General features: G+C 34.6%; 2 pseudogenes; both read left to right on the top strand.

Annotated features, from left to right (window-relative positions):
• The first annotated feature begins 22,605 nt into the window (after window positions 1-22,605).
• LOC126001656 (protein lin-28 homolog A-like) lies at window positions 22,606-25,956 on the top strand (annotated as a pseudogene).
• Window positions 25,957-32,610: 6,654 nt separating this feature from the next.
• LOC126001655 (protein SET-like) lies at window positions 32,611-109,816 on the top strand (annotated as a pseudogene).
• Window positions 109,817-144,179: the final 34,363 nt, after the last annotated feature.

The following is a 144,179-nucleotide window of genomic DNA, read 5'->3' as shown; positions in this document are numbered from 1 at the left end:
ACTAAAATGAACTCTGTTAGTGGCTTCTTTACCGCTCCTTTATATGCTCCGTTACATTTTTCCCTATCCTTATCAGAGAAAAGTTGCTGAGATAAAAAAAAATAACAGGCCTTTATAATAGGATGCTATGGATAAAGCTCTTATTTCATTAAGGAAGTAATGTTAGCAGAAGAAAGGAAGTTCTGTTAGCAAAAGAAAGGAAGTCATCAAGCAATTTTACTTGGTGCACGTTAGGGGTTAAATCTATTGTAAATGACTACTATCCAAAAGTTGAGTATTCCTGTCAGAAACAACATGACTCTACTCTATACCCAGTCAAATACTGGATTTTTTTCATATGGAATTTAAATATGTAAATTTTCTCTTTCTTTTGCAAGACACTAATGGTATAAGGCTTTTATCCTCTGAAGATTTGAGGAAGAGCTCAGTTATTATTTAAGCTAGTTTGAAAAAGTATAAATACATAACTTTTTGTATCTTTCAATATTTTTCAACTTTATATCACTATATTATTGATCAAACCATCAATTTAATATGTATTATAGTTATTCATTTTTATCTTATACCAAAGACACTGAAATTTTGATGAAAAAGAGGAACATTTATTTTCTCCTAATGTGTATGATTTCAACATCTTACTGAGATTTCTGTGATCAGGTAATGAAATACAGGTGCATTTTACTGATGGCCAGAATGTGAAGGCTACAAACATTTGGTTAGAGTATTCAGCACTTATAAATGCTAACTTTGCAATTGCAGCATTCTTACTATTCCAAACTCTGGAGTCATGATTTCCTGGTCTAGATTTGTAATAGAAGCCATATTTTTTCCTGTTGAACCACAGACACAGTGATCACCTTAAATGCCCAAACAGTAATCAATTGCAGTAGAAAAAAAAAATAACGTATACTGGAAAACACAATAGCTGTTAATACCTAAGGTTCAACTGAATTCCAAACAAATTTTTGTTTGAAGCTGTTTTTAAATAACAATCATTTACAGCTTATGGTCATGGCCTGTGTTTAAAAGAAGCAATCAGCAACTATTATTTGGGTCTAATTGTTTTTTATTAAGCAATATACAAATATTGTTGATCCTAAGCACAATGCTTGCCCCTACTGAGCTACAGATTTCAACTATTTTCAGTTAATTGATGGCTTATGATGGTGTTTTGCCTTTAATCTTGCAATTTATACTAATGACATTTCCATTATAAGCCCATTCCTCAGCTGGCTCAAAAATAATATACACAGTTACATTTCTGGCAATATTTTCCTCATATTATTATATAGCAGAATCCAAAAGTCAAAATAGTGCAGTTTTTCAGAGATAACTTTCATGTATGGCTCCCATAGCAGGATTGAGGCAGATGGTGGTACAGAAGGGGTGGGAGACCTCACCTCCCTTGTTCTCAAAAAACAGAGTAAAGCAGAAATTATTCTGCCAAAGCCTTGTAATATTTGGCTTCAATTAAGTTTGGGCTTCTCCTTCTGTTTCTCTGTTCTTCCCTCTCCTTCTGTATCGAGACTATGTCTGTCTCTGTCATCATGCTGTTATAAAATCCTTGCCAATCCAGGCCTGAACCAAACTCCAGGTGTTCCAATGCCACATTCCATATTCCCCCATTATCTCTCCAAGCAAGAACAACTCAGCACTGTGACTGATATTTTTATTCCCAGGGGGGAACTTCTAAAACATTCTTACTAATCAATTTTTGCCAATTGATTATCCATTTGAGAATCTTCTTGTATGTATTACTGATAGTCTATTTACATGGTAGTAATTATTGAATTATATAAAAATTACGGGAGTCAACCAAGTGGTTGGCTCCTGTGGTGCCTATGACTGCAAGAGATGGGATTTTAGTAATTAAAATGAATAATAAAATATCATTGCATTGAAATACAGATTTGCTTAAAATAAAATTATCTGAATCCTAGGATATAATACAGTGGAGAGGGAGTTTGCTTTACACACAACATTGCATACAAGGTTCAGTCACAGACACTCAAGCCCTGCCAGAATTGACCCCTGGGCTTAGAGCCTGTAGTAAGCATTGAATAGTGTCAAATTGGCCTAAAACCCAAAATTTCTAAAATAAAGTTGTTATGATTCTTTTATTTTCTTCTTTTTTCCCTAGATAATTCTTATTTTTTTTAAATTTAAACACCATGGCTACAAGGTTGTTCATATGATAGTTGTTTTGTTTTGTTTTGTTTTAGTTTTTTTCCCCAGATAAAGTTTTTCATGAGTGAGTTACAAGTCATACAATGTACAACTTTCTGTCACCAATGTGAAGTTTTTCTCTCATTCTTCCTGATGCCCTCTTTCCTCCCACCTATTCCCCCCACTTGCTTCTGCTTCTGGAACAGGCATTTTACTTCTCTCCTTTTTTTTTGACACTGTGGTTTGTATTACTCTTAATGAAGGGCTGCCCTCCATGTCACTTTTATAGGAGACCCTTCTCTATTCTAACTGCACTTTCTGCAATTTGTGGCAAGCTTTCTACCATGAACTAGTTCTCCTAATCTTCATCTCTATTGTCTCAGGACAATATCCCAAACTTTTATTTTCCTTTATCCCACAGATAAATGAGATTATTCCCTCTCCCTCTGACTCATTTCACTCAACATAATAATCTCTATGTCCATTTATGTATAAGCAAATTTCATGACTTCAATTTTCCTAATGGCTGCATAGTATTCCATTATGTAAATGTTTCAGCTTATTTAGCCACTCATAGGTTGTCCAGGGACCTGAATTGATTCTAGAGTTTGGCTATTGTAAATAGTGCTGTGATGAAAGTAGGATTTATAGTCATTGATGTAGACACCTGTTTTCGATCACTCGCTGCTTTCCCTTTCCTTGTCCACCTGTTTGAATTTTAAACAAACAAGCAGCAACAACAACAAAAACACCTAGGCTTGATTAGAGACCTACATAGTCTTACTCAGCATAAGTACTTTTTATTTTGTTAATTATGCTGCCCCAAGTGAAATACATTTGTTTTGTTAACTCTGGCTAATAAAAGTTGGCAGGGAAAGCTCAGCACAACTGGCTGGCTCAGCTCAATCCAAGAGGCTGTTCAATCCCTTGACCCTGAGCTCTTTTATATATATATGTAGAAGAATATGACCAAAGAATGATTGGAATCATGACAATATTTACACATAGGTCAATGCAGTGGACAAATTCAGGTAAGATGTATTAATTCCTATGTTTTTTGATTTTAATTATAATCTGATAGAAACATAAAAATGCCATATTTAGCTTCCTGTAGACTATTTTAAGTAAAGTAAAAGGATATACTCCCAGTCATTTTCCTTTCCAAACTCTTTTCTTCTTTTCCTCCCATTCCCAGAGTGGTAATATGCTTATTAGGAATTTCATAAATCGCTTCTCAGCCTTTTGGCTAAGATCAAGTGTAAAAATTTTATAACTCACAGTTGCTTTAAGATGCAGTTTATGTATATGCAATTATTTCTTACTTTGGTTAGTTTAAGTCTGAGTTAAAATGTTTTCTTCCTTTTGTTCTTAAATGTAAAATAAGGAATTTTTGAAAAATGGGGCCAAGCGATGCCACAAGTGGTGGGGCATTTGCCTTGCATGCTGTTAACGTAGGACATCCCCCGGCATTCCATATGATCCCTCAAGCCAGGAACAATTTCTGAGCACATAGGCAGGAGTAATCCCTGAGTATCACTGAGTGCACCACCACCCCCCAAAAAAAAAACAAAAAAAATTGCTCTATGATACTCAAAAGAAGAGCTGTGGTGGTCCTTTATTATGTTTGATATATTCTGATAAGTCATACTATTTTTATTATATTTGAATAGTGAGATAAATATTAATACAATATATTTACTAGATTATGCAATTATCACATTATCAATTATCATATCATATTATAAATATACATTGTTCATAGTATTGCACTTTAATTATAAATGTAATATTATAATACAAATATATTGATTAATTATAGTTAATTATATATCGGTAATGTAATATTATTGCATAGTTAATATGGTTATATTATAATTATATATATTTATATATGTATATATTATATATTTATATTATATTATATAATTATATCAGGTGTTAGAAACTGATGAAATAAAAATCTTAAAAGTTATCACCCTAGGATTAGAGCAGTGGCGCAGAAGGCATTTGACTTGCACCCTGCTGACCTAGGACGAACTGTGGTTTGATCCCCCGGAATCCTATATGGTTCCCCAAGCCAGGTGCGATTTATGAGCATATAGCCAGTGGCCCAAAAAAACAAACAAACAAAAAAATTATCACCCTAATAATAAGAAATTAAATTAACTAAAACAATTAAAATAATTACTTATCTTCATCTATACATACCATTCCATGGTATAATTGTAGATAAAATAGAAAGGGATCTAATCTACATGAGAAAATAAGTTGAGAACAGCTTCAAGAGTTTATAGCTAAATAAAATTTTAATAAAGTTATGTTTTCCAGCAAAGCATAGGGTGAAAAAGATTTCAAAATGGGAAGTTTAGGTGACTGGGGAGAAAAGGATTTCCTGAGAGGTGCAAATCAAAACTACAATGAGGTACCAGCTTACACCACAGAGACTGGCACACATCACAAAGAACAAGAATAATCAGTGCTGGCAGGGATGTGGGGAGAAAGGAATCCTATTCACTGCTGGTGGGAATGCTTTCTAGTCCAGCCTTTATGGAAAACAATATGGAGATTCCTTCACAAACTGCAAATTGAGCTCCCATATGATCCAACTATACCACTCCTAGGCTTTCATTGCAGAACTATTTACAATAGCCAGATTCTGGAAACAAACAACATGCCCTTCAATGGATGAATGGCTTACGAAACTGTGGTATATAAACACAATAGAATATTAAGCAGCCATCAGGAGAGATGAAATCATGAAATTTTTCTATACACATATGTACACGGAATCTATTATGCTGAGCAAAATAAGTCAGAGGGAGTAAGAAGATAGAAACAGAATAGTGTCACTCATCTATGGTTTTTAAGAAAAATTAAAGACATTATTGTAATAAGCCCAGAGAATTAAGGGCTGGAAGGGCAGGAAGGACCAACTCACAATTTGAAGCTCACCACAAATGTGGTGAACACTGTTAGGAAATAACTACACTAACGACTAGCATGACAATGTTAAAGAATGAGAGAAGTAGAATGTCTGTCCCGAATATAGGCAGCAATGGGGGGGGGGGGGATTGCTGGTAGGAATGTTGCACTGGTGAAGTGGGGTATTCTGTTTATGACTGAAACCCAACTACAAACATGCTTGTAATTATGGTGTTAAATAAATATTTATTTTTAAAAAAAGGTCATAAAAATAAAATAAAATAAAAAATAAAATTAGAGGTTACAAGGACTTGAGATAGGTTTCCATATTCAAAGATCTCCAAGGAGTATACTGGAAAGTTCTGTGGGTAAAAGAGGAGGTCCCAAATCAATGGATAATGCTAAAAGAGAGTTAGGAACCATACATTAGTGTGTTCTGCCCTAAATTTATTTCAGGTCTTTGTTTCATCCTAGTTATATTCTTTTAGTTATGACTATTAAGGTGGATATTTTTGTTTTTTGTAATCCAGATCTAAAGATGTTCTCATTTTGAATATGCCTATAAATTTGAGTTACCATATTTTCCCAAATAAACATCACATTATGTTTTTAAGTAATAGTGGAAAGACATGTTTAAAGTTTAAAATGTGTTTATGCCCTACTTTTTCACATTTTCAGTGCCTAAAATCTGTAGTGATCATATAGTAAAAATGGCACATTTCCTAGAAATATATAAAAAAATCTTCAGGAAATTTTAATGAAATAAGGGCACAAAAACTTTTAAAGCAATAATTTGGATAAAGCAAGTTTAAAAAATTCCAGACTTGGGGCTGGGCGGTGGCGCTGGAGGTAAGGTGCCTGCCTTGCCTGCGCTAGCCTAGGACGGACCGAGGTTCGATCCCCCGGCGTCCCATATGGTCCCCCAAGGAGCCAGGAGCAACTTCTGAGCACATAGCCAGGAGTAACCCCTGAGCGTCACAGGGTGTGGCCCAAAAACAAACAAAAAAAAATTCCAGACTTATAGTAACTATTTGAATTTTCCCACCCAACAGAGACTAGATAAATTTATTAGTAATAAGAAAAATATGGGATATGCTGAGTGTGTGGAATCAGTTGGGATTTGGTTCAGCACTTGAATACAGGGAATGAGAATCTTTGGAAAATAATATTCAGGTTTATAATGAGGATGCCAAGTTTTTCAAGGACCAGGAGACAGAGTTCAGTATAAAATCCAAGCCTGTGAGAAAGGATAGACTAAGTTGAGGACATACTAAACTAGGGGTGTACATGAGATTGGTGATATATATTTGATGACTGAAACCCAACTACAATGTAATCATTATGCATAAATAAAAATAATTATGATTAAAAATTATTTGTAGACATTTGAACATGGGAAGAGAGCTGTATTACAAAAGACCAAGAAACACAAAAGTGTCAAATCATTTCATTAAAATGATAACACAACAAGAAGATGATGAGGAAATAGAGTAAATAATATCGATGTTAGAACTCTGAGAAATATGAACACGTATGAGGCAGAGTTACCATATGACAATGGAAAGAATAAAGAGAGATCTTGGAAGAAGAGCTAAGAATAGGGATAGTGAGAGGATAGTAGGAAATAATAGAAAACTTGGTTTTAGAATTGTGCACAAGAAGTGTATATGACACCAGAAAATACTTATGTGGAATGCAAAGAGGTAATGTGAGAGGGAAAGAGAGAATATATTGGGTGTTGGGTGATAGCTATTTTTATCAATCTCTCTTTGAAGGGAAATACAGGCTGGAAGCATATGTTGAGGTGACACTGAATGGGGAATGTCTGCAAAAACAAGAACAGAGAGATCAGAAGAAGCATTTTCACTGTGGATTTGGGATTTGATGTGTATAAAAGAGGGTGTCAAAAGATGAAGTCAGCACCTATCTCAGGCTAAGGAGCTTGAAGTTTATCTCAAAAACAACATCAAAGCATTTAAAGCAGGGCAAAGATAATTCTAGGGTTGCATTTTAGAAAGAACATTCTGACAGCTGTGTTGGATAAAAGCCAACTTACCAAAGGACATCAGTCAAGAGGTTGTTGAAATCCTGGCCAGAGAGGATGAGAAGCCTCACGAGGGTATGTGAAGTGGGCACCGACCCTATGACTACTCTGGGCAATTCTGTAATCTGTCTTTGATAAGAGTGTGACTTCTCTTTGGATTCTGGAGTTCACAATATTAGCCTTGAGAATAAAGCAACCAACTACTTCTCTAAATTAGCTCAGAAGGTGAACACACACTGGCACAGCTTTATAAATTTAACTTTGAACTTCACCCTACAATATATCTTTTCTTCATTTCATCATGGCAACTTGAGTCTTAAAGAATTATTATTGTTTTAGACCAAAAGGTTTTTAATTATTTTAAACAAATTCGGTTAGTAAAGCATTACATAGAGCATTTTAATTTTCAGGTGAATATGATTACAACTAAATATATATATATATATATATATATATATATATATATATATATCTTAACTCCATCAGTAAATTTCTTAGTTTTAGCATTTACTATATAAGTTGCTTTTTTTTTTGCCAGTATATCTATTCCCTTCCTTCAGCTGCAAGAGGTGAATTCACATCTGAGTTATATTTTCTCAGCTCTTATTATAAATGTGTACTCCAGGTATTTTAGCCATAAATTTATTATAAATTAAAGTGGATAATTAAGTAAATCTTCAGATTACACTATACTCCTTTATTATTAAACTTTTATAATTATAAAATTATTATTACAAATAAAAATTAATTAAATTATTTTTATAATCCATCTTGGATTATAATTTGATAATATTAAAAACTATAACATGCAAGTAAGAATAATATCATATTTGAGTTAAAATTATTTTCATATTCCTGCAGAATGTTTAATTTTGTACTCAAACTATGTTGAACAGCAGAGGGCTAGTATTTCCTGTGAGATAAAGTTCCTCAAAGAAAAACCCTAAAATTTATGTGCAAGTCTCAGACATTAGATATATAGGACAAGGACTCTTTTGTGAAATAGCCATTAAACAATAGATTCTTCATAGATTATTAAATAATTTCCCTTTTATTCCCCAAGGAGAGAGATTGTATTTATGTAGCAATACTCTCTTCCAAGACATTTCAAGGAAAGAATAAATTCTGTCAGCATTCAATAGATCTATATGTATCTATAAGGTAGGATACAATTCACACATTCCATAATTATAAAAAATGTACCTGTTTATATTAGAAAGATAATCTGTCTTCTTAGCATATCATTGCTTAATTTTCTTCACATTCTGATTTCCATTTCCCAGACACTATTATGAACATTTGTTCACCAGCAATATTCAAACACTGAATTTACCATAAACTAAAACATATGTTAACAGGGCATAGATATAAGAATTCACCTATCCAATCAAGATGTTAGGGAATCCCTATGGTTATGTTTTCTATGCTGAAATAAGTAAACTCCTTAAAATTACTCTGAACACCAACCAACCAGTCACCTAGGAAATTTGGAAAGAACCATGAGGTAGAGGTTATGGCTACTGTGTTGGTTCACTTAGCATTGTGTTGTCCAGAACTCCTTGACTAAATTGTACCTGAATGTCCTTTTTGTTTGTTTTCAGGGATAACAATTTTGTAGCGCTTAGGGTCTTTCCCAGGCTCTGTGCTTCAGAGTCACTCCCACTTGTGCTTTTGTGACCATTCATTCAGTGCTGGGATGAAATCCAGGCCTTCTGCCTGAAAATATAGTCTCAGCTCCTTGAGGTATGTCTTTAATCCTGACTGTACTTCTCATTTATCTGGAAACTTCTAGCAGTGCATAGTAATATTCCATTTTATATCCTGATTTGTTAGAAATATTTCCAGGTAGAAAAAGTTTCCTTTAAAGTATTAAAAATTATACCAGGGTAAATTTTTAAATGAAGTAAAAGCCTACTAACATGTAAGGAATCTGTTTTGTTAGTTTGTTTGTAGGGGGTCGTACCGGGCAGTGCTCAGGGGTTCCTCCTGGTTTTGCAATCAGAAGTTGCTGCTGGCAGGCTCAGGGGACCATAGGGAACGTTGGGATTTGAACCGTGGTCTATTTGGGTCAATGGCATACAAGACAGGCGCCTTACCCTTCCAGGGGTCTCAAACTCAATTTACCTGGGGGCCGCAGGAGGCAAAGTCAGGGTGATCCTTGAGTGCAAAGTCAGCAGTAAGCCTTGAACATTCGGGTGTGACCCAAACAACTAAAACAAAATAAAACAAAACAAAGAAAGATTCCTCTAGGGCAGGGCCACAAAATGTTGTACGGAAGGCTGCAAACGGCCCGCGGGCCACGAGTTTGAGACCAGACCCCTGTAAGACCATTTCCACTGTTTTGTTATTTAATTTGTAATTTCATCATTTTATGACTTAATAAAGAAAATATGTTCACTTTATTTTCATTGGTATGTATCCTCTTCTCTTCCAATATTAATCTATAGAGATATTTCTGTCACTGCATTTACCACAATGAGTTCTGTATTCAAATATAATATTTATTTGTTTATATCCCCCATGAGACTAGTATTTTGTCTTGAGGCCCAATCCAACAGTGTTCAGGGCTTACTATTGACTCTGAGTTCAGGTGTATCAGTTGTGATGGGACTCTGATGGCTATCTGGGGCAACAGAGATCAAATCTGGGTTAGGTGCATGCAGATCACTTTCTTCAAAATTACTTCAAATATGAAGTAACCTGTGAGAAATCAGAATAAATAACAGCTAGGATTAAGATAACTAAATTCTAACACAGATATTATCTTATCATTTGTAAAAAGCTACATTTTCTTGAAAAATTGATATTTGGAGAGCTCAGGCTCATAGAAAAATAACCAACTAACTCTACTTTATAAATAACTCTACTAGTTCTTTATAAAATATATCAAATACATTAGAATAACAGACTATTATCAACTTTTATTATTTTTTGTATTTAATTGGATACTTGTCAGAAAAATCAATAATAAGCTGAGATACAAATTTCCAATGTATAAATTATATTTAGGCATGTTAGTTCATTCAGATGCATCAGTAATTCTCATCTTCATGGAATTTCCAGTATCCTTAATGCTTATAGGGACATCAGCATAATGTAGTGAAACTTTCTCATTTTCTTATTTTTGTTTACAGCACTAATCATCACAATCTATGGCACAAAATTCTGTTTAACAGATCTAAAGGAGTGCACTAATTCTGGGCTAGATTGTTGGTTACAAGGCAATCTTAAGATAAAAGATAGAATTTCTCCTCCTTTTAAATAAAAAATTACCTTAGTCTGCGTAATGTATTTTCTTTCATGTTGAGAAAGAAAGGCAAAACTTTATAAAAATTGTCTAGTGGACCTTATCTTTGCTATAGTTGATTTGTCATTTGGAGTAAAACTAATGATACTGAAAAATTTTCCAATATACTGAAAGTTCTGATGTCCATTTTCTTATGTCAAAATATAAAAACATTGTGGCCTCATTGAGCAAGCAAAATGATTTAGTGCTCACACTGAGAAAAATGGAATGTATCTCTTTATTTAAAAAAATATCAGGATATAGACTGCTTTCTATGATGGACACCTGTAGAGGTAACAGTTGAAAATGTGTTTAATTATTTTATTGAAAACAATTGTTAAGAAATTCACCATATCTTTTTTTTCCTTTTATTTATACACCTTAATTACAAAGTTGTTCATAATTGGGTCTAAGTATTACAATGCATGCCACCCTTCACTTATGAACATTTCCTACCACCAATGTCCCTGGTTTCTTTCCTCTTCCTTTTTTGACTGTCTAAGGAGCAGGCACTTACACTCCTCTCTTCTTTTTTTTTTTGTTTTTTGTTTTTTGTTTTTTGGGCCACACCCGTTTGATGCTCAGGGGTTACTCCTGGCTAAATGCTCAAAAATCGCCCCTGGCTTGGGGGGACCATATAGGACGCCAGGGGATCAAACCGCGGTTCTTCCTTGGCTAGTGCTTGCAAGGCAGACACCTTACCTCTAGCGTCACCTCGCCAGCCTCCTCTCTCTCTTCTTTTACTCTCTCTGTCTCTCTGTGTTTTTCCTTTAGACACTATTGCTAATGAAGGAATATTGTGCACATTACTATATCTTCTTTAAAACCCAGTTATTGTTCAGAGTAATTAGTTTCATCAATTACTGTCATATAGGTTTTTTTTGTACCCAAACTGCAATGTCTCACTATTTGTGACAAGTTTCCTATGAAGTAGTTCTTTTGCTGGCCCTCATTTTTATTGTCTCTAGATATTATTGCCATACTTTCTTTCATTTTCCTTCTACCCCATAAATGAGTGAGATTATTCTGGATCTATCTCTCCCTGTCTCATTTATTTCACTCAACATATTAATCTCCATATCCACCCATAAGGAAATTTCATTTCTTAATTTTTCCTAACAGCTGCATAGTATTCCAGTATGTAGATATACCACAGTTTCTTTATCAGTCATCTTTCTCATGCATCAGAATCTTTCCAGATTCTGGCTATTGTAAATAGTTATGCAATGAACAAATAAAACAAAGTGCTTTCTTGTATTGTCTTTTTTGTGTTCCTAGGCTATATTCCATAATTCTCTAATAATTTTATAAATAATTAAAATATTAATTGATACAAATTGAAACATGATTAAAGAGATAGTTTTGCTCTAGTTTTTTTCCTATAAGATTTAGTGAGGAAAACATAGCTACCTTCAAAAATTTTTATTATTGGGGACTGGAAAGAGTAGTCTAAGTAGGGTTCCTGCATTCCACAAAAAAAGGCCCTGGTGTGATCTCTAGCATATCATATGACCCCAAACCAAATCAGGAGTGATCCCACAGTGCAGAGTTAAGAGTAAGGTAGGGAAGGTCCACAAATAAAAAATAAAATGCTTCTTTTCCTGAGTAAAATTATTTTATTAAATGTGTGTTACAAAAAAGCTTTTAAAATTATTACATAGGGCTGAAATGATAGTACAGTGAGTAGGATATTTGTCTTCCAAGGTACTGACCTAGACTGGATCCTGGACATTCTATATAGTTTACCAATTATGTTAAAATCAATTCTTGGGTTCAGAGCAATGAGTAATTTTTGAGTATCATGGTATATTGTCTAAAATATCCCAATAATTATTTCACAAAATGTATATATTTAATCTAAAGTTCCAACTATATAATTATTTTTAAAGATTCAAAAATATATAGGCAAGACATGGATTAACAAACAACACAGGAGAACAAATAATTTCATGGTACATGAAACTTGCATGTTATAATTAACATTTTTATACCTTTATATAGAAGAAACAATTTCAGAATTGTACAGTATTAAATGACTTATGACAATATTCAACATCTGGCTAAACTAATTTTTATATGTGTTCAGTTCATTTTAGGAAGGGGAACATAAACTAAGCTGTTTACCACATGCATTTTCTACTAAAATTGAACAAGGATAACAGCATTCAAGTACCATACCAGTATATGACTAATAACTCAGTGCAATAAACTGCTTTAGATATAGATCTGTGTTTAGTAATGAAAACATAATCGTAAAAGTGTAACTCACTGTGGAGTCTCTTTCCTGCTGAGCCAAGTTACCATCAACAAACATGTTAATGCCTGACAGCATATTTCAGCTCCTTAAAGTCAGAAAATAAGGAAATGCCAATTTTATTCAGAACTCAACAGTTTCCACCTATGGAGGCATTTCCCAACTTGTAGATTGGGTGTGATTTTAAAGCTCTGGTTGCTCAATATCTGATAATAATCTTTCAAGAACTGTGTCCCTAACTCAAGAGGCAAATAGTAATTCCTAGTAAAGGTAGTAAAGTAAAATGTTTCCAGTGTTTCACGGTGGACAGTACATTGTGATATTTTTAAAAAGGACATTTAATGCTGAAATTACATTTTATTTATTCATATTCTACTCCCTACCTTATCCCAAATGTCAAGACAAATATTTCCTGCTATCAAAACCACTTCATATTTTTTTTACAATTTAATTTTCACCATTCATTCCTCAAATACAGTGTTCCCTATAGAACCAGTAACACAATATTCAGAGCTAAGAATACATAAATTAATAAAACATAGTCTTTCAAACTAGGAAGACATGATATAGACAGCAGGGTAGACATTGGTGTAAATAAAAATCTGCAAAGCTTCTCTTTTATAAATGATATCATTGTTATGAAGGATGACAGTGAAAGTTAATAACAATACAATTTCTGAAATAGCAAGAGACATACACACACACACACACACACACACACACACACATATATATATATACATGGGGAGAGAGAGAGAGAGGAGTGTACTTTAGCTTTTATCTAAAGGGAAAATAGCAGTTACCCAAAAAATTAAAAACAAGTTGTATTTTTTAATGTGTAGTCTGAAAAATAATCCAGTGGATATGGTACTTGTTTTGAATATGGCTGACCTGGGTTTAATCTATGGTACCACAGCAAAGAACCAGAAAAAAAGACCTGACAATGCTAGATGTGGCCTCCCTACTAAAAAACTGTCTTATAAGATACAGGCCATATGATTTAGATTTAAGTAAAATACAAAGAAGTACATAATGATTTTTTGGCATGTTTTATGCTTTCATTTTGAGGCTACACTTGATGATTCTCAGCAGTTATTCTTGACTCTTCAATAAGGGTCACTCCTGATTAGGAACCTATACCAAGTGCCAGGGATTGAGCCTGGTTTGGTATGGGCAAAGCAAACAACTTACCGGCTGTACTATATACCTGGCTTGAAATACTACATAATTTTAAAACACTTATTTAGATTTACCTTCTCTTTTGATTATAACATGTGAACATTAGTATATTTTAGTTAAATTTTCTTGTGGATTCCCAAGAGTTGAAGTTCAGATCTATAGATTAAGTAAAGCAGTGTAAATACAGCATAAATAAATGTATGAAAATTAAGTTGTCTTGAATTTCATCATCGAAGAGGCACACTCTATTACATGACTATTGCATCCTCTAAGAGATCAATCTCAGGAAATAACTGGGGTACCAATTTTGAACTTCAGGACAAAATAACAAAGTCTGTTTCTCTGGCAGGCTCTTCACACAGGTAAGTTTGTAGATAGATAGCTGTATGTTGAAATTCAAGGCACAGCAAAAGAAATAATGGGCCATGAGTATCTAATGTATACCATTGAAGCAACTTTATTAAAGAAAGCATTGTCATACTAAAATTCATGTAAAAATTCAACTATGGTGCCCAGGAATTATCTTGTGTAAAATAACAACAATCATACTGACCTGTACTTGTCAAAATGAGTATAAAGTGCAAAGTTTAGGGAGAAGAAAAATGGCTTTGATTTCTCCTGACATAACTGTTCTGACATTTTAGAAGTATGTCTAATAAAAGTCAGCCAAATAGAAGGGCAGCATGAGTAAGAATCAAAACACAAGTGCAACTAAATAAAATATAAAAGGTTAGTGGTACCAGGTATCAGATTTGTATTATTTTCTCTTTTAGATCTGAGGGATGCCTCAGCCCTCTTTATATTCTTAATATCTGGCATGGGTACTATCAGGTTTCTGCCATGCTTTGATTCTACTTGATCCTCAAGTGGAAGCATCATGCTGACATGGACCCAATAATTTACTTTCCTAAATTCAAACCCACTTTTTCGTTTCCCCCATTTAGACTATCCTAGAGAACTCAGGGCTCCTTACCAGTTCTCTGTCAATCTTTGTTATCCTTTAATCACCTATCTGTCATGCCAGTGATTAGTTTCATAGTGCTTAATCTTTAATATTGGCCTCTCCCAAACTATGAGCTCTTTCAGCGAATGACATGCTTCAGTGTGACAGAATTCACCTCTTCTCCCCTATCAAAGTCCCAGGTGTCCATTTTTTTTTCACCAGGTAATAGATTGCTTTATTTTTGAAACAGTATTCTATCTAAATGGATAGGCAACGCTTTGAGAATAAAGCATATGAAGTCTTGCCCTTAAAGACTCAACCTGCTCATTTCTTTGAAGTGTGTGTATGTGAGTGGATATAGAGAGTTTTGATGCATTAATGCTTATTACTTTGTATCTTTACATACCTAAAATAAGTGCTGATTTTGACCATGAATTGATATCCAATATGATACTGACTATGTATAAAGCACTTTTGTGTGTTTTGCCCAATTCAAAGAAACTAATTCTAACCATAGCACCACACCACCCTTGGAACAAATAATAAGGCAGTTCTTTATATTTATAAATCATAAATCTTGGTAGCACAATTGTCCCAGATCTCCTTTGCTGACTTCCTTAATAGTCATTATTTCTATTATTTTATTCATAGTGGAATATCACCACTAAACTTAAGAACATGCCCTCTTTACTCTCACATACTCTGTCTCTCTCACTCTCTCTCTGTCTCTGTCTCTCTCTCTCACACACACACACATACACACACTCCCAATTCCTACTGTATAGAATTTCAAGATGAAGTTTTGTGGATAATCTGAAATGTGCTTCCCATTTTGTTAGCATTTGACTTTTTAATATGACCTAGAGAATTGAATAACATATATTTTCAAATAAATTGGGAACTTAAAATATGTATCCATGACAAAAATATACACAAGACATTAGAAACGGATTTTTTAATATTACCATAATTATTTTTCAGCATTTCTCACTTGAATTAACAATGCTGAAACAGGAAGACAATTTTAGTAAACCTCCAAAAAAGGAAAAAAGTGAAAAGCAAAAATATGAACTGTATTGACCTTTTTTAAAAGATAATAAACCAGAAACGATATTTCACTTCTGCCAAATGCTTTAAGGGATTGTTCATTTTTATTTCAATAATTGATCAAAGTCCTATTCCAAGTTTCCTCATCAAGGAACAATTTATGTCTGGTAGGAAAGGACATAAAATAGCTAACGGGACTTAATTCCATTAAATGTCCATTATTATGAAAAAATAAAAAGAAAAGAAACTCAGTTTTTAAATCAGTTTAGAGCATTTCCCCTCCATCTGGATATTTCTACCCAAAACTCAGCTTTTGCTTTTTTTTGTTCATTACTGCAAAATATTAGATAAAATATCCTACTTTTATAAATTCAGTTTCTTGAGAGATAACACTCCAAATCTGTATTAGGTCACATTACCAGAGTATTAAGTTTTGATTTATTCTGAAAACTGAACAATGCTTTACATCAATATTTTCAAGTATATTACTAAATAGCTTTAAAGAATTAAACCATCATATTATGTGACAAATAAAGGTGGATTACATTTCTTGAACATCTATTTACCTATGCCTAATTATATCAAATATTTAAGAATCTGGCCTTTACTACTTTTCAATTTTGTGGACCTACAATGTGGCTCAACTGAGAAAACTTGCCTCACATGTGTGAAGCACTTGGAATGAGCCCTGGAATAGCTAAAATACAATTATGCTGCCTAATTTCCTTAGGAGAGGCATTTTATATTTTTAATATCTTTATTTATACACTTTGATTACAAACATGATTGTAGTTGGATTTCAGTCATATAAAGAACACCCCCCTTCACCAGAGCAACATTCCCCTCACCAATGCCCCAAATCTCCCACCTCTCTCCCCACTCTCCCCTGTCCCTTCGACTTCCCTCATTCATTCACATTGTTATGTTAGTTGTCAGTGTAGTTATTTCTCTAACTGCACTCACCACTCTGTGTGAGCTTCATAGCGTGAGCTGGACCTCCCAGTGCTTATCTCTATTGTCTCTTAGAATTATTACAAAAACAATACATAGGTAAAATACTCCATGACATTGAGACTAAAGGCATCTTAAAAGAGGAAACAGCTCTCTCCAAACAAGTGGAAGCAGAGATAAACAGATGGGAGTATATTAAGCTAATATATTAAGCTAATATTCTGCATCTCAAAGGAAATAGTACCTAGGATCCAAGAGCCACCCACTGAATGGAAGAAATTATTCACCCAATACCAATCAGATAACGGGCTAATATCCAAAATATACAAGGAGGGGTGCTGGAGGGGATGAAGAGAAAATGAAACTCTCATTCACTGTTAGTGGGAATGCTATCTAGTCCAGCCTTAATGGAAAAAAATATGGAGATTTCTCAAAAAACTGGAAATTGAACTCCCATATGATCCAGCTATACCACTCCTAGGGATATACCCTAAGAACACAAAAATACAATTCAAAAATCCCTTCCTCACATCAATATTCATTGCAGCACTATTTACAATAGCAAGACATTGGAAACAACTAACACGCGCTTCTACAAATGAATGGCTAAAGACACTGTGATATATATACACAATGAAATATTATGTAGCCATTAGGAGAGATAAAGTCATAACATTTTCCTATACATGGATGTACATGGAATCTATTATGCTGATTAAAATAAGTCAGATGGGGAGAGAGACACACAGAATAGTCTCACACATCTATGGGTTTTGAGAAAAAAATAGGAGAGACATTTTAAACAATTCTTCCTAAACATATTATTTTGAAGAAGATGCATTCTAAAAAAATTCAATTGTCACAAAATGCCTGATTCTAAACAGTTATTATAAATATTCTATTAGTTTGATAATGTCTTTGTGAAATATCTGAATGGCTTAAATTTAGGCTACACACTAAAGTTAGTTCTGATTGAGAATAATTGCTGTCCATAGATACAATTTTTTATGTTATTTTTTCCATTTTGTCAATATAATGGTCAATGCAATTATATTTAATGTATTAATGTTACATTACCAAATTACAAATATAGCTACTGGGCATTAAAATGATATTAACAAAGCATATATCATACATATGATGTATCACATATATAGGATAAAACAGTACATTAAAAATAGGAAACTATATATGCTTTCCAATCTCTTTTCTTAGAGTAAAGAAAATCTGCTGATCAGGTTACTGCAGTTTAAGGGATTGTTTTACTAACACTTTTTAATGCCATCCTACATAACATTTGGTTTATTTATTTTTAGTGATTGTTTTTTTACTCATTCAGTCACTAGCACATACTTTAGGGTTTTGTCTTTATAAGACTCCACTTTAAGTCCCCGTTTCTGTATCAGTCTACATATTGGATGGGTATGAGATGGCAAGAAGAAACAACCCTGTAATTCTCAAGGGCTTAAAAAATGAACGTTGATTATTTTCTAATTTTATATGTTCATCGTAGAATCTCAGATGACAGTTATGTAGTACATTTCTCATCTATAGACACATGTGATGGAGTCTTCGATGTATTGCATCACAAGTACTCATGTAAGAGAAAAGGAATAAGGCATTAAGGACTGTTTTCTTAAGCGCTACTCCCCAGTAACAGTCCCAGTCGATTCACTTAATGAAGTCACATTATGAATCTGAATTTCCAGGAATGCAAGTAAATGCAAAGTCCTTTATAAGAACTCTATGCATACTTGAATACTAATTTTTCCATTATCTCTGAGTATTTGTGTACACTGCTCCATTTTTTAAGAATGTACTTCCCTCTCCTCTCTCTTATAGAGTCTTGACTTAATACACAGTAGATACAGTCTTCTACTAGAAACCATTCCTTAATGTTGGGGCCAGAGAGATAGCCCAGCAGTAGGGCATTTACCTTGCATGTGACCAACCCAGGACGGACCTGGGATCAAATCTGGGCATCCCATTTGGTCCCCCAAGCCTACAGAAGTGATTTCTGACCGCAGAGCCAGGAGTAACCCCTGAGTACCATTGGTTGTGACCTCCAAACCAAAAAAAAAAAAATTCCTTAATATGACACTGAAGAATAAACCTTATTCTTGTTCTTCAAAGAAGCTTTCACTAGGCCTGAAAAAGTGTGTTCTACTTCTATTTGCACTTGATCCTCCACTAGACATTGGGCTTCTGTGATTTTTTTTGTTCAAGAGTGTAGACACACTTGGCTGTTATTGAGGTTTATTCCTGGCTCTGTGCTCAGGAGTCATTCCTGTTGGGATTCAAGAAATCATATTCAATGACAAATTGAACCAGATTTATCTGCATACAAGAAAAGTAGCTTAAACCCTGTCCTATTTCTCTGGCCTCAGACATGATTGGCATGTTATTAACATTTTAGTCGATGGCTTACACAGTGCTTGGCATAAATTAAATAAATGTTGATGGGAGTATAAACTGTTTTTTGAGAAAGTGATTATATAATCCACCAGGATTATTTAATTTTAGGGTGATAATTTATATTTTGACATATTTTGATAAGAGATTTAGTGTTAATTATTTTTATTTTAAATTGTATTTTGTTCTTTACTTTTGCTCCAACTTTTAGCATAATATCCCAGGCCTTCATAATAACAATCCATTTGGATTACTCCAAAAATTTCTTAAGTTGTTTCCTTAGTTTTGCTTCTCATCTATTTTAATAAGCAAGATTTTCAATTTACATTAATAAAAATTATCATTTTAATCAGATCATGCTCAAGAAACCTCAAATGATTGCTGTCATTTATCACTTAAAGATTCATTCTCAAATAACTTTCCATTGATATAAGGACAAAGTCAAAAATTGCTTCACGTCTAAGTTTCTTTATATTTTCTTTCTCTTTTCTTGTAAAGTATCTTTATAAAACCAATCATTGTTCTCCAAACTCTACAGAGAAAAACATCTAAAATATTTAAATTTTTCCAATACAATTCATTTTTATTTAAAACATTTGTCCACATTGCTCTTCTTCATTTTAAAATGCCATGTGTTTCTTACTCACCATATGTATTTAAAGAAGTATATTTTCCTTTCAGAATACAACCATCCATCTGCAATTGGCCATGGGTTACTTTGGCATGTATTTTCTCACATTTGAAAACTTGCCACCCTATCACTCTTATTCATACTGAAGTGTTGGAATAGATACTCTTTATTTATCCCTTATAATGATTATTACAGTGAACATTATAAGTACATTTTTGCTAGTCATTTTGATAAGAATAATGTATATTCTTGCAGATACTCTCTGGTATCTTACCAAATCTTCTACTTTTGCATATGAACTGGATCATATTTTCTAGGTTCCTAAGTAATTATGCTTGACCTTGTTGTGATTAATTCTAGTAAAGGACAGATTAATAAAAATAATAAATATCACTGCAAATTACACTTCTTTTGCTAAAGAAAAGTTTCTTCTTTTCCTAAAGAGTAAGATATTAATAATTTTCTTAAATACAGGGCTGGAGAGATCACACAGTGTAAGACATTTGCTTTGCACTTGGCTGACCCTGGACAGACCGGGTTCGACTCCAGGCATCCCATGTAGTTTTGGAGCCTGCCAGAAGCGATTTCTGAGCACAAATCCAGGAGTAACCCCCTAGCGCAACCGGGTGTGGCCCATAAACCAATAAATAAATAAATAAGTAAATAAAATAATAAAATTTTACCAGTTTAAGATAATTCTTTGAACTTTATCAAATTCATACAGATATCAACTGTATTAAGTTATGAGACTTTTTAAATTCATTATTCCATAACTAATATAAAATATTATTACTAAACTATATGCTGCACTTTCATTATAGTTACCATTACACATATATGATTAAATGAGAATAAGAGATGTTAAGTAATTAGTTCAAGTAACCCAGATAGAAAGTAATCAATCTTACATTTAAATTAGATAGACTAGTCTCAGAGCCAAACTTTTAATAATATTTTCTTTTGCTTACAACATGTTAAAAATAATAGCTGAAGAAAAATTCAAACAAAATATATTATATAGTTGTTTGGAGAGTAAAGTGAAAAAAAAAACCCAGAAATTAATAAAATAGAATCACAAAATTCATGACCAATATGATGTATTTCTCACCAGTTTACACCTGAAAATGATAGAATTTGGAATTAACAGTGAAATATGTATATTTTACACTTTATACTGATGCTGTTAAATATGCATTAAAATTAAAAATATAAACATTAAATTACATTATGATTAACTAGATTATATTGTATCTATGCTCTTAATTCTAACTTGTAATTTAACATTCAATACTCATTTATTGTTTTTTTTGTTGTTGTTGCTTTGTTTGTTTGTTTTTGGACCACAAACCATGATGCTCAGGGATTCCTCCTGGCTATGTGCTCAGAAATCGTTCCTAGCTATGGGGACCATATGGAATACTGAGGGATTGAACCAAGGTCCTCCTGGGTCAGTCCCATGCAAGACATAAAGCACTACCACTGCACCATCATCTGGCCCCAATACTCATTTGTTATTAAATAGATACATTAATAAATTCATGAATTTATTAATAAATTCATGAATATTACTTTGATGCCCTTTATCATAAGAGTCCAGGTTCCAATTTTATTTTTGTTTAAAATATATGCTATTGAATATATATCTGGAGGAAGAAATCTCTAAGAGCTACATAATTTTTAGGTTTTCTGAGATTTTTATATAGATTATATATTCATTTTAATTTAGAAATATTAAACATTATGAAAGTGTCAGGTCTGGAGCAGTGGTGCAGTTGTAGGGTGTTTGTCTTGCATGCTGCTGACCCAGGATGGTCTGCGGCATCCCACATGTTCTCCCAAGCCAGGAGTGATTTCTGAGCGCATTGCCAGTAGTAACCACTGAGTGTTAGTAGGTGTGGCCCAAAAACCAACAACAACAAAAAAGAAAAGTGACAGAAAAATATGCTTGAGTAAAATCAATAAAAATACAAACATATTTGTAATCATGGTGCTTAAATAAAGATATTATTAAAAACAACTGAACTATTACATTTCAAAGTCCTGATATCAGTTCATAATTATTTAGCTTCATAGTCATTTCCCATTGTTCTTCATACTCTTACTGTTCAAACTATGAGCTGAGGCTTGTGTTAAATACAATGAACCATGTTGCTTAAATGAAGATATTATATAAAAAAAGAAAGAAAAGGGAAATTCAGAAGATATGGCTCTAACCTCAACTAGACAGATGTTTCTATGTCTTTACTACAAACTCCCCTGACAAATAAACCCAGAGAAGTAAACAATGGAAAAAATAAAATAAACTCATTAGAAACATTTAAGAATGACATTATATTTATTTAATCCTACATTTTCTCAAAATAAAATTTTGAAAAACTTATCTCATATTGAACATGTAACAAAAGTTTTCTTCTTATCCAGAGCATCCTAAATGGTCATCAAATATTGAAGCTCAGAAAACTTCTCATCAAAAAAATCCTTGATAAAAGAGGTTTTAGAAAATTAGGTTAATATTTTTCAAAGAACCAATATAAGGATACCTGAAATATTTATTTAACACTTTTTCAATTCTATGTCATGAGAGTAACTCTATTTTAATACTTTGTAAAATATTAAAGATTCATCATTCCTTGGTGGTATAGTGAAGTCTATTCCACTCTGAATTAATTTGAACCATCAGATTAACTAAATAATAGACAACATTAAAAATTCCAATCTAACACTGGAACTTTCAGAACTCTTCAGTTTCTGGATCAGCTCTTCAGAAATCATGCTTCTTGAAGATGAAAGGACATATTGTCAGTTCATGAATCTGAATCTGGCCTCTCAATTTTTCTCTTTATTACATGACCATAAAGGAAGACCATTTGTAAGGACCATAGCTTCTAAAACTTTCCACCTTATGGAATTTCATTTGCTACAACCTCGACTGGTACCACGATTTGCTGTTCGAAATGTAGAAATTGCTAAAATGATTCTGTATAATCTGAAGTCAAATGGCAAGAAACTTAACGTCCTTTGCCTTGGCTTCTTGGTAATTCACTTTTGAGGTACTTTTGCTAAGAACAAAGGTGCCATAACACCAAAAGCTCATGTCACACAGAAGTCACGTGAAAGGAATTAAGTTGACAAAGACAACTGAGCTGTCAACCACTACAAGTGTCAACATTCAGTCATGACAATGTGGTTTCTGGGAAATCAGTTTACTTAAACTTTTGCATACTATCTCCTTTCCTCATCTGAAATTTTACCTTACCTATCAGATAAATATTAAGTCTACTTTTATGGCAGTGTTAGAAAACTGGCACAAAATTCAATTGTCTTGAGACCTCTGGGTAATCCGAAAATCCAAATTAATTAGCCAAAGAGATAAAGACCAAAGATAGGAACACAAAGCCCATGTATACAAAGGAATATATTTTTTGATTTACCCATCTTGTTTAGTCTCCAGCTGAGCTCAGAGGACTGATTGACCTAAGTTGAAGCTGCATGGAGCGAAGGAATTGTCCCATAGAGGCCTGTTGAACTCCTGATGTTTATAGTCACTAGAAAAGAAAAAGTTACTTTTTTTTCAAACCTTAATATTTTCAGATCATTTCAATGCACCATGGTGAGATAACCCAAACAGACTATTTAACATTAGGTCTATTTATTTGCAGTCAAATCCTGCTAAATTGTATTTTTTACATGTATCTTAATTAATAGGAGTAAAGGGAATTCATCAGTTATTTTTAGGGTATGTCTGTGCATACACTGGAAAAAGAAAATAGGTCAGTTAAATACTTAAGAGTGAGTCAGAATAGTGCTGGGAAAGGGATTGGAAGAGACATGGTTTACCTTGTAATGCTGGAGGGCATGGGAAAGAGGTCAATGTAAAGCAGCCAGAATTCAAGCTGCAAATTTCTAGTTCTCTGCTTAGAGGACAGTTGTAGACTCTATGTATGCACTGCTTATCTTTTCTTTTTGACCCATTTCTTTTTATGCTTCTTCATATTACTTCCTATACCTCCCATCAAATATAGTGTTTCCTCACTTTGCACTACTGTGTCACCAGAAAAAAAAAAGATTGATTCCAGTATTTGAGTCATTGGGATTAGATCAAAGAGCTGAACGAACACGTCAGCAGATCTCTGATTAACAAGTTTTTTTTTTCCCAATTTTTTTTTCACTTCAATTCATTTTCCAGAGAGAGAAGACTCAGAAAGTTCTAAGGGTTCGAAAATCTCTGCACCAGTTTTGTGAACATCATTTTTGTGTGTTCAGGAGAGAAATGATTGGATGATATTTGTTGCTCTTTCCCAAGTTACATGCCACTAACTTCTTTTCATATAATCATCCCTTTTTATGTTTGTTTTTTTGCTTGCTTAAAATTTATTGTAGTTTAGGTAACATGGTGACAATAATTTTTATGGTTTCAGTTTTTGTTTGTTTTAGTTTTTTTGGGGGGTGGGGAGGCACATCCGGTGGCTTAAATAACCTGAGTAAGTTCAGAGCTTACTACTGACACTGCACTCAGGAATCACTCCTGGTAGTGTCAGGGAACCCTATGGGATGCTAATAATTGTATTCAGGTCAACAGTATGCAAGGTAAGTTCACTAACCCCCATACTATCTCACCAGCCCCATTGACAATAGTCTTAAGATCTATGATTTTGACATTCTATCATCCTGGTTGAAAACCTATTTTTTTTTTAAGAAATCTTCTGTCTCAGATGTTGATTATTTACAAATTGTATTTTCATGGACCCTTTCTCTCTTCCCAGGGCTGTTTGCAATTTGATCTGAACAACAGTTAATTGAAGTGTAACTGTGTCAAATAACACAGCAGCAAGCTCCACAGCATGACTGTCCCAGAGGTTTTTCTGGATTTACTGAGCATTTCATGCTCCCCAAACACGAACACCTTCCCTTCAGGCCAACCTTTAGTATCAGACTGCTGCAATAGCCTGTTGGCCTTTGTCTGCCTTGCTTAGTTAAGCTCTATGTAGCATGGCTGAGATATTTCATTTCTTCCATTAAATAACTTGCAAGTATGTAAATTTTTAGCCCAGAGGAAGAACTGGCATGCTCATCTTCCAGCTAGAAAAGGGGAAGTAGTGAGAATTGTTCATTCAAATTTAATTCTAACCTATAAGGAAGAACATAATAGGGAGGCGCTTAGATAATAAAAAACTTAGAAGAAAGAAATGATCTCACCTTCAAGTTGTGAGTTTTTCAGTAAGAAAATAATAAGCATATCAGATTCAGACCTACTTTATTAAAACATATTTCAAGAGGTTTCTCCAAAATGCATAAAACATATTTCTCAATTGGCTAGAGATTTTAAAGTCATGGGAGATGGAAATTCTTAAAATAAACAAACCAGAAACAAAGGAGTAGATAGGGACATGACATTCCCACAACTACACGTTTCTAGCAAGGAAGAATTTTGAAGGAGAGAGCAGCGGAACACAGAAAGAAATGAAGCTAGCTGCACAAAACATTTACTTCACTCAGATTTTAAATCAGCCCACAAACATGGAAAGAATAAAACTATGGCCTAACATAGAGTGATCGTACTCAGTTGTGGGATTTTAAAAAATAGATAGTACAATATTCATATCCAAAGACAATAAAGATGAAGGCCAAGAGGATCAGAACATGGTAGGAAGCTTGCCAAACATAGCTGGGGAGGCCGCTGGACTTCTCGACCCCCCCAGTGGACATCTTTGTACATCAGAGTAAACTGCACATTGAAGGTGTCCAGAGCCTGAAGGAGGGGAGGCAGTGGAATTCACCTTGAAGAAGTCTGCCAAGGACCTGAAATCTCTTCGAGTCACCGATCTATTTGGGTTGTTCTGTATTTAAAGAGTGAGAGGCGGCCCAAAGTGAAGAACATGCAGAAGCAGAGATCTAAGAGAGACAGGCGCTATAACTGTGGCAGTCTAGGCCATCATACCAAAGAATGCAAACTGCCACTCCAGCCCAAGAAATGCCTCTTCTGCCAGAGTATCAGCCATATTTTGGTCTCCTGTCCACTGAAGGCCCAGGAGGCCCCCACTCCCAGGGGAAGACTGCCTACTTCCGGGAGGAAGAAGAGGAAATCCATTCCCCTGCCCTGATGCCTGAGGCCCAGAATTGAGCCAATGGGAGTGGGGCTATCCTTTGCGATCAACAAGTTTCAAGAAGCAGGCATCAATTGGCAGAGAGGAGAAAGTGGGTGTAGGATGGGAAGAGGGTAGCTGGCACTGCCATGTATATATCTTAGGCTTGGGTCCAGAACTTCACTCTCTCTTCTTGGTGGGGGGGGGGGGTGGATAGGCAGAGGAACTACAACCCCTCTTATCTATATGCACCTGAGGGCTTTTAGGGCAGTCCTCTCTGCATGCTTTATCTGTGTCTCTGCCCAGAATGTCTAGCGTTTGAAATGTTCTGAACACGGCAGCGGTTTTCCTTTTAAAGAAGTCTATGTAACTATTTTCCATGCCGCACTGATCCGATAAGAGGCCAGATTGATGGGCCCAACCTGAAAGCTTTTGCATTCCATGTGAGGGAATCTCGGGGCTAAAGCAGGATTTTTTGCCCCACATCTTGTCTCTTCATAACCCACTCTTAGGAATAAGGTAGTGAAATGTCCCAAGCCATGAATTGTGATAAAAGGCCAAAGGGGCAATTAGGAAATCTGCTTCTAAGCTCCCTCCCTATTCTGGGCCAATATGATTTTTAATTATTTGCTGCCTTGGAATAGCTGCACCGTGTGGGTTCGGGATGCCAACTGCACTAGCTCTGTGTGAATGACGTATCTTGTGCATTTTCATTTTTTTTCGTAATATAAATATTCTGGTTTTGTATTTTTGTGTATTTTAATCTAAGGCCCTCATTCCTGCACTGTGTTCTCACATATATGAGCAATCTCATAATCAGCAGCAGCTCCTGATCTGCACAGCAGAAATACTTTTGTTTGATCATCATTAAGAAAAAAATATTTGAAGTGGATAGACTATTGAACTACCTCTTTTTTTTTTATTTTGCCAATTATGAGCTGGTTTTTCTGCTGTTTAATCATTTTGAAAGCCCTCCATCTTTAAAGTTTTCATTGGGGGTGAGGTTGTCCCTGGGTTTTCCTATAGGCTCTATAACTTGATCTCCCCAAGATTGGAAACTGGTTTGAACAGGAAAGGTGGTGCAGAGAAGTTAGGGGAGGCTGAGTCAGAATAAAGACACCACGAGGAAGCCAATATCAAGTGAGGTCTGTATGTGATGGAAGATTACCAGACCTCTAATCCCAGGGCTCAGAACTCTTTACATCCTAGATCCATCCTTCTGGATTGAGCTAGGCCTACAATGCACAACAGGCTGTATGTGTGTTTAAAAAGAAAAAAATTAAGTTTGAGTTCATCAGGATAGTTTTCAGAGGATACCTCTATCTACTTTGAGATGCCTAGGTTTGAATGATCTGTAACAGGGACCAAAATCCAGAATCTTTAACTCTTTGGCTTTCAGATGTTTTCTTTGTGGGGCCAGAGCTAGTGTCCTGCCCTGCTTTATTGGTGATTCATGTCATGGTAGCCAAAGAAGAAAAGGGGAAAGGGGTTTGTTTACTTGCTGTGACCACTGCAAACCTCTACCTCATTGTGTTGAAATGGGGCAAATGCAACAGACCCCATTGGACGATATGTCTGATCCTGGGTTCATTTCCCCCTCAATTTGCAGCCCCCACTAGTAATTATATCTGTCTGGACTTTGTAGAACTTAAGGGTAGCTAATTTGGTGATTGCTAGGTGGCCTAGTTTGTGTAAATATAATGTGTTGGTCTGTCTATAATCTGTTGGGGTTTATTGTTTACAAAACTTTTGAAGAGAAAAATAGCCAAAGAATCTTTGACAAAAGGTTCTGCACCAGGTAAAAGAATCTGAAATAAGACCGGGACCCTTATTGAAATGGGGGTCTTGTAACACCCTTTCTCTTGTGTTCTCCTGCCCCATTTCCTATTTTAAATCAGGTCTTCTTTTCCTCAAATTTATACCATTTCCTGGGTTTTCTCTCCATTTCCTCAATACCCCTTTCCCCACTACCACTGTTCCCTTCAAACTTGTATGTGAAAGTTTGTAGTATATTACCCTAAGTCTTAAAATGATTTTTGCAAAAAAACATTGGAAGCTAAGAAAACTCCATTCCTTGTTCCCAATCTCTGATGAAAGACTATCACTTACTATTTTCCATGCCAAACACATACCTTCATTTTAGGTATGAATTTTAGCAATGAATGGGATCAGGAGACCAAGGAAAGGGAAGATGAATGTATATCCATGTCACTCAGGAACTTTTGTGTAGGTGCAAGAAATTTAGGTCGAAGTGGCCACAAGATTGTTTAATAGGAGACAGATGAATGTAACTTCATGTTTACTGCTAGAAACCAAAGCTTTGTGTGAAATCTTGAATTTATGGGGAGAGAGATTGAGAAAGTAGGGAAGCATGTACCTGTCTGTTCTTTCCCTGGTCCTCGTCCCTCATCCTTGAACTACAGGAGACTGGAGTCTGTGGACTTCGGTGACTCCCATCCTTGGGAAATGTTTATTTAATGATTGATTTTGCTGTATTGGTTACTTCCTTTCCTTTCCCCTTTGCTATCATTTTGCCACATACATGCGGATGCTTTTCCCATTTTCCTTCTGCACCCTGGGAAAATACAATGAAAAAAAAACTTACTGGTACTAAAAAAAATTAGCTGGGGAGAGTAGTTAGGACAAAGAAGAGACCACTATGACAATGAGAATTGGAACCTATGACTCTGGACAAGAGCTGGGTCTGAAAGGAGGTAAAATGATATGCATGCTACCCCTTCAGTAACAATATTTCAAACCACAGTGTCTAAAAGCAAAACAGGGAGGTAAAGAGAGAGAGAAAGAGAGAGATTGAGTATGTGAGAGAGAGAGAAGAAATTTATCTGCACAGAGGCATATAAGGGAGAAAGTAAAAAGAAAGAAGAAAAACTGGGGACACTGGTAGCAAGAATGTGCACTGGTGGGTGGTATTAGATATTGTATGACTGAAACTCAGTCATGAACAACTTTATAACTGTATCTTGTGGTGTTTCAATTGAATAATTTATTTATAAAAGTAAAAAAAAACATCAAAGGAAAAATCTTATGGTCTAAGACAAATCTAGATAATTAATGACAAAACTTGGCAAAGAGAGTGACTTGGAAGTTAATGTTTTATAGAAAATTGGGCTTATATAAATGCACTAACAATTAAAATACCCTTGGATTGCTTTGGATAATGAAGAATGAGGAAAGAACTTTAGGGAGGATCATTAACAATTGGCAGAGAATCAAGTAAAAGAATAAAAAATAGCTATTTTGCTTCAAAAATTCTTTTAAATAAAAAAGAAATCTGAATGCTAAAGAGCAGACACACAATATTTAAATAAGTATAAGTATCAAAGCTAAATGCTAAAGGGTTGTAAAGCATTATGTGGGAAATTGTATCAGCTACAGTGCAGTAAACCACAGTGAAAAAAATAAATTATAAAAAGAAACATAGAAGCAGAGGTGTTTGGAGCTGAGTGGGAAGAAAATGGGAGTGAGAAAGGCAAATTGTTAGAGGAAAGTGGACACTGATGATAAAATTGCTGTTGAAACATTGTCTGCTTGAAATCTAATCATGAATAACTTTGTCTTTCTAACTGCACAATAATTCAATTTTAGAAAAAAATATATACACACATATATATACATATATATATATATACATATGTTTAAAAAACTGACAAAAGCAACTGGACCTGCTTCTTATCAGACTTCAAATAGAAGCTGCCAACATTAGGAAGGAACCATGGTCAAACTTAGTCCTGGAGATAAAGAAGGGATTTAAGGTCTTACTCTCAGAGCATGCCCTACTCTGTTCACAGCACGAACTTCACCTAGGATGTGAGGGCAACATCTCAAGCTCCACTTCTTACCTGCAGAATCTGCCTTTTGACCAATATTATGCACATCTTGTTAAGATTCAAAAAGATCTGTTCTAGAAAAATGTAGAGGATGGAAGTGTTAGACTCTCAGCACATGTCAATTTTTTATACTAAAGCATTCTGAAATTCTGACATATCTCAGCTGAATGATCCAAGATGCACTGCACAGATAGAAGAATCATATCTAGGTGTAGAGATGTAGTCATCTCTAGGATTGGCAAATTCCCTCAAATCCAAGTACATGAACAATTAAGATTATTGATAGCTAAAATTAGGGTAAAATCATAAGAAGCATCATTTGCTTTAGTAACATAGCTCGAAGGTTGAAAACTAACACTCAGGTGCAGACTACTGGGTATAGATCCTACTTTTACCATTAAAAACTCTGTGAGCTTTATTAATGGCTATACTCCTCTTTGTCTCAGTTTTCTACTGTGCAAATGGGATAATGATAGTGTCTCTTTTCTAGGCAACTGAGAAAATGAAATGAGATAGTGAAGGGAAAACACTGCTACAAGTGATGTGAAATCTCTCTGGGATCCTGGAACAGAAAGAGGACATGGATAGAAAATTGATGAATTTTAAATGAAGCAGAGTTGAGTTCTTCACATTGAAGCAATGTTGTCACAGGAGTTTTAATAAATGCATCAGGTTGCCTCTGATGATAACATTAGGGATAATTTTTTGATAGAATCATGAAAGTGCAACATCTGTCATTTTTCTATAAATCTACAGTGATTTCAAATAGTTTATTAACAACTTAAATCATGTCAAATTGTGCCTAACATACAATAAACACTCAATCAATTTATAATATTTTCATTGTTTTAAAACCTAAGTTATTTATAGTCACGGCATAAAAATCCAAGGAGACCAATATGAACAACACAAACTCAGGTTTAGAAGATATGTTTTTCATTTTTGTTTTGTTTTGTTTAGAAACAAACAAAGAGATAATTAATGCAGTTCACAGAAAATTTCATTAGATCTTTAGTGTCCCCAATGGCTAATTTTAAAGTTAAAAATATTTTTATTAAGGCAACACGACTTAAATTTTTTTCATAATTCAGTTGTTGATTTATACTGTTCCAACATCAATCTCACCATTATTGTGAACTTTCCACTGATGTTACTGACCCCCACCCCAGAACTCCCACACCTCACCTAGATTACCTTCTTGACAATTTTAATTTGAAATTTGATTATTGTAGCTTGCCTCTTATGAGGTTTAGAAGAGAAACCTAATTTAGTCTTATGTGGTTTACAAAATCAAAGAAGACCCAGGGTTAGTGGCCTCCAAAACAATGGAAATAGGGAAGTGGGTGATAGAAGGAGCAAGAAAGAATAAAGAAACTTATCAGTGTGCATCTTAGGAAGCCTGATTCACAGTTGTTTTCATCTTAGGGTCCCTCCGAGGCCTGTACTTCAAAGAGCAAGAACAAAATATGAGTTGAGCCTGGGTTATCTGCCTGCTCCACAGTAAAACTGTTGGGATGGTAAGACAAAGGCAAAAGTAGAAAATAACAGGTGGAAGAAGGTACAAAAGTTCAATTCAACCAGAAAAAAATTAAAAATACTTTAATAAGCTAAAGAAGAAGAAGAATGCCATACATTCTAGCATAATGTAGTTTTTAAGAGGAAAAATATTCAATCTATAGAACTGTAACTCTATTCTTAATTGCAATATGAAAGCACCATTATTTTGATGGTCCAAAAAAAAACCTGGACAAATTTGAATGTAAATATAATGGATCAAAGGCCAGCCAACCACATTCCTAATTATGACATATATATTTACAGATACAGATATTTATATGTAATTTTAGCTATATGCTCTCAAGAAGTAAAGCAGAGTTTCTGGGAAGTCAATAACTGCTCAGTGAAATCAATGAGTCCTAGAGAATTTGAATTTGAGCCCTGCTTTTTTTATATATGTTCCTCTGAGACTGAAAGGAGTAATTCCAGAGCTCAGAGCCAGGAGTAACCCCTAAGCATCACTGGGTGTGACCCGAGCCTCCAAATAAACAGGCAAGCAAGCAAACAAACAAACAAACAAAAACCTGTCACATCAAATGAAGGCAGATTAGGGGTGGTACTAGAAGTTTTACTACAATTCAAAGAACAGTTCACAAAACAAGTCTCTGGCTCAAGAAAAAATATTATTAAAACTTAAATTAAGTGTAAAACTAAAATAAGAGTATTTAAAATATTAGGAATTAATATAACAAGGCCTCGAAAGTATGTAGGGTATCATATATGTAATGCAATTCTATATAAAGGAGCATTTCATTCATATATGCTCAGGAATATGTGCATAATGTGACATTTATTCCAATGTAGTCTCAAAATAACTTAATGATAGAGGATTGTGAATTTTTCAAAAACAATTTAGACACGTTTAGAATTGTACATAGCAAAGGTAAATAAAGATTTACCTTAATTAACTGAAATTTATTTATTTTGGTTTTCAGGCCACATCTGGAGATACTCCTGTCTCTCCACTCAGGAATTACTCTCTGGTGGGCCTGGAGAACCATAGGGGTGCCTGGTATCAAACCCAGATGGGCAGCATGCAATACAATCATGCTACCTGAAGTTCTATATCTCCAGCCCATTTTGGTTAGTTTATCTGTTTGTTTTCGTGCCACACCTGATGGCACTCAGAGGTTACTCCTTATAGGCTTGGAGATTTTAGGATGCCTGTGATTAAACTTGGGTCAGCTGTGTGTAAGGCAAATGCTCTATCCACTATATACTATTTCTCTGGCTCCTAAATATCCAACCTATTTGTTTTTATTTAAAACTGGGTAAAGATTTGGGACCATGATAAAAATCATTGAAGCATTTGTTATTGTGAAACTTGAAAAAGAGGATGAAGGAATTATGTTCGCTGTTCAAAAATCTGACAGTGGTTTGTAGAAGAAAGATTTGTCTTAGCAAGTGTATCTCCAGAGGGCAAAACTAAGATCACTGAAATCTAACGCCAAAAGGACTATTTTGATACTATTGAAAGAGGTTTTTTATAACAATGTCAGTGGTTAGGTGAGGAGCTGAACTGATCCTCTTCAAGTAATTCTTTCTTTAGATAGATGGGCTGCCTCAGCCACAGTTCAATAATTCTGCTATATTTTTCATAAAATATATAAAAGCTTTGCAAACAATTTCTACTATGCTCCAAATGAACTACACAGTATGTTTAAAGAGAAGTTTACCTCTAATTAACCAGTAACAATTAATATGATAGAGATGTCACAATGTGTGTATCATGAAATATTACATGATACATGTAATTATACATGTATAATACATGAATTACCAGGACTAAAGTGATAGTACTACAGTAGGGCCTTTGCTTTGCATGCAGCGGAACTAAGATGGACTCAGGTTAGATCCCTGCCATCCCAGATGGCCAGGAGTAACCCCTGAGCACCACTGGATGTGGCCCAAAAACAAATCGAACAAGCACAAAGATGAATTCCTGTCATTGACAACAACATAATGAGCTGAGAAGGTACTTTGTTTCCTGAAATAAGTCAGCAGAGAATAATAAACACCATATGATTTTACTTACTTGAATTTTAGATAAACAAAACAAATGAATATGCTAAATGAAACAAAATCAAACTTTTAAATTGTAAGCCCATTAGTGGTTACCAGAAGGAAAAGGGGAAAGAGGTGGGTGGGTAAATCAGACAACATCCTAATTAAAAGGTAAAGAATCTGATTAGGTGGTAAACATACAGTGCTGATTTAGTGATCATATAAAGCATAATATTTAAAGCATATTTCTTAAGTAATCTGGTTAAAGACAAAAGAAGACGCTGGGGACCTTGTGTCCTATGAAAGTGTGTAGTATTTTTCAAAGGGGTGTATAAAAGCATTTGAAAAATTAATACCCAACGCTTTTTTAAGCAAGACATTTCACATGAACAATGAAGTTTTAATTTTTCTATCATGTTAGAGAATATATGGTAACATCAAGTCTAACTTCCTTCATGACAACAATACACTCCCCACTGGTTCATTTCTATGACTTTTCTTGATTCTAGAGATTTCTAGAGATCTGGATTCTCAGGGATCAGTAGAGCACAACAATATTGACTGTTGAATGTTGAGACACAAGATGATTCTAAATCTTTCTTCTGTCATTAGGTAACTTTATGTAAGTTACAAATTCTTCTGTTCTCTCATCTCTGAGATGATGATCACAATGATACTACCTTAACAGAGTATATATATATATATGAAAGCTAATTGAATTCCTACATAGAAAGCCTTCACTACACGTGCTTGAACTCTTCCTGGAACAGAACAAGCGTAGTTGGTTTGAGCTATTAGTGTTTCAGTTCGTGACTCCTGGTAGGAGGCCTGTATGTCTTTTTTGTGCACTCCTCAGCAGAGTGTTTAGATTGACATGCTTTTATCAATCTGCCATTACCATGGAAATGCAGGTCATGTGAGAAAAAAAAAGCCTTGTTTCTAACAAGGGTTAAATCAACAATCTTGCTCTCCTTTTATGTGTCAGATTCTCTTGCTTACATGAAGCGAAGGTGTAGTTGGGGAAGATGAGAAAAGGGCTGCTTGATCCTTTTGACAGGACTCTGATAACGCCAGGTTATAATTTCATAGAGAAAACATATCTCTCAAGACTGAAGCTTTGGAAAACAACAATAATCATCATTGGAATTCAGCACCATAATAACGGGATTAACAGGAGTGAAACTTTAAGATAAATAATATGGCAAGAATGAGAGAACAGTTCCTAGGGTGCTTGCCTTGCATGCCATGGACCTGATTTAATGCCCAGCACACCATATTGTCCCCTGAGGCCACTAGGAGTAATCCTTAAGTGCAGAGCAAAGAATAAATAAGCCTTGTGTGCTGTTGAGTATGGCCAGTCCCCACCCCCACCCTTCCCTTCACACACACAAATAAATAAATAATTCTACTAGGATGCCAAAGTATAATCTCAATTCTCTGGTACTACTAATTGACCATGTCATCATCTGACTTGAGCTCAAATTCCATCTCCGTCTTGCCAAACTAAAATCAAAGTTATATTGTATTCTTTTTCTTCTATTTTAAAGAAAAACGCAGAGGATCCATTAGGGACTATATTAAGTGAAGCAATTCTTTGACTCAATGAGCTAAAACTGACTTTGATATTGGTTATATAAGCTTATTTTTGGATCAGGCTGAACAGAGATGGCGGGCATACCTGTCGACGTTGGTTGCTATTCAGAGGAAAACCACAAAGCTAGGAAATTGCAGGTTCGTTCACTCTCTAGTGCTTAACAATCTCTCACAGAAGGCAGGAAGGCAGATGCATTTTCCCAGATAGTGGTTTCATCAAAGAACAGCCGATAATGACAGATAAAGAGCTGCCTGGTGGCTCATGCTTGTGTCTCTTTTCAAGGATTTACGGAATACTAATAGGACACAGCTTTTGTCTGAGAAGCAGGTTTTGTGGCTGTGATTGCCTTGTGTCATGAAACCTAGTTACCAATTGTTTGCTGCTTTGGATCTATTTTACCAATCTATGAGGGGAAACAATTAGGTATATTTTAAAAGTAATATCAAGAAGCTGAATTGTGATATTCATAAGAGATGTGTGACTATGATGAATGATTTCTATTTTATGACAGTATAGTCACCTATAAGAGGCAGAATAAAATGATCATATCCTAGCAGGGGTCCTCAAACTTTTTAAACAGGAGGCCAGTTCACTGTCCCTCAGACCATTGGAGGGTCTGACTATAGTAAAAACAAAACTTATGAACGAATTCTTATGCACACTGCATATATCTTATTTTGCAATGAAGAAACAAAACAGATACAAATACAATATGTGGCCCGGGGGCCATAGTTTGAGGACCACTGTTAGAGCATGAACCTGAAATCACACCTTAGATTACCCGCAGGGGTCTCAAACTTGCCGCCTGTGGGCCGTTTGCGGCCCTCCGTACAACATTTTGTGGCCCTGCCCTAGGGGAATCTTTTTTTGTTTTGTTTTGTTTTAGTTGTTTGGGTCACACCCCCCAATGTTCAAGGCTTACTACTGACTTTGCACTCAAGGATCACCCCGACTTTGCCTCCTGCGGCCCCCAGGTAAATTGAGTTTGAGACCCCTGCCCGGAGTATATGAGTATATTTTCTTTTATTAGTTTTATGGCCACACACTGCAGTGCTCAGAGCTCACTCCTCAGTCTGTGCTCAGTAATCACTCCTGAAAATATGCAAGTATGCAAGCTGGGAATCTAACAGGGGCAGATGCATGCATGACAAGCATCTTCTTCTCTAGCTATTATATGAAATATGAGTGCATGCATATGATTTTAAGAGGTATTCATAGAAGAGTTTTAGGCACATAATGTTCCAACATCAACCCTAGCACCAGTATCAATTTCCCCTCTACCAACATCCCCAGATGTCCCCAGGTTCCCTTTCATCCTCCAGGCTGCCTCGTAGAATTGCCCACCACCCTCCCATTTCCACATCTGATAATTCTTAGGGGTTACTCTATATTCTTCATTCAGTGGTCATTCCTGGCAGTGCTCAGGTAATAGATGGGATGCCAGGGATCAGGACAGCTGCATGCAATGCAAGTGTCCTAATTATTGTACCCCCCATCTCTGGCCCTGTCACCTCTCTTCTGCTTTTTCTTATTTTTCTTGTCATTTTAACTTCCTTTCTTCTCTGTCCTTATTCCTACAATCTAGGGTCCAGGGAAATTTAGGTAATCTCCTTTTGTTAATTTTGCTTTACTAGTCCTGTCATTCTATCAACCATAAAGAAGTGAGGTCATCCAGTGTCTGTCATTTATCTTCAGAATTACGTTAGTTAACATGAAATCCTCCTATGACTCCCATTTTGTGGTAAATTGCATGATTCACTTTAACATTCCTACGGGCTCTATAGTGTATTTAATGACCATCTTGTACACATAGCTCTAAATTATACATTTGAGCCCCCCATGTTATATAGAAAAACATGTTATATCTTAATATATACATTAGTATTTGTTGCCTTATTTTTTCTTTTATTTGCTGAGACAACAGTCTTGACTTTCCAGCTATCATTAATATTCCACAAGATCACGGACTTTTTCATATTTATGAAATTAATGCTTTATAGGTCGAGCAGAGACAAGACTTGAATTTTCACTGGCAAGCTTAGGGCACAATATACTGATTCTTTTTTGTTTCACTGAGATACTATTGACTTACATTTTTTTATGTGTATCAAGTGGACTTTGTCATGCCTCTTAAAACGTATGGAATTCCTCCACTGCCTTTTATTGACCTGCTCTCCCTCTGTGCTTGCTGTTTTCTTTCTCCCGCAATATGTATTCTGCTATCCAAATTCAGGGCTTAGTTTTGGATTTATATATTCTATTTTTTTCCAGCCTGCATGTTAGTCTTTATTCTTTCAAAATCACTAGTTGATTTTTCTTGATCTTAGCTTTCTTTCCTTTTTTATTAATTTTTATTTTGTCTCTTGCTTGCTTTCTCTCGCACATGTGAGGTTAGCAGTACTTGACTTTGTGTTTTGACTTATTTCAGAGTGTAACACATTTAATTGTATTTTTGTTGTGACCAATGACAATTCCTTTTTTACTTTTGATACTCACACTAGTTTAGGTCGCAGGGTTTCTGCAATATTAACTCATGCTTTGGTGTACCGAATCACTGTATTTTCACCACAATTAAATTGTGCAAATTCTTTGGCCTCATTCTGTGTGCCTGTTTACCTTCTCATGCTCTTCCTCCCACTGCTCAAGTAATCTTTGTTTTGACATCAAAGACTCTCCTCATTTAATATAAAGAACATTTTTCTCCCTCCAACTAATTTGACTTAACATGATGCCCCAGTTTACTCAAGTTGCATGAAATTCCAAGATACCATCAATTATATCTGTGTAGTAATGCGCTGTGTACACATCTCATAGCTTCTTTGCTTGTCTGTCATTGGCCACTGGAGTTATTTCTATATCTGGACTGTTGTACTCAGCATTGTAATGAACATAGATAGGTGTGCATGCATCTTTTCAGATGAACATTTTTGTTTATCTGAGTTAGATGCCATGAAATGGAATTGCAGCATAATTCAGAAGCTCTATGTTGTTATTTTTAACCAGTCTCCATATTATTTTCTACAGAGGACGAACAAGAGAATATTCCCATCAACAGTTTCTTTTCATTATATAATGTGAATGGCCTTCCACTCTGTTTACATATCACGTCTTTTTGGGTTGTGATATACATATGCTATTGGAAACAGTACTGTAATAAGCATATGAATGAACTTATGTTGTCTTTTAACAATGCATACTTAAAACTTGCAGAACATAATGCAATGTTACTACAGTAAAGAACATTTAAAATATATATTGATTGTGTGACAAAGTTATAGATGCAGAAAGTCATCAAAAAAACCAACAGATTTTGAATTAATTAGGAATTAATTTAAATAAAAGGACAAATAAAAATCTCAGAAAATTGAGAAAGGAGCTTCAAAAAAGGAATGATACATTTTAAAATTGCAGAAAAATTCAGTTATATCAAAAGAAATATGATCATCAACTCATATTTATTTCCCATATGAAATAGTTGATTAAAATGTGATACATACATAAATGGTAAATATTTATATAGATGTTGCCTCATTATTTTGCTCTCTTACAATCACTATCGTGTGCCTTTTACTATTTAATTGATAATGATAGATGAGTTTGTCATATTGACTATTGTTATTCATATAAATATCTTTACATTGTTCTAAAACTGAGGTTCTTAGTCCTATATGCTCTTTTTTGCATCAATAAGAGCTATTGATGAATTGTCATCATTTCATACAAATTTCAATCTAATACATCAATAAGTTATTTGTCAAAAATCTGGACTGAGGTGAAGTACAGATGATAGTCTCTATAATTACTGTGAAGTTGTCTAATAGAGTGAATGTCCTATCTACTGTTCCACTGTGTACCAAAGCAATGGAGACTTTATATAAATAATCAGCATCTTTGACATGTATAATTAATATATTTGTGATCATTATGCATATGATTGTAAATGCTTCCTTTGAAGAAAAGATGAGCTATGGAATTTGTATATGGGCAGATGTACACCCTCCAGTGTGTTTAGGTTGCTTTACAAAAATCAAAGCTCTTTTGAAGCCCTTCCTAGAAAATTATAATTAATGAAAGCAATCACCTAATGAATCATCCGTTCAATACATTTTTGGAAGATAGGATACATATATTTTATTTTCTATTTATTTTAAAAGAGAAGAAATATTGACATTTGTTAAACATTTCTGATGGGTCGAGTTTTGCATATGGCGTTAGCATCATTATTGTATCTTTTTTTGTTTTTTTTGGTTTTTGGGCCACACCCAGTGATGCTCAAAGGTTACTCCTGGCTATGTGCTCAGAAATCACTCCTGGCCTGGGGAACATATGGGACACTGGGGGATTGAACTGCATTCTGTCCTAGGCTATCGTGGGCAAGGCAGACAATTTACTGCTTGCGCCACGGCTCTGGTCGCTAGTATTGTTTCTTAAGTAACATTCATAAGTATGGGCTTTCTTCATTAAGCTGTGAAGCATAAAGATACTTGGTGATTCTCATGCTATAGCAGGTAAATGGAAGATTTAGAATTAAATATGTAAGACTTGAATTAAATGCATGTTAGAACAGTACATATGGTGTTTATTCTTTTGATCCCCAGTAAACATATATATCTTTATTTTTCTGCAACATAATACATTAATTTAATTTAAAAATGCAAATTTACTGTGCATAAGATTATTGCTATTATCTTAGTGTTCTGTGTGCTTGAAAAACTGGAGGGAGCATATTTAGCAGTTCATAGGACTTACTCCCATCTCTGTCCTCAGGGTTCAATTGATATATGGTGTCAGTGATCAAATCCATATCAACTGAGTGCAAATTACATACCATAATAACTATTATCTCTCTGTCCCAATCTCTAAATTTGTTTTAATATTTTGCTTTGGGGTTACAACAAATGGCTCCGTACTTAGGAATGATTCCTGGGGTGTGCTCACAGGATCATATATATGGATGTCTGGGATTAAATCCAGGAAATCCATGTGCAAGGCAAATGCCCTACAAATTGATTATCAATCCAACCGTATCCTTTTCAGTCATAATAATAATAATAATAATAATACAAGTAGGTATAATCATTATCATTCCTGTATTACTAATCATAGAAATATGCATAAAATTCTATCTAAATTGTGCAATAGAACATGACTACTAAAGAGGAAGAGCTGAATATAAACCAGAAAGAATGACTCCAGACACTTTCCTTATAATATTCATTTTAGACTGGTTATATTCTGTATGTTATACTACCTTAAACATAAACACAAACTTAGCTTTGACCTTGTAGTGTGACATTTGGTATATTGATATATAATTATGTAATAGCCTCAAAAGATAGGTTTTCCTAGTGTCTCATTTCAAATGGTTTACACACTCGATGAATCAGACTAAATAAATAACATTCTCCTCTGTCATGAGTTTAACATGGTCAGAGTCTATTTTCACCATGTAAAAAGGTCATATCTTTGAGAGTCCAATTTTATCTATTCTAGTAAAAACACATTGAAGATGATTCTTAAAGTATTATATATGGGGTATACCTTTGCATACATTTATGTTTATCTTGAGTCTATTTACAGATAGCATGTAGTTAAAATTGGGCTATAATAAACTAAAAAATTCACATTATTTTAGAGAGAACTCAAATCACATCTTAGTATTGCTTTGAATTTTAAAATAAAATAAATGGCCACACTGCTTGCCTTTGAAGATCCTTTTGCTAATCTCAGAATGCCATCTGAAATTTTAATTAGTGATTTAAAATGTGCTTACACAGAGAACCTTGTCCAAGTTGTCTGTTTCTGCCAAATTAAACTATTAAACTGAGTAACCTAATTAAATTCCTTTTAGCTTTTAATCAATATTTTATTTACATTCATATTTCCCAAGAAGCTTGATTAGTTTTTTGGATGTGATAGCTATTTCTCCTTCATTCATTAAAGGTTATTTTAAAGAGGAATGTTCTATAAGACCACAGAGCCGGAAGGAAGCTGAAGAGGATTCTTTTGGTGCAGAGTCCTCCAAGAAGATATGAAAAGAGCAAAGTGGAATAATGTATCTGCTAATCAGTGAGATTCACAGACTGCAGCAATGGGAGACAAAGAATAGCACGTTGTCCTATGCAAAGCTTGTCTCTCTACTTGCCCATCTCAGAGACTCTGGTACCAAACTTGAGATATTTGTCAGAAGTAAAAATAAAGTATTCTGTCCAAATTAAACATGGACTCCTATTCCTATGAGATCAAATAGTATATAAGACTTGTGAAATAAGATCCTTTTTAATTCTCTGTTACTTTTCTCCATTTCCACAGACAACGATTGCCCATGTTAGCTCCTTTTATGGATTTATGTATCAATCCTACATAATTTGACTTGATTTATAAAATTGGAGCTATCATACTTTATGGATATGGAACACAATTCGTGTGATTTTCCTTAAAATTCTCAGTACCTATCTATTCCTATTCATCCTAAAATATACTCTATTTTCCCAATTGTGTTACAGCGCAGTGTTGGTTATGTAAGTATTTTATGTCCATAATTTATGGCAATATAAACATAAATATAAAGAATATATAAATATAAATATAAAATATAGTTTCAAGCAATTCAATTAACACGCTACAAGGAACCAAGAGATAGTACACAGTAGGAGAAGAACTTTCTTGCCTGTAGCCAGCCTGAGTTTAATACCTAGTACTACCTATGTTCTACCAAGGACCTTCAAGAGGAAACTGCACTCTCCAAGCAAGTGAAAGCAGAGATTAACAGATGGGAATATATTAAGTTGAGAAGCTTCTGCACCTCAAAGGAAATAGTGCCCAGGATACAAGAGCCACCCACTGAGTGGGAGAATCTATTCACCCAATACCCATCAGACAAGGGGCTAATCTCCAAAATATACAAGGCACTGATAGAAATTTACAAGAAAAAAACATCTAATCACATCAAAAAATGGGGAGAAGAAATGAACAGACACTTTGACAAAGAAGAAATACAAATGGCCAAAAGACACATGAAGAAATGCTCCACATCACTAAACATCAGGGAGATGCAAATCAAAACAACAATGAGATACCACCTCACACCACAGAGAATGGCACACATCACAAAGAATGAGAACAAACAGTGCTGGCAGGGATGTGGAGAGAAAGGAACCCTTATCCACTGCTGGTGGGAATGCCGTCTAGTTCAACCTTTATGGAAAGCAATATGGAGATTCCTCCAAAAACTGGAAATCGAGCTCCCATACGACCCAGCTATACCACTCCTAGGAATATACCCTAAGAACACAAAAATACAATACAAAAATCCCTTCCTTACACCTATATTCATCGCAGCACTATTTACCATAGCAAGACTCTGGAAACAACCAAGATGCCCTTCAACAGACGAATGGCTAAAGAAACTGTGGTACATATACACAATGGAATATTATGCAGCTGTCAGGAGAGATGAAGTCATGAAATTTTCCTATACATGGATGTACACAGAATCTATTATGCTGAGTGAAATAAGTCAGAGAGAGAGAGAGAGAAACTCAGAATGGTCTCACTCATCTATGGGTTTTAAGAAAAATGAAAGACATTCTTGCAATAATAAATTTCAGACACAAAAGAGAAAAGAGCTGGAAGTTCCAGCTCACCTCAGGAAGCTCACCACAAAGAGTGATGAGTTTAGTTAGAGAAATGACTACATTTTGAACTGTCCTAATATTGAGAATGTATGAGGGAAAGGTAGAGCCTGATTAGAGTACAGGCAGGGGTTGGGTGGGGAGGAGGGAGATTTGGGACTTGGGTGATGGGAATGTTGCACTGGTGATGGGTGGTGTTCCTTTTATGACCGAAACCCAAACACAATCATGTATGTAATCAAGGTGTTTAAATAAAAAAAAAATTAAAAAAGAAAAAGAGTAAGTTCTGAACACCACCAAACCAAAACAAACTAAGGAAAGTAATACACTATGAGTAATATTTTTGCAAAACTATTCCTGTTAATTTAGATTTCTTATTACTTTTAGGGATATTGTGGGGTGATCACACCCTGTGGCACTCAGGGGTAACTTCTGGCACTGCATTCAGAAATCACCACTGGCAGGTTTAGGAACCATATGGGATGTTAAGAATTGAGCCCGGAGCATCCTCTCGTTTCACCTCACACTTAAGGGGCAATAGAGAGAACCATGTCCTGTAGAGCAGGTCATCGTTGTTGTCATGTCTTCTCGCAGGTCATTGTTGTTGTCACGTCTTCTCAGTGTAAACGGAAGTGTCTTATTAGGAGGTCGATGTCACACCCTTGGTAGTGTCTTTCCTGGTAGAGGACTGGTTCCAACTGTTGCTATAAAAGACCTTGGATGTTTCGTAGATAGCTTGCCTGGTTCCAGCGTGAATGGAGAATGCCCATTCAACTGAGGCCTATGCCAGGTCATTATATCAATATTCAGGGTGTAAGGTACATTGTAATGAGATTTATTATATAATAACTAATCTGTATGTATAGTGTTTTCCCATTTTAATGTGTCTATGCAAACAAGGATCAATGCCACGAAGCATTATTGGTGCATCTGGAGGCAATAGGAACAAGACCAGCAATTTCCATGACATAGTTCAATCATAGGCATCAAACTGAGGGATAGTTCCACCACAATCCTTACTGAACAGCTTACAAAGAAAAGACAAGATGAAAAGTGGATAGAAACATCATGGTAGAAGAATATATAGGTTCTCTCTATTGCCCCTTAAGTGTGAGGTGAAACGAGAGGATGCTCTGCACCATCCTGACTGCAATATGGGATATGCAGACTCCAGGATCTTTAATACAGAAGAATGATACCAACAACAGAGACTATGTGAGGAATGGAGGTGTATTGCCACTACAGACTATGACTTGAATTGGACAAACTAGTTTGCCTGGAGCCTAGAGTCAGTCCTGTGCCAGGAAACTTCAGGGGTAGGGTCTCCATGTATTTAGACCATAATTTGTCTTTCCATGTCCCTTATGTTTTGGTGGGCCTATGCAAACAAATGCCACTTTAATATCGTTTTTTACTATGTTCTCTTGACTCCAATCCTTAAGAAAAACAACCCATTAAAACTTTTGAGGTTAACTTAAACTAGTAAGCATGTGCATGGAACTAGATAAATGTACTTTGCCCTCAATGTTTAAAGAGTTACATAAGTCTAATATCTTTAGATTATATGGTGTGCTGCTAAGAAACAATATGTACTACAACTGGGGATTTGAGGGACAAAGTAATTGTATTGTACATGGGTTCAGTTTTGTTTTTCTTAATGTTCTTTGGCTGAAAGTTCAAGGCTGGGATATCATCGATGGAACTACTGAGAATCCTGTTTATGGGTGATTGGGCTTCCACTGTAACTTTACCCTTTCCTCTTTCTTTGCATCTTTGTTGTCATAATTAAAATAATAAAAAAAAAATAATTAATAAAAAAAAAAAAAGAATTGAGCCCGGAGAGATAGCACAGTGGCGTTTGCCTTGCAAGCAGCCGATCCAGGACCAAAGGTGGTTGGTTCGAATCCCGGTGTCCCATATGGTCCCCCGTGCCTGCCAGGAGCTATTTCTGAGCAGACAGCCAGGAGCAACCCCTGAGCACTGCCGGGTGTGACGAAAAAAAAAAAAAAAAAGAATTGGAACAAGGTTGACCTGGTGCAAGACAAATGCCCTAATTGCTATCACTCAGGTCCTCCAAGTTGCATTTCACAATATGCTTATTTCTTTTAATTTTTACTTTTAGGAACCACCAAATGTCCTGGATCAGCGGCGTGCCAGGCAGACGCCCTACTACTGTGCTATTTATCCAGTCTCATGCTGTTTTAATGTTTGAAATTGGGGAAAGTGATAACTTCTTTCCTTTTCCCCCAAAGACTTCTTTGATATTTGTGAAGGTTGATGGTTCTAAATAAATTTCAGAATTTTTTACCTACTTCTCTGAAAAAATGTCATGAGTATCCTTATAGGAATTGATTAAATCTATACAGTGTTTGATGATGTATTGTCATTTTAGTGGTGTTGATTCTCACAATACATGAACAAGATATTTGTTTCCATTTCCTTGTACCCTCTTTTATTTGTCAAGCAGTTTTTGTAGTTTTCTTAGACATAGGTCTTTCGGAAGTAGAGTTAATATAATTTCAAGATAATTGATTTTCTGTGGCACAGTTGTAAATGGAATTTAAAAAATGTCTTTCATTATTGTAGATAAAAAGCCATAGATTTTTGTAACTAAACTGTAACCTGCCACTTTATTATATAAATCTATTGTTTCTAGAAGGTTTTTTTTTGTAGTCTTGGGTTTTACTAAATATGGCATCATAAGCAGTAAGAGATTGATCTCTTTCTTCCCTATGTGGATGCTCTTAATAACTTTCTTGTCTAATTTCTATGACAAGTAATTATAGTATCATATTCAATAGAATTGACCAGTGTGGACATTTTTGTCTTTTTCCAGATCTTAGAGGAAAGGGTTTTAACTTTTCCTCACTGATGATAATGTTTGTACTGGCCTTTGGTAAATGGCTTTGACTATATTGAGGAAAGTTCCTTAAATTTCCATATTTCTGGAAATTTTTTAATCATGAATGGGTGCTGAAACTTGTCAAATGCTTTTTCTGCATTGATTGCTCTAATCATATAATTTTTATAATTTTTTGTGTTATATTAATTGACAAGTATCTGCTAAACCATCACTGCATTCCTGGATAAACTTTATTTGGCCATGGTTTATAACCTTTTTGATGACTTGTTATATTCTATCTGCTAGTATTTTGTTGAGGATCTTTTCATCTGTGTTCATCAAGATATTGGCATGTAATTATTTATTTTTTTTGGTGATGTCTCTGTTAGCTTCTGGTATCACAGTGATGTTATCTACATATGAGATTGTTTCTGTTTCTTCAAAGTCCCATAAGTAGTTGGCAAGCCTTGGCAGCATGTTCTCAAAGTTTTGAAATAATTCACTAGTGAATACATCAGGGTCTGGGCTTTTGTTTGAGGGATTCATTTTGATTACCATTTTAATTTCCTTTATAGTGATATATCTGTTTAGATATTTAACATCTATTGTATCAAACATGAGAGATTATAGGAAGCAAATAAATTATCCATTTTTATAGGCTCTCTTATTCTGTTGCATAAATATTCTGCAAGTAATCTCTGATTACCCTTCCAATTTCTGTAGTGTATGTCATGACATCCCCTTTTTATTTTTGATGTAGGTTAGTAGGGATATTTCTCTCTAATTATTATTAGAATGTTGTTAATGGCTTATTGATCTTGTTTATTTTTTCAAAGAACCAACCTTTGTTTTTATTTATCTTTTGGAATTTTTATTTCAAATTCATTAATTTCTATATATGTTTTATTATTTCCTTCTACCAGTCTTCTTCCAGCTCATTTTAGTGGTCATTTCCCAATTTCTTAAGTTATGTCGTAAAGTTACTTCGGTAGGCCCTTTCTTTCTTCATAAAGATTGCTTGAAAGCTATACGTTTTTTTCTCTTAATACTGATTTTTCACTTTATACCTCACTTTACTTCTTGGGTAGAGCAAATTTTCTGTTTATAGTCTATATTTTCACATACAGATCTTATTCTATAAGGAATCTTTAAACTTCATTGTCAAAATTAAACTTTAATTCTATACCATTTCAATTTATAACTAAATGTTAATTCATCACTATGTAATTCTTATATCAATTTTCTGCTACCCATATACCTTACATGTTACATGTTTTTTATAACAAAATCAAAGAATCCACTGGAACCAATAGACTTTCCTCTATAAGTTGTAAGTATTCCTTCATGATTAAGAATGAGTCTGAATAAAAAAAAATTTGGATCAAAAATCTCACAAGTGGACTGACTCATAGATGTTTCCCAGAAATATGAAAAGTAATTATTTAGTGTCCTCAACATTTGGAAAAGAGATATCTTATACCTCTCATCGTATAACACAGGTGTGCTTTCTCAAGAGAAGCAGCTGTATGCAGGATGAACTCACTAAAAACTGCAGGTCTTTTTTATGGCTCCTTATTTTAATTTCCTGATCTAATTTACTATTCTCCATAGGTCCAATAGTAAATTCCCAATCTCTCTCAAGGTAGACTGAGAATAAAGATAAATAATGTCCTTGTTCTCTTTAGAATCCTTTGCAAGAAGCAAATAGTATCATATTTACATCTTTCTTAGTCTTCTCTTCAAGTTCAGCCTTGCCTTCCAGTTGCATTCCTGAATGGTTTTATTGGGTTTTCAGTGGATCAGCATGCTGTTTTTATGTTACATCATAAAGTATTTTATACTAATATATATATATATATATATATATATATATATCTTAGAAATTATGTAACCCCGAGCAATATTTTAAGATCAAAAATTCAAGGCATATCATGTATCATCTTGCTTCAAATATCAGCTGACAAATGACAAATGTTAGCATTTTTTATTTTAATAAATTTATTTAAAATGTATCACATAGTTTTAATTTTACCTTAAATTGTCTGCAAGTCTATATTATATGTGTATATATTCTGTTGTCTTCTATTCTGGGTAGCTAAGATACATTTTTCTAAAACAATTACATATATATTTTAGATGAGTTCTTTTATTTTCAGTAACTTACATGTCTTTGATTGCTTAAGATCGTTTTATTTTCACAGCTCCTATGTCCAGAGCAATTTTATAAGACACACTTAAATTCTTCATGTGTTCCCTGCATCAATGTTTTTTATCCTCATTACTTTAGATGTAGTGAGGATTTTACTTTAGATGAGTAAAAAAAAGTTTCCACACTTTTAAACTATATTCAAAGACCATCCCTTGAGATTTTGTTTTTTATAATTACAGAATTCTTTCTATTTGTTATTTAATTTTAAATGACATTTTCAAGACCACACTGTGAAAGGGGATTTTTCTCTGGATAATTCTCAGAAATAGTTTTAGAATTGTTTCTGGAAATTATCCTTTGGTAGTGTCCAAATATGGCAGAAAATTCTTAGATAAAAATTTCTTCCATTCCTCATCCTTGATTAAAATATTTTAGTAGTCCACTGAAACATCTTATTCTGACTTTTAAAAATATCTTTATAACTTCTTTGCTGGGCCGGAGAGTTAGTATAGGAAGTAGAAAACTTGCTTTATGCACAAATGGCTAGAGTTCCAGTAATATCTGTAATCTCATATGATTTCCCAAGCCCCATGGAAGAAATTCTTGAGAATAAAGCCCAGAGTACAACTGAGTGGGGCTCAGAAAAAAACAATAAATACTTCTTTAAAATCTATTTAATGATTAAAAATTACATACAGAAAACATTTGATGATGTTGGGGCCTTTGGTAGTGATGAGGATATTGCCAATATATATGCATAAATGTATTATATTTATTTAACATACAAATAGAAAATTTATATAACTAGGAAATATATAGGAAATTGCAAAACTATAGTATTCTCTTAGAGTCATGGTAGAAATTCTCCAGAATCATTAACCTATTATACTTGCTTTTATTTCATGTTGCATAAGACACTTCCAAGAATGCCATTCAGAAGGAGAAAAAGAATCTGTGAAATAGGGGAGATATTACGCATCAATCACTGAGTCCTATTGAAATACTGCCTAATCTTTCTTAATGCAATCTCTATGGCCACTACTCTATACATGTGAATTAAAACCCCATCAAGAAGTCATTATTTTCTATATCTAGAGATAGAATTAAGCAGAACTCTAAACATAAATTATAAAGTGATTAATATTATATATTCTTAACCAATTACTGCTTGTTTTTATCAAATAAATATTTCCCTAAAAGAACTCTTCTATTAGTATAAGTTTTTTTCATATATTTTATATTCTCATTGGTAAAATAAAGAAAAACTGGGGTTACATATTTCATTTTAAATGTATGTCGGTCAAACCATTGAATAAAAAGCATCATCTAAGGAAGTAAATTTTAAAAGTCATAGATAACTAATTCAAGATAGAGGAGGAACAAATAGTAATTTTCCCTAGTTTCTATATTGTAAAAATATAAAGTAACAGAAAATAGCATTCTTCTGTTTTATATTTTTACATGCTGTAGTGTTTTTTAATATTAGTGAACAGTATTCTTTACTACCATTAGGAAAATACACTACATTTTGATGTATTTTATTCCTTTATGTAGTAAATTGTGAGTGTGACTAGTCACTTTAATAGTATAAGGATTAACTAACCACACATACAGCATGTATATACTGAAATGCACACTTTTATTCTCAAAGCAATACAAAACAAAACAAAACAAAAAATCCTTAAAACAAACTAAGACTGACAGAAATGAAAACTTCATGTATTTTAATCATAATTTCTAATATGGAATTATGCTTCAAAATTTCTCCACTCTTCAGCTACTGTTATTTTGCTGCTCATTCTATTTTTTTATGTCATAAGCTATAGTCTTCATTTTTGTAGTAGTTATTTTTTCATTTTTATTCTCATGCTTTCTGTGCCTTGCTGACTACACATGCTATCATCTCTTTGAGCTCATTAAACATCCTCATCATGATATCACTAAAATTACTCTATTATTTTACATACATAGTTAGTAGTGGTAGTGCATTATATGCTTCTTATTTAAATTCTTTAACATTGATGGGTTACTATGCATCTTTTCTCTCATCTTGACTGAGCCTAGGGTGTTCTTGACAACCTCCATTTAAACCATTGCATTTCTTCATGCAATAATTCTAAATACCAATATAAGTTATATCATCCTATATTTATTCTTCTCTTGTGTTTGGCTATTGATCCCCAAGACAAAGAAACAAACAAACATAAAATACACTCATCCAAAAGAATTTATGCACACTACTATTCATCATAGCACTCAGTACAGTTAGCTAAAAGTTGAAATCAACCTACATGAGCAACAATAGGTGAGTGGATCATGAAGTTGCATTACATAGACACAGTAGAATACTAAACAGCTGGAAAAAAATAATGCCATCATGCAAAATAGATGAAATTGAAAGATAATATGTTATACTAAGTAAGCCAGAAAAAGGATTTATTAGAGTTCTTAAAAAAAACCCAACAACTTGACTTGAGTCAAGTTTTAAAATATTGTCCCAATTATTTTTGAGATATCAGCAATTGGAAGATTGGTGTTTTCTTGCTCAGAGTCTGGGTGCGTTTACAACTGTTTTAGCTTCTAGGGAGTGTAACAGAAGTTTTGTTTGTCTCTTGCAAGTAAATCTGGGGAAAGTCATATGGCATGCCTTACATAATTTAGATTTATTCTTGAAGAATTGCAATGCCATGACTATCTATAATCTGCCTGACCTAAGCTGCAGCATTGGAAAACTACATTGAAGTAAAGCTTTATTAGAGAGAACCAGAGACTCTCAGCAGGCAACCATTCTCAGATTCCATGTGGTTGAGCCAAGGTGTTTCACAATCCAAAATCCTGATTGCAACTCATGAAAAACTCCCAAATCAGAGCCTCGAACATCTCAAATTTCTGACAAAGAAAATTGTTGGGAAAAAGTAGGCCACTATATCTTGGGGTATTTATTACAGAGTAAAAGAATATTGAAACAATTTCTTTCAGTTTTCCCCCTGACTAATGGTTTTATACCAATTTAAAGTTATTATAGTTAATGTAATGTGTTTACAGTGACACTGACATATTTGCTCTTGATGTACATAATTACCTTAACTCATCACCAGAGAAGTGACCAAGAGCTGCCAGCCATGGTCCTGTATCACCTCTACTCTACCACCTCCAATATGGTTGCAGATGTTTTTATTATATTCTAGACTTAACCTTCTAATACAATGACATTCAGGGTTCTAACAACTCTTCATCAATAAAAATGAACTTTGTCCCTATGGGAACAGGTTACAAAGTAAGAGCACTTAGGGGCAAACATGAAGGTCAGCATTTGTCATTTACTTATAGTCTGATTGACAAGTCAGCTCACTCCTTGGCTACTCTTCCCACCTCTGAAAAAATATCAAGTTCTTTTAGACAGAAACTGAATGAATAATAAACTATAATTCATTATACACCACAGTAGACTGGTCATTGTTATTTTTAAAACAGGTAAAAACAAATCAAAGTACATATTTGATGACATTTAAAATTATTTTGTAACTCTTATAATCAAGCTAGAACCTTATTTGTGAAGAGAAATTTTTATTTCTATTCAATGTCTCCACCATATCTTGACTATTTTAATAGATGGCTAGTGGATGTATAAGAAACGTTTAAATATCCCCAAATCAATATTTAAAAAACAATAATTTATATGGACTATTTTTTGGTAAGGAGCTATTCAAGATGGAATCTATCGGTTTTATTTAAAGATACTTCAAAGGTAAATGACAGATTTCAATACAATAATACTGAGTAAGTGCTTGATAAAAGAATTATTTGATAGAGTTTTATATTAGGATAATTTTTCAGGCACTCAACTCACAATGAACTCAACTTTTTTAAATGTGAGTGATCAGACAATAAAATGCTGTCAGAGTGGCATAGTTAAAGAAAAATTCAACATGTATTGTTTACAGACACAAATGCCCAAACTGATTACAAAATATGCTTCCAACAGCTGGTAAAGGGTTAGTTGATTCATTTTTGTTTCTAAGAAAAGAAATATTGTTATTGTTGAATGTTCAAATTATACAATGACATCCAGTGGAAAACATAATATTAATTACTAAGTGAATTAATGCAAGCAAAAAGCAATTGTTTGATTCAAAATGCAAGGCTGGAGAGATTTATATGTGTGAATATGTGTTTATTTGCTATTACTCTAATATCCCACATAAAGAAACAAGCTAGTGTTCATCAAAATGAGCTAGTTTTATGGAAATCAGCACAATTCACCATCCTTGTGCAAATTGGAGTAATTTAGATAGAAATAAATTATAACTATGCTTCTGAGCATATGCCAAGAGGTGTTCATTAGTTGTATCCAGCAGGTATTAGTACAGTAAGTGTGACTATATATGGATGGAGGAACATAGGACAGCACTGCTTCAAATAGCATTGATCAGCATAAACCTTTGTATTTTAAGACCAAGTAAACTAAAAGTTATTATTTCAATGATCTATGGATGCTCTAAAAATAAGGGAATAACTTTTCCCTTAATGTCTCCAATTACACTAAGTTTGCTTTGTGCATTACTATTTCCATCAAAGAAATAAATAAGCATTTAAAATGTTCCATCTTGAGGTAGATTAAAAATTAGCAGCAGATCAATAAATTCTAATACTATAGTGTATTTCTGACTCATATTAGCACAGGTCCTGAAAAAAAGCAAAGTGCTGATTTCATCACTTCATCTATTTTTATATTGTACTTAAAATTTCTGTTTAATCATCACAATTACAAAGTTATTTATGATTGGGTTGAGACATACATCATTGTTTCAACACCAATGCCTTCACTAGTGTCCACTTTACTGCACCAATCTTTCCTTTCACCCCTCGTTTTTCTCCCACTCATCAGTCTGCCTTTACAGAGGCACTTTATTAAGAAAACCTTTTGGCACTATCATTTACAGTACTGTTACTGATAGGGTTTCATGCACATGCATAACAATTTATTACCTTTGAGCTCCCCATTTTTCTTTTTTGAATGCTTCCCTAAACCATAGTATTAGTACTGTCCCTGTTTTATTCACTTCTACTCCCCAAGTAAAATGCAATCCACTGAAGACCAATTCAAAGACAGATCTTAGGTGCCCAATTTTTAGAGTATTTTGTAAGCACTTAATGTGTGTAAGTTACCCATTTCAGCATTTCAAAGAATATTTCTTAGCCCTGTGGTTATGTGTGCAATTTAGTGGCAATGGTGATGGTCAAAATATATTAAAGAAAAGCTGTGGATCTTACTCACTATATGTAGATAGATTTCTACGTGAGTACATTACTCTTCAAAGAAATTATTGTGAAGCATTATCTTCTTATCTAGTTGTATATGACCTAACAATGAAAAATGTTCAGGGTTATTTTTTGAATTTTCAGGGGACAATATAAAAATGATCAATTATAGTTTGCAGTATGATAAAAAAAAAACAAGGAAGCAGCATGCTCATTCTTTGCTGATTATATATATGGTTTTTGGGTCACACCCAGCAATGCTCAGGGGTTATTCCTGGCTCTATGCTCAGAAATCACCCCTGGGAAGCTTGGGGGACCATATGGGATGCCGGGATTCGAACCAGCGTCTTCTGCATGCAAGACAAACGCCTTACCGCTGTGCTATCTCTCCGGCCCCTGATTAAAAAATATTTTTAAATTGCTTTTATTGAGGCCAATGTGAATTACAAGTCTTTCAGAGTTATGTTTAAGGTACATAGTGCCAATGAATTGGGACGATTCACACCACTCGTGTTGACCGTGTTGACCACTGCTGCTCCTGTTCCAGCATGCATCTCGTAATGACACTCTTAGCCCCCGGGACTGCTGGTGTAACAGTTCTGTTTTGTGTATAGTGTGTTGTGGTTTGGGTCTCATGATTCCATTGTCATTGACTTTGGGTTGGGTATTTAGGTCTGATCAGTTTTTATTCCCACTCAATTGTCTGAAGACTACTTGGCCTGGTATCATCCACTTTTTCCCCTCAATTTATGTGGCAGAACAAGATGATAAAATTTTATGGTTTTTTGATAAGAAAAAGAAGAAAAAATCTGGGAGGAGCCCCTCTCTGGAAATTGTATGAATTTAAAAGAGGAAGAAATAAATAGAGAAAAAAAAAAAACCAAACATAAGAAATAAAATAAAAAAAAAGAAGGTGAGACTGGTGCGGTCATAACTCATGGAGGGAAGGTAAATTTTGGGGAACAAAATTCCTAACATAGAAACATATATATAACAATTATTTACAACAAAAATCTAATCTAATTTTATTAATCTATTTTAGTATTAGTTGTAGGTAGATGTATATAAAGGCAGATACATGATCGATAACAAAGGCGAGTGAACATTTAAATTAATGCATATCTATATTTATCAAGCTATCGTAAAAACATAATTTCCAAGAAAGTAATAAAATTGCACAAAAAAGTCTAACCTATTTTTCCTTTCAGAAAACCTTTAAATTTATTCAGTAGAAAAACTATTTCCTGCCACTAAGCAAAAAACAGTTGAGATTTTCTTCTTTTGTTTATACTAACTTGTACTCAGATTGTCTTGCCAATAAAAGATAACCATAAAACACTGTCAAATAAAAGGAAAAAAGGCAAAACAAAGAAGAAACAAAACAAAACACAAAAAACATAGTAAATGATGGATTTTATTTTATACTAACATTATCATGAGTTATTTAACCTGATTTCCAGTAAATTGTGAGATTAAGAACAATTCCAAATTTTTCTCATGACACCTTCAGTATCTGAGAAATATTTTTATACCGAGCCTAAATCAAAAAAATGTGTTTGATTTGTTTAGTAGTCATATATAAGTGCATCAGTAATTAGAATATTTCTTGACTTATTTTTTACAAGAAAAATCATTTTAATATGACTTTTAAATGGTTAGAATTAGTGTGTTATAGAATGCGTGCACTTTTGCATTTTAAACCTTGGGTGTATATGAGACACTTGGATACTATTATTTCTTTTGTTTCACAACTCTTTTCACATAGGTTTTGCTTTTCACCAAAAAAAAAAAAAAAAGCTAAAAATCCAAAATTTCAAATAGCTGACGACAGTCAAAGAAATATAGCATAGTCCAAATTTGAAATTCTGAACTCCATCAAAACAGCAGTTTGTGGGCCTAACAGATAATACAGGGATTAAGGCACGTATCCTGTATGCTTAGATACCCAGCTTTGACAGGAGGGATTCCTGATCATAGAGCCAGAAGTTAAGCACTGTTTGCAGCCAGGTATAGTCCCACAACCAAATAGTAAAAGAGCATATTATGAGGAATTTTTGCCATATGCATCTGTGGTTTTCTCAATCTTTTAAAATACTTTATATCATGCTTTATATCATGCTTCATGATTTTAGTGCATGTATGTACCTGAGCTCACAGTTTGAAAATCATGCTTCATTCTCTTCATAGAAGCAGACAAATTATTGTCCTTTCAAGTTGTTTACTTGTGGTTTCTAGTTCATGCTTTGATAAAATGGCTTAATTATCAATCTGGAAGGTCAGAATTTTTCTACAAATCTATTATATTAATCTGAAAATCTTCTAATGATAGTTACACATATTGGTTGTATGAATACACTTACGGACTGTTCATAGTCTAAGGATAATAAAATGCACTGTGGGCTCAGGATCTTAGGATAGTGATGGAGAGCACCTGTCATTCTGATGATAGGCCTGGTATAATAGCAATTACAAGTTTCTAGTAATATATGTTTTTATAGACATATATAAGAATAAAATATTTTAAACTAGAATAAACATCAGATATGGACTGTTGATCACTTGCATGATCATAGAGGTGCAATAAATTTTAACCACCAAAACATGAATATTAATATTTTTGAAACCATGTAACTCAACTACAATTAAATACAATTAATATTTTTATTATTCCAATCTTTATATTTTATTTTCAGTAAATTTCAACTTTAGCATGCAAGAGTATTTATAAAATATATAACAGCATATATATATTCAGTATGTATATATTTTTCTTTTTCGTTTATTTATGCTTGATATTTTTAAGTTAATATCATTTAAAATGAGTAAATAACTGCTAAAGTAATGGTCTATAAAAGCTATATTTTATAAATTATAATTTTTCTTTACTTTTACTAGGATATAAGCAAGCATGGACTGAGTGGCTCTGATACTAAAAGTGGCTGGCCAGGTATATTTTTTTCATAATATCCTTATTTGAGCACTATGGTTACGAACATGTTTGTAGTTGGGCTTTAGTCATAAAAAGTATACCCACCTTCACCATGGCAACCTTCATGGCACCAATGATCCCCATCTCCCTCCTCCTTACCCCTACCTGTTTTCAAGACAGGCATTCTATTTCTCTCACTCACAACCATTGTTATGATAGTTGTTGGTGTCTTTATTTCTCTAACTACATTTACCACTCTTGCGGTAAGCTTCATATCATTGGCTGGTCCTTCCAAAACTCATCTCTATTATATCTGGGCATTATAAAAATATTTCCTTTTATTTTTCTTAAATACCACAGATGATTGAGACTATCCTGTGTCTATCTCTCTCCCTCTGATTCATTTCACTCAACATAACAGTTCCCATGTCGATTCATGTATAGGAATTTTATGACTTCATTTTTTCCAAACAGCTGCATAATATTCTATTTTATATATATAAAATGTATCATTAGCCAGTTATCTGTTGTCAGATATCTGCATTGTTTCCAAATTCTGGCTACTGTAAATGGAGCTGCAGTGAACATAGGTATGCAGAAAGCATTTTTGCGGTGTGTTTTTATGTTCCTAGGATATATCCCTAGGAGTGGTATTGCTGGATCATATGGGAGTTCAATTTCCTTTTCTGAGGAATCTTCATGTTGTTTTTCAGAAAGGCTAAACTAGACTACATTCCCACCAGTAGTGAATGAGAGTTTCTTTCTCCTCACATTCCTGCCATTGATTGTTCTTGTTCTTTGTGATATGTGACAGTCTCTGTAGCATGAGATGGTACCTCATTGCTGTTTTGATTTGCATCTCAAAGATGATTAGTGATATGGTGTATTTTTCATGTGCTTTTGGCCATCTGTATTTCTTCTTTGAGGTAATGTATATTCATTTCTTTTCCCCATTTTTGATGGTTTTAGATTTTTTTCTCGTTAATTTTTTTTTTTTTTTTGGTTTTTGGGTCACATCCGGCAGTGCTCAGGGGTTACTCCTGGCTGTCCGCTCAGAAATAGCTCCAAGTAGGCACGGGGACCATATGGGACACCGGGATTCCAACCAACCACCTTAGGTCCTGGATCGGCTGCTTGCAAGGTAAACACTGCTGTGCTATCTCTCTGGGCCCTTCTTGTTAAATTCTATTAGTACCTTGTAAATATGAGATATTAGCCCATTGTCTGATGCGTATTGGGTGAATAGTTTCTCACATTCAGTGGGTGGCCTTGGTATCCTAGTTACTGCTACATTTAAGGTACATAAGCAATCTCATTCACAATAGTGCCACAAAAACTCAAGTGCCTTTGAATCAACTTAACTAAAGAGGTGAAGGGCCTATACAAAGAAAACAACAAAACACTGCTTCTAGAAATAAAAGAGGACACAGGGAAATGGATATATATATACCCGGTTCATGGATTGAGATGATTAACATCATTAAAATGCCAATAATCCAAAAGCATTATACAGGTTTAATGCAATTCTCTAAGGATACCCATTACATACTATAAAGAAGTGGATCAAATACTCCTGAAATTCATTTGGAACAATAAACATTCATGAATAGATAAAGCAATCCTTAGGAAAAAGAATATGAGAGACATCATTTTCCTAACTTTAAATTGTATTACAAAGCAATAGTCATTAAAACAGCATGTCATTGGAATAAAGTCAGACCCCTCAGATTAATGAAATACACTTGTGTTTTAATAGAATGTTCCCAGGACATACAATTAATTACTCTTTGATAAAGTAGCAATAAATGCAAAATGGAGCAAGGAAAGCCTCCTCAACAAGTGGTGTTGGGACAACTGGTCAGTCATATGCAAAAAATGCAAACTCAGACCTCCATCTAACACCATGAACAATGGTCAAATTCAAATGGATTAAAGACCTTGATATCAGACCTGTAACCATAAGGTATTTAGAAGAACACATAAGTAAAACACTCCATGATATTGAGACTAAAGTCATCTTCAAGGAGGAAACACCACTGCCACAAGTGGAAGCAGAGAGAAACAAATGGGACTACATTAAACTGAGAAGCTTCTGCACTTCAATCACCAAGTATATTTTTTATTGATGTCTTTGAAACTGTCAATTTTTTTAAATAAATCTAGGAAATAAAACAGAAGAATTCCTCTCTCACCTTACAGAACACCAAGAGACATAACTAGGGAGTTCAGTTGTGCCAAATAATAAATATGGATCCATAGAAGCTCTGAAAAATTTTAATTTCACTAGAATATAGTCCACAAAGATATCAGGTACCATGTCTGTCAAGCCAAACCCTAATGTAGTAAATATATGTTTAAGAAGTTAAATGTTTGTATGAAAGAATACAATTACAAACTATGCTTCATCATATCAAGAGTTATATTAAGTGTAGAAAAGCTAAATATTTTTTTTACAAAATACAGATTGCTGTAGTAGATAAAATTATTAGTATTATAGGCTATTTATTAAAAATTTACTTTAAATTTAATGAAAAGGAAAGGTAGAAAAATATAATTGAAATTTATCCCAAAGAAGGCCTGAGGGATTGTTTTAATAATAAAATATTTTAATGTGAGAAAAAAACAACAGAAACAGATAGGAACATTTTCATAATGAGAAGGTTCAATCTATGAGGAATGACTACATGGTATAGTGATGTATAAAACAAATAAGTTCTTAAGATAAATGAGAAAAATAAGAGATGAAAAAATAGACAAGTCTACAAATATAGGTAGAGGTATCAACACTCTTCAGAAATAATAACAGTCAATCAACAAATTGACTAGGGATAAAATCAACTAAGATATGGTAATTCTAAAAGAAAACCAAAATAAAATAGCAGTATTGAAATATACATGAGCACAATAATATTCATTATATTCAAATGCTCATGGAACATTGACCAAGACAGATCATTTTCTTGGCAATGATTTTTTTTTGTTTGATTTTGGGTCACACCTGGCAGCGCTCAGGAATTAATCCTGGCTCTGCACTCAGAACTTGCTACTGGCACTCTCAGGGGACCATATGGGATGCTGGGATTTGAACCGGGGTCCATCCTGTGTTGGCCATGTGCAAGGCAAATGCCTTACCGTGATTACTGCAAATTTCTTACTGGCGATTGCACCAGCCCCATTTGGCCATAAAATTAATATTAATAAATTTAAATATATTTATCATAAAATATGTTTCATTAGAATACTAAAACTAATACCTAATAAAAAGAAATAGAAAAGGATATCTAAATATATTAAAATAAGTGATTTTATTTCTAAATAGCCCATGAGTTAAAAATACTCAAAGGGTATAATAGTGCATTAAATTAATTAAATGGAAAGGAAGCATGAGAATATGCTAGGCAAAGCTAAACAGTACTGAGAGGGAAATTTATTGCTCTAAGTGCTTACATTAAAAAAGGAAAAAAATAGAATCAATAAAGAAACCTGTATATCAACAATTTTGAAATACAGATAAGGAAGTGAAATGAAACAGAAAGTAATATAGAAATCAGTGTAATTTAAAAACAAAAGAAACTATAGAAAATCATAATATAAAAATTATCTGGTAATTTTTGTTTGTTTTGTTTTGATCCTCATTCATTGGAATTCAGGCTCACTTTTGACTCTGCTCAAGAATCATACCTGGTAGGTCTCAGGGTGAAATATGCATTTTTAGTTATTGAACCCAGGTCTGCAACATGCAAGGCGAATGTTTAACTCTTTAAATATCTCTCCAGCACCTATAGGTTATTTTTTGATCAATAATATTGATCAAATTTTAAGAAAAATAAAATATGTATTTTTAAGTAAAATACATAGACAAACCAATGTTATCAAGAGTAAAAGGTGTATATATCACTAGAGAGAATGCAGCAATTAGAATTATAAAGAAATAATATGGATGACATTACATTCTTTTTTAAATATTTTTTATTTGAACACCATGGTTACAAAATTATTTGTAGTTGGGTTTCAGTGGAGTATGTATACCTCCCTTCACTTGTGTAACTCCTGATACAAAAGTCCCCAATTATCTCTCACAATCATTGTCATGGTAGTTTTCAGTGCATTTATTTCTCTAACTGTGCTCACCACCCTGTGGTAAGCTAGTTTCCTGTCATGAGCTGGTCCTCCTGGCCCTCATCTCTATTGACTCTGGTTATTATTACCATACTATCTTTTATTTTCTTAAGTCCCACAGATGAGTGAGACTATTCTCTTCAATCTCTCTCCCTCTGACTCTTTTTGCTCAGCACAATAGTTTTTATGTCCCCTCATGAATAGACTAATTTTATGACTTGATTATTCCTAACAGCTGCATAATATTCCATTGTGTAGATATACCATTTTTTCTTTAGCCACCATCTGTTTTCTGGCACCTGAGTTGTTTACAGATTCTTCTATTTAAATAGTACTGCAATGAACATAGAGGTGCAGAGTGCATTTTTGTATTTTGTGTGTGTGTGTGTGTGTGTGTGTGTTACTAGACTTTATTCCTAGTGGTGGTATTGAGGATCACATAGGAGCTTGATTTCCAGTTTTTTAATAATAGCCATATTGGGATTAGATGGCTTACCCACCAGCAGTGAGTGATAGATTCTTTCTCCTTACAATTATGCCAACATTGGTTGTTCTCTCTCTCTCTCTCTCTCTCTCTCTCTCTCTCTCTCTCTCTCTCTCTCTCTCTCTCCTCTCTCTCTCTCTCTCTCTCTCTCTCTCTCTCTCTCTCTCTCTCTCTCTCGATGTGTGCCAGTCTCTGTGGTGTGAGATGATACCTCAGTGTTTTCCTTTACATCTCCCTGATTTTAGTGATGTGAAATATTTTTTCTATTTCTGACTCTCTCATCCTTCTCTCCTTATGCTTCCTCTTTCTTCCAGTATAGTAGTCCTACTCGCAGGGAACTAGAAATGCCTCCTTTCTGATTTCTCAACTTTACTTTTATTAATTTTACCTTTAATTTTTTTTTTTTTTTGGTTTTTGGGCCACACCTGATGACACTCAGGAGTTACTCCTGGCTATGCGCTCAGAAGTCGCTCCTGGCTTGGGGGACCATATGGGACGCCGAGGGATCAAACCACGGTCCATCCTAGGCTAACGCTGGCAAGGCAGACACCTTACCTCTAGCACCACCGCTCAAGCCCCTAATTTTATCTTTAGATTTCAACAGGAAAGGTTTTATTCAAGATAGTACTGAATGTGAAATATTTTTCTGTAAGGATCTACTATTATTTTTTCTTCTCTTTGACAGAATAAAATGAACTACCTATGTTTTTAGAAATTGGAAGTAAAGATATAGAGATAATAAATTCAGTTTTCATTTGATTATTCAGCCTCCTTTCAACTAGTGTGTTTTATGCCAGAGAACAAATGCTAGGCAAAATACAAATATTCAAAATAGTGCTAAAATACTTGTGCATAAAACCTATATATACAGTTTGTAAACGATTGTGCCCACATAACTTTAATGTCTTATTTATTTATTTATTTATTTATTTATTTATTTATTTATTTATTTATTTATTTAGGGGTCTCCCAATTGTTCTCAATGTGTCTGAGGTCAATTCTTGAAAACCAAGCTGCTTGTTCAATATGTTCAATATATGGGTTGAAATTTCATGCTTCTCAGAATTTTCAGTAAACGTGCTAAACGGGGCCACCCTAATAAAACTCAAGAGACCTTCAAGGATCTGCTTCGTAATGCTCTGGTTACCAGGTGGTTCCAGGGATAAAACAGAGTTGTATATTATATTCAAAGAAAATGCCTTATCCACTATTCTAGCTCTTGTTGAGTTGTACTATTTCCAAGGCCCCCAAATCATACTTAAAGAGAAAGAAATACTAAATGATTTAAATGCATTTTAGAAGTTTTCTTTAAGATGAAACCCACTCACAATTATTAGGGTTATTGTGGAGTTGACACTAGCATTGTACTATGCCTTGCTCATAACACCATTGACTAAAATGGGGATGATCTGTTCTTCAAAATTAATGGTGTATTGAGGTAACATAGGGTATTGACTAAAAGTCTTTACTTTGGTGGTGATGAGGTACTGTAACCATGTAAATCAAAATCACAAAACATTATTGTAAACATGTGGCCTAAAATGTAATAAGTAATCCCTTTTAATGATTTTGCAACGGGACCATGGTGTGGGCTGGGAGAGGGCTTTTTTGATTCATTAAGATACTGACAGCAGTGGTGGATAGATAGTTGTAATTTCTATAACTGAAACTCAACTATAACATTTTAATATCATACTGTATAAAAATAAAAATTGTTATGTAACAATATTTTTACTTTAAAAGGAGAGAAAGAAAAAGTTCAAGGATATGGAAAAATTGTTTTTCTTTAGGCAGCAAACTTTACTTCTATTTAGTTTTAGGAACAAAACCAAATCACAAAGTTACTGATAGAGATAATATGTGATATGACTTACCATCTAGTCCCATGTGTGCATAAATCAATCAAACCTTGACCTCTACTATGTATTTGACATGATCAGTCAATGGAAGTGGTTTAGTGAAGGATTATTTTATAGTTATTTCAGCAGAAAATCGGTTGTGAATAATCAAATTTATTAACTAGCAAGATAAGAGATTATTTGACTAATTATTGTCACTTCATTAAGTTCTAAAGACAAGATTTTAATTTCACCTTGTTCATGATCAAAAAAGCAATCAGTGCAGTGATGAGACTATGTCTTCATTTCAGTGAATTTTTAGTTGCAGGTATTCACCTCCTGAAAATTCATCAAACTCTCAAATTAAGATATGTACATTTTTTCTGAAGATATGTCACACTGAAGGTTAATTTTTTAATATTAAAAACCTTGATTGCTATTAATGTTTCTCTTAATCTGTTAAGATTCCATGCATACAATGTTAAATCACCACACCTTTCACCAAATTATTTGCTTCTTTATTCACAGTTCCCGTTTTCCTTACTTATCACATCCTACTACCTCTCCAAATTTTCTACTATGGTAGCCCAATTCTATATACCAGTTTTCTGGTCTGATGCATTTAGAAATTTAATTCCTTAATATCTTTCTTTATATACCACATGTAAAAGAAATAATTGTGTTTATATTCCTCTTCTTATAATTAACTCCAATCAACATATTTTAAGTCCTATCTATGTAGCAACAAATTCTATATATTTTATGGCAGGTTGATATTCCAATATGTGTGTGAGTGGATGTGTAAAATCATTTTATTATCATCATTTTCCTGTTTTCCAAGATTTTTATAATAATCTAAAAAAGTCAATATCCTAGTAGACACATTAAGATTGTTATTCAAAAGCAATGGAATTGATTACAAATGGCATCTTAATACTTCTTCTATCATGGTTTTCTTACCCATGCGCAAATATTGAACTTTTTCTAACTGAAAGATTTTCTATTGAAGCAATATGCACTAATGTGTATAGTTTCACATTCCATTGCCTCTTGAAATGATTTTCTTTAGCTTTCTCAAATTAATGCAGGTGATGTTTATTTTTATTTGTTTGATTGTGGCTGTTTAAGTTACAGTTTATGAGACCTAGTCTCTTTCTTAATAAATAGTGTTTTCTAGGTAAGTACAAAAGAGAGGTAAATACAACAAAATGGAATCCAAGAGGCACACAAGTTTTCCATAAATTTAAGATACTGCCTTATGTAGAAAGGTTGGTTCATGAAAGGCAAAATGTTTGAAATACATTTGTAGTGTCTTTTCAAGATTTCCCGCAAGATACTTTTCCTCCATAAATACCAATACATAAAAGTCTTTTCTAAATTGCTGTTTTCTGTCTTCTCTCAAAATATGTGTTTTCTTTCAGTAATCTTTTTTATTTTTGATATAGTAAAAGTTTTTTTGCCTTAAAAATTATTAAAGGGGCCTGTGCGATAATATAGCTGGTTAAGTGATTGCCTTGCATGAAGCCCACCTGGACTCACTTTTCTGGCATTCCATATGAAAATATGCCACGCCCTCCAGGAGCAATTTCTGAGTATTGAGGGAGAAGTGCACCTAGGTATGGCCCTAAAACAATAAGCAAAATTTACTTGATACTTTGCATGCAAGCTAATTACTCTAGCTGTAATTAGAGCTAGAGGAAAAGTATAGAATGCTTACCTTTTGAACAAGTTTAATTCCCTGCACTCCATTTGGTCCCCCTGAACATCTCCAGAAGGAACCCCTGAGCTCAGAGTCAAGAGTTAACCCCTGAGAAAAGGTGAGAAACCAATACAAAACAAAACCAAATAATACACACCACCCATAAAAATGAGTTTTTAAGGAAAAGGGCCCAAAGGGCCCGAGAGGTGGAAGAGAACCAAGAGCATTGGTAGAGATAAAGTAACACTGGTGTTGGGATTGGTACTGGAATATTGTCTGAATGAAACACTTTTTTATTAATAGCTTTGTTAAAAAAATAAAGGGTGCTTTCATAAAAAAATGGAAAATATAAGCTGGTTAAAAATTTTATGGAATTCTATGTTCTCATATTCCCTTAGATCTATGCATACAACAATGAGGGCGTGGGTGTTGGAGACACAAAATGTTATTACTGCAAATTTGGGACATGCTCATCTCCTTTGGGCAATCTCCTATCAACCTTTAAAAACACAATTTGGGGGCCGGGAAGGTGGCGCTAGAGGTAAGGTGTCTGCCTTACAAGCGCTAGCCAAGGAACGGACCACGGTTCGATCCCCCGGCGTCCCATATGGTCCCCCCAAGCCAGGGGCGATTTCTGAGCACATAGCCAGGAGTAACCCCTGAGCATCAAACGGGTGTGGCCCAAAAACCAAAAAAAAAAAAAAAAAAAAAACACAATCTGAAGCTTAGAGGAACCCAGGATTACTGATGCACAAAATATTATTACCCCTTATATTCATTTGAGTACTATATTTGTTTCTAAAGGTAGACACAATCTGAAGCATAGAAAGGCCCAGGGTTATGGATGCACAAAATATTATTGCCTTTCATATTCATTTGAGTACTATATTTATTGCTTCTAAAAATAGTCACTAAGTATTTCTCATATTTTCACTTTTAAACAAATTGTAAAATTGTGTTTTCAATTTAAAAATATAAGCATTTTCTTTATTGTAGAAAGGGTGTTTATTTGTGATAATCAAGCTATTTTACTATTTCTTCCAAGAGCAAAGCATCAGTTATTTTTAGTATAGCAGAATCTAAGTGTTGTGTATGTAAATATTTTAGGGGATTATTATGTTACTGATCCTAACCTGATTGGTGATTGTGCCCTATGCTAGGGTGTCACCTGGCATTCTGCCCCTACCCTAGGGTAGTACCTGATTCTGCTTCCACCATTGGTTGGTATCTGATCCCACCATTGGGTGGTACCTGATTCTGGGGGATAAAAACAAGGGTCTGTGGAAGGCGAAAGGTTTTTTGCTGGAACTAAGGCTGAGACCTTGGACTTCAGTCTTGTCCACCGAATAAAGCCAATATTTCCACAAGCCTGACTGTCTGCAAGCTGTTTACCTGTCGTTTCACCTCAGAACCGACAGCTAGACAGGGTGGCAGACGCGTGCTCCTAGCTGAAGGGGAAAGACCTCATCCTCCATCCCTCCATCAGTCGACCTCTTCAGGGGCTGACTTGCAACATCTAAGAACCAGGAAGGACATACCTAGTTATTAGGAAAATGAGGTTAAGAAATCTAGGACTAGCTGCTGGTTTTCCCTTTTTTCATATCTGCCAACTTGGAGGGTGTCTGAGAACTAGTGTTTACAAAACTAGTTTAGTCCAATTTACAAGGACACCATTGAATTGAGACAAATGAGAAACTTTCTGAGAGTCAAGTCTCGTGTTTCTCAGTGGGCAATGCTTCAAAATTGACTGAGTATAGAAAGACTAAAGGATAATAATATCCAATATAAAATGTTTTAACTGTCTCTAGATCCAGAATGTTCAAACCTTTAAAATATTCTTGGAATATTGTGCACAAGAAACTATTTTCAATGGATTTTTAAACTACAGGATTTTAATACAAAAACTAAAAAATAACCCATTCAACAAACCAGAGGGATGGAATACTGTTATACTTAATTCTTCTTTAATTGCTCTCTGCCTCCACTCTCCTTGAATAAAATGCTTTCAAGTGACTAAGACAGGGGTATTTTCTAGCTAATTGAAATATATAATATTAATATAGTACAAATGAATGAATAATAATACAAATAATTCAAAGGTACATTAATTACTGAACACATTTGTCAAATTTCTTGTTTAATAGGTGTCAAAATTTTACATATGTTGTATTTATTCCTAATTATGTGGGGAGAAAAGGAAATACTATAAAACCCTTAGCTTCTAAGTCAGTGGTAATCAGAGAACCTAGAGGCAAATACGCTGCTATGGTCAAATTTAATATGATTCTTAAGAAGAAGAAAGAAAGAACAAAATAGAAGCTTTTGCTGTTATAGGCTTTGAGGTTGTCAAATATGTTATCCTATAATTACAGATATATTTTGATTCACACTCCAGCAAGAGCTGGGAATCAGTCAAGCCATTTCTAATTCTCCAGTTGCATATATTTAAAATAAGTTATTTTTGTTGTTTTGGGGCCAGGACTGATTATACCTGTCCCAGGGTTAATCCTGGCTCTACACGCAGGAATCATTCTTGGCAGTGCTTAGGGGACTTTATGGGATACTTGGGGCTGAACCCAGGTTGACTGCATGGAATGCGAGAGCCTTCCACACTGTACTATCAGATCTGTCACAGATTATTTATTAAAAATAAATTTTTGACTGAGGTTATGTGGAATATTAATATTTATTTATAATGCATATAATTCCAATACCCTCATTCGTCACCAGTACATCCACAAGCCTCCTCAAGTACACCAGCATAGACTCCTCTCAAATCCCCCAACTCAATTGTGTGTTTCCTTCCCCCACATTTATTGAGGTATCATTATTTAACATTAATGAAAATTTCATATATGTATATATATATAATTTCAACACTACACCCACCACCAGTGCCCATATCCCTCCACTTCTTTACCAAGAAAACCCAACTTTTTTCCTTGAGAAAAAGCCTCAAGGACTCTTTCTAACCTCATCCTCAAAGGCTCACATTTCTTAACCCTAAAATGAAAAATAAAATAAAACAAATAAAGAGTAGGATTCAAGGGTTAGAGAAATGGTATGGTTGACAAGGTGCCAGACTTGTTCAGAGTAATTCTGATTTAGTAATCTTCTGAACAACATATGTCTCTCTGAGTACTCTAAGGTGTGATCCCTGAGCTTGGAGAAAGTGGAAAACCCTGGAACCTTCAACGTTGTTGTGCTCAAAAACACACAGGGAAAGAATTGGATTTTACTCTAGCTACAATTCACTCACACACCAGTGACCAGGCAGACAGGGAAATGTATAATTATAGTTAGCAGTCATATACCTATTGGAAAACAGGTGACTTTTTTCCTAAAAGGAATTAAGTAGATTAGGAGGAAATTCTTCAAATAAAACAGTTAAACCTTTAAAAGTACCTTAGCTTCTTATTGAGGAAATTAATATCGTTATCCACTGAACACATTAATTTTTCCATGGCATACACTAGCTTTAGCTTATTCTATAAACATCATTCTTAAATTATATAGTCTCTGTAATGTAATTATTCCCTGCTATATTTTGACAAGTCACATCTGCTCACAAATATAAATCTACACCTTGACCTTTTTAGCTCCTGAAATTTGCATTTATTGTTAAAAAAAGAAATGGAGATTTTGAATCAGAATGACCCAGGCTTTGCCAGATTGAAACTGGCAAGCTGGGTGACTTTAAGCAAGTGCTATTTAATATCTTTGAACTTCCATTTTCATTTTTAATACAATAGATTCCTATTACCTTCTTGCATAAGATTTAGGGATAAATGTGTAAATCCCCTTTGAGTATAGACATTACAGTGTCTTCAGATGGTCTTTATTTAAATACTGAAAATATATTATTAAATGACAGTAGAACCTATAAGAATAGGTATTGCCAAATTCATCAAAAACCCATTTTTTCATGATTTTATTAGAATGGTGATTTTACTTAGTCTTTTGCTTTGCTCTCATCTGTCAAGATTTTAGACATATTTTATTTTTCTCTTTCGAGAGCATAAGCTACTTTGGAGATTCTTTTAAAAAAATCTTAATGGTGGTAACCCTATTTCTAAGTAGGTCACCTGAATAGAAATGTGTTTTAACATTGGTTACCAAAAGATGCACAGGTGAAGGGTCGTGTACATTGTACAACTGGAACTAAGTCTGAACAATTTTGTCACCCAGTGCTTAACTGAATTAATCATAAATAAAACTGTGTTTTTAAATTTCTCTTCAATAGCTCTTAATTAATATCATTTAAATTTTAGAAGGTATAGATTGCCAATTTTTGAACTGCAAATATAGCATTCCATTAGTCTTTCACATCTGTCCTCTCAATTTCTTCATCACATTCATGTTACACATGTTTGAGTCTACATACATGTATCATTATATAATAATTATACTAATGATGATTATTAAAATTAAATTTACATTAGAATTCAGTATTTGTATTTTGACAAATCTATAGTGACAAGTGTCTATCATTCTGGTATCCTGTTGTAAATTATACTTCCACTGCAAGGAATATTCCCAGCATTCATCTTATTTATCTTTCCCTTCTTCTAACTCATGATAACTCATTTTTATTGTTGTAGGAGACACACCCATGGTGCTCAAGAGCTTTTATAGTCACACCTAATGATACTCAGGGGACCACATGGTTGCCAGGATTTATTTTAGGACTTCATTCATATAAGGCACATGTCGTATTGCATGAGCAACATTCCTGACTCACTGCTGTTATTTTTATTTATATTGTGTCTCTTACGACTTTTTCTAGAATGTTATATCAGACAATATATATCAAAGATAATATGTGTTTCTTATAGAATATCTTTTTATTTTACTTACCAGTCTTGTTTAATTTTTCTTTATGCCTTCTTATGCTTTGATAGCTATTTTTGGTCAACATATTTTATTGATACATATGACACCACCTTTATAAATTAATTTTTCTATTAAGGCACATATTGATCTGTCCCAAATGTTGACAATTATAAATTAAGCTGCTATAAACATCTTTTTATATGTTTTTGTGTAGACATAGTTTTCAAATTCTTTAGGTATATCAGGGGCTGTGATTTCTGGTTCAAAGAGAAGTGTGTGTAACTAAGCTTGTAATCAAAGTGCTTAAATAAAGAAAAAAATTAAAAAAAAAACAAAATATGTTTTAAAAAGTAAGCATAGCACTTACTAACTAAGGTAAGAAATTGTTAAACTGTTTTTCAAAATGGTTATGCCTTTTTGCGTTTCTACAATGAGTGACAATCACTTCTGTTCCACACTTTAATAGCATTAAGCATTTTAGAATTGGTGTTGAATAAATGTTCAATACATTTGTTTTGTCATATTACTATTTTGTTGTTGTTCTTGTTGTTGTTGTTCTTGTTGTTTGGGTCACACCCAGCAGCGCTCAGTGGTTACTCGTGGCTCTGCACTTAGAAATTGCTCCTGGCAGGCTTGGGGGACCATATTGGATGCCAGGGATAGAACCCAGGTCCATTGATGGTCACTCTACTGCTGTGCTATAACTCTGGCTCCTTATATATCACTATTGTTTAAATATTCGATCACCTAATAATTCATACTTTGCTTATCTTATTTGCCATTTCTTATGCTTAATTGTCTTTTGTATATTTGTGTGCTTTGATGAGATTTCAGTTCATATACTTTGCTCACTTAAAGTTTTGGGGTTGTCTTATTTTTTGGGGGGGAGGATTCATACCAGGCAATGCTCTGGGGTCACTCCTGGCAGACTTGGGGGACCATATGGGATGCTGGGATTCAAACCAATCACCTTCTACATGAAAGGCAAACGTCTTACCTCCATGCTATCTCTCTGACCCTGGGTTGTCTTATTTTTATTGAGATTAAGAGTGCTTTGTGTATTTCTAATAGTTTTCCTGAATCAGACATATGCTCTGCAGACACATTTGTTCTAATCTGTGACTTACTTTTTGACACTCAAAATAGTATTTTGCAGAGGAGAAGGTTTTTATTTTTAATTTTTATGATATCTAGCATATTTTTCTTGAATTATACTTTTGACATTTTATTGTAAAATGTCAAAAATTTCCATATCTTAGCTATTGTACTGAGTGCTGCAATGAATATTGGTGTGCATTTGTCTTTTTGAATGAATGCTTTTATGTCCTGGGGGTAAAAACCAAAAAGTAGAATCTAGGACTTAGGGAAGCTCTATTCTTACTTTTGTGAGAAACCTCCATACTGTTTTTCATAGCACTTAATCAAGAGAATAGAATGAATGGTTGAAAAGTGGGGATACCCTAATTACCAGTAGTCATAAAAATGGAAAGGGAAGGGATGGAAAGAAAGTAAAGGATGGTGTAGTAAAAGGATATGGACTAGAGGTAAAAAGAGTAGGGGATCAAAAGAGTAGTGGTACTTCATCTCATTAGTGGTACTGAGGCATGATATAGGCATATGCATGAACATATGTGGTATAAATATAGTTATACATATAGAGAGAGCCAACTATAGAGCTAATAATACTGCAAGCATGAGATCTGAACAGTAGCTAACGAACTTAAAAGTGTGTCTGTTAAGGAGGCAGCTTTGGGGGGATGCAGTAGAAATATGGGGACATTGAGGAAAGGGACACTGGTGATTGCATTGGTGCTGGAATATTGTACTTTTGAAACTCAACTATGAATAACTATGTAAATAATAGTACCTTACTGTTTAAAAGTAATTCACATACCTAAGATGACCTAAATTTTATTTTTCTATATTATATTCTGGGAATTTATAGTTTTCTGTTATTATGTATTTTTTTTCACTTTTCTTCCTTACACACATATAATAGATGGCATTTCTGTTAAATATCTTTTATAAAAATATCTCTGATAAAAAGATTACTGTTCATGAGGAGCTTGGTACATATAGTTTGGACATAATTATTTTTTTCAAATATGCTATATTTTACTTTAAAAGATGAATTGGCTAACCTATATTTTTTCATTTCCGTGTAAATACAAATAAGAACAAGTTTTCCCAGAAAATAAATATCAGTTAAATAGATTTGACATCTCTGATCTGTAAACTATCATCTGGTGTGTAAGTCTTCTTAAATTTGACCTAAAATGATTTATAGTCTGCATTACTCAGATGATAACTATCATGTTGAGTTATTCTTAATTATTCATATTTTATACCAGTATAAAGTAATAATTTATTCTGATTGTTGCTCATTGCTATGTAGGAATCCAACTATGTTGATCTTTTGACCTGTAGCACAACCTGTCTCTTACCTATTTTATAGACACTATGAGATGAGAGAAAAATCATCTTCATAAATAATTTTATTTCTTCCTTTACAATATGTTTCTTTAATTATTCATCTTTTTTAACTAGTAGAGCCTCCAGCAAGATGTTGAACATAAGTATTTTCTAAAGTCAATAGAAATAGCACTTACAACCCCTATCCAGCAGAAGTTATCACAGAGAACGAGATAAATAAACAACAGGAAATAGACAAACACACAAAGACCATTCAAGCTTTAGGTCAACTAGGCAGCCATCAATCTCACAGGCAGTCATTTACTCAATACATTGTCATCTCCCAGACCCATGAGGTAAGCCAATTTTGACAGAGACATAAAGAATCTTTATCACATCAACATTCAAAAGGTACTTGGAGATCAGAGGTTGGAGTTTTTCACATAGCTATCAGAAAGCACCTTTAAAATATAGAATAAAGTGCTGACAATTACCTGTTCTATTTTTACCTATATATTCCCTATTTATAGAAGACCATAAATAGTTTTATTCTAATCTTGCCTGGTGTAGGCAGATAATTATCTATTTTAGTCTTTCCTGCTATACTATTCTCTCCTGGGTGCATTTTTTCCAAACATTTAAAACCTATATTATTTTCAACAGGAGCATATCCCACACTTGAGGTTTTTGTTAGGGGGATTGACTCTTACAAATTGTGACAATGTTCATTCTTACTCTCTATTTTAGTGAAAAATTATTCAGTCTCATATCCTTAAGTTTGATCCAGTCTTACATTAAACTGATTAATAAAATTATTATTTAAATTATAATTTAAATATATAGCAAAAATTATAGTGTGATGGAATTTTCATTGTGATAACTTTACTAGTTAAAATCATATTATGAAGTATAGAATTGCAATTTAATTCATTATTATTCATATTATTTGTCACTCCAAGAGGCTAAATTTATCATAAATAATATAAAACATCATCAAAGCTTATGCTTGTATCTCCAATTTCAAATAAGTGTTCTCATTTAATAGAAAAAAAAGTTGACCTTTCTATGGGATGTGGTACAACAGAGAATTTATTATCTCTCTGCTTAGCTCTTCAAAAATGCCAGTGGTAATAAATGCATATGCTTAACTCTGTGAAGGTGTTTCCTTCTCTTTAAAGACATTAGAATATCACAAGGTTGAAAGGCAAATAGTTTGTGAGCTCCTTTACAGATATTTTACAGAGAACTGAGGATGAAAATAGTAAGGTTTCTATTGCTGCATAAAAATTAACCAAAAACTTAATTAATGTGAGAAATGAAGGTCAGAGAAATAAGTATTAGGTAAGGAGTTTGCTGTCATGGGGCTGACTTTGATTAAATCCCCCGGTACCTCATGTGGTCCCCTGGATCTTCAAGGAATGTTCCCTTGTGTAGAATCAGGAGTCAGTTCAAAAGACATAAACAGTTAGCCCCTAAATAAATGAATTAAAAGAAAAATATTTGTCATGGTTCAAATTCCCTAAAATTCATAGCCCTAGGATCATTAGGTCTAGTGATTCTGATGAAGACTATCGTTTTTGGCCAGGGCAAAACAAAAATTAGCCTCAAGTGACTTTGAAGGCTGTAAATGCTTGAAAGTGTGACTGAATATGAATATATAAAATTATAAGACTAAATCACAAATAGTTTTAGGAAGCCTTTTCTAGACTTTCTTTTCACAGGAATTTTCCATAAAGTTATCTGAAAAATCTAATATTGTGCTGCTGAATTCACCTTTCTATCAGAGAGAACTTTGAAGAAATTACAGATCTTTCATAAACTTTCCTCAGATATACCATTTCTTCTGCTATATTTTCTTGCCCCAGGAATACTTAGTATAATGCATGAAAAAGTACTAGATGAAGCACAAAAGGCTAGGACAGAACTGACTTCCATTGAGAAGACTGAGTACCCAAACTGAAAGATAACCTAGAATGAGGGAATTAATTTGGCACACCTTGATTTTACTCCCGCAACTTTTACTCATCCTTTGGCTTTTTCCTTAAGACATTACAGACATCGCAGTCTCTATTAGACCCAAAATACATGTATATTATTTCATGCCCATATATATAAATAGACCAATTTATTTATCTACAATTACATGTATTTAATTTTCCCATGTGGAAAATAAAAACAAGCAAGTATATGAACTTTATTAAATTCTAAGAGAAATCCCCACCTAAGAAAATCGTACTGCTTTACAAGGGAAAATATGCTTTAATACAATATTTCATGAATAAGAACTGTTTTGCTTAATTAATCTCATAGTCGATGAAAACTCTAAAGTAATTTTGAGTCAAAAATTATTATCTTGTCATTTGAGTAGGCCTTTTTTCTGCTAATTGGCTTGTGAGCAGGCTCATAGTGTATGGTTGATAAGGAATTAATTGACGTATCCATATGGAAACTGTCATGTATGTGTGGTTTTGAGCAGTCGATAGCAAAATGTTCTCTTCAAGAATTTTTCAAGGTGTTATTCATAAATCTGTAGCGTCAGAACCATTAGCAACTAATGTGAATTCATGGACCCTGACTGTCCCCAAATTCTACCGTAATGGAATTTGTGAGACTAGATTTGATATACAATTTTATCAAGTTCTTAGACAATCCTTATTCATATTAAAAATAGCCACTTGGTTTTACAATATACTGTGTAGGTTTGATTTAAAAACAAAAATTTTCTGCATATTGTTCTTAATATGGTCTTTGTAGATGAGCTTTCCTTGTGAAGCCTTTGGTTCCATTCTACTATGTAGCCATAATGCTATTCTATAAGGGTGTGTTTCTACCTGGCTACAATCACAGGCCTCTGTCTTATATGATTCCTTGGCATGTTTTCTCACTGTATATGAAAGAAGATATATGAAAGAAGAACTGAAAGTCCTTTGCACACAAGAGTGCACTTTGCAAGACAGTGGAAGTCTCATTACCACATTCTCATTTTTAAAAGCTCTAATGTTAAATGTTTTCTCATTTTTCTTTAGTGGAGAAAATAAAAATGCCTTTAGTAAATAGTTTCATATGTTTGGGAAAGTTGAATGTTTAGCTTTGTGTGGTCAATCAATGAATTCTAAAAGTTATATATGTGTGTGTATATATATATATTTATATATACATACTATAGATATAGTATATATCTTCTATGGGGCAATCAAAAGCTAAATTTTAAAGGATTTGGGAATGTCAACTTGTAATACAAACTACATTAGCCCCAGGGCCTAAGATCAAGCATAACTCACCATGTTTACAAACTATATATTTTGGTCTAGTGTACTAACTGTAAACTTACCGATAATTATAGTGAAGAATAAATTACAGTCAACTTACCCCCCTTTTTTTTTACTGGTGCCTGGACTGTTGTGACATATGGATTCTTCATCAGCCTTCAAATCACACAGAGGTCTTTCCTAGAAGCTAAACTTGAAATCAATATGCAGCTAGGCTTTCAGATGAAATATGGAATTACTATAGACTTTTTAAGAGGGAGAGCAAATGATTTCACTAAATGAAAACCCTATGTTAGTCCAGGCAGATGTATATACATCTGCTATCTTTAATAGAGAAAATAAAACTGTAACCTTCTGTTAGGTAATGTACACATTTTAAAAGTTCAGTATTTTCTCTAGACTATTCATTTTCCTGTTATTTCTGTTCCTTCTCAACAAATTCTTTTTTTTCTCCAACAAAATAGAGGTTGAATGCCAATTTTATTAGGTAAGTTGGTTGTAGCATTTTAATTATCATATATTTTTATCTAGATGCACTTAGCCTTTGGTATAGAATTCTAGTGGGACTTCATTTTAACTCCCTTCTTAATGACCCCAGTGGCTTTCATGAAAACACAGGACTTGGTGCTGATCGTAACAAAACATACCACTTTTATCTCAATGAGCTTTGAAGAGCAGATATTACCATTAGCCTATAAACAGATCTTTCTTGATTACTTCAACACTGACCTAGTATCTCTCCAAAATGTTACAGCAGCTGGCCAGAGGAAAGGAAGTTACATAATAGGACAAAATACTGTATAAAAGCATTATTTAACATTCCATACTGAAGAATACATACAGTTACCTCCTAACAATTGTTTGGATGTTAGCCACTTAAATAAATACATCACCGAGGTAAACAATATAAACATAACAAAACCCTGTGTGGTAAAATACAATTTCCCTGGTACAGAAATCAAAGCCTGGAGATGTTTGTACAGACTGCTAATTTGTACAGATTTTTTTTTTGTCCTCAAAAAAGCATGAATACTATTAGCTGAGTTATATTCTCTGGACTTAATTACCTTCTTCTAATATGCTTCTTTCCCTTTTTCTCTGCCCCTTCTCTTCAACCCAGCCTCTCCCCAATTCTCTAGCTTCCAACACTATATTAACTTTCATTTATTGTATATAAGTTGGTTATTTTCAGACTTAGCAAATAAAAGGAATTTAAAGTGTATGGATCTTCTGGGCTGACTGCTTCCATTGTCAAGCTGTGTAATCAAAGTCCTGAAAAGGTAAAAATTTGCCATGAAACTTGTCTAAAGCATAATGAATAATCACCTCTATGTTAAATAAAAAGAACCCAAAACAATGAAAGTTCTCTTTTACTTTTGCTTATTTTGGAAATGGGACTGAACTATATGGTTTTTAATCGTATTTTATTTCATTTTTGGATCATACATAGGAGTGTTCCAAGATTTCTCCTGGTTCTGTGTTTGGAGATCATTCTGGGTACTACTGGGGTAACATATTTGGTCAGGGATCAAACTTAGTCCTCCCACGTGCAAATAATGTCTTCATCCTAGTGAGCAATTTTTGTGGCTTTTAGAGAAGATTTATTTTTGTATCATTGCATTATTTTTAGTTGATATTGCACTAGAAATGATAAAACAGAGATAGCAATATTAATAGAAATACTGACAGAAGTATCTATTTTTATTATCAAAATATTCAGTGTAAGACTTAAAAAAGTGTCATAAATTAAGAACAAAGAAAAATAGGACAGAACAGAGAGAGTATTTTATACTAATGAATATATTAAACATTTAAGAAGATTGCGGATATATATCTGTGAAGCATAAATTTTTCTATCAATACGTTGTTAAAACTATCAGCTATTATTTCTTTGACAATTGATATTCATACTCTGAGTAGGTTTCTGGTAAACTTACTGTTGCATTGAAAACCTAGTAAAGAAAAGAGGTCAACAGGATACAAAACAGTAGAGAATTTGAAGAAAACGTTGCTACCTTTTTGGAGGGAGGGGTGAGAGTCATGCCTGGTAGTACTTGGGGAGTATATTTCTGGTTTTGTGGTCAGGGGTAACTCCTGGTGGTCTCAGTTCTCAGGAAATTTATATAGTGCTGGAAATGGGATGACATCAGCCTGTTGCAAGATAAACACCATAACTACTATATACTACTTTTTTTTGGCCCAACGTTACCTTTTTTATGTAGAAAATGATAAGTCTTAAAAGTTGCTGAAAATACATTTTTAAAATAAATTTTATATGTAATATAAAAAGGGTGGGGATATGTCATTTCAAGAAAACATTTTTTCTCCTTCAATACAAAGTGCTATTAAATAATTCATTCAATACCAAAACCAGGAAGAATCTTCCAGGAAAAGTTCATTGCGAGAAGAGTCATTTTCAGAGCCTGACAGATAGATTTCCTGAATTTCTTCTACTCCAATTACTACAGGTCTTAAAGTGGGAGAGTCATCCAAGAAAGCAGCCTGACAACAATACAAATCCTGCCAGATGTTTCTGTGGGTCTTAAATTGAAGTCAATCACTTGACACTCAATATCTGAATATGCAGAGGACTGAGATATTTTTGCCTCTTCTAGGCGAGCATTCTTCAGTGACAATGACATTCAGTGCAATGTAATTTGATCATGTAGAAAACTTGTAGCTTTTTCTTTGTACCAACACACTGTACAAAAGCATGTACTTGTCCTAGCATATGTCATCAATGGAATAATGAAAGTAGTATCAAATTGTCATTGCCACTTCATTATATAATACATAATATGCAGTTAAAAATTAAAAGTTCCGGGCTGGAGTTATAGCACAGCAGGTAGAACATTTGCCTTACACACGGTCATCTCGGGAATGACCAACCCAAGTTTCATTCCTGGCACTCCAAATGCCTTCCAGGAGCAATTTCTGAATGCAGGGCGAAACCCTGAGCACTGCCAAGTGTGACCCCACCCCAAAAAATTAAGTAAAAGTACTTTAAGATTACTCACTAGTGAATTTTCTTTCCTCATTAAGTCTATTTTATACTTAGGGGCTAGAAATATAGTACAGCAGAAATGGTGCTTGCTTTTCATGTACCTGAATCAGAAATATCCCTACCATCCTATGTGTTCCCCTGAGTGATTAATGAGCACAGAGCCAGAAATAATCCCTTAACATCATTGACTCTACCTAAAAAAAAAATAAAAGTAATAAAAATAAAATATTTGGTTGTTTAAAATATGACATATATCCTTGAATTAAATTCCAGTCTACTAATTTTTCACTCGATTTCTATAGAAATAAATTGAAACTGCAAGGCTATATCAGAACATTCTATGAATATTGATATTTATCACAAGTATTCTCTTAGACTTCAGGCTTACTATAATGAAAATATGGAAAGTGCTTCTGGTTCTTCTGAAAAAATAATCAATAGACATATCAAGGCAAGGCATAATGTCAAGTAAGTCCAATAATCAGACCACAGATGATGGCTAAAAAAATCATGAGGTGGCAAAAATGGAGTTTTATGTCTCTTCCGATTACTACACAAAGGGTGACTTATCTTCAATTAAAGTGAAAATAATATAGAACATGTTGTGCACCTCATCAGGCTTTCTGGAAAGTTGTCTAATTAACATTTTGCGTTAACTCGCCTCTTCACCTTTACCCTCAAACACCAAAAATATACTGTGGAATATTTCACTCAAATTCATATTGCTTGTGAATTCAAATAAATAAGAAGGTATAAAGTCCTGTAAGGATAAAAATGTCTTCTCTACAGATTAGACACATTAAGTAAGTTAGGGAAACTGAGGTGAGTACAAGATGCAAATTGTTTTGTGCAGAAAAAAATGGTTCAGAAAAAAAATCCAGTAGGTCTCAAAATTCTTAGACCGGGCTGATTAGAGAACCAACCTGGCAAAGATCTCAATGTAAAGACTGCCCTGAATCTTAACTATAGGAAATTATAGACAGAGTGGCTTCACAAATAATTTGAAGAAAATGCTTGTGTTAGAAAATATAAATAGCCAAATAAAACATGCTTCCTCTCTGCTAATCATGTTCGTCTAGATTCAGTCACTATTGACTCTTCTCTAAATACCTGAGTAGTTTAAACAACAAAAGTCAGAGTTAGCTATTAAAAATTTTATAAAAATATACAAAAATCCCTTCCTTACACCTATATTCATTGCAGTGCTATTTACAATAGCCAGACTCTGGAAACAACCAAGATGCCCTTCAAGAGATGAGTGGCTAAAGAAACTGTGGTACATATACACAATGGAATACTATGCAGCCGTCAGGAGAGATGAAGTCATGAAATTTTCCTATACATGGATGTACATGGAATCTATTATGCTGAGTGAAGTAAGTCAGAGGGAGAGAGAATGATGCAGAATGGTTTCACTCATCTATGGGTTTTAAGAAAAATGAAAGGCATTTTTAACAGTATCTCAGAGACAAGAGAGATGAGGGCTAATAGGTGCAGCTCATGACATGAAGCTCATCACATAGTGATGAGTGCAGCTGGAGAAATGACTACACTGAAAACTATCATAACAATGTGAATGAATGAGGGAAGTAGAAAGCCTGTCTCGAGTACAGGTGTGGGGGGGTGGGGAGAAGGGAGATCTGGGAAATTGGTGGTGGGAATGTTGCACTGGTGAAGGGGGGTGTTCTTTACATGACTGTAATCATACAACTATAATCATATTTGTAATCACAGTGTTTAAATAAAGATAATTATAAAAACAATAAAATATGTAATGAAGCACTTTTAATTTTAATTTTAATTTTTGTTGTTTTTTGGGGGGGCAATAGCATGTGGTATTTAAGACTTTCTCCTATATTCTGGGAACACTCAAAGTGGGGATAGGGGAGACTACATTGGAAGTTGATGCATAGAACCCATGTTAATTGCATGCAAGTACCTGCTGTACTCTTTCCAGCACTGAATATTTATTTTTACTCAAGAAATCATAAAATGTGTCCAGTATTTTCAATTAAAACCTAGTGTTCATAAATGGATACCCTTAACCCATCTATTTATTATCAGATTACCTAATAACCCCTATTGTTTAACTACATAGAAAAGTCAATATTAGAATACAGCAACACAAGAAAAGCTTAACTTTTTACAAATTTTACTTGCCAAATAAGCCCAATACAGCATTTCTTCATATTTAATTTTTGTAAAAATTTGGACCATACCTAGTGATACTCAGGGGTTCCTCTTAATTCTACATACAAGAATTACTCCTGGAAGTGATTAGGGGCATATTGGGATTGAACTTGGCTTAGCCACATGCAGGGAATACCCTACACACTGTACTGTTACTCTGGCCACCATATTTTCTTCTTGTGATCACAAATGTCAGCATAAGGATCCCATCCCTTGTCCCTACACCACAAACCCATCCACAATATATTATTTGTTGATGCTAGAACTAGTAAACATGACTCTTGGTTTTTCCAATGGTCAACTTTGTAAGCCTTTTGATCAAGATTGTCTTCCAATATCTGTATGTGTGTTATTAACAATGGAGATATAGGTGATAGATGGAGATGGGAGACAGAAAATCTACCAGTTCTCCTCTTTTTGATGTTTCTATGAACTGTTTTCTTGACCTTACTTTCTTTGTTCTCTAAGATTTAACTTTTTAAGTTTGAAAAATAAAATAAAACAGAAGTGGCAAAGGTATTTCTTATGAACTCCTTTTTTTTCATGGACATAGACACACCCTCATTATCAACTTTAGTAGAATGTTGTTTTTTTTCCACCAAGATTGGGTTTTTATGTCACATAATAATTAACCAATGTTCAAAATTTATCAAGGAATTTCTTCTTGATACTGAATAATCTAAATACCTGAAAAAGTGAATTTAAAGAAAAAACATTGTATTTTATTAATCTACTTGTAACTTTGGTGTCTTTTTACAAATCATCACAGTTTACAATAGTACTGAAGTCATTGATACATAGATCCCTTAGTAGAGTTTTAACATCTATCTACCTTTGTCTAATGGCATCTTTAATTTCAGGTTTTATAGACCATGCCTATTGAGGATTTCCCAATACCTGTATTTATTCATACTCTGCAAATAAGAAATATCACCTGTAATGTATCTTTGTCTCTTTAATTTATAATTCACTTCACTTAACATAGTACCTGCTATTTCCATACACGTTGCAAAAAATATACAATTTCATCTTTTTCATGGCTGTCTAGTATTTCTTTATATGTATAGATAGCACAATGTTCTAATCTACTCATTTATAATTAGATATTTAAATTATTTATATATTTAGATTATTTTAAATAATTCTGTAAAGAACAGAGTGTTAATATATCTTGTGTGCTTGTATTCTTAGTGCAGGTGTCCTAAAGTGGATCACCAGATACAATAAAAGTTCTATTTGTAGTGAGTAAGAAATGGCTGGATGTGGGGGTTTCCAGGCAGAGTGCTGATTGCTCTACCTGCAGAGTCTCCACCTGGCTGTGCCTCTTCTGAGGAAACTGAGCACCTGAAGGGAGCCCTGTCCTACTCTTCTCTGTCTTTCCTGAACTCTGGAAGATCTCCTCAGAGCCCTGGGAAGCAAACCCCAAAGAAACTACATTTGGAAGCTACCCAGCGAGCCAGTGAGTGAGTAAGAAATGGCTGGATGTGGGGGTTTCCAGGCAGAGTGCTGATTGCTCTACCTGCAGAGTCTCCACCTGGCTGTGCTTCTTCTGAGGAAACTGACCACCTGAAGGGAGCCCTCTCCTACTCTTCTCTGTCTATCCTGAATTCTGGAAGCTCTCCCCAGAGCCCTGGGAAGCGAACCCCAAAGAAACTACATTCGGAAGCTACCTAGCTAGCCAGTGAGTGAGTAAGAAATGGCTGGATGTGGGGGTTTCCAGGCAGAGTGCTGATTGCTCTACCTGCAGAGTCTCCACCCGGCTGTGCTTCTTCTGAGGAAACTGAGCACCTGAAGGGAGCACTGTCCTACCCTTCTCTGTCTTTCCTGAATTCTGGAAGCTCTCCCCAGAGCCCTGGGAAGCGAACCCCAAAGAAACTACATTTGGAAGCTACCCAGCGAGCCAGGGAGTGAGTAAGAAATGGCTGGATGTGGGGGTTTCCAGGCAGAGTACTGATTGCTCTACCTGCAGAGTCTCCACCCGGCTGTGCCTCTTCTGAGGAAACTGAGCACCTGAAGGGAGCCCTGTCCTACTCTTCTCTGTGTTTCCTGAACTCTGGAAGCTCTCCTCAGAGCACTGGGAAGCGAGCCCCAAAGAAAATACATTCGGAAGCTACCCAGCGAGCCAGTGAGTGAGTAAGAAATGGTTGGATGTGGGGGTTTCCAGGCAGAGTGCTGATTGCTCTACCTGCAGAGTCTCCACCCAGCTGTGCCTCTTCTGAGGAAACTGAGCACCTGAAGGGAGCCCTGTCCTACTCTTCTCTGTCTTTCCTGAACTCTGGAAGCTCTCCTCAGAGCCCTGGGAAGCGAACCCCAAAGAAACTACATTTGGAAGCTACCCAGCGAGCCAGAAACTGAGCACCTGAAGGGAGCCCTGTCCTACTCTTCTCTGTCTTTCCTGAACTCTGGAAGCTCTCCTCAGAGCCCTGGGAAGCGAATCCCAAAGAAACTACAATCGGAAGCTACCCAGCGAGCCAGTGACTCTCCTCAGAGTCCTGGGAAGTGAACCCCAAAAATACAGCATTCTGAAGCTGCCCAGTGAGCGAGTGAAAACTAAGCCTGACCAGTGGGGCCCGACTGTGAAAAACTGTGAGTGCTGCCTGTGTGTGTCTCTCTGCTATCCTGTTGCATGAACATCCTGAGAGTGGGCTGAAAAGAGGCTCCAGAAGGCACTTAGCTCCACTTCGCTACGCAGCCGTGCACTCTTTCTAAAAAAAGAACACCATCACAAGAAGGAAAAAACCACACTAAGAACTGTGCTGGATCACAGAAGCAAGAATTTCTCTCCAGACTGTCTTCTCTGCTGCATGCTCGGGCCTAAGATTTGATCCTGTGTGAGGCTTCATCCACGGAGGACTCCCCTACCTTGGAGGCAAGTCGGCCCATCCAGAAAGGGCATAGCCAGAGAAGTGTGCTGCCTGCATCATATAACCAATGAATACCACCACAACACGTAGAAAAACCCACAATACAAGTGTGACAATGGGGAAACAATGCAGGCCAGCATCAGATATAGAGAATGAAGATGACAATTCTGAGGACCAGTTAATGACCAACCAACTAATCAACCTCTCAGATAAGGACTTTAGAGTAGCAATATGGAAGATGCTCAAAGACCTCCAAAAAACCATGGATAGAGTGGAACAGAACACTAATAAGAATCAAGAAAATATGAAGACAGAAATCACAAAACTCCAAACTGAAATAACATGTCAAATAACAGGCCTGAAAAAAATCAGTAAACGAAGTGAATGACAAAATGGATAAGCTCTGGGACAGGGTATCAGAAGCTGAGAATAGACTTGGTGCTGTGGAAGATGAGATACATAACAATTCCATACAACAGGAGAGATTGTAAAAAGAACTTAAAACAAATGAACAGACAATGGAAAAATTAGTCAAAGAATGGGAACAGATGAAAATAGAGGTCTATGATAAGATCAACAGAAACAAGTTAAGAATCATTGGAGTCCCAGAGACCCAGGAAGAAAATTTCCAGGAAGAATCAACGGTCAAGAACATCATTAAAGAGAAACTCCCAGAGCTAAAGAATATATGTGATCAAATCCTGCATGCTTGAAGAGTACCAACCAAAAGAGACCCAAGAAAAACCACCCCAAGACACATCCTAGTCACAATGACAAATCCCACAGATAGAGACAGAATTCTGAAAACAGCAAGATCAAAAGGGGAAATTACATTCAAGCAAGCATCCTTGAGATTTACAGCAGACCTGTCACCAGAAACACTCAATGCCAGAAAGCAGTGGTGGGATATTGTGACAAGACTGAAGGAAATGAATGCTTCACCTAGAATTCTGTACGCAGCAAAACTCACTTTCCAGTTTGACGGAAGAATACATGGTTTCACAGACAAAAAACAGCTCAGAAACTTTACAGACTCAAAACCAGTCTTAAGAGAAAAACTGAAATACCTAATTTAAAACAAGACTAACCAAAAGACACACCAAATTTCGATATAAAGATGGCATTAAATCCCAGGACAATTCTTTCTCTCAACGTCAATGGACTAAATGCACCAGTTAAGAGACACAGAGTGGCTAAATGGATCAAAAAACTCAATCCAACCTTCTGCTGCCTACAAGAAACACACCTGAATAGTCAGAACAAACATAGACTCAAAATAAAAGGCTGGAGAAAAGTTATCCAAGCAAACAACACCCAAAAAAAAGCTGGAATGGCCATACTAATATCAGATGATGCAAACTTTATACTCAGGAAGGTTGTAAGGGACAAAGATGGACATTTTATATTAATCAAGGGGTATGTAGAGCAGGAAGAAATCACTCTCCTAAACATATATGCACCAAATGAGGGGCCAGCAAAATATTTAAAACAACTGTTGACAAATCTGAAAAACAATATCAATAACAACACAATAATTGTGGGGGACCTCAACACTGCTTTGTCAACACTGGATAGGTCAACCAGACTGAAACCCAACAAGAATATACTAGACCTGAGGAGAGAAATGGAAGAAAGAGGCCTAGTGGATATATATAGGACACTCCATCCCCAGAAACCGGATACACATTCTTCTCCAATGTACATGGGACATTCTCCAGGATAGACTACATGCTGGCACATAAAACATACCTCCATAATATCAAGAGGATAGAAATTTTGCAGACTACCTTCGCTGACCACAAGGCTCTGAAATTATTTGTGAATTCCAAAGGGACTCAGAAGAAAAACTTTAACACCTGGAAGTTAAACAGCCTCATACTCAATAACCAGTGGGTCCGAGATGAAATCAAGGAGGAAATCAAAAGGTTCCTGGAAACAAATGACAATAAAGACACAAACTATCAGAACTTATGGGACACAGCAAAAGCAGTACTGAGAGGAAAATTTATAGCTTTGCAAGCACACATCAGGAAGGAAGAAGGAGCTTACCTGAGTAGCTTAATAACACAGCTAATAGAACTAGAAAGTACTCAACAAAAGGACCCAAAAATAGGAAGACAGAAGGAAATAACAAAGCTGAGAGCAGAAATCAACGAAGTGGAAACTCAAAAAACAATCCGAAAGATCAACGAAAGCAGAAGTTGGTTTTTCGAAAAAATAAACAAGATTGATAGACCACTGGCAAACCTAACAAAGAAAGAGAGAGAGAGAGAGAAACTTGATAACTCGTATTAGGAATGAAAAAGGAGAGATCACTACTGATATGACAGAGATTCAAAGGGTAATCAGAAACTACTTTGAAAAACTCTATGCTACTAAAAATGAGAACCTGGAAGAAATGGATAAATTCTTGAACTCTTATAATCTTCCACGTTTGAAGGAAGAGGATGTAGCATATCTAAACACCCCCATCACCATTGATGAAATAAAAATGGTAATCAAAAATCTGCCTAAAAACAAAAGCCCAGGCCCAGATGGATTCACTAATGAATTCTTTCAAACTTTCCAAGAGGATCTACTACCAATCCTGGCAAGACTCTTTCATGAAATTGAACAAACAGAAACACTCCCAAATAGCTTTTATGAAGCCAACATCACCCTAATACCTAAACCAGACAGAGATGCTACGAAAATGAAAATTACAGACCAATATCGCTGATGAATGCAGATGCAAAGATCCTCAACAAAATCCTGGCAAATAGGATTCAATACCTCATTAAGAAGATCATCCACTATGATCAAGTAGGTTTCATCCCAGGAATGCAAGGATGGTTTAACATCCGTAAGTCTATCAACATAATACACAACATCAACAACAAGAAAAATAAAAACCACATGATTATATCAATAGATGCAGAGAAAGCATTTGACAAGGTCCAACACCCACTCTTGATCAAAACTGTCAGCAAGATGGGAATGGAAGGAACCTTTCTCAATATAGTTAAGGCCATCTACCACAAGCCAGTGGCAAATATTATCCTCAATGGAGAAAAACTAAAAGCCTTCCCTCTAAATTCTGGCACAAGACAAGGCTGTCCTCTCTCACCACTCCTATTCAATATAGCACTGGAAGTACTTGCTATAGCGATTAGGCAAGAAAAAGATATCAAGAGAATCCAGATAGGAAAGGAAGAAGTCAAGCTCTCACTGTTTGCATATGACATGATGCTCTACTTAGAAAACCCTAAAGACTCGACCAAAAAGCTTCTAGAAACAATAGACTCATATAGCAAGGTGGCAGGCTACAAAATTAACACACAAAAATCAATGGCCTTTCTATACACCAATAGTAATAAGGAAGAAATGGACATTAAGAAAACAACCCCATTCACAATAGTGCCACACAAACTCAAATATCTAGGAATCAACTTGACTAAAAATGTGAAGGACGTATACAAAGAAAACTATAAAACTCTGCTCCAAGAAATAAGAGAGGACATGCGGAAATGGAAACACATACCCTGCTCATGGATTGGCAGGATTAACATCATCAAAATGGCAATACTCCCCAAGGCGTTATACAGATTCAATGCTATCCCTCTAAAGATACCTACGACATTCTTCAAAGAAGTGGATCAGGCACTTTTGAAATTTGTTTGGAACAATAAACACCCTAGAATAGCTAAAGCAATCATTGGGAAAAAGAATATGGGAGGAATTACTTTCCCCAACTTTAAACTTTACTACAAAGCAATAGTTATCAAAACAGCATGGTATTGGAATAAGGACAGACCCTCAGATCAGTGGAATAGGCTTGAATACTCAGAAAATGTTCCCCAGACATACAATCACCTAATTTTTGATAAAGGAGCTGGAAATCCTAAATGGAGCAAAGAAAGCCTCTTCAACAAGTGGTGGTGGCACAACTGGCTAGCCACTTGCAAAAAATTAAACTTAGACCCCCAGCTAACATCATGTACGAAGGTAAAATCCAAATGGATTGAAAACCTCGATATTGGGGCCGGGCGGTGGCGCTGGAGGTAAGGTGCCTGCCTTGCCTGCGCTAGCCTAGGACGGACTGCGGTTCGATCCCCCGGTGTCCCATATGGTCCCCCAAGAAGCCAGGAGCAACTTCTGAGCGCATAGCCAGGAGTAACCCCTGAGCGGCACAGGGTGTGGCCCAAAAACCAAAAAAAAAAAAAAAAAAAAAAAAGAAAACCTCGATATCAGACCCCAAACCATAAGATATATAGAACAACACATAGGCAAAACTCTCCAGGACATTGAGACTACAGGCATCTTCAAGGAGGAAACTGCACTCTCCAAGCAAGTGAAAACAGAGATTAACAGATGGGAATATATTAAGTTGAGAAGCTTCTGCACCTCAAAGGAAATAGTGCCCAGGATACAAGAGCCACCCACTGAGTGAGAGAATCTATTCACCCAATACCCATCAGATAAGGGGCTAATCTCCAAAATATACAAGGCACTGACAGAAATTTACAAGAAAAAAAATCTAATCCCATCAAAAAATGGGGAGAAGAAATGAACAGACACTTTGACAAAGAAGAAATACAAATGGCCAAAAGACACATGAAGAAATGCTCCACATCACTAAACATCAGGGAGATGCAAATCAAAACAACAATGAGATACCACCTCACACCACAGAGAATGGCACACATCACAAAGAATGAGAACAAACAGTGCTGGCGGGGATGTGGAGAGAAAGGAACCCTTATCCACTGCTGGTGGGAATGCCGTCTAGTTCAACCTTTATGGAAAGCGATATGGAGATTCCTCCAAAAACTGGAAATAGAGCTCCCATACGATCCAGCTATACCACTCCTAGGAATATACCCTAGGAACACATAAATACAATACAAAAACCCCTTCCTTACACCTATATTCATTGCAGCACTATTTACCATAGCAAGACTCTGGAAACAACCAAGATGCCCTTCAACAGACGAATGGCTAAAGAAACTGTGGTACATATACACAATGGAATATTATGCAGCTGTCAGGAGAGATGAAGTCATGAAATTTTCCTATACATGGATGTACACAGAATCTATTATGCTGAGTGAAATAAGTCAGAGAGAGAGAGAAAAAAGCAGAATGGTCTCACTCATCTATGGGTTTTAAGAAAAATGAAAGACATTCTTGCAATAATAAATTTCAGACACAAAAGAGAAAAGAGCTGTAAGTTCCAGCTCACCTCAGGAAGCTCACCACAAAGAGTGATGAGTTTAGTTAGAGAAATAACTACATTTTGATCTGTCCTAATATTGAGAATGTATGAGGGAAATGTAGAGCCTGTTTAGAGTACAGGCGGGGGTTGGGTGGGGAGGAGGGAGATTTGGGACTTGGGTGATGGGAATGTTGCACTGGTGATGGGTGGTGTTCCTTTTATGACTGAAACCCAAACACAATCATGTATGTAATCAAGGTGTTTAAATAAAAAAATGCAAAAAAAAAAAAAGAAGTTCTATTTGTAATGCTTTAAGAAATTTCCAAATATTATTCCAAAGATTCTGGGCTAACTAAGTAACATTCCCACTGACAATAAATAAAATTTTCTTTTCCATCTTATCCCTACCAGTACTCATTATTTACCATCTTTTTGTATAGACCATTCTTGCTGATGTAAAGTGATTGTATGTTATAATTTTTCCTGATATTCAGTGATTATCTGTGATCAAATGCAAGACAGTTTTTATAGGTTTTCTGACCATATTTATGTATTCTTTGAAGAAGTGTCTGTCATCTTCTATTTTCATTTTTTTGATGGTTTATTTGTTGCTATTGTTAACTTTGAGAATGTCTTATATAAGTCCTTTGTATGATATTCAAATATTTTCTCACAATTATTAGGGTATCTGTTTATTTTATGTCAAATTTCTTTAGCAGCGCAGAATTTTTTTATATAGTTCCATTTGTTTATTTCTGCTTTGTTCTGTGTGATGAGATTGCATCATTTAAGACTCTTCTGGGAAGAGATCTTAGAGAGTCCTGGTAATGTTTTCCTAAATGTATTTTATAAAGACAGGTTTGATATCAAGATCTTAGAAATATTTTAACTAATCTTTATATAAGCTGTGAGTAGAGAAGTCTAAATGTATTTATTTATTTTTGCAGAAGGCTGACCAAATTTCACAGCACATATTGTTAAAGAGGCTTTCTGTTCCACTTCATGCACATAGTTCCTTTGTAGTACATTAATCTCCATACATTTGGAGGTTACATCTGGGCTCTCAATTCTACTTTATTTTACGATAGTATGTCTTTAGAAAGAGTACTGTGACTGCCCTAAAATTCCTCAGTAATCTACCTATTCATTTCTCTCTGCTCTCAAACACCTTGTAACTATTGATCTTTGCATAGAATCCAGTTTTGCTTTTCTCAGGCTGTCACACAATCATAACTAGACAGCATATAACCATTTTCTCACATTTTTTATGTTTCAATGTGCATTTAACTTTTTATGTTGCTTGGTTATTTTTAGCACTTAATAATATTCAATTTTTGGATATAGTACATTTTATCTATCCATTGACGTATGAATCTTGAGTGCTTCCAAGTTTGGACTTTTATGAATAAAGCTGCTGTCAGCAAGTGTGTGTAAGTATTCATTTGGACTTAATTTGCAGTTTTGGGTAAATATCAAGGGTAAGATTGTTAATATTGTGCGGTAATACTATGTTCAGTTTCTTAAAAAATTATCACTTAGATTGACTATCATTTTGTGTTCCTACCAGTAATGAATGTTTCTGTTTCTCACTGACATATTGTATACTCAGTGCTGTGAATACTTGCAATTTGAACAGGTTTGTAATAATATCTCAGAATTATTTTAATATTTCCTTGTTATTATTTAGACTACCCAGCCCCTGCTCTTGATGTGGAAGAAACTTTAGAGAAAAGATGTTCTGAAACAAAGCCCATCATCAAAGCATTTAGAAAATGGGGCTGGTGAGGTGGCACTAGAGGTAAGGTGTCTGCCTTGCAAGTGCTAGCCAAGGAAGGACCGCAGTTTGATTCCCCAGCATCCCATATGGTCCCCCCAAGCCAGGGGCAATTTCTGAGCACTTAGCTAGGAGTAATCCCTGAGCATCAAACTGGTGTGGCCCCAAAAAACCAAAAAAAAAACATTTAGAAAATGAAATTGGTATCTTTCCTCCATAATCCAAAATTCACAGCACTTTTCTGTTTAAAGCTATTAGGAGTTTAGATATGACTTTATTATTTTATTAAATAATAAGGCATCCTTATGATTCATAACGGAATGATAACTATTTTTAACTGATAGAAGAGACATTTCCATTGATAGTTCTTTCCTCCTCCCAATTCCCTCTAATTTTTATGTATTCTAAGTTACCATGCCACATTGCATCTGTGTCTAGTAAGAACTATAAATAGCAACTAGTTAATAGTGTCAACCAATAATTACTGGTTACTACCAATTCATAGAGAATTAGTATATATCTCTCAAGAAGATTCTTATTTCAGTGCATGGTTTCTAAAGTTAAAGATAAAATATTCTAAAAGCTATGGAGATAGACAAAAACAAGCATTATTGGGAAAAAGAAAAGATTTAACCAAATAGTTATCTATAGTAAAACACTCAGTAAGTTCTGTCAGTCATAGCTTGTTTCTCAGTTCTGAATCCTGAGATGTATTTAACGAAGATATCTAAATAATTAACTTCTTAGTGAGCAATGAAAATGTTCAGTGAAATAGAATAAACTTAAACTAAGGAACAGAAAATGCTCAAGAGGAAATTGCAAAAGCCGCTGCTGTGGTTATAGTTTTAGAGGATAATTAAACCAATTTAAGAAAATGATGGGATTAAGAGACACAAATTAAGAGGTCAGTTCATCTGCCAGTTTTTTTAAAAGCCAATCCTCCCATCCCTGCTGGTATGAGATAATGTCTTCAATATCAATGGTTAAATAAAACAAACTTATAAAATGAATGAGTTTTAAATAAAGTATTCAACATTAATTGTTTTTCATCCCCAATTATGTGCTAAAATATGTTTAAATAGTTTCAGTCAATAGTTCATTGATTTTTGGTTTTGTTATTTGATTATTTTGGACAGAAAATTAAAGAAGCCCTTTGATATTTTATTTTGTAAACTGTATTAGTTTCTGAAATTATAAATGTCATAGCTCTAATTCTTTTTCTGGGCATATGTGGACTGTCAAACATAAATATATAAATAAGATATTTTCAGAGAGGAGGAAAATTTTATAACATCCCTAGATAATATTTGTCTATGTTAAAGACATTTTACCATTAGGAATATCTTCTTACATCTAACATTAAACCCTCCAAGGAAGGTTAAATTATGCTTTCTATTTTCCTTCACAGATCCACTGCAATTTAGTACTGGATAAGACACTTTAAAAATCTTGTTGATCTACTTCACTTGACAAAGAAATTGAGATAGAAGCATACAACTGTGGAGGATAGATCTGTATTATATAAATGAACAGTTGTGGAAATATGTGCTTTTAACTCCTATCCACATTCTTCCTTCTATACCATATGTGCTGTTTACATAAATACTAGTTTCCACTTGCCAGGCAAATCTTTTTCAAAATTTGGCAAGCTTTGGTTTAATCTGAGCTATACCTAGGCAATACCTTTAAGATAAAATTAAAACATTTTAATAAATACATCATGACATTTTAACATCAATAATAGTAAAATGTTCTTATATGTACTCATTAAAGGAAATCTTCATGTGTTTGGGAAATTCTTGCCAGCAGGAATATCATGATGCCAATAGGTACTATAAATGGGATCATTGGTCTCACTTCAAGTGTAGAAAAGGGAAAATGTGTCAGACTCATTTTTTCTTTAAAGAGTTCACATTTTAGAAAACAACAATTTGTATCTATAGTTAATACACAAAATCAAGTAAGATATAAAGGCAAAATTATGTTTAATTTTTAAACAAACTGAACCCTTCTCCCTCCCATCCTTTCATAGAATTCCAAGATGCTATAGGAAAATGAGTTTTTTTTTTTCAAACATTATCCAATTCAAATATGTGTCTCTGGCAGCTTTAAGTTCTTCGAAGAGAGCTATTTTATCCAAGATTTCTGGAACCAGATTTCCCTGTATATGTAAACATAGTAATATTACTGAGATATTCAACTAACAGAGGTGGTATTTACACATGGAGAGAGATTTAAGTAGGGAAAAATAAAATAGGAGAGATAACAGTAGCACACAAAATAAAATGCTAGGTTACTTAATGGCTGGCCCTACTACATCTTCATCTCTCAAAATCCAAAAGAAAACCACTGTTCTTTGTATAACTGGAAAGGCAGTGAGGAATGTGCTGAGAAGAGGTGTAGTCAATGGGAAAGATTTTACTTATTCACTTCAATTGAGTTTTGGCTTCTAGTATATTATTTTGGACACTTCTAACATATAAAACTTGTTTCACTGATATGCTAACAACATAAATGCATATTTGTAAAAGTGAGACTTTTATCATATAATATACATGCATGGTAGTGTGCGATTTTATAATACATTTATGTGTACTTGTTACTTTAACTCATCTGTATTGTTACATATTTACCTAAATAAAACTTTGCTCCTTGGGCAGGAGTACTGCTGCAAGTGGTAGGGTGTTTAAAGCCTTGTACACGCTAACCTAAGACTGACCACTGTTTGATCCCCTGGCATCCCATATGGTCCCCCAAGCTATAGATTTCTGAGCATTGGCTATGGCTCAAAAACAAAAAATCAAAATAAAACAAAACAAAAAGCAAAAACTTCTTGCTCCTTTTCACCATTTCTTTATGCACACTTTGCTATGCAGGAAATCAGGTATAATTCAAGCCTTTTTAGTCCATTCCCAGTTATTTCAGATTCTTTGCAATAAGAATGTGTGTGTATTTGGGGCAATATTTTAACATGGAAAGATGTATAGTTGGTATGAATGATTTTCTATTAAAACATAACTAAAATTTAGAGAAAATTTAAAGAAAATGAAAACTGTATGAAAATGATATACATAGAAGCTAAAAGGAATAATGGTCTGAAAACTTGACACTGACTTTTGTTGTTTTGGAGCAACATGTTTTCTCTCAAATGAGTTGTTTTATAACAAAAGTAGTTGAATATTAAGTAGTTTTGTTTATTTTTGAAGCTATACCATATTTTTGTGCACAAACACATTTTGACACAATATGGAGAGAATTAGCACTGTGTTATTTCCTAACTCAATCCTCTGCAAGACCTACCAACAACGCTTACCATTAGCTAACTATACGATGTGTGACAGATAGTCATTTTGTAGTGGAGTTCTTTAAGAATTAATATATACAAGTTGCCAAAATTATTTATACCAAAAACAAATTTTGTTCAGAAATACACCATCTCTTAACATCTAGATATCTGTGTCTATATTCATATTTCTGTTTAAAATTTACTGCTCTTAAACCAGTTTCAGAGAGTAGATGTCATTGGGTTATTTAACAACTCAAGACAAGGACTAGTAGTCTACAGTGTATATCTTCTCTGGTAATCATGCTACATTTTCTTTTTGTTGTTGTTGTTGTTTTGTTTTGTTTTTGGTTTTGGGGCCACACCCGGTGACGCTCAGGGGTTACTTCTGGTTATGCGCTCAGAAGTTGCTCTTGGCTTGGGGGACCATATGGGACGCCGGTGGATCGAACTGTGGTCCATCCTAGGCTAGCACTGGCAAGGCAAACACCTTACCTCTAGCGCCACCGTGCCGGCCCCATATTTTCTAAGTAAAACAACATGCTCTTGTTCTGGGTATATCCCTAGGAGTGGAATAGACACAGAATTTTCTCCCTTATCTATGGATTTTAAGAAAAAGTAAAGACATTACAGTAATAAGGCCCAGAGACAATAGAGTTAAGGGCTGGAAGGGCTGGAAGGACTGGCTCAAAATTTGAAGCTCACCAAAAAGAGTGGTGAACCTTGTTAGGGAAATTACTACACTAACAACTATCATGACAATGTTAAAGAATGAGAGAAGTAGAATGCCTGTCGCGATACAGGAAAGGTGGGAGGAGGGGGGCATTGGTGGTGGGAATGTTGCACTGGTGAAGAGGGGTATTCTGTTTATGACTGAATTCCAACTACAAACATGCTTGTAATCATGGTGCTTAAATAAACATGCTCTTAACCCATAAAATGTCTGAGGAATTCTATTGCTATTCTGAAATTTTGCAAGCTTATGTTCTAAAAGCAAATTAATTCATGACTTTGCTCTTGGATAAAGCTAGTAGTAACCATTCTACACAATCTAGGTGTAAGGCAAGAAGTTCTAGAACAAGGTCTTACAAATTCTTCTCTCTTTGCAACTTATGCTACTAAAAAGAAATCAACAGAGTAGGTACTATGAAACAACACAACACAATGTATAAAGCATGAAGTCCATAGCCACATATTGATTTGAAAGTACACCAGTAGTATGATTTTAATCATTTACCTAACTTTTCTGTTCAGAGTTCAAATTTCCTTATTTTGATACTGACAAAACAGAAAGTACCTCACTACTGCTTACTATGAAATAAATATACAGCTTCTACAAAATGTTTGGACAATTTTCTAACTTACGTTTCATGCATGTGCCACTTTAGTAATTATTGTTAAGAAATTTTCTGGAAATAGGTAACCTCAATAGCATAAATTAATAACTGAATCTTGTTAGTAGTAAAATCCAGTGAGGAGAGAATAGAAAGAATCATAGATAAATTGCTTTCTTGAAAATTCTACCAATTCAATACATTTAAATATATTTTCTTCTATGAGTAGAGATATATTTGCATTTCTACAACCAAGCAGATGTATTTTTTAAAATGTTAAATTATGAGGCTCTAGCTGGTAAAACAAAGCAACAAAACAATATCTTACATGAGCTATTATAACTCCTGGGTCACTTGTCCAGCTAGTTCTGCATTTGAGGATTTATACTTAACCAGTCAACATGAACCCAAGGTAGAATAAGTATTAAGACCACATTAATTTTTGCTGGTCATCTTAAAACCAATGCATTCTAAGAAGTTTATATATCATCTCTGAAACATTCAATATTGTCAAATTTTCCTGCGGTTTCTGGATATGAATGACAGAAACATTAACATAGAACAATCTTTAACAATAAATATATGAAGTTGTGCTGCTGGTATGATTTGAAAAGCCTAGTGTCTAATTTCCAATGCAGAACTTACAACTAAACTTATGGTAAATAGTTTACTGGATAAAAACACATATTTTGCATGCATAAGCTCCAGGAATAGCCCCTGAGTCTACCAGATGTGATTCCAAAGCACCCCAAAATACTGTTTGTGACAATAATATCTTTAAATATGCAAACCAGGATTTAAAATTCCATACACATGAAAACTACATAATGTTTTTTGACTGTAACAAAGAATAAGTGAAATAAAAAAATAAAAAACAGGCTGTTGTTGGATAATATCCATATCCTTTTCATAGCAGAGCTACTATCTCTTGATTTTCTTGTCTCTTGTACATGTATAACATTTTTCTTGTCCTCTCTTGGAAACTTTATTATGCATTCTGGGCTTTCTGCATAAAATGGCTTTATACTCAGGGGCTTCTGGAAAATGCTAAAGTGTCTATTTGTATAAAACAACTTAATTTGGTTCAGATTATAATCTCATATCCTTTGGACTAGTATTCACATTTTAGTGCAGTTTTCAAAAATTGTGATAAGGTTCTTTCTTATTATACGCTTACAGAGAACAAAGGACAGTCTTAGAATATTTTATTGTTTGGTTAATTTGCCAAACCTGATCTGCTCAGCTTTTTCTCCTGGAATTGCACTCTGGGATTTTAGGTTTGGGAGACACAAGTGGGTTAATGGGTGGAGAACCTATGTCAGATGTGTGCAAGACACTACCCCTGTACTATGTATCCAGCCCCAAGACACAGAAATAAGGACACTGTGGTAGAAACTTATCTTGTATTTGTATCCAAATTGTCCATCCTAGGAACACCTCTTATTGGAGTTGCTCTAGGCCTCAGCAAAGAAGGATTATCTTGTGGGATTTATCTCTACTACAAAGACTAAATCTAAGGTAAGACTTTTCTGTAGGCAAGAAAAGATGTGAAAGTTACCTCCACTCACTTTATTTTTCTATATTTGATTCCCCTACATTAACTCATCAGTACATGTGTTGTTTTTAGGTTTAGGTTGTTATGTGTTTCTCAATAACTTAGCTTTAATTATAATTAATGGATTGATGAATGGTTGTGAAATATGATCATGTCGATCTCTCAGATTAGGAGCTTCTTTTTCTAATCTAAATATGTACACTTTATACTTATTTTGAGCTAAGATATTATACTAGGTATTTTATGAATGAGAAAAAGATTATAGGTATAACTAGAATTTCACTGCTCATAATATGTACACTACCATTCATAACAGTATTATTTAAAATAGACAAGGTATGAAAAATGACCTAGGTACCTAAATATCTAATATGGAATAAATGTCCAAAAACTTGTATATATTAAAATATATTAAAATTAAAATTAACATGTGTTATATATTGTATATATTAAAATATATTAAAATTAAAATTAACATGTGTAAGTAGATATGTGCATGTATGCATATATCATAGTTTTGCTCAGTTATATATGTATATATATATGTGACATGAGATATTATTCAGCCATAAGAAGAAAAAGGTTTCATTTGCTACAAGATACTTTGAAAGCATTAAGATAAAGAAAAGACAAAATGATATCATTAAAGCATTAAACAAATCATTAAACTCATAGGTACAGAGAAGAGGCTGGTATGTTAGAGGCAGGGGCTGGGAACAGAAAATAGGTGAGGGAGAGGGTCAAGAGCACAGACTTTAAGTTATAAAATCAGTAAGTCATGAGTAAGTAATGCATGTTGTGGTAACCATAATTCAAATTTGGAAGATACTCAGAGTAAACATGAACAATCTTTAACATAGGAAAAATATTTGTGTATATAATCATGGATGTTAACTTGGTGTAGTGATGATTTTACAAGTCATATAGATATTGAAAAATTATATAACAAAATATAATGCTATATATCAATATTTCAATGAAACATAAAATACCTGTATAAAACTAAAAAAATCAGATCTCTATTGTACCCATTATTAGTCATGTCTTAAGTCTCCCCCAAAGCCATAATTTTTGGTGGAGGTGAGTTTTGGGGGCATCCCCAGTTGTGCTCAGGGCTTCCACCATGACTTTGCACTTAGAAATCACTCCTGGCATGCTCAGGGAACCATATGCGATCCTGGGAATAGAACCCAGGTTGGCAGCATGCAAGGCAAATGCCCTATCCTGTGCTATCACTTCGGCCCAACCATAATATTTATATAGTTAGGAAAGGCTGCCTTAACTATTATGTTTTCATTATTATCTAAATGAAGACTATGGTAAGTGTCATAATCAAGTACCTAGATATCTAGAACTTTAACCAAATATCTTTTAACACACTTTATTTTCATACTAGACTGTTAAAATATTAGAATATCAAATATAAATTAGTTATTTTAAACAACAGTGAGTAATCAAGGATTTATCATGGAAAGGCCATCACTTTAATTTAATGGTTCATAATTCTATTGAATGGCAAACATTTTTGAGATCAGTTTTTCTTTTTAAATTAGCTATGTTCTGAATTATGTATCAGCATCAACTTCATAATCCAGTTTAGAAAACACATAGAGATTGTAGATATATTTATTGTCCAGAGTTGAAAATAAAATAAACTAGCCAATGTGATTCTAAGTTCTATTAATTAATTAGCTATCCTGACCCCAACATTTACTATATTTCTTCCTCTAAAAAATTATTTCTCATCTGATATATCAGTATTTTTTAAGAATTCATTTACATAAGCATGCAATTCAAGTAACATTCTTAGTATTATGTATATATAACCACTTTATTAATGAGTTTATATAACACAATCCATATTATAAAAAATATGAACTGTGAAATATTCATAGGCACTCAATAAATATTTATTGAAGAAATGAGTGATATCATCTTTATCATTAACATTAATGAGATATATATTATGTGTTATACACAGTTATAAAATGTATTTTCTTTTTTAATTTGTAGAATGAGCCTTCTGTTTTATTTGATAGATGTGGAAATCAAGTCACAAACTACTCACTCAAGTTCATAAAATTAATAAGTAGTAGGGCTGAGCCAAAGTTCTAGTCACCTCTACAAATAGAGCCTTTAAGCAAGATGAAAAGAGGAGCATATGTCATTATTTTTGCAATGAGGAAATATTCCTAAATATTGATTTAATTTTGTAGCACATCATTAGGCACCAGTTGACATTTGTTATCACTTCATTATTTAGTTTTAGAATTTCAACACCCTCATCCCCTGCAATCTTAGCTTCTGTTCCCAAAATGGAAGAAAATGTACAGATCCAAGTCCACCTTCCTCACTTAATCAGGAATATAGTATTTTAAAAGAAAATTAAGCAAAGACATTAAACGTTTAGAAAAAGAGGTAAAACAAATCTATTAGGAGTATTTTTATTTTATTTATTTATTTGGTTTTTGGGTCACACCCAGTGATGCTCAGGGGTTACTCCTGGCTATGCATTCAGAAATCGTTCCTGGCTCAAGGAGTATTTTTAAAGATAGTTTGCAAAAATAAAGCTGTAAAGACAAAATAAAGACTACAATTTTCTACCTTTAGCTGTTTACAGTAAGCAACATGAGTCTAACTTCCAGCTTTCTCTTCACTATTAGAAATATCTCAGTCATTTCTTTTGAATTGGCCTACAAATGCTAAGAAAATCCATTTCTATTTTTAAACAGATCAAAGACAGTTTTTTCCAGGATGGGCATCTTGTCTTATTTCTCTTAATATTCATGGTTTCACTCTCAAAGTTTCAATAAAGCCTTGTTTATTGAAAGTGACCTAGTAGCATTTTCATGGACATTGGTAAAAGTTAAACTAAAAATGAGGCAGAAAGTGATACATCTTCCTTCTACTATATTTTTGCTTCTACAAACTTGTTTGGTTTTTAAACCACATCTGGATTTGCTCAGAGGTTACTCCTGGCTCTGCACTCAGGAATCACTTCTTGCAGGCCCAGAGAACTATATGGATGCCTAAGATAGAACCTGAGTCAGCTATGTACAAGGAAAATAAATGCCTTACATGCTCATGATCTGCAATATTTTTTTTAAAAAAAGATAATCCCTTACCATAAAAAATGTTGTTTTCGGAGTCATGCTTGACATATCCAGGGACTCTCTGCTCCAGTGATAATCCCTGGAGACACCAAGAGACGTACATGGCTTTATGTTGCCTGGGGTTGAACTAGGGCAGCTACATAAGGCAAGGATGGTGAACTTCTCAAACTTCTAAATTTCAAAATCTCATCTACTTCCCTATTCCTAACAGTTTTATAACTTACCTGGGGGATTTTTTTTTTTATTTACATGGAAGGTGCTGTGTGCTTACTCCTGGTTCTGCCTTTAAGGATCATTTTTGTCAGGAGCATATGGGATGCTTGGATCAAACCTGAGAAGAATTCGTGCAAGGCAAATGCCCACCTACTGCTCTATTTTTCCAGATTGCATTATATCTTATTTTGCCTTTTTGTTGTGAAAAGTTACTTTGGAATATTTTTCTCGAGAAAAGACTAATATTTCCCAAACAAAATAATCTAAAGGAAATGTTAGTATGGCTATAGAATGACTTCTAGTTAAGCCAACGTTATTGTATCTAGGGGTAAATTTAGGAAAGTAACACCTTGATGAGATTTCCATTATAAAATATTTGGCCTTACACTATTAACCTGGAAACTTATTCAGTTCTACCTATGTGACTGGGAAATGTGATGTTTTTTTAAATTAGACCCTTCTAGCTTCTCCAAAACAATTTCTACTCAGCTCTTCTAACTTACCTTATTAAATTAATCTCAAATTGGTGGGTGCTCAGACATGAAAGGAACAAATTCCATATAGGGTTATGACCTTTTCAGGTGGTTTTTTGCAAGACAATAAAAAGGGTATGTCTCCAGCTGTGTACATGTTGACTAGTGAACCTCAAAAGTAGGGTCACTGACCAGAGACAGAGTCTTAATTTTATTTAGGTTAAGAAAAAAATATTAGGGACACCAGACAGAAATTAGGTTCATGGTATAATTTGGAATAAGAAATAGTTTTCTAGGTGTGAAAGAGAATGAAGACCACATCAGGCTGGCATTTTAAGTAGCAAAAGGAGAAAGCAATAAGCAACAGAAGATTCTTAATGATTTGAATATGGCCACACATCCCTAAGGCTGTGCCTATTTGAGGCCAATAATGAGCTTTTGGATTTGTGGAGTCATTTATTTTATTCAGCAATCTGGAGCCCAAGGGCAGTGTTCATTAGAAACTGGAAAACTTCACCTATGGGTTGTTTGTGTTGGTCTTAATTTATTTATTTTTTACTCAGTTTGAATTGTTCATTAGCATCTGAGAAAAATCATTCTCTAATAGAGACAATTGGTGGCAAATAGTACTTGTTGACTGAGGATGGGAGAGTAAAGGGAAAGGGTATTCAATAAGGGTGTGAGACAGACAAAAAGAGATTGCTAAAACTCTTTGATGGTGTTTGAGGGGGAAAAGTTTTGTGTAGCTGCAATCAATTTCAAATCACAGCTTAGCCTGATTTTACTATGGATGTGGCAAATTATCCAGGCTCCTTTTAAGTTCAGCCATTTGGATGAACTTACTATGATTGGATAAATCAGTGCTAATTCACTTGTTAATACAAGCCTTAGTAGTCCCATTGTATGGTCATTGGCCTCCACTCGCCCCATCCCCCCTTCAAGCTCTCCAAGATTCTTTTGCTCCAAGCAAATGCCTAAAGATGCATTCTTAAAAAGAAGATGGAGGATGGGCAGTTGTTCAGAATTTGACACGTAAAAAGCTTGCTAGATATAGCAGATATAGGAACTCAGGACTTCTTTTTTTTGGGGGGGGGGCACACCCGTTTGATGCTCAGGGATTACTCCTGGCTAAGCACTCAGAAATTGACACTGGGTTGGGGGGACCATATGGCACTCCGGGAATCGAACCGGGGTCCTTCCTTGGCTAGCGCTTGCAAGGCAGACACCTTACCTTTAGCGCCACCTCACCAGCCCCATGGATTTCTTACTTGTTCAATGTAAGCTTAAATATGACGTTTTGTTGTTGTTGTTGTTGTTTTCTTTACACTAGGGAATATAAAAATAATTATTTTTATGAGTGACTATTTTTCTTGGAAGCATTGTCAGCAATGGTATGGAACTGTTAAATATATTTCTTTGTTTCTGTTTTTACTAAAATTCTCCTGAAAGTAATTTGAAAAGTTGGAAGTGCATATAGCCTAGTGACTATAATAAGGCAATTTAAAAAATAAAATGAAACAAAATAAAATAACCAAAAATAAGCTTCCTTACCAGATGGAGACTTTTATAGCCTGGAACTAAGTATATAGAAAGGTTTATATAACCGATCAGTGACAGGAAAGCTTAGAAATAAATGCTATGTGCATTTCGCTGCCAGTGTTAGAAGAGATTCAAACTTCAAACTTTTAAGTTTTTTAAAACTTAAAATTGAAAGAGGAGTGACCACACATTTCAGCAAACCAACATTGTCTTTCAAATTCCTTTTAGTTGAAGGTAACTTACTATGTTTCCATAATTACTGCACTTTTATCTAGTACATATAGCAAATATTCTATTGGCTCTGACTTGCAATATCTATTGAAATATTGTATAACTCAGTGACTTAAAGAGGATGAAAGACATGAGTGAATATAAATCTTAAAAGTAAATTAGCTCTTATACAGGACCCTAATTATTATTTTAATTATTTCTCATCAAACTGCTATAGTAATTAAAAAAAAAAACACTCACTCCCCCAGTATATATTGGTCAGAGATAGAAACACACCAATACTTTCACTATCTAGCATTGTAATTTAGAAAGTGCCTTGGGTGTTCACATTTATCTCTCCTGATTATTTCTCTTTCTTATTTAAAAAAAAGTGTGAGTGTGGCAGGGTTTTTTTGTTTGTTTTGGTTTTATTTGGTTGTTTGTTTTTGTGCATAGGCACAGCAAAAGCTGGGAAAACCCAGAACTTTGGCCAAGGAAAGGGAGCTCTTACCCATAAAGCATCCTGGCATAAGACCAACTATAGGCTCTAGGCATACTAAGTTATCTAAACTCAAATTCTTTCTCTGTGTTCACAGTAAAATTTCTTCACAATTATAGTTGTTGTGGTCAGGTTTCTGTAGTTAGAGATTCTAGTTTTTGTACAGATCTTATGTTGAAGTCAGAATAACATGGAATGTCTTCTGGTTTCAACTCAACATTAGGTGTCTCTGCAGAAAACCCATCCCTGATAGCAGGTTCTTGTTGTTACCAAGTTGTCAGGGTGTCATATAAACCCACTCTGGGGCAAGTTGACACCAGTGCAGCATTAAGGCCTTCCCTGGTAGAAGACTAATTCCTGAGGCTGGTGTAGAAAGTAATACTCGTTCTGGGGTGAATTGATAATGTCTGATCTTCTGAATCCTACCTCAAGTCACTATGACAACACACACACACACACACCTTTTATATTGTATTATTTTATCTCTTATCTTTTAAATCAGGGCCCTGCCTTTTCGAGGAATTTTGGGACATGGAGTACTTTATTTTATCACATATTCTCACATTTTTCTATGAAATTAAGAGTAAAGGAATAAAGGCTAGAGGCCAAAGGCCAAGTGGTTTGGGGTACATGGAATGGAAATAAAAAAGGACAGAACTACATATTCAAGCCAAAATCTACTATAATAGAATTAAGGGACTTAAACTTTAACTATCTAAATTTAAATAAGTCTATTATACTGGCAGGCCAGAGGGCAAAGGGTGGTGGTATAGGATGCACTCTGATGTAGGGAGGTTGACACTGGTGATGGGAAAAGCTCTAATACATTGTATATTTGAAACTGAACTGTAAAGAACTTTGTAGATACCAAGTGTTTCAATAAAATAAAATAAAATAAATAGGGCTTAGATACATAGTATGGAATTCAAAGAAACTACCTTGCATGTGGCCACGCCTGGTTGGTTCCTGGCTCCATGTGAACCCTAACCATCAAACATTATAGGAACAGCCCTGAATAATCCAAAGCATCTTTACTTTTGGCTCTGAGGCTTTGAATACTATGAGTGTGGTTCAGGAAACACTCAGCATTTTCGGGCCTGAATAGCAATAAATTATTGGGTCCTTGTATTCATTTTCACCTTATATAACTTAAAGGGAGTGTCAGGGTCCAATGACCACTGTTTGAGGGACCTTCTGAAACTGAATTAGTTAATTGAAATAAATAAATGTTCTCTGACTACAATGTCTGCCAGGACCAAGAGTGTTAAATATTTCTGTTCTTAACATCACTTGGAATAGCTGAGCAATTGAGGCCAATATAAAAATTCATCCATACCCTCTAGTTACATTAGTTTATTTTTCCAGGAGCATTTTCTGCTTCTGGTTTTCATGTTAATGTATTTTCAGAGCCTTGCTTCAATTGAGGAAGTCTCTGATTTCTCTCTGCTCAGGGTCCATATGAATCTTTTCCAATGAACAATATAGCTATTATAACTCTTGGAAAGTGTGAAATTTTGTGAACGCACCATAGTAAATTACTTTTTTTTGTCAATGTTGCTATCTTCCATCTGTTCTACTTGGCCTAAAAGAAATTAAAATACCACTGCCAAATACAACAATTGGAACTGACCACCTAAAAAATTAAAGAATGAAAATATGATATACATTTTCTTCAAAGCAACTGTTTTTCATTTGTTCTAAAACTAACAATGTCTCATGGTTAAATAAAATAATGAGTTATGAACCAGTACAATTTGCTTCATGATATAACCTTGTTACTATTTCAAATCACATATTTCCTGGGCTGTGTAATTTCTCTCTGTTATTGCTATTGTATAACTTTCATTTTGGCCTTTCATTATAAAAGTCCATGTTTTAGATCATTAAAGATGCTGCAGACTCAGAACTCAAAATTTTTTCTTTTTCTTACCAGGGGCAGTTTATCAAACAATATTTTACTATTTTATGTAGTCTTTGGATAACTGCCATTCATTGATTACATGCCATCTTCAAAAAAATGACTGTTTAGTTGTAAGTTAATGAGGAATCACCATTAAAAAATCTACGAAGGAAATAACCATGACTCCTTATCAATATGCATCATGATATTGCTTACAAATATAGGAGATGGTAGGGGCCCGGAGAGATAGCACAGCGGTGTTTGCCTTGCAAGCAGCCAATCCAGGACCAAAGGTGGTTGGTTCGAATCCTGGTGTCCCATATGGTCCCCCTTGCCTGCCAGGAGCTATTTCTGAGTAGACTGCCAGGAGTAACCCCTGAGCATCGCCGGGTGTGGCCCAAAAACGAAAACAAAAACAAAACTAAAAAAATATAGGAGATGGTAGGAGATTGTAACACTTTAGTATTTTTAATTTAATTTAATATGCATCATAACAAACAAAAACACTATATGAAAACAGGATTAAAATGCTTATGTAATGAAAAGCAATAGTCATTAAAAAAAGCCTGGTATTGGGATAAAGACAGACATTCAGAACAGTGGAATAGACTAGAGTATTCAGAGAATGTTCCCCAGATATACAATCAATTAATCTTTGATAAAGGGGCAATAAATGCAAATGGAGCAAGGAAAGTCTCTTCAACAAGCGGTGCTGTGACAACAAGTCATCCCTTGCAAAAAAACAAACTCAGACCTCCACCAAGGTCAAATGTGAATTGATCAAAGACCTTAATATTAAACCTGAAACTATAAGGTATATAGAACAACACATAGATAAAACACCTCAGGACGTTGAAACTAAAGGTATCTTCATTCAAGGAAGAAACAACACTCTCTAAACAAGTCAAAGCAGAAATAAATAAATGGGACTATAGTAAGCTGAGGATACTTGAAATAGTAGAATAGTCTCACTCATCTATGTGTTTTAAGAAAAATTAAAGATATTAAAATAATTCCCAGAGATGAGGACCAAATAGAATGGCTCAAGATAATGCACTCACAAAGAGTGGTGAGTGCAGTTAGAGATATAAATATGCTGTGAACTATCATAACAATGTCAGTGAGTGAGGGATATAAAAAGCTGTCTCGAATACAGGCGGGGATGAGGGAGGGAAGAGATGGGAGCATTGGTGATGGGAGGGTTGCATGGTGAAGGGGGTTTTCTTGTTATGACTGAAACCCAACTACAACTATGTTTGTAATCATGGTGTTTAAATAAAAATATTATTTAATAAAAAATAAGTAAAAAAAACCTGAAACACTAAAATAAAAAGTTTAATCCTAATCCCTAATTTAAACTCCTAATCCTATCCTCTAACTCTAACCAGAAGCCTCAACTTTAACCTTAACCTTAAACTTTCAAACCTAACCTTAACCCTAATCTTGAATTCTAAACCTAATCCAGTTTAGAATTCACCCAAACCTGAATCTTAACTCTAACTCTATCCCTGAATCCTCACACTAATTCCAGCTGTAACTCTAATTTCTTTCTTTTTCTTAAAAAAAAAAAAAAAAAACCCACACACACAAAAAGAATAATGGCACATTGCAGTGTATTTCATAGGGTCAATATTAAAATAAATAAATAAGGGTTCGGAGAGATAGCACAGCAGCGTTTGCCTTGCAAGCAGCTGACTCAGGACCTAAAGTGGTTGGTTCGAATCCCCGCGTCCCATATGGTCCCTTGTGCCTGCCAGGAGCTATTTCTGAGCAGATAGCCAAGAGTAACCCCTGAGCACCTCCAGGTGTGGCCCAAAAACCAAAATAAATAAATAAATAAATAAATAAATAAATAAATAAATAAATTTACGTAGTTTCAGAATGAGGGAATGTAGAACAAAGGTAAACACTTGCCTTGAATATGGCCATCCTCATTGGATACCTGGCTCAGAATATGGTCTCTAAATACTAGGAGTAATAGCCAAAGTCAGAATAAGTCTAGTGCTGCAGCGGTAGGGCATTTGCCTTGCATGAGCTGATCCAGCACAGACCAGGTTCAATCTCCGGCATCCTATATGGTTCCTCAAGTTAGAAGTGATTTCTGAGTGCATAGCCAGGAGTAACCCCTGAGCATCACTAGCTGTGGCTCAAAATGCAAAATAATAATAATAATAACAATAATAATAATAAACCTAGTGAACTGTTGAGTATAGTCCAAGATAAAATCAAAAACAAGAAAATACATAGAGAGAAAATATTGGAATTCTTGGTTAATGTGTGTGTGTGTGTGTGTGTGTGTGTGTTTTTAAAGAAAATATACTATTGGTGGCTGGGATGATAGCACAGTGGGTAGGGCATTTACCTTAAATGCAGCAGACCCAGGACCTACCTAAATTGACCTTGATTAGATTCAAGGCATCCCATATGGTCCCCAAGTTTGTCAGGAGCTATTTCTGAGATTGAAGAGCAAGGAGTAACCCCTGAGTGCCTCTGGGTGTGACCCAGAAAAAAAAGGAAGTACTATTAAGAAAAATAATGACATCGATATGCCTCTTCAAATTTATTTTCACATTCTTTCCCAAAAAACTTCAACTATCAAATACTTTTGGATATTTTCAGCCTAATAATATGTCTGCAAAAGTGTTGTTTTAAAAAACATAAGTAGCATTATCTGTATTTAATAGTCATCATCTTGCCGTTTTTAATGTCTTCTGAGATATATTGTCATTCACATTTTGAGATGGAAAAAATAGCCCTAACCTGTTCATTTTAACCATGATAAAGAATTTTCTTACCTTCCATGATTCATGTAATAAATGTTCATAAACACTTATGTGATTTGTTCATTATGAATTTTTTGTTTCCTGTATTTAATATCCATGTAAAATGACTTTCTGCATTTTTAAGTATTATGATAATTATATGCAAGACTTTAAGGAACTTACTTACCAAATCTGGAATACAATTTTCTTCTTTAACTGAGGTCCAGGGTTTACAAAATGACCATAATAAGGGGCCAGAGCGATATCACAGTGGTAGGGCATTTGCCTTGCACACAGTTGAACCAGGACGAACATTGCTTCATCCCTTGGTGTCCCGTTTGGTCCCCAAGCCAGGAGCAATTTCTGAGTGCACAGCCAGGAGTAATCCCTGAGCGTCACCAGGTGTGTTCTATAAACCAAAAAAAAATATGACCATAATAATTTAAGCAAACAATATTCCAATTCTAATTCCATTCCACCACTAGTGTCAACTTCCCTTCACTGATACCCCCAGCTTCCCTACAGCTTCTACCCTGCCTCCTTAACAGGCACATCTTGAAATTTTATTATTATAGTTTGAGTTTGAATTCTTATTGATTGATTCTATACCTGAATTCTTCCCCCATCTATTATCACATGTCTCCTGACTCTGCTACTTAGGTCTTCCAGCTTCTCACTTACATTGAACTACTTTAATGTTTCCTTTTTATTTTAAATTTATATAGTCAAAGTTTGCCTTCCTTTTGTCATGCTATTCTATATACCACAGAAAAGTGGGATTTTTTTCTTCTGACTTAACTTCAATTAACAAGATTTCCTCCAGTTCCATCCAAGCTGCATGAAATTAATTGATCATTTCTGCAGCTTCATAGTATTTCATTGGTTTTATATACCACATGTTCTTAATCAACTCAATTGTCATTGAACACCTGGGTTGATTCCATATTTTATATATTTAATGTGTGCTGCTACAGATAATAATGTTAAAATTTCCTTTTAAATAAATTTCTTTGTAGTTTAAAGTAGGTACCAAAAGTTAGTATTATTGGATTGTATGGAAATTCTACTCTTACTTTTTTTTATATCTATAATCTGTTCTTTGGAAATTTATTCAGAAAACATCATTCACCAGCTGTGATAGAAAGTTCCTTTCTCTCTATATCCATACTAGTACTGATTGTTTCCCATTATTTTTATATATTTCTTTTCTGTGTGAGCTGATTTTTCATTGTCCTCTTGATTTGGATTTGCCTGATAAAAGTGACATTCAAAGAATTTCTTTGGAATATTTATTCACAAGTATAGTCAGTATTATCTCTCTTCTTCTTCTTCTTCTCTCTCTCTATATATATATACACACTTTTAATAGATTTTTATTTTAAATATATTTGGTAAAACTAATTTAAAAGTAAATACAAAATAATTTATTGTGTATTGGGGCTAGAGAGAGAGTACAGAGGTTATAGCACTTGGCTTTTACATGATTTTAGTTCCCAGAATACCTTATTTTCTCTGAGTACCACTAAAAGCAATTATTAAGTGCAGAGCCAGTAGTAACTCCTGAACAAGTCAGGGCATGTTGTTCTCTCCACCTAAAATAAAACAAAGTTTTATGATTTTTTTGGTATCTTGTGATATTTTGCTACTTTTCATGCTACTTTCCATTTGCCTTCAGATTGTCTCTTCTAGGAATGCTTCTACAAATACAATTTTCCCTTTAATTTGCAGAGTCACCTGTGGCTTTTTTTTTTTATAGGTATATAGGATTATTTTTTGGTCTTTGTGTCAAACCCAGAGGGTGCTTATGGGTTACTATGGCTCTTCACTCACTCTTCACTCCTGGCAGGCTCAGGGGACCACATGGGTTGAACATAGGTGGGCGTGTACAAGGCAAAAACCCCAGTTTTACTATTGTTTTGACCCAGGAAATTATACAAATATATATACATACTATATTATATAAATATGTGCATTTATATACATATATATTACGTGAATATATATGTATATATATATATATATATATATATATATATATATATATATATACTCTGGCTCGAGCCAGAGTAATAATAGAACTGGTAGGGTTTTTGCCTTACACACACACACACACACACACACACATGTTGGGCCACACCCATTGGTGTTCAAGGTTTATTTCTGTGCTCTGAAATTACCCTTGTCAGGCTCAAAAGACCATATGGGATGCTGGGGACTGAACCTGAATTCTCTGCCTGCAAGGCAAATAAATGCCCTACCCATTGTGCTATTGCTCCAGCTAGCCAAGAATATTTTTTTTATTGTGGGCAAAGTGAATTACAAATCTTTCACAGTAATAGTTAAGGCACATCGTAGTAATGAATGAGTGGCATTCCCATCACAAGTGTTGTCCTCCCTCCACTCCTGTTCCCAGTATGCATCCCTCTTCCCCCTCCTCTACACCCCATAATGCATGTACAGCTTGATGTAGATTGGGTATCATTTCTGTTGTTGACTTTGGATTTTGTGTTCAAGTCTGATCATTTTTATTTTCACCAAATGAACATACGACTTGGTCTTTGTAGCATCTGTTTTTCTCCTTCCAACTATGATGCTGATCAAGGTGATTCCAGTAGTAATTGAGTACTAGGCTCCTGGCTCAGCAGCTCACCATGCAGATGTCTGCTCCCACAGCTGGCCCCCAACATGATTCTAAGCACCAGCTAATGCCTTCATCTCTAGCAAGGAAACCAAAGTGGCCTGCCACACCCAAGATGGGGCAGGATTTCAATTACTGGGCAATCAAAAGGGAGAAAAAGAACAACGGGAAGCAACTGAGCTTACTGATGTAGTACAAAATAAAATAGGCCGATTTAATGAAAAAGCCAGAGAGGAGATCTTGAAAGTAGAACAGAAATACAACAAAGGTTGCCAACCCCCAATATTTTTTTTCACAAGAGGTGGGAGTTGATTGACAAAACCCCCACTTTTTGGGTAACAACATTTGTCAACCATCCACAGAAATATGCTCTACTAGGGAAGAAGGATGAACAATCTTTGAATTATTTGCCAAGACTTGAAGAGACGGAATTTGAAGAGATTAAATCAGGTTACAGCATAGATATTTATTTTGATGAAAATACTTATTTGGAAAATAAATTTCTCTCCGAGGAATTTCATCTGAATGAGAGTAAATTTCAAAGACCACTGAAATCAAATAGAAATCTGGTAATGATCTGAGGAAATGTTCAAGTCAAACAGAATAAAGCCAGCAGGAAGCATAGCAGGATCCTGAGAGCTTCTTTTCCTGGTTTCCTGACTGATGGGAATGGGCTGATGTGGGACAGACTAGCTGGGCATGGTTATCAAGGATGACATGTGGCTAAATCCTTTATGGTACTGCTTGGTTCCTGACATGAATAGTGAAAAAGGTGAAGAAAAGAAGATGAAGACGATGGTGAAGAGGACTGGAAGATATTGATGAAAGGGAATAAGATAAAGATAAAGAAGTTGGAGATGATGAAGAGGGGGAGGAATAAGAGGGGAAATGGACGAGATGACTAAAGGAAAACGGATGAATTCTGATGTTTTCTTATTTCCTCCAGTTCCAGGGAGCAAATTCAGTCTTTTTCTTTTTTTCCCTCCTCTCCAACCCCCTTGTGCTCAGTCTCCTGGTTTTTGAGGCCTCTTTTCTCTTCTCTACATCATGGTTCTCAACTTAATATCTAGAACAGAATTGAGTTGGGAAAGGATCTCTTCCACTTTCAGTTCCAAATTCCTTTTAACTTTTCTCATATCAGCAAAAACTGTGGTGTTTACCACTGTGATCTGTGGGAAAAAGAAAATCCTTGTGCTCATATAGTTCTGCTGGAAGCTAGAGGATGCAAGGGCCCTGAGTACTAATGCAAAGAATTCTAGCTTTTTTTCCTAATTTTTCTGTATATTGGTCTCAGAGATCACACTGTGTTTCTATGTGAATATGAACAGTTCTCATTTACTGATGTGTATCTGTCTACTTTTTCTTGTTTTAAACAATAAATGTTTATAAATATAAAAAGTGAAAAGGTAGGTTTGAGATGTTTGGGTGGGATAAATGGCATTTTGACACTCTAACTTCTTTGGGATGCTTATTTGTGATGTGTTTTATATATACATATTCATATATCTATTTATCTATATCTATATAAGTTTTGGGGCCACACTGGAACTGCTTAAGGGTAATTTCTGGCTCTGAAGTCAGAAATAGCTCCGGGCAGGCTCGGGGGACCATATGGGATGCCAGGGATCGAACCAGAGTTCATCTTGATTCAGCAACCAATATGCAAGGCAATTGCCCTAGGCTGTGTTATCACCCCAGCCATTAATTGTGATGTTTAACAGTCATCCTTGCACTTTAAGATGACAGCCCTGCTACTCAATGGGAGAATAAGTAAAACTTACAGGAATCTATTTGGGATTGTCTTTATCTATTCTAATTTTGTTCCTGTTTATTTTAAAATTTTGTTTCATTGGAAAGGAAAGATGCTCATTTCTAAACATTAAAAAGTGTTTTAAGTTACTTAGATACAATAAAGTAAATGTTACTCATATACACACACATAAAAACAACCCTCTAATCACTAGTTCTTTATTTTACTCAAATGTAATCTTTTTTATTTTTTGATTATTCAGCTTTGATTATTGTGCATATTCTGAGAATAATATTTACATTTTAATATAATTCTAATTATCTAAAACTTACACTGAGCTATATTATTAGTTAGGATTATTTTTATCAGAAGTAATTACAAAATTGTACTAAATATTTCTCTCATGACAGTAAGGTTTTTTTTTTCTATACATTTTGCTCTTGAATCACCTGGAATTAGTTTGGGGCTGTAATACGGAGGAGACAAGTATTTTAACTTAGCTATAAAGAAAATTTGGTCACTAGCAGCCAAAACCATGCCCACAAAGGCAATCGCCATGCCTGTATTTGGTCAGCTCCTGTTCTTGAAAGAAATGTAAATCAAGATGTGAAAAAAGTTCCAGTGATTCAGCAAGAAGCTGACAATATTGAGATGAGAGGGTAGGCCAGATTCCATTCTGCAAAAACTTACTTGTGGCACCCATCATCCACAATCACCACTTTAAAAATGGCCCTGATTTATCATTCAGCTATCATTCATTGACCCAAACTTCAGTATTTGGATTGACACTTCTGAGACAGACACTTTTGGAATGAATGCAGTCACTCATACCCGTGTCTTCTTGTACTTCTAGATCCTGGGCAGCCTAAAACAGACCCTACAAAAGCAACAGCATCTTCAGCACTAGTGTTTGGAATTCTGAGACTGCCTGGTCACATTGGGCTGCATGACAACTCCAATTTTTTAAATACTGTCACCCCTCATAGGAACACAGTAATTTAGATGCCAATATGTATCTGAAGCCAAATAATATTCAGACACAAAAGAAATAACAGCATGAGTAACTAGCAAAACAATAATTTAGTAAGTCTTCTGACAATGCTGTACACTCTTTTTTCCCCTTTGTAAAATATTTTCACTCCCACTTACCTGAGAAAAAATGTATCATGATCACTGATGTCAACAATGTGATGCATGATATTTAAATAAAGTAAGTTATATTTTTCAAAAAAGAAAAAAAGGCCAAGTACTTTAATTTGCTGATATTCAATGCTCTTTAGCATATACTAAGTTTCCAAGCATTCTGATCTTTGTATGTGCCCTCAGTCTTGTTAAAAGGAGTCACATATTTAATTCTTGGTTAATACTCTGGCTGCTTAAATACACTTACCACTTAAATACAATTTTTGTACTGTTGCAGAACAAATTCTGTTTTTTCAATTATTTTACTGCCTTCGTATTTTTAATATGAATTTAGTTTCTTAGTTTTATAAAACATTTGATATTTTTATGATCTACATAAATATATTCCATGATAGGGTAGAACTGACAATTTATGATAAGTTTTTCCAAACACAGGTATTCTAGTTCTTATGTAACCAAAGGTTTTGGAGAAACTTTTATATTTTGTGTGTTGGCTATCCTTGTTCACTTTTTTATTGTTGGATTTATTCTTACTTTTGGGATTTTATTTAATTGTATCTTTTAAATTGTTTTACTGTACATAATTGTTTTAATATTGTTTTTTGGACTATATTAATTTTTGCATCTGTGATGAAATAATTTTATTAAAGTTTAATTGTTTCTTTTAATTTTTTTACACATCTTTGCCCATAAAAATTTCTCATGCTTATCTCTTTTTCTTTATAATTATCCTGCAAATGATGCCAGGCAGACATGACATTAAACATGATACTATCCTGATGTTAGAAGAACTTCTGATCTTATACCATTCAGCATTCCTTGATGTGGTTACAAGTTACTAGGGAAAATAGATGGAAATGTCTTTCTATTAGATTCTTATTAATAACTTTTTAATGAATGCTTATCGTGCTTGAAATAATATGTTTTCTTTTTAATATATTGGTATGGTGAATTGTATTAAAATACTGCCACGCATTACCAGCTTTTCATATTGTAATAGTTCCTACATAAAAATAACCCATTCTTCTTTTGGAAACTATCCAATTTGGCTTCCTTATATTTTAAGCATTTTTTAGGATCTATATTCACTGTGAAATTAGTGTATCTTTGATCTTATATTAGCTGTATCAGAAATACGTATTAAAGATGGATGAACTCCTACTTTGAAAATAATGACTTCCCTCCTTTTTTCTTTTTCTGAGACATTTCAAATGAGATATAAATTATGTGTTCCTTGAAACTTTAGGAACGATTGCCAGAAAACAGTTTGAAACTGATAGTTATTTTAGGGTTTTATGAAAATGTATGCATTATGGGATGTAATAGTTTACTTTATGTTCAATTATTTAATATCACTAATCAGTTAATGCATGTTATAAAAACATAAATCTGAATTTATTGAAAACATGCATCTTTTCCATTATTAAAAGATTTTTATCTATTTAACTTTAGACTTTAAATGTCAGTCTACTTGAATGCTTGGCTCATTTTCTAATGCCTTCAGTATTTCTCGATGTGCCCTCTTCTTTTCTTCTTATAGTTCTTTTACTAGGGATTTGTCCTTGTTTTAAGAACATTTTTGGTTTTTAAACAACGCTTGACTTTTTTGACATGAATATCAATCTTTTCTTAATTTTATATAATTTGTACTGAAATATAAAGATATGAACATATAATCTGCATGCATATGTGTATAATATATGTTAAAAGTGTACATTTATCTCAATAATAATAGCAGTTCATTAGTCAAAGGTTTCTTGCAGTTTCTTTTTTTTTCATTAAGTAACTCCTTTTACAATAGATATATCTTGCCTCCTGCTGTCCTTATTCTATCAACTTCCTAAGTCAGTCACCTTATAGTTAACCACTGTCATACTATTGCTTCTGTGCTGTTCACTGAACAGAAACTCTAGTCTACTCTCTTCTCCGGCTTTGAAAATCTATGCCAAATGTCTCTTAACCATTCCATGTAAGGGCATGTTTCCCCATGGGAGCACCAAACCCATACACCAAACTCTGAGAAGTATGCTTTTATCATTATGTTATCATTATGCTAAACACCCAATTGGAGCTAGGTTTTTTATTTTCATCTTTTCAGTCTACTCAGATTAATGACTACATTCTGTGAACCTATCTTAGGTGTAGGTGCTTCTCAATGAATTTGAACTCAATGCAGCAGGTTCTCTATGGAGTTACCTATAGAGCAAAATGTTTAGTATATATCTTATTCATGATAAACTGCTTCTTTCTTGGAAGTTATTTATGTTTTTATTTTATTTTTGTTTTTGGGCCACATCTGGTGACACACAGGTATTACTTCTGGCTATGTGCTCAGAAATCGCTCCTAGTTTGGGGAACCATATGGGACACTGAGGAATCAAACCGTCGTCTGTCCTAGGTTAATGCATTCAAGGCACTGCCCTACCACTTATGCCACCGCTCTGGCCCCTAGAGAGGAGTTATTTATTTTTTATACTTGATAGTTATTATTTCAATTTCCATAAAGGTTAAGTTCACTGTAGTACCATTTGTTCACCTTTGCAGATTATAAAATAATTTTATTTTCTTTTAATTTGAATAAAACTTCATCTGCCTTAGATTTCAAAATTGATGTATATTCTCTCCACATTTTATTTTATTTTTTTGTTTTGTTTTGAGACCACACGAGTAGGTAATCAAGGCTTATTCCTGGATCTACACTCAAGAATCACTCACGTGCATGTGATGCTCGGTGGACCATATGGCTTCCTGGGGATCGAACCTAGGTTGGCTGCATACAAGGAAAGCATCTGATCTGCTGTACTGTCATTTGTCCCTTCTGTTTGCTTTTGTAAAGATAATGTTCTACCCTCTTCTTTAATCTCCTGTGACTCATATGAGTTTTTCAAAGTTAGAGTTTCTTTCTAATCATTTCTTTTTCTTTTCTCTTGTTTTTTTTTTTTTTTCTATCCCCTCCCTTATTAGTCCTACTTTAAGTTGCAGTTTGGTTTTGGCTCATTTGAACTAAGACCTATTTTGTAGGGTTTGTTACTCACATATCTTCATGTCTGCCATGCTCTTTCTCTTGGAATGCTTCCAGAATAGATTTTTTTATTTCTAGTTTCCAATTCACAATGTTTTTATTTTTTATGAGATGTGTCTATTTTATCTTATTTATTCATTCTCTTACATCTATATTTGAATAAATGTATTCTTGTTTTTTCTGTTGGACTACACCCAGAAATGAGCTAGGGTTATTTCTGGCTCAATGCTTGAAATGCTTGAGGGCCACAAGCTGCTGGAATATCTGACATCCTGAATGCCCCGTCTGTACAACATGTGCTCAACCTATTGAGCTACGTCTTTGGTTTTTGAATAAATTAAAATTCAGGATCTTTGGGTTTTTTTTTGTTTGTTTGTTTTGGTTTTGGTTTTTCCACCACACCTGGTGACGCTCAGGGGTTACTCCTGGCTATTCACTAAGAAATCGCTCCTGGCTTGAGGGACCATATGGGACATTGGGGGATCGAACCACGGACTGTACTAGGCTAGCACTCGCGAGGCAGATGCCTTATATCCTATGCCACTGCTCCAGCCCAATGATCTTTGTTTTTTTTTTATTTAATTCTGCAAACCCTAAATGCCCTTTATATACACAGTGCTCTTCTTTATGTATTATTATTGCTTCTCCCTATATTGTTCTTAATCTTATAAACATTTTTTAAAATACTCTTCTTTGGTCAACATCTTTCAGAAGCTACATTTTCCTATATTTTCTTCTGTCTCCCATTTTATAAGCTCTTGTTTATTGCTTCCTGTTGCTTCACACTCTCTTTATGTGAGGCCTAGACTGATTCACAATTGAACCTGTTCAGACCTCTTTCTATCACAGGTACATTTCTGCTTTCAATTTTTAGTGTTTTCAATGCTTTTATTTCCTCTGCTGGTACATTTGGAGTTTTCTCTTTTTCATTGCATATCTTTGTATTTCTTAAGAGGTTATAACTTAAAAATAGTTCTATTAGCGAGAGTATGGAAAGAACTCAAATATTTCATAGCAAACAAATGGAGAAAGAAGTTCTGATAAATATATGCACAACATATTATTATGTAATCTCAAGGAAGAAGAAAAAATGTCATGCAATTTTCAGAATTGGGACGAAATTGGAGGCTAAAATACTGAGTAAAATAAGCCAGAGCAGAAGGACAAAAACAGGATGATCTCACTCATATAAGGTATATAAGAAAAACAAATCAAAGGTATGGACAATAATAATTTAAAACAAACCTTGGCTAATCTAATACAGACCTGAAACTACAAGTAAAGGAAGAGATAGAGAAGGAAGCAACTGGATTGAATCTAGGTAACTTGGAAACTTAAGTGGAGAATCTGGAGCACATGAATGACATTAAGGGAGGTAAGACTATGAACCAAAACCATAAATGTCAATCAACAAAAAATGGGTAATGAGGGAGGGAAGGAAATATTAGACTGGAAGTGACATAGGAGTAGGATAGAGGTCATGGTACTTATTTAGGTGACAGTAGTATGCATCACCATCTACATTTATACCGGAAACTGAACCCTATAGCAATCCAAAATGTAAATGACAATAAAATACATGAAAAAATAAATTCCATTATTGAAAGAAGTAAAAATCATGAAAGTTCAATGTGAGAACTTGAGGCTGTTTTTATGTGTCTAAAAGGAAGTACTATATATTTTTTAATTTTAACAAAAGTTTCAGAAAACTAGTTCAGCCTTATATGAAACTCACTTAAATTTGATCCCTAGCACTGCATACAGTCTTCAGTCTTTCTGAGAAAAGAACTATGAGTAAGTTCTTGGAGTAGACCTGATATTTCTCTAAGTATTTTTCTCTAAAGCAAAATAATAAAAAGTAAAAGTAAACAAAGAAGAAAGAAGGAAGAAAAGAACGAAGGAACATAAAACTAAGTAGAAAAATTTTTAAGTATGTAAGTAAGCATTGAAATGGCTCAAGAGGCACTCAGTTATAATTTGAGAGAGCTAAAAGATGTTTTTTCTTATTCCTGAAGAAAATACAATTAACAGAAATAATACAATTACTAAGAAAACATAATAATATTTTTAATTATTTAAGTCTATGGTGCATATTTAAAGATCTTGAACACTTATGTTTGATTAAGTTTTCTACGCATTATAAATGACATACTGGTGAATGTTATGTGAGCCGCAGCCATCTTTAGCATTACTGATTTCGATTTTCATAACTATTTTCTTTTTCAATGAAGACTTTGATTTCTCCTCCTTGTGTTTCCAGCAGCCCTTCTCTTATCTCATCCAAATTATAATAGGTCATGGTATACCTTCATGATCTTGCTCATAGTTCTGTAAATGACTGCTAGCTGTTAAAGCAATGAATTTTTTCCAAGGGATATGCAGAATTTAGATGAAACAAAAGAAGACTCTGGAGAATAATTCATCTGTGGAATAGAATTTCCAGCTGAACAATGCAATGGTTCATTTGTGATCTCAAGCTTATCTTAATAACTTTGCAAAAATCATGTTATACAGATGATTGCTTCTGCCCAAAAGCCAGCTCTGCCAATAATAAAAATCAAATTTAGGACATGTGTCTTTAAGAACATACTATTGATGTGGTTGGAAAACATTGTTAAAGTGTTTAATAGTTATACTTAAATAATCATTATGAAATTTTTGTATATGAACCCATTAAATGTGCTTTCATTTGAAGAACTCCATTATAAAGTTAAAAAATAGTTCAAATGTAACAATACTTTATTATATAATTTCATTGTACATCTAATCAGCCAATGTACATAAACTCTAAATGATATAATGGAATTATATTTAAAGATTATAACAGCTGTTTAAAATTGAAGGGGCCTGGAGAGATAGTACAATGAACAGGCTGTAGCTTTCCACACTATTGACCCATTTTTGACCCCTATCATCCCATATGGTTCCTAAAGTACAACCAGGAGCAATTCCTGAGAGCAGAACTAGGAGTAGTCCCTGAACTTGGCTGAATATATTTATTCCTTCCACACCCCCAAAGTAAAATATTTATTGTAGTTTCACTGTTTTGTGAAATCTTTGAGATTTTATTTTTTCAGAAAAACAACTGCAAAAATATGAAAGACACAATAAAACCCAAATCTCTTATTTCAGAACAGCAACATTTTAACAGCATACAAGCAAAATTGATTCTGAACCATCTCACAAATAAAATTATTACAGTTTGGGGCTAGAGCAAGTAGGGTGTTTGCCTTGCACATGCCAACCAGCATTTGAGCCCCAGCTTCTTATATGGTCCCCAGAGCCTGCCAGGAGTGATTTCTGAGAAGCAAACCCTGATCACTAGCAGGTGTGGCCCCAATTTAAAAATATAGATTAAGGTTAAGTTATCTTGTTCTCTCCATTCTTTCCATATATACATTTTTCTGCACCACCCCTAGTGTGCTCAGGGGTTATCCCTAGTTCTGCACTCACAAACTGTCCAGGTGGCTTTGTGGGACTATGAGTGGCAAAGATTGAACCTGGGGGTGGGCCATGAACAATGAAAGCATCCTATCTGCTGTACAATTTGTCTGGCCCCTATTTCCATATTTTCTAAAATTAGATATCTGAGGTTAGTGATACTGTTTAGTAATTGCTACGCCCTCCTTAAAAACAAAATAGGGGCCGTAGAGATAGCATGGAGGTAAGCATTTACCGTTCATGCAGAAGGACGGTGGTTCGAATCCCGGCATCCCATATGGTCCCCCCAGCCTGCCAGGAGCGATTTCTGAGCGTAGAGCCAGGAGTAACCCCTGAGCAACGCCAGGTGTGACCCAACCCCCCCCCCAAAAAAAAATTGGGGCCGGCGAGATGGCGCTAGAGGTAAGGTGTCAGCATTGCAAGCGCTAGCCAAGGAAGGACAGGGGTTTGATCTCCCGGCGTCCCATATGGTCCCCCCAAGCCAGGGGCAATTTCTGAGCGCTTAGCCAGGAGTAACCCCTGAGCATCAAACGGGTGTGGCCCGAAAAACCAAAAAACAACAACAACAAAAACCCAAAATAATAGATTTCTCTTTCATTCTAGGGAAGCTCCATCAAGTACCAACTACCAGATTATATTCAAGCAACATGCAAAATTACTGATTTGCATAGAGACACTCTTCTCATATTTTCTCATTCTCATATACATTTTTTTGCTATCCATAAGGATTAGAAAATATTTCTCCCTCCGGAAATTTCATTTATATGTAACATTGTATATTTTTTTCTAATTCCTTTTGTAATTTTAGAACCATTCAATCTGTGAATAGACCTCAAGGATATAAAATGTTTTAATTTTAATGCAATTTAATATGCAAATACAATTTACATTGCAAATAAAAGTTAAATCAATTTCTGGTTACTATTCTGTGATCCTCAATTTAAATCATTTTTTTTCCCACACATACAAACACACTGTGGCTATGCACTTATTTTTCAAAGTCAAAGGGCGAGTGGAGTATTATGGTTGCTTTTTCTTAAGAAACAGTATTTGGGAGGTTTTTGAAAGCTTTTAAGAAAATTAAGATAGCTTTTGGGAATTGACAGTCACCATTCTTCATGTGTATATATTCTTATTAAATGAATTCTTCTGGAACATTACTTGTTCAAAATTAATATCATTTCACACTCGACTAAAGCTTTCAGAATTATATGCATTTTATAAAATCAGAATAGCTCATCTCTATGTAGTACATAATTTATTTTACCCATTACAGAATCTCTATTAAGTTAGAGGTGATGTTCACCATAATGTAAACAAATCATTTGGCTTCTTTCAAATGAAATATATTAAAGCCTCTTTCAGAAAGAGAAAAGTAAAAATAAAAATTGAAGTTTCCCAACAAAACTTTATTTTAACGAATAACAGAACATTAATATTATTATTCATAAGACATATTCTTGAAGGATATTCTCATTAAAAGATGTAGTAGACTTCATGACTTTCAATTTAGGGAGGAATAAAAACTCGGCTTTTCATATAAATATCTTGATTCTCATTAAGTATAATCACTGAAATTATTTTCCAAATTGAAGGATTGTGATATAGTTAATGAAGCTTGTATTCAACAGTGCATCATTAGGAGAAGGCAAATTTTCTCACATCAAATTTTCTAGGTTGTTAAAATGTAGAAGTCTTAGTATTGTTAAGGACGTATGTTGAGAAGTGGATCCTGGCTCACCTTTGGCTATTGTGTAATGCGGAAATGGTAGAATTTATGCTGTGTGTGTGTGTGTGTGTGTGTGTGTGTGTGTGTCTTTGGGACTTGGAGTATATCAATTAACTGATACTGAGTTATTTCTGAATGAAAAAACAAACACCCTATAGCACAACCATTTACATAAATATAAAGTACCTTAGTTCTGCCATAAGGCTCTGAAGGTTTTTTTTTCCACTCTCTTTGAAGTTGTTTGTGTGCATGTGTGTGCATGTACATGAGAAATAAAGGTGCATATTCATTTTTTGTTTTTTGTTGTTTTGGTTTTGGCTTATGAACTACACCCAGTGGTGCTCAGAATTTATGCTTGGTTCTACCTATATTTAGAGATCACGTCTGCCAATATGTGATACCAAGCAAAGCATCAACTATTCTTCAGTCCTGCAGTACACTATTTGTGATCAGTTTTGCACTCATATTCAAATGATTTCACCTTTGTCGGATAAACTAGCCATATTAATTTACTAGGATACTAGAATACTGGGTTCATAAAAGTGTTTTTATTTTAGCACAACTTTTCTAAATTCTCTAAACCTTGTTTTCTATATATGTACCAAAATTAGGGTAGTAGTAATCTCAGTTCTCCAGGAATTAATATAGTTTCTCAGTTTTCTAGGAATTGATATAGTTTCTCAGTTTTCTAGGAATTGTTATAATTTCTGAGAGACAAATATTTTAATATCAACTAAAAATTTTTAATAAGACAAGGAAGTCCCAGCTAAACCAGGATGAATTGATCATCTTAACAAAAGAGAAAAATATTTTACTTACCTCAGTGGTGTGCTAGAAGCAGCTATTACTAGCTCTGAGTATTAATTTCACAGTCAGGAATTTGGTGGGTCAATTGTTAACCATTTAGACTTGAAATTATATGTGGTGTGCATGTTTTCCAGCATGGTAATCAGCAAATGCTACAAATTAAAGTACTTTATTTTCTACCCAACAAGCCTAGTATAGCACTACCAAGTTTGAATGTTGATGAAATTACTCATTAAAATGATCCATTGCACGGTGTATGGTAAACAAATGCTAAAAATGCTGATTGTTATTATGACAATCTTTACAGTTGATAAATATATGTTAAAGAGAATTCAGCCTTAAGTAACTCTTTCAACTATTTGAATGAATCGTTTTTTTTTTAAATGTATCCAGAACATAGACTAAGTGTACCTTTCAAACTGTTTTTTTCTCTGTGACTTGTTATAAAGTGAATAAACTCTCTGAATTTAGAAAGATTTATCCTTCTTCTGTTCCCTATGGTCCATCATCAGACAAAACAACTTTGGCAATAGCAGAGACTTAAAGCTCTTGAGTACATGAAGATTTATGTACTATTGGTGTGCACAGGGCATGATAATTGATTATGTTGATCAGTCTATTGACAAGGCACAAAGAAGGTAGCACCAGCATTTTGACTGAGAGCACCACCACCTGGCTTGCCTTTGCTCTCTGTCTAAATTTTTCCTATATTTCTCTATTTCCAGAAATACAGAAAATACTTTTCTTTTTTCTTTTTTTTTCTTTTTTTTTTTGGTGGTGGTGGGGAGGTTAGTTTTTGCGCCACACCAGGTGACACTCAGGGGTTACTCCTGGCTATACTCTCAGAAATCGCTTCTGGCTTGGGGGATCATATGGGATGTCAGGATTTGAACTACCATCTGTTCTAGATCAGTTGGGTGCAAGGCAAACACCCACTTCTGTGCTATCGCTCTGGCCCTGGAAATACTTTTTTGAACTACAGAGTAGGAAAGTTTAGAATACCTATTTAAGTGACAATTTATTATATGGAAATGATCATTGTTAGGTCATGAGCAATTCAAATTATTTAAGTAAGTTATAGAATACTTCTTTTAACTTAAGGAAGAATGACCAAGAAGTGGGAGACAGGAAGTTCTCAAGTTTGAAAAATTATAGTAGTCCAGCATGGGGAAAAGCTGTAGGTATCCTGTCAAAGTTTGGTCCTGAAAAGGAACATGATATAATAAAGGAAAGAGAAGTTAAGTTGTTCAGGTTGTGTACAAATATATTCTGTATACTTGAATCTAGAATAATTACTTAGTTTATATATTCAGCAAACAAAGACGCCAGAAGAGTTTTTAATAGAGAACCGCCTACAACCTCAAGCATTGACTTGTATCACTGAGAGTGAAAATGTCTAGAATTCTAAATCTGTCTCTTGTTCATTAGAAAATCTAAGGTCTAATAACAAAGACATTGCCTGGTGTGATAAAAGACCAGAGCATCCTGATTCCAACATATCAGAGCATTATTGGAGGGTTTGTCTTCTTTCTGGCTCTGTCCAAAGAAAGACAGCAGGCATTCAATTTCTTAGGATGGGGATGTTAATTCATGCTGGAGAGCCCCATTGCTCTCCCAGCAAGACATTTCAAGAAGCAGTGTGTGAGCTGCTCAGCTCCTGTTCAGTACTGGGGATTTCCAACTGATCTCTCTGATTGCTCTCAAATAGATAGCGTGGTATCATAAAAGGGTATTTGCTGTAGCAGCTTACTTGTCACCAAAGGCTGCCTGTGGCTATCCAACATCCCCTGATGTGAATGCTAGTTCAGTGTTCTATACCGTTTAAGAGAGAAAGAGAAGGGGTAGAGTAGTTTCCTGTAAAGACCTAGGTGTATAAAAGTTCAGGAAAAGAGAAAAAAAGAGGCAAAAAGAGGGAAAGAAGGAAAAAGGGAAAAACCGGAAAAAGCATTCTCAGCACTCAAGCATGCATTAGACACCCAGACTGTGGTTTTCCTTTAAAGATCCAATCTTTGTATTGAACCTGATGTTCTTTTTTTCCTGTATCTGCCCCCCTCAACCCACCCCATCTCTATTTCTTTCTCTTCAGTGTTTCCCAGGGCTTTTAAAAATATTGACTGAAAGCTTTTTTTTCTCCCTCAAGTCAATTCACTTCAGAAAGTCCATTCTGGTATAGACTCAGTGGCAACTTACAACCCCCATGGAGACAACAGAAAGACGCCTACACCTCAATCTTTGTTGAGGCATTTAGAACAAGGTAAAGAAGTACTCAGTGTCTGTTGTTAAATAATAACACAATACCCATGAATGACTTCAGAAAAGGAAACGTTGGGTGCTAGAGGTGGGAAGGAATTAATGGAGACAGATGTTCTTGTTCCTTGTGGCTAATCATAAAATATAATGAGTTGAAAGACAACAAACACTTTAGGCCAAGGAAACTAGATGCTGAAAAGTCGGGAGTTGAAAGGTTGGGAATGAAGCCATATTTCTCTACTCTTACACAACTTGTATTTTTTGACCTTCTACACTGTGGCTAGCCGTTTTCGCAAAAATGGAAGAATCATATTAGAAAGGTGGGCTGGCTCTCCTAGGAGTTACTGAATAATGATGCCAATAAACAAACAAAAATTCAACAAGATGTTTCAGAAAGTATATTAGATGAGAAAGAGATGGGAATTGAGTTCTTGGAGTCATTAAGAATTGAGTTGTGGAGAATTAAGTTCTCTGAGAGACTGACCTGAAGAATGAATGAGAAAAACTTGAAAGGCAACATAAACTTTCCAGACAGAGGAACTGAGACACAAATTAGAATAAGAAACATCTTGGCAGATAAATTTCAATAATTTATTTTTAATTTGGTGCCACCCCTGGCAATACTAAGTTGTTACTCCTGGCTCTGCTTTCAGGAATGTCACTCCTCGGAGTATTCTGAGAGCATGTGGGATGCCAGGGATTAAAACTAACTATGCTGCATGTAAGGTATGCACCCTACCCACTGGAGGATTGCTTTAGCTCCTACTTTAGTCAATTCTTTAGATTTGACACAGGGAGTTTCATGTTAGAGTCAGCTTTTTAAAATACATATGTAAATAAATCCCACTTCTAGAGATTTGCATTTCATTGATTTGGGGCAGTGCCTAAATATAAAGGAAAAAGGACTTATTTTTAAGGCTCAGGTGATTTATGTGTCAGCCAAGACCATGAACAGCTATAGATTAGCAATTCTTAAAGTATAGCATGTGTCTGATTCATGTGGGAGGCTCATTTTGTCCAGATGGAAGAATCCAAGTCCCAGCCCAAGCCTTAGAATTATCTTATTCCATTTCCCTAGAGTGGGTTATGAGAATGTCTATTTCTAGCTGTTGTTACTGATCTAAGAAAAGAATTATTGTTATTCCTATGCTTCAGAACAGAGCAAATATGGGCATAGACTGATCAGAGTGATGTGAAGAAGTGCAGGTAAAAGACATTTGAGCTTCTAAACAGAAAAAGATCAAAATAAACAGATCTATAGAATAAGGAATGACAGGTAAGTTTTGAATATTGGAGATGCTACTGAATGACCAAAGATAAGGGGAGATACATGGCGCATATACAAACATAGATGGATGAGAAGGTGAAATCTTGAAAGGATGTTCTGAGAAATCTGAAAAAGGGTGAGTCAAAAGGTATCTATTCCAGATAGAAACATCGATAAGGAAAAGTAAAACGAACCTGAAGAACCCTTATGTAATCTGAAGGAACTCCACTGTACAAGGAATAATAGATAATAGGTGAAAGTTGAAGTTGGACACTGTAACCAGACAAATTCCCTTGAAAGCCTTATAGTTCTGTGTATACATGCTAAAGCAAAGCAATAATAAAAGCCAATGTGGAGAGGAGACAAAAGGTCCCAGGAAAAGTATGCTCTGTCTAAATTGCAAAGATGTGACTCTAAATGATTATGGGATTATAATAAGTCAGGATTATAAATCACTTTCTTCTTTGTTGCAAATGCTAAATAAAGAAAGGCCTTGGAGATGGAATTTAATTTGATTTTAAACATTATACATATTGGATCAGTAAAAGCTAAAACTAATGTTTGTGAGCTAGTTTGCAACTATGAAAATACTATACTTCTGGCCCGGAGAAATAGCACATTGGTGTTTGCCTTGCAAGCAGCCAATCCAGGACCTAAGGTGATTGGTTTGAATCCCGGTGTCCCATATGGTCCCCGTGCCTGCCAGGAGCTATTTTTGAGCAGACAGCCAGGAGTAACCCCTGAGCACTGCCAGGTGTGGTCCAAAAACCAAAAAAAAAAAAAAAAAAAAGAAAGAAAATACTATACTTCATCATATGATGTACGAACTGAGAGATACCTACAGGAAATATAAGTACAGACAAATAATGGACATTTCTTAAGCCCTTGTCATCCCTTGGAAACATATCACTCTTGCTTGTTTTTATGTTTTTTTTTCGTAACCTGCTTGCTTTTCTACTCTGGAGAATATATATATTTTCTTTTGAAAATATATTTTATTTCTTTTTCTCCCTTTTTACATATCTTTAAGTGAGTTTCATTCAATAAAATGATATGATTTTAGTACAATAATAAATAAAAATAATAGGGTTGGGGGCCAAAGCAGTGGCACAGTGGCAGGGCATTTACCTTGCAAGCAGCTGACCTAGGACAAACTGCAAAACCATGTCCCAGCATCCCATATGGTCCCCCAAGCCAGGAGCAATTTCTGAGCACATAGGCAGGAGTAATCCCTGAGTGTCACTGGGTGTGGCCCAAAAAACAATAAATAAATAAATAAATAAATAAATAAGTAAGTTATAACAGGAATGGTGATAACAGATTCAAATTTACATGTGTGTGATTATATATAAGCACAATAGGACTCAAATATTTTCACTACATGATGGTCTTAGAGAACTGTTCATAGCATAGAAAAGAACTATCTCATATCATATGTAATGGTCTGCTCTAAATCAGTTTGAGGAATTAATAGTATAGTAGCATGTAAAGTGCAATTTTCCTTAAACTAAAGAGGAATGATGGAATGAATTGGGAATAATTTGCTAGAACAAGCAAGTCAATTTAAATGTCTTTAAATTGTGAAGAATGTCATTAGAAAGAAGAATATACTTATATTACAATTAGTAGTTTTGTAATGGAATTTTATCCTCCCAATCTAATCAATATCTTTTTAGAATTAGACCCCTCTGGGATAGCACGGAGTCCCCCATTCCCACCCCACCTCTATTATAACAAGAGTACCCTCTTATTTCTTAGAGGTGGCCATGTACAAAATATATGGCCTTTCTGAAATGTCTGCTGAAATTATCCAAATATGAAAAAGAATTTTTGTAAGCTTGGAAGTCCAAGTTTTCTTTATTTCAAGTCTTTTAAGTGAATAAGCACTCACAGAACTTTTTTAAAGTAAACTAGATTATATGCTTAAAGATCCAGATGGTATCCATATCTTCCCTGGAAAATCCAGTAAAGCATAATAGATTACAATGCTGTATCACAATCTTTCTCAACAGTTACTATGTTTATGTAACACCTTTGCAGTATCTAGAGTGAAGATGGATACATAATTATGTGCTATATTTTAATGACTATGCCCAAATCTTTCTAGTTCTATATTTTGTTTGTTTGGGGGCTGTTGAATTAATTAAAAGTCCTTAGATAGCCTGGAGGTGGGGCATTTGCTTTGCATGCAGGACAGTTGTTCCAATCCCAGCATCCCATATGGTCCCCCTGAGCCTACCAAGAGCGATTTCTGGGCATAGAGACGGGAGTGACCCAAAAAACAAACAAACAAAAAAAGTCCTTGAGGGTTGGATGATAGTGTATGGATGGTGAGGCCTTTCTCTGCCCAGCATGGTGCATGCAGCTTCTTTGGCCTGGCGGGTCTGAGGGTTCAGGATAACATGGAGGAAATGACCCACCAGTCATGAAGTTTTAGGGGATAAGTTTTTATTACAAGGCCCTAACCACCATGTGCATATCTTACATGATTTCTCAGCTAACCTTTTAAGCAGCCTCCTTCAGCTGCCCTGAATCTATCCTGACTCTATCATCTCTCCATGCTTTATCATCTTTCCTGCTGAGGCTTCTTGCAGAATCTCTCTCACCCCTGAGGCAACCCCTTACAAACCAGACCCCTCCCAGCTATGGGAGGGTCTCCCTCTCCAGGTAAGATGCCCAGAAAGTTGGGGGAAGAATAACAGGGGGCCATACTTGACAGTTTTCAGGGTTTACTCCAGTCTTTGTGCTCAGGTATCATTCCTTGTAGAGCTCCATGGACCATATTCTTGGATATTCTTGGAGGAGTGAGGTCCAGGGCACAGTTTCATCCCACTACACGGTGTTACTGAGTTTGAGAAATGGTTTGCAATAGTAAGGTATCAGGTGCCAGGGATCAAACCCAGATGCTTCATGTGCAAGGGAAGCACTATACCTATTCTACTATCCCTCCAGCCCCATGATACGTTTTTAATTAAATTGTTATTGTCACAAATGTGAGTTACAAGTCTTTCACAGACATATTTAAGGTACATAGTGACAGTGAATTAGGGCCATTCCCACCATCAGTGCTGTCCTTCCTCCATCCCTGTTCCCAAAATGTATCCCATACCTCTCCCCTCTTTGTCTCCCGGACTGCTAGTGTAACAGTTTCCTTTTGTATATAACTTGTTGTAGAATGGGTATCTTGGTTTTGTTGTGATTGATTTTGGGTTTGATATTTATTTAGGTCTGATCACTTTTAATTTATACTCAATGTGCATGCATCTGATTGCTGCTGGTACCATCCACTCCCCCCATCAATTTATGAGGTAGAACAAGATAATTCAAGTTCTGTAGTTCTGTTGGGATTAAAAAAAAGAGAGAGAGCTGGGAGGAGTCTGTTTAGGAGCTATCAATATCAATTTAAAAGTAGAAAGGGAAAAGTAAAAGAAAAAAACAAAAATACAAAAAAATAAAACCAAATCAAGCAATGACAATAAGCACAATAGCAGCAATACAACTAAACAACAACAAAAAAGGAAAAAGAAAAAAAAAAGAAGAAAGGAGTGCTGATGTAGCAAGGTTTTATGTGTTTTTTTGTGTTTGTTTGTTTTTGCATAGGCAGTTTTATTGGGGGAAATTAGAAAGGAAATCCTGTTGGTCTCAGAGATACAGGCTTCTCCCTCCTTGAGTCATAAAGTCATGGAAACAACTACAGGCTCCAGACATACTTATTGTCGAACCCCAAAGTCTTTTTATAGTGTCAGGAAATGTTCTGTTCATTTGTGGTTGTCAAAATCAATCCTCTGTAATTGGAGGTCTTGGTATTTGCACAGATCTTAGGCCTAAGTCTAGGATAGAGTCTTTCTTTATGGTTCCAGAAGTTCTGCTCCCTCACAGTTGTTGAAGTCAGTCTTCTGTAATTAGTGATCTTGGTTTTTGCCTTGGATGAAGCCTAGGATAAAGTCTTTATCTATGGTTCCAGAAGTTCTGCTAAGTCTTGGTTGTTAGAGTCAGATCTCTGGAATTAGAGATCTTGGTTTTGGTAAAAATCACAGGCTGAAGCCTAGGCTAGGGGCTTTTTTAATGTTGCCAGGAAAGGTTCTGCTCAGTCGAGGTTGTTCAAGTCAGTCTTCTGTAATGAGTGATTTTGGTTTTTGCTCAGATCAAAGGATGGAGTGTCTTCTGATTTCATCTTACTGTTAGGTGGTTAGATAGGGCAACCTGCTCTTAGATCAGGTTGTTGCTGTTTCCTCATCATCAGGGGGTCGTACCAATTTGGCATGAGTTGAATGAATTTGTATGAATTTGGCAGTATTAAAATCTCTGTGGGGGAGTTTGATTCCTGGTGCTGTTGCAGGGAACTGTGTTGGTACTACAGTTGGGATTTGGGGTTCTGGGTTGGGATGCTCACTGTCTGATCACATGGAATCTAAGTTGAGTCCCCATAACAAATTTTCAGAGTGGTAAGTGCCCCAACATTATAAAGTTTATGGGTTCTTATCCCTAGTAGGTAAGAGCTTGTTTCTATATATACTATTTCCCCTTTATTTAGTATCTATGTAAAAGGGAATGGTGCCATATTATATTGCTAGTGCATTTGGTAGTAAGAATGACTAAATATACAATCTCTATGCCCTGGTTTTGACCTGAGTTTTTATACCCAGCAAGACATTTTCTTCTAGAGTTTTTGTGCCAAGCAGGACCCTATCAAGCAAAAGTAAAAATAATTATATAGAGATATTAAAAATAAATTAATTAAAGAAATAAAAAAATAAATTAAAAAATATAAAAAATAAAGAAATGGAGGAGGCTACTTTAACAAGTGGAAATAAAGATACTAAGAGGTATAATTATTGAGGTATTAAACATACAAAGAAAATATAGATATTCCTATTAAGTCTTTTGAGATATTCTTGGAGGAGTGAGGTCCAGGACACAGTTTCATCCCACTACACGGTGTTACTGAGTTTGAGAAATGGTTTGCAGTAGTAAGGTATCGGGTAGTGTTCTTGAACTAGTGTTCCTTCTGGAGCTGAATCCAGTAGAATGCAACAATCCACATTTACGTGTGTGTGTGTGTGTGTGTGTGTGTGTGTGTGTGTGTGTGTGTGTGTGTGTGTGTGTGTGTGTGAGAAGAAGGGCCAGATAGAATGAGTCAGCAGGAGTGGTGGTTGCAGCTTCTTGCCAGGGCTCAAGATGTGGGTCAAAGAGGAGTCTTTTTGCTGTGGGAGCTTGGTGGTGGCTTATTGGGGCAGGAGGACAGTCTCAGCACCTAATGAGCTAAGAACCAAGGGTAAAGACAGTTAAATAGGTAAGGATAATGGATAAAAATTTGGGGACACAAGGGTAGAAGGATTTCTGAAGGGCAGGAGGAGGGATAATATATAAGAGGGGCTATATACAATATAGTCAAGGATTGTTTTCTATATAGATTGGGCAGACATTAGGGCATCCACTGTATATAAACTCATGCCCACCTATAGACATACATTAGAGATCTATTAAAATGTGTTTTTGGAGGCCTGGTCCTCATAGGATGGGTCTGAGTGATTGCTTAAGAAATAATTGAATTAAGAAAAGATAAATAAATTGCTGTAATATAGATTAGGAGAGGAAGAGAGAAAGAAAAAAGATAAGAAGGGGAAATAAATAAAAAATAAATAAGCATAATTTCACATCTAGAGTACTAAGCAATATGGTAGTGAGAACTATCAGAGGTGTCTACCCTACGTAGTATCATCTACTGTGTCTTGTGATTTGAGGTTCCCATGCTATTTCTAATATTAAAATTTATTAAGCTCTAGGTGGATACTTATTTCTAACCTTTTCTTTATGTGATATCATTTGACTTCCTTAAGAACCCAATGGGGTTGATGTCATTTGAAATCATAGTTAACAATGAGGAAAATAGAGGACCCATAGTAGAGACAAAAGAACTTTGGATAATCATTGAGTTTTTCTAAAAATTAATTGTTCTTATACAAGGAAGATACTACTTTGATTTTGGAAATTTGTTGTGAGACTTCTTAGTAAAGCAATACCTTCCTGTAAACTTTCAGGTCAATTTTAAGTTACAAGTAAAAACTTCTGAATCCATTAAACACTTGGTATTTTTAATCTATTGCTGCTTGTCTAAGGAGATAAAAGATCATATCTTATAATAGTGGATACTTGTGACCTGAAAGTGTGTGACTTTAACTTATTTTATAATTTATAAAAAAAAAATACATTTGCAGGGGCCAGTGCAATAGCACAGCAGGAAGGTGTTGTCTTGTACATGATCAACACAGAACAGATGGTGGTTAGAATCTCGGCATCCCAAATAGTCTGCTGTGTTGCCAGGGGCGATTTCTGAGCACAGAGCCAGGAGTAATCTCTGAGCACTGCCGGCTGTGACCCCCCAAAATACAACAACAACAACAAGTATATTTGCGGAATTTACTTCTGCACAGATGACAAATTGGGAGAAAAACCAAAAATCATGAACTGGTTAAATCATAAGTAATCTTAAACAAGAAAAACAAAATATTTATTTAAATTACTTAAATATAAAATGCCTCTTTAAAACTTTACTTCTATTATCTTAAGATTTTCAACCTTAAAATATGCAAGAGCATTACTTTTCTTTTCCCATATTTATGTATTTATTTATTTATTTATATTTTGCCTTTTGGGTCTCACCAGCTGCATTCAAAGCTTAGTCTTGAATCTGTACTCACAAATGCATCTGGAAGATCATGGCTATATGCGAGGCAAGTGATTGGCCTTGTACTATTTCTCTAGTCACACTATTTTCTTTTGTATAAAAATATTGCATTGATAATTTAGATTCAAGTAATTTTAAGTTAATAAAGCAGTTGTAGATACTAATGAAAGATATAACTTGTATTTATAAGGTATAGATCCAAATGAGAAAAATATTGTATTATTTGCTAAAGTAAATCAGTTTCTTAAAGCCAGACCCTTCTGAACACCTCACAATCAAAAAATACTTTTGTTTATTTAACAAGTACAATTCTTACATAAGTCTACAATTTTGTGTTAAAAAACGTTGTTATTGGAACTGATGTTATAATTGAACTTTTAATACTATTAGTGCTAAGTTATTTTGCTTATATTTAGCTTCCATGTAGTCATCATCAAATCAGTTCCTTTGTATTAAGATATTTTATAATTCTGTGCTATGCACTGGAAATAATGAATCAGGGGATTAAAAGGACAAACTGCTTAGCAAGCAGATTTAAATATTTAAAAATCAAGCCCATAATAGGATAAGCAATTGCCTCAATGTAAGGGCTTTCTATTTAAATGCTGAAAGTATAAAAGCAGAAAAGAATAATATTTACATTTTAAAGCAATGCACACCGAATGACCCTTTAACTTTAAAGACATGATAATTCCCATGTTTTAAGTATGAAACTATAAATGATACCTTATTTCTTCTAACTAGAAATTAATCGTAATTAAAATCAGCAAACTATTCTCTTGTGTTGGTTGAGTTTATGTTTCATTAAGATAAAACTATACTGGGGTCAGGAAGATGGTGAAAGGCTAGAGAACATGATGTGAATCAGCAGGACTTAGATTCAATACCTGATACAGGCTGGCACATCAGAACACCCAAAAGAACCTCTGAGAATCAAGTTGGGAGCACTTCCAAGCACCACTTACTGACAATATTAGAGGTTTTCTTAATATTCTTTGAATGTTTTATCTTTAGAAACTTTATACCTATATGGTATTTATGCTATTCAATATAGTGTGTATATTAAAATACATTTTAATACTTATAATACATGTCATTCATTCTTTCCGCAATCTTTGTTATTTTGGCCCATCCTTATTTTTATTTATGTTATTTATTTAGTTAGTTAGTTAGTTAGTTAGTTAGTTAGTTAGTTAGTTTTTGGGCCACACCTGGCAGCACTCGGGGGTTACGACTGGCTGTGTACTCAGAAATCATGCCTGGAAGACTCTGGGGACCATATAGGATGCTAGGAATCAAACTGGTTGGTCCCTGGTTGGCTGTGTGCACGATAAACACCTTACTCTCTGTGCTATCACTCCAGACCCCCATCTTGGGTATTTTTTAAATATATTTATTGTGACCACAGTGAATTCCAAATCTTTCACAGTACTATTTAAGATACATAGTGACAATGAATCAGGGCCATTCCCACCACCAGTGTTGTCTTCCATCCACCCTTGTTCCCAACATGCATCCCATATCTCCCTCCTTTGCCCCCCAGACTGCTAGTGTAACTGGTCCCATCTGTGTATAGCTTTTTGTAGATTGGGTATCGATCTTTTGTCATTGACTTTGAGTTTGGTGTTTAAGTCTAATCATTTTTTATTTCCACTCAATGTTCATATGATTGTTTGGTCCTGGTACCATCCATTTCTTTCCTCTCAATTTATGAGACAGAAAAAGATGATTCAAGTTATGTGGTTCTGTTGGGAAAAAAAACTCTTATATTTTGTATTTTGTTTTTTTGAACTATCCCCTGGGTTACTTCTAAGCCAATTTATTCTATCAATTCTACATAAATACTGTAGCTTGATTCCTTTCCTATTTTTTACTATGACTATCTTCTATATTGACTACTAAAATATATTCTGTTAAAGAGTAGAACTCAGTCCAATCTCCCTATAGCAGCTAATAAACAGTAAGCCTTAAATAGATACTAAATATGTAAACATAGATGAATTTAAAAGCCTTTCTTTTAGAATACATTAGACCTGATAGTATATGACCCTGTAACCTGATCTCCTAATATTTTTATCAGAATTTTTAAGATCCCATAAAGGATAATTTAAAAACCAATAAGAACATGCGTTTTAGAAACCAATTTCCTCAAAGATGAGTTAGAGACTATAAAAGAGGGGATATAAATGATGGGGAAGATGGGAATATTTGTGTACACTCCAAAGCACCCACAGAAAACAGCTCTCCAGTATTTATAGCAGATGGAACTAAAAGGTCAATATTCTCAGAGGATCTTGAGAATAATACTTGAGGTGAAACCAGACAGCCATATTTTATCTATCTATCTATCTATCTATCTATCTATCTATCTATCTATCTATCTATCTATCTATCTATCACATATCTACTTTATAAATATATCTATCATCTATCCTTTTTGAGGTGGGAAGAAATTCCCAAGCAAAGCTATTGGCTATTGACTATTGGCCAAGAATCTATGATTCTTTGCTTTTTGGGCCACACCAGTGATGCTCAGGGGTTACTCCTGGCTATGTGTTCAGAAACAGCTCCTGGATTGGGAAACCTTATATGATGCTGAGGAATTGAAATGTGGTCCATCCTAGGTTAGCACATGCAAGACAAAGGCCTTACTGCTTATGCCACTACTCTGGCCCCAATCCTATGATTCTTGGCCAGCATGCCAGCAGTTCAGTGCAAGAATCTAAGGTTGTTAATAAAATTCAGACCCTGAGATGCCAGGAATTATCTTTGTCACCCCAGTCATGCTGGGGATACAAGGCTGCATGTAGTGATGTAGAGAGAACCAAACATTGGTGAGAACTGACCACAGATTGGGAACTACCAAGTATATGTTATAATTCCTGTCATTATATTGTCTTAATTATAATTATCTCAACTTTTTAAAGTTGCCGATAAATTTTCTTGTTTACATAAAAATAGACAAACAAATTTTATTCACTGCCAACTCTACCCTGGAAACTAGCCTTGAATGTGGTTTCCAGGAAGAAGTCATGTTTGTTATATTTGTTATTTAATTTCACTGTCAAATACACTATTGAGGAGTGTATTTTTAAGTATTTTAAGCAGTATCATTTTTAAGTACAAAAATACAAAAAAAGACATTATATTAAATAAGGCTAAAAAATAGTAAGGAGGTAAGTGTTTACCTTGCACACAGTCAACTTGGATTCAATCATAGGCACTGCAGGCACTCCCTTGAGCATTCTTTATGAGAAACCACAAAGAAAACTATCTATCTATCTATCTATCTATCTATCTATCTATCTATCTATCTATCTATTTATCTATCTATCTTTTTGTCTTGGATGAATTTGCTGATAGAGTCAGGATTAAGTCCTGAGCATATCTGGATATGTAAAGGAAAGAAAGAAAGAAAGAAAGAAAGAAAGAAAGAAAGAAAGAAAGAAAGAAAGAAAGAAAGAAAGAAAGAAAGAAAGAAAGAAAGAAAGAAAGAAAGAAAGAAAGAAAGAAAGAAAGAAAAAAGAAAGAAAGAAAGAAAGAAAGAAAGAAAGAAAGAAAGAAAGAAAGAAAGAAAGAAAGAAAGAAAGAAAGAAAGAAAGAAAGAAAGAAAGAAAGAAAGAAAGAAAGAAGAAAGAAAAAGAAGAGAGAAGAAAAAGAAAGAAAGAAAGAAAGAAAGAAAGAAAGAAAGAAAGAAAGAAAGAAAGAAAGAAAGAAAGAAAGAAAGAAAGAAAGAAAGAAGGAAGGAAGGAAGAAAGGAAGGAAGGAAGGAAGAAGAAAGGAATGAAGGAAGAAGAAAGAAAAAGAAAAAGAAGAAAGGAAGGAAGAAAGGAAGAAGAAAGAAAGAGAAAGAAAGGAAGGAAGGAAGGAGAGAAAAAAAGAAACAGAAAAAAAGAGTAAAGAGAAGGAAGGAGAGAAAGAAAATGAAAGAGAAAGAAGGAAGGAATGAAAGAAAAAGAAAGATATAAGGAAAGAAAGAAGAAAAGCAGGGAGTGAGGAAGGAGGAAAGAGAAAAAAGAAAAAGGAAGAACGGAAGGAAGAAGTAAAAAATATTATCACAAACTAATTCCTATTTACATGAAGACAATGTGATGTATCAGAAAGAACGTTATAGAAGAATCATGTGAGTCATAGGTCTTAATCTACCTTCTTAGTGATTTAGGTAAATACATAATTTACTTGATCTTTGTCTTCATTTATAAAACAAATGAAAATAGATTATTTAGTTTTCTAAAAGATGTTTCAAGGAGCATTTAATGATTTGTATGAGGGATTGTCAAGGGATGAGACAGACACCAAATCAGGATGGATTCTATAATACACTTCCAGAAACTTTTCAATAAGTGATTACAAAATAGACAAATATGTATCTATATTTTCCAAGAATTGTAAAACGGCACAATAGTTAAAACTGAATTCTTATTAAATGTCTCTTAGACTCTTAATCAAAGAGAATGAAAATTAATATGAGTGAAAATAAGCTAGATACTAGGAATTCAGTAGTCACAAAAATCTTTAGTTTTTTTGGACATACCTGGCTTTGCACTCAGAAATCACTCCTGCAGGCTTGAGGGAGCCTGGGATGCTGAAGATTGAACCCGTGTCCATCCAGGTCTGGCACATACAGGCATACAAGCACAGATACTGCTGTGCTATCACTCCAGCTCAAAAATCCTTAATTTTGAATCAATCAACTATTTTATATTAAAGCTTGAAGAACTCTTTGAGTCTATATGTCCTGTACAGATTTTTGAAGAAATAATCGAACAAATAATTTGAACAGAAATTTCTAATGTTAGATCATTTATGTAGACTCCTTGACAGAAAAGATCTCTTCTATTTTGTAGTACATTACATATTGAATTAATTGAGTTGTAAGTATTGCACATACCCCAAATCCTAACACAGAAACTTAATATGGCACTTAGTAGCAAATGCATAAATGTTTCCTGTAAAAACTGCAGTTTTTCCTTGTGTCTTTATTCATAAAAAAATCAGAAATAATGCCAGAAATAAGGAACATGGCTTCCTATGGTAATGGGAGCCTAAAACTCTCTCTTCGAGACTATTGAAAAATGTTCCACTTATAAAATGTCTATAAGAATCAGAGACGTTAGTTATTTTTTATAGTTATCTATTTTAATTGGGATTTAAGAGCTAAGATAACAAGTATTACCAAAGAACCATTTCTGATTATATCAGCAATAATAATGCTAAAGCAATCTGTCTTAGAAAACACCTAAATGGGGCTCACTCATCACCATATTTTAGGCTCTTTCACTGCTCCAAATCTAATAGGCAGAGATGAGTTTCCTTGAGATAGCATTTCAGTGAAACACTTTTTAATTCATTTTACACAGTTCTTATTAAATTTGTAAGGAGATACATACTGTAGAAGCACTTCATGGTCACTTGAGAGCAGAGTAGTTATGTGACTCATTTAACAGGCAATTACCTGTTTGAAAAAGAGACAAATATCCTGTGTCTGACAGAGGCTTTGTCTGGATGACACGAACCAAATGTTTGACTGTTGAAAAAAAATCTTACATCAAGTTTGAGTCTGAATTCCTTTACAGGATTCATTGATCTTATGCTAGTTAAAAATAGATGCTTGATAGAATAGTTCTTTATCTTGACATTTTATTTTTTGTTTTTTTGAAAATTCTAAGAAGAGCTCACCAAACCCAGGACCTCCTTCTGACAAGTTCGACCAACTGAGCTTGTAGTACAAAGCAATGCATGAGGATTTAAGGATATAGTACAAGAAGGAGATGGAGGGGGGCATTGATGGTAGGAAAGTTGCACTGATGAAGAGGGTGTTCTTTATTTTTTATAACTGAAACCCAACTACAAACATGTTTGTGATCATGGTGCTTAACTAAAGATATTATAAAAACAAACAAAAAAACCCAAACACTTTAGTTTTAGTGATTTGTTATGCCACATCTACAGAGATTTGGGCTTCCAGTACCATCCTCTGCTGTGGTTGGCAGCCTAAAGTTGCACCTTCAGTTGCTTTTATTTCCATATGATGCCAGGATCAAGCTATTGTATACAACATTAAGAGCAAAATCCTGTTCTGTTCTCCAACTCCTATATCTTGATATAGTCACTGTTCTAATGGATATTTGTACTTATATAGATAATAACATTTTATAAATCTAAAGATATTCATATATATGTGTACATGTAGTGATAAAACAAAATAATTCTAATAATGTGTAGCAGCAATACAAGTATCTTAACTGTGCTATTATTTATTAGGTTCTAAAGTTATTACCACTGGAGGAAAATGAGGATATACATATCTCTTGTATATAAAGCAACAGTTACCTCAAAATATATATAGCTAACTGCATCTCTATTTAGCTTGATGAGTTACTGTCATAATTATTAGGTATTAGGTCTATAAGTTAAGGATTCTGTTCGTCAAATAGACAGTGGCTTTAAATAGATGAACACCTCTTGTACAATTTGGGGCCAGAGTGGTGGCCCAAGTGGTAAGGCGTCTGCCTTGCCAGTGCTAGCCTAGGATGGACTGCGGTTCAATTCCCACTGTCCCAATGGTTCCCAAAGCCAGGAGCGGTTTTTGAGCACATAGCCAGGAGTAACCCAAGAGTCACTACATGTGCCCCCCCCAAAAAAAGAATGTAATTGAAATTGGTAGAATTTGGATCAAGACATGTAAATTTCTTTCCTTCTGTTTATTTATGACTGTGCATTAAAGATCAAAAGAATTAATAGTTCAATATTTACATCTTTTGATTTTATTGTTTTGGAATCGATATAAAATTTGTGAATTTGTTTATTTCTTATACAGAAAAATTAATATATTGGACAGTTGACTCTCTGAATTTTCTAAGAGTTTCTTTAGGTAGAGTGCAATGATGATTTCTAAGATTTTTTTTTTGAATATATCTGGTTATATTCAGTTTACTCTTGGCTCTGTATTCAGGGATTACTCTTGGTGGAAATCATTTCTGACACTGGTGATTTAATCCTGGTCATCTATATGCAAGGCAAGTGTCTTCTCCACTGTACTATCTTTCCAACTTTGTGCGTAGCAGTTGCCACCCTTTTTTATGTCTGTGCCAGATAACTTTATAATTCTACCTCTGTGAATAGAGCTTTGTTTCAGCCCCTTCACTCTTTTTCTTTGTAAAAGATTTATTGATATATAATTTGCATAATATACAGTTTACTCATTTAAAATATATAATCCAATGACTTTTAATATAGTAGCAGTTATATGCACAATAAATTTGAAAAGATGTTCATCAACTCAGAAAGAAACTGCTAGATTTTAGCAAACTATCCCCAACCCCCTCTTATTTTCTTTGATTTTTGAAGCACAGTTTATGATCATTTTTCAAATAAAATATTTATATAATTACTTTTTTAAGCACCGTGGTTATGAAATTGTTCATGGTGAGTTTCAGTCATAACATGTACATCACATTCACCAGTGTACTTTTCCTGCCACTGTTGCCTCCAGTTTCCCTCCCACTCACCCTTCCCTACCTGCTCTAAAGTAGGCATTTTCTTCTCTCTCTCTCTTTTATTGACACTGTGGTTTGCACTATTGCTAATAAAGGGGTACCATGCATATCACTTTATCCCCTTTCAGCACCCAGGTCTTGGTTTGGCATTATGACCTGCCTTAGGCAATGAGTTGTTTGTTAACAGAGAAAAGCCAAAAAGAGACTTGAAAAGCACATGTCTGATCCAGCTTGTTCATACTTAGCCCATTACAAGAACAAGAACATGCCTATTATAATTTAGTCTGAAAAAGAAAAGGACAAACTATGAAGAAAGGTTTTTTGCTAGAGAAATTTCGCTAGTCAAGCCAAGATTGAAAAGGTGTCTCTGGTTAAAGTACAAACTCATTAGCAGCTGTTCTATAGTTTCAAGACTTCTAATGATAACTGTCTGAATTGTCCTTGTGTTTTGAATTATGTGTGTGTGTGTGTGTGTGTGTGCAGTAATAGTTGGTAACAACTAAAAGTTTTATCAGAGAACTGTTGAATTTAAAACATATGGCCAGTGTCTATAAGATTTGGGGATAGAAAAAGTTGTTAGTACTCCACACTATTATTAATTTGAATACTAAATGATACCTTGGTTCCAGAAAATGAACCGATAGAAAGTACTGAAGCTTAGGGAATACATTTAGTTGAAGTTTTGAGGTCAGGTTTGAGGATCTCTTTCATATTATAAAGTTCAAATGATCCTGTGATACCTAAGCACTTGAATAAAATTTATTTGTCTAAAAATCAGGATATGGAAAGTGACCTTATCCATAAGATAATGTAAAAAGAAATCAAGTAGAGCTTTAATTTCTATTAGGTAAAGAGACATTTTTTCTTTTTTTAATATAATTTTTATTTTAATCATAGTGGCTTACATATCGTTCACAGTAATATTCCAGGTACATGTTAACATTGAATCAGGGGAATTCCCATCACCAAATTGTTCTCCTTCCACCTCCATTCCCATCCTGCCTCCCCTATCCTCCACCCTCACCCCAGGTGTTTCTAGATTGAGTGGCCCCCTCTGTGACTAGTTTATTACTTAGTGATCTTATAACTGTTTGGTCATGGTACCTCCATTACTTCTCCCTCTAATTGGAAGGCGGGACTATATAGTTCGAGTTATGTGGAACAGCTTTATAGTGAATATTTGAGACTTTGGAACTTATACTAACATTGTCACTAGTATTGGATATAATATAGCCAATATATAATATAATATAATTATATAATATAATGTAAAACAAATGCAGACAATAGACAACATTTTAACAAAACAGTATGATTGTATTTCAATAAAACTTTAAAGACAAAATAAGACAGTGATTGGATTTGGCCCTTAGGCTATATATAGTAAGTTTCTCTTTGATGTAATCCCATTTTATTGTTGAATAAAACAATCGAAGTCAATTCTATGTGGAAATTTAAAGACATAAAGATGGCAAATATATGTCATCCATGCATGAACCACCTTCTATCTTTAAAACAAAAATTAACTTCTATTTATTTACTTTTGGGAGTGCTGTTTGTTTTATTTGGGGGGAGTGGGGCATACCTAGAAATGTTCATGTATTATTTCTAGATATGAACTCAATAATAACCATATTTTTCCTACCTTATGATTCTCATTTTTCTTCCTTAAGGTTTGTCTTATGGAGTGAATGCCACCTGGAGCTGAAGCCTGAGTGCAGGAGAGGAGAGCATCTAAAAACTATGTGTGTCCTATGGTGAAATGTGCCTTATAGAGCACAAAATAAGGTATTCCTGGAGGTAATGGCAGACCATTTGGGATGCCTTGGATGGAACCCAGGTAAGCTGTGTGCAAGGCAAGAACCTTATATAATTTATAAATTATCTCACTGGCCTATGAATTTATCCTTTTGAAAAAATAAATGGCTTAAATACAAACTGTACTCTCTGATTTTGTTTGAAAACATTTTCTTAATCTTTACACTACAGAAATAAAGTAAAATCATTGTAACTATTATTACTTGTAAGTGAATCAGAAAAATAACTTAAAATATGCTCTAACATTACTTTTGAGACCTCTGAACAGTAGGAAAATATCACAACTTTAAAAAGTGATTGTGTTGGAGTATCATATACACAAACACCTGTTATCTACAGTATTGTAAAATAAAAAGTTTAAATGACTACACATAGATGGGCAACTATAATCACAAAACCATATGTTACTTTATTGAAAAATAATTTTAATGAATCAGTGAATAGCTTGAATATTATATTATGATAACACCTGCTTTTATTTGGTGAGAAACTATTTTTATAGGAAATTAGACCAATTATATGTCCACAGGTTCCTAGGACCAGTGATCCTCAAGTACTATATTGTGACAGTGTACTGAAAGTCATCTTACATACAAGAAAACTGCTATCTAACTTAAGAAATCTCTTGTACCTGCCGCATTTTCATTTCATTTCTTTCTTCTTTCTTTCTTTCTTTCTTTCTTTCTTTCTTTCTTTCTTTCTTTCTTTCTTTCTTTCTTTCTTTCTTTCTTTCTTTATTTCTTTCTTTCTTTCTTTCTTTCTTATCTTTCTTTCTTTTTATCTTTCTTTCTTTCTTTCTTCTCCATCCTCCTTCCTTCTTTCTTTCTTTCTTCTTCTTTCTTTCTTTCTTTTCTTTCTTTCATTCTTTCTTTCTTTCTTTCTTTCTTTCTTTCTTTCTTCTCTTTCTTTCTTACTTTCTTTTCTTTCTTTCTTTCTTTCTTTCTTTCTTTCTTCCTTCCTTCCTTCCCTTCCTTCCTTCCTTCCTTCCTTCCTTCCTTCTTCCTTCCTTCCTTCCTTCCTCCTTCCTTCCTTCCTTCCTTCCTTCTTCCTTCCTTCCTTCCTTCTTACCTTCCTTCCTTCCTTCCTTCCTTCCTTCCTTCCTTCCTTCCTTCCTTCCTTCCTTCCTTCCTTCCTTCCTTCCTCTCATGGAGAAGTAATACAAACTAGCTGGATTCAGGACTTCATGGCACTATGCTAAAGGATCAGTCCTAGTGAGCAGAGGGAGCTATATAAACTGCTGGGGATAAAACCCTAAGCAAGTGCCTGTTGTGTTTTTACTCCTTTCTCTCCACCAAATATATTTTGGCAACATTTGTTAAGTCATGGGAGAGAATCTACACAGGATCAACTTTTGTAAAAGTTATTACATGTAAACTTCCTCTCTCAGGAGTTTCTCTCTGACAGATTTAATCTCCTTATCTTTTCAATGAGAAGCAAAACTAATGCTACTTGCCTTCATTTTCTGTGGTTTTTCTGATAGCTCTCTAACTGATCTTCCCTATTATCTCTCCTAAATCCTCTGTTTTAAAGTAGTGAATTTAGTCTTGCCACAATCCTATGATTGCTGTGTGTTGAAAATAATCCGAGAGAAAAAGATAGCTGGCCTTGAGGAAATTATCATAGTTTTAGTAGTTTTAATCATGTTTTTAATCATGTACCAAGTTCAAGTCATTGAGTACCTATATATAGTCAATATATACCCAGATATTTTAATGTCACCATCGAATATAAAGCACCATAGTTTCCAGGAAAAGTTTAAATGTCAATGTGCTACATAAGGAGAAACCAATAAAATTTCATGCTGGCACCCTGTGATACATAGAACTTCTGTTCTGTAAATTATGGATCAACTGTCTACTCTAAGTCCTTTGATGCCTCTCCATTAAACCCTCTCCCACCACATGGTGCATGTCTTGAACAGTGAGAGGAAAAAAAATAAAAGACTTCACCCTTCCCTTCTTTTAACTGCTCTTCCCTTCCCATCCCTTTCCCTCTCCTGTCTTCTCTTTGTTATCACCCCTTCTCTTCATCTCTCTCCTGTCCCCTCCCTTCCCCTTACCTTTCCTTGCCTTGCCCTTTACTGCCTTCCCTTCTATCCCCTTTCTCCACCTCCCCTTTCATCCCCTTCTCTTTCATTCCTTTCTCTGACCTACCCTGATCTCTCTTCTCTTCCATTTCTTGCCCTTACCTTCCCTCTTCTTTTTTCTTTTCTTTTCTTTCCTACCCTTCCTCCTCTCCTCTTCTCTTTCTTCCTCTCCTCTAATCTCCTCTCCCCTCTCATTTCCACTCCACTCAATCACCCCTCCTCACCTCTCTCTTCCATTTTACTCTTCTTCCTTCCTCTCCCTTTTAACTATCCTTCCTCTAACTCCCCTTTCCACCCATGTTATCTAATTCCCTTCTCTAACATCCTCCTTTCTTCTCTCCCTTTATTATTATTTCCCCTCTCTTCTAATTCTACTCTCCTTCTCTTCTTTCCCATGTCTTCTAACTTCTTGCACCTCATAAGATAACTTGAGACCTAATGTAAGTGACCTCTGAGTACAGAGCCAGAAGTAAGCCCTAAACATGGCTGGTATGGCCCCAAACAAATAATAAAAAAATGGAAATGGTCATATATGATATGTTATGCTTTTGAAGAAGTCTTGCAAAATGTAAGCTGGATTTTATTTGTCAAAAAAAGCTTTCAGTAATAATGTTCCTTGCATGACTCAGAAATTTGTAGTCTAGCCAACTAACAGAACATCTGTTTATAGAATTGTGTTGAAATATGCAAAGTCCTTAATTATGTTTCTACTCTACCCCTTTCATTTTCTTTCCAGACTAGAAGCTCAGGAACTTTCTTACATTTTATTATTAAATAGAAAATAGATAACAAATAAAAATGTAATACTCATGGAGTCTGGATGAAATGCAAAAAAATTTTGAGGGTTAACCATCTACCTAATCAATAAAATTGAACTTCAGTACCTAGTCGACAGCTAACTTAATATAACCTAAATATTAAAAAAAAGCTTGTCACCACTCATTTTAAAGTTTATTAATGCTTATTTCTCTTAGTCTGTACACCTACTGGTAAGTCATTTATTTTCAGTGAGAGATCCATTACAAACAACGTACATTAGCCATTACAGAACCACCTACATTATGGCCCTTTTATGTTACGGAGGGTCAGACACCTACTATATCCCCATTCAGAGACATCATTTGATTCATGGCTTGATTGAACAAATGTGACAATAAAATCTGCTGCATAAAAGTTTTCAGGAAATCATTCTGTACTCCTTAAGACATCAACTATTTGCATCCTTATAAATGATCATATGTTCTTTCTTGCTAAACTCTTATAACTGTGTATTTGAACATAATTGTAAACACAGGGCATACATATGGTTTTGTGATTTGCTTTCTTCACCTAACACATCACACACATATTTCTGTATTGAAATATACAAGTTTAAAGTCCTGAGTATTCACCATATTGATGTATTTAGTGAGGATTTTAATTCTTCTCTGTTCTGAAACTAATATTCAAACATCTGCCAATTGGAGGTAATTGTTAACTGAATTAAATATGTATGGACTTGTTTCCCAAGACACACATGCCTAAAAGTTGTGAGATGCTTTATTTATACTTTTTACTAAGAATAGCCCTTAGCTCTTAGGTCTACCACTAGAGTTCTGGATCCTTTACTTTTAACTCTCTCTCTCTCTTATGATGGCAGAATCTCCTGTCAGAGGTTTTAACACCATTCCTGAAAATTTATTATATTTCTCTCTTTTCCCCAATATGGTTTCTCTTTCTGCTGCAGATCAAACACATTACTAC

This window comes from Suncus etruscus, chromosome 2 (assembly GCF_024139225.1).
Source record: "Suncus etruscus isolate mSunEtr1 chromosome 2, mSunEtr1.pri.cur, whole genome shotgun sequence".
In the NCBI taxonomy this organism is placed as follows: Eukaryota; Metazoa; Chordata; class Mammalia; order Eulipotyphla; family Soricidae; genus Suncus; species Suncus etruscus.
This window is presented reverse-complemented; position numbering and strand designations above follow the sequence as displayed.